Raw genomic sequence first — 144,179 nt, forward strand, 5'->3', positions numbered from 1 at the left:
CTCCTCTCTCTTTACCCTTCCTGCTCCTTTCTGTTATTCCACTAAACCTATTACTGTCCTTGTCAATTAGTGCCACTGGCTTTCCAATATCCACCTCATTTTGCCTATTACTAGTTCTCCTATTACTCATGTTACTAACCTGTGACTTCACAGTTTTCCCGCCAAAACCCATACCACTAACTATTCCTAGTTTAAAGACCTAACAGCTCCCTCCACTGCGTTGGCCAGTGCACCCACCCCACACCTAGATAAGTGAACCCCATCCCTGGCATACATGTCATTTCTGCCATAGAAGATGTCCCAGTTGTCAATGAATGTTACCGCATTTTCCTTACAGTATTTGTCCAGCCAGCAATTGACACCAATTTCTCTGGACAACCATTCATTTCCAACTCCTCTCCTTGGCAAAATGCCACATATGACAGGTTTCCCACTCTTCCTCCTAATTATCTCTATTGCTGACCTATACCTGCTAATCAGTCCTCACTCCTACGTCTGCCAACATCGTTGCCCCCAGCACTGAGACAGATAATAGAATTGCTCCCATTACCTCTCATGATGTCATCCAGACGGCTAACAATATCCTTCATCCCAGCCCCAGGAAAACACACTCTTTGTCTCCTACTCCTATCCTTCAAGCAGAATGCCCTATCCATGTACCTAATCTGGCTATCCCCAACAACAACAATGTTTTTACCTTCCTTGGCGTCGTCCGTCGTGATGCTCCGAGTAGTCGACTCACATTCGCCAGGTAGCATTACACCACTTGTAGAATTCGTCAAGACGTTCTCGATGGTCTTCGTTGGGGTTTCTAGGGATGTCTTACTCACGTCTGCCAATGCTTCTTTGGTGCTCGTTGTGGCATTCCCAGTAGAACACTCACATTCGTCAGGTAGCACCGAGAATGGGTTGGAAGTTTCCACAGTAGTCTTCTGATTTCTCGTTGTTTCTGCCTCTCCAACCGTTTTCTTGATCTTCAGCTTGGTTCCATATTGCCCGGCCACTGACCAAGCTCCCCTCTTAACCTGGGGACTCACAACAGAAGGATTACTACGATTCCTCTTGTTCTCCTCCGTTAATCGCCGTATCTCCATCTTAGCAACTCTGAGCTCTTCTCTCAGCTGCTGGTAAAGTTGCTCAAGAGAGAGCATCCTGGTACAGATTCACAGAGAGCACACAAACAGGTCTTCACAGAGCTAAGTACACGTCACCACTGAAAAGTACACGTCACCACTGGCTAAGTACACGTCACCACTGACTAAGTACACGTCACCACTGACTAAGTACACGTCACCACTGAACTAAGTACACGTCACCACTGACTAAGTACACGTCACCACTGACTAAGTACACGTCACCACTGACTAAGTACACGTCACTCCTCGCTAGTGTCCATAGGTAGGAGTACATACGGTGTTGTCGCTTATGAGATGCACCAGTTGAACTGACCAGAAGAGTGCTTGAACAGCATATGTCGCATCATTGTAGAAACCTTTCTCCCTCGGGAGCCAGAGACGGGTCATCGCAAGATTGAGACCCGTGCCAGGACTACGGTCTTGGCGAACATTATACATACATACATACAACCCCAGGTAGATCCGTGTGTGACTTGAAAAAGCCCACTGTGTGGGTGAAACGTTGTCAATAAAGGATCACATTATACTGCATTTGTGTTTATATTTCCAGAGGTCATACTGCAGATTTATACATCATTAGTAAGGCCTGGATTTGAGAGGGACCTGACCTCTCAGCATCTGAGTTCTTACCTCTCCTAGTGGCCTACGTCTCACCTCTTGGCGCTATAAAAAGCTCCATCCTGTCACTTCATCTCCATATTGTTTCATACTATGGAACAATGCTCTTCTCCAGACTGAGGGACTGACCACCTCAAAACTTTAAGGGTGATGGACTGATTACATCGTCTTCAAGTATCTTCTGCTTCTATCAACTTTTCTGTACTTGACTGAAGAAGCCTACTGTGTAGGCGAAACGTTTCACAATAAAGATACCTAACTGTTGCATATGTGTCTTACCTAACAACCTGTCGGTATTTTATACCATTTTAATGTTCAATCTGTCAGACACTGCAACACAAGGGTATCTTGGTACAGACCTGCAATCAACTTCGACAACTTCCACTAGTGAGAGGGGCTGGATTTGAGAGGGACCTGACTTCTCAACATCTGAGTTCTTACCTCTCCTAGTGGCCTACGTCTCACCTCTTGGCGCTATAAAAAGCTCCATCCTGTCACTTCTTCTCCATATTGTTTCATACTATGGAACAATGCTCTTCTCCAAACTGAGGGACTGACCACCTCAAAACTTTAAGGGTGATGGACTGATTACATCGTCTTCAAGTATCTTCTGCTTCTATCAACTTTTCTGTACTTGACTGAAGAAGCCTACTGTGTAGGCGAAACGTTTCACAATAAAGATACCTAACTGTTGCATATGTGTCTTACCTAACAACCTGTCGGTATTTTATACCATTTTAATGTTCTCTGCTTTCTATTGGTAAGCCATGCCTCAATCCATGCTAGAACTTTACCTCCTATACCATGAGCTGCCACTTTTCTTAAGAGTCTCTTGTGAGGTACTCTGTCGAAGGCTTTACTAAAATCCAAATAAACAATATCATATTCCTTATCACTGTCAACTGCCTCAAATGTTCTATTGAAGAACGTCAGTAAGTTTGTCAGGCAGGAACGACCTCTCGTGAATCCATGCTGAGATTCATTTATCAAGTTATGCTCTTCAAGGTGACTTCTGATAATGTCAGCTATAATTGATTCTAATAACTTGCCCACTATAGATGTCAGGCTTATTGGACGGTAATTTGAAGGAGTGGACTTATCCCCTGATTTGAATATAGGAACCACATTAGCCATCTTCCACATCTCTGGCACAACACTGGTAAGGATGGACGCATTGAATACACTCGTTAATGGCTGATTAAGCTCCATCTTGCATTCCTTAAGTACCCTTGAAAACAACTCAACGGGTCCCGGGGACTTATTTTGTTTCAGTTTGTCTATCTGTTTAATAACCATGTCCCTCGTGACAGTAATATTAGTTAACTTGAATTCATCAGGAACTAAATAATTGTTAATTACTGGAATCTCATTTACATCTTCCTGTGTAAAAACTGACAAAAAATAGTCATTAAATAAGGAACACATTTCCAGTTCATTATCCGTCAGCTGTCCATTCCCAGATTTCAGAGGTCCTACTTTTTCCTTCACCTTCGTCCTATACACTTGAAAGAACCCCTTTGGATTAGTCTTTGATTCATTAGCAACTCTAATTTCATAGTCACGTTTAGCCTTTCTAATCGCTTTTTTTACTTCTCTTTTAAGCTGAACATATTGGTCAGTAAGGTTAACCTCTCCTCTTCTGATGCGCCTATAAATTCCCCTTTTCTCCCCTAATAGATGCTTTAGCCTCCTGTTAACCCATTTGGGATCGTTATTATTAGACCTAATTTCTCTCTGGGGAATGTATATACTCATAAAAGCAGATCCCTTCATATTCATAAGTATGATTATCGTCAATAAAATCATTAGCTAGATAACCCCAATCAAGATTAGACAGATGTTCCCTAAGTCCATTATAATCGGCAGAACGAAAATCAGGGATTTTTACTGTATTATCATTATTCTTGGATTCCCAATTAATGCTAAAGGTGATGGATTTGTGATCACTTGCGCCAAGCTCTTCAGTGATCTCCAGATTATTCACGAGTGTTTCCTTATTTGACAAGACTAGGTCTAGCAAATTATTACCCCTGGTAGGCTCAGTTACACTCTGTTTCAGAAAACAGTCCTGAACTGTTTCCATGAAGTCACTGGACTCTAGATTACCTGTCAAAGAATTCCAGTCAATTTGGCTAAAGTTAAAGTCCCCTACTATGACTATGTTACTGTGTCCAGAAGCCCTAACAAATTCGTCCCAAAGAAGTCTCCCTCTATCGTGATCCAAGCCTGGAGGTCGGTATATTACACCTAGAATTAGTTTTTCTTGACCCTCCACGAACTCTACCCAAACAGACTCTGTTACTGCTCCATCTATTTTTATACCTGTTTTTATGCAACAATTAATATTTTCTCGAACATACAATGCAACTCCTCCCCCCTTCCCATTACATCTATCCACATTGAACAACTTAAATCCCTGAATATTACACTCAGCAGTCACATCCCGACTCTTTAAATCATACCACGTTTCAGTTAATGCAATGATATCAAAGTTCCCAGCACATGCTACCAAACTTAGTTCATTAATTTTATTTCTTGCACTTCGACTGTTAGCATAAAATACCATCATATGTTTTTTCTTCTGCACATTTTTCCTATTCATCTTTGTTTTTACACAATTTCTGAAATTATCATTACCCAGAGTTACTCCATGACAGTTACTATTAAGATTCTTAATATCAGAGCATAAGTCAATATATCCATACTCATTATTAATCATTTCTAAACCCATACCTCTAACTAATCCTAGTTTAAAGTCCTAACAACCCCCTCAACTGAGTTAGCAAGAAAACCCACACCTGCCCTGGATAAGTGAACCCCATCCCTGGCATACATGTCATTTCGGCCATAGAAGTTGTCCCAGTTGTCAATGAATGGTACTGCATTATCCTTACAGTGTTTATCCAGCCAACAATTAATACCAATTGCTCTGGACAACCATTCATTACCAACACCTCTTCTTGGCAAAATGCCACATATAACAGGGCGCCCCCCCTTCTTCCTAATCATGTCTATAGCTGTCCTGAACTTTCTAACTAAATCCTCACTTCTACGCTTGCCTACATCATTGCCTCCAGCACTGAGGCAAATAATAGGATTGATCCCATTACCGTTCATGATGTTGTCAAGCCGGCTAACAATGTCCTCCATCCCAGCCCCAGGAAAGCATACCCTTTGTCTCCTACTCCTGTCCTTCAAGCAGAATGCCCTATCCATGTATCTAACCTGGCTATCCCCAACAACAACAATATTCTTACCTTCCTTGTTGTCGTTCGTCGTGACGATCCCAGTAGTAGACTCACATTCGTCGGGTAGCACCGAGAATGCGTTGGAGGTTTCCACGGGAGTTTCCACAGCAGTCTCTTTCTTCTTCATCGTTTCTGGCTTTCCATTCGTCTTCTTGATCGTCAACTTCGTCGTCCCCTGCTGTCCAGCCACTGACCACGATCCCTTCTTGACCTGAGGACTCGAAACAGGAGGACTACTACGAATCCTCTTGTTTTCCTCGGTCAATCGCCGTATCTCCATCTTCGCTGCCCTCAATTCTTCCTTAAGTTGCTGGTATAGTTGCTCGATGGAGGGCATCTTGGTTCAGTCCACGGGAGCAAACAAGACACTTCTTCACAGAGTTAAGTACAGGTCACCACTGAGTTAAGTACAGGTCACCACAGTTAAGTACAGGTCACCACTGTTAAGTACAGGTCACCACTTATGTTCTTATGTTCTTAAGGAGAGTAGAAGTTCGAGGTAATCAGTCCCTCAACCTGGATTCGATGTGTTCAGTCCATCACTCTTGTAGGAAGTGCAGCACAGGAACGAACGAACGAACGAAAGTTCAGGTAAGATCCCAAATGGGATGAGCGGGGAAGACGGGACAGACGAAGAATAGTGCTGGAGAGGAGTGTTCTTAGTCGTAGAAAATGAGCCAGGGCTTAACCCAGCAGCGAAGGCGATCGTGGGACAGATATTGAGAAGAGAAATTCAGGCTCTTCTGTTAGGACTCCAGTGGGGTGAGCGAGGAGGAAAGGACATGCGACGTTTAGGGCTAGAGAGGAGTGTAGAACTGGGCCATGTCTTAACCCAAAAATGCTAAGGCAAACGTGGGTCAGAGAATGGTACCTGTCAGCGGATCCAAGGTTATTTGTAAGTAGGGTTAGGAGCAGGATCATGCAAGGAGTAGAAAAGGTTGTGTTGGTTTGTGGGTCTGCGAATGTCTTCGTCAAGGAGAGAGGTCCAGTAGTCATGTCGTGTCTCAAGTTTGTCTATCTGTCTGTCACTGAGCCTCTTCCAGTACAGATTCAGCGCAGGGATGTCTAACTGGGCATGGAGAGACTCGCTTGTGGCGAACTCCTCCCATCTGATATCAAGCACCCAGCGCAGCGCCTTGTTCTGGACACGCTGCAGTTTAAGTAAGTTTGTTTTTGCTGCAAGAGAGAGGGCTAGAGGAGAGTAAGTTATCAGAGGACGTATTAGGGATTTGTAGAGGTGTAGTTTGGTGCGTTGAGAGGCATGTTTCAGCTTGTAGAGGCCCGCAAGGGCCTTACTAGCTATTGCATGCCTTGAGTGAATGTGTCCGTGTAAGCGTAGAAGGTAGTCAAGATTAACGCCAAGGACAGTGACAGATTGTGTCATGGGGATGTAAGTGCGGGTGTCAGCTGTTCTGAGCTCGACAGGTAATGGAGGATCACGTTTTCTGTAGTTAAAATATGTAATGCTGGATTTAGCTGCATTGGTTTTGATCCTCCATTTTTGTTCCCAGATGGCTATCCTGTCGACCTCATTTTGTGTTTTGTGTGTGAGTGTATCTATATTGGCATGAGTGATAAGTTGTGTAATGTCGTCTGCATAGGCTAGTGTGATGGAGTTTTGGTATACAGGTGTTGGAATGTCGTTAGTGTATAAAATGTAGAGGGTAGGGGAGAGGACAGATCCCTGGGGTACTCCAGCATTTAGTGTGAAGTAGTCAGAGTAACAGCCTTGGAATTTGATTCTCATGTTACGGCCGTCTAGGAAGTTGCAGAAGAGTTTACGAGTAGTGAGAGGCAGGTTAAAGTTAGTGCAGAGTTTGTACTTGAGCCTTTGGTGCCAGACAGTGCCAAAAGCTTTTCCAACGTCTTTTGCAACCAGGGCTGTCCTGTTTCTTTGTTCTGTGTTTATGTGGATGTAGTTGAGAATGATGTTAATGGCATCTTGTGTGGATCTGTGTGTTCTGAAGCCAAACTGACCATCAGAAAGTAGAGAGTTGTGTTCCAGGTATCTGCGAAGGCGATGGTTGATGAGTTTTTCAAAGAGTTTTCCTAAAGTTTCGAGGAGGCTGATAGGGCGATAGTTTCTAGGGTCAGAGTGGTCTTTATTGGGTTTAGGAAGGAGGATAGCAGTAGCAGCTTTGAAGAGGGAAGGGAAGTATCCAGAGGCAAGGGAGGCATTGAGGAGGTTTGTGTAGGCAGTAATGATAGAGTCAGGAAGGTGTTTTAGGATAATATGGTTTAGGCCAGAGGCGCCAGGAGCCTTGGAAGGAAGGTGTCTGAGGAGAATTTTAATGTCTGTGTTGGTGAAAGGAGTGTCGAGTTCTTGGGAGGAGGTAAGAGAGTCTAGATGAATGTGGCTATCTGGTGTTGTATCTTGTGTGTGTGCAGTGTTCCAGTGTTCTATGTTCTGAATGTGTTGAATAACGTTAGGGTGAGGTCGGTGAGGGTGGAAGATGTTCTCCCAGATGTGTTTGAAGATGTTGGTAGCAGCCTGCGGGTCTGAGATGTGTGTGTTGTTGTGGGTGATGTGTTTGAATTTGTTGGTGGGAGTAGTGCCTCTTATTTTTTTGATAAAGTTCCAGAAGGCTTCAGTGTTTTTAATACGCTGTTTGTCATCTTGTTGTATGAGCTGTGACCAGTGATTGTTGTGGTCTTAGTCTAGACTGTGTAGAATGTTGTTTCTAAGGTAAGTGAGATCTAATCGAACTTGATTAAATCTGTGTGTGTTGTAGAGGAAGCGGTTGTGGTAGCAGATAATTAGTCTTCTTGTTCTTAGTGACGGTTTGAAGGAATAACGAGTGGTGTGAGTTTTCTTTGGTATTGCGTTGTTGGCTGCTTGTGTAATGGTGTCCTGGATGAGATCAAGTTATAGGCAGGTCTTTCTCAAACTCAAACTCTCAGGCAAAAATATTTGTTCAATCAGTTTTCAACGTGTCTTGTATAGGCTGAGGTAGAAAAAACAGGTTATGAAATATATCTTTCTCGGATCTTGCAGTGACCAAAATAGACGTAATGTTTGTGCAGTTATCAGTCTTGTTTGACAAACACCATGGATTACTAAGCCAAGATCTCAGAATTTGGCTATAAAGTACGGAATTGACAGCTGCAGAGTGGAATATTCTAACCTCCATGTTCAGTAATTAAACATAAATGACCTCGGAGTGACTCGAACACCCAGCCTTCTGATCTGGAGTCAGACGCGCTACCATTGCGCCACGAGGCCACGTACGTGTTAGCTACGTGGGTGACTATATATATGCTAAGTGATGTGTGTTGGTCTCGTATGGGCCAACTGGGCGCCACGCGAATGAGCGCACTAATTCACAGATAAGAAGAAAGAAATGGGAAGAGGCGAAGAATAATACCGGAGAGGATTGCCTTTAGTCGTAGAAACAGAGACAGGACTTAACCCAGGAACTGTGTACCAGTTAGCTGGCGCAGGAGTCCAGTTTACTGTCTTAAAAAATTGAACATTTCTTTTGTTAGGTGCGTGAGTTGTACATAGTTACCGAAGTCTTAGATGAACTGTTACACAAAATCTTGAACATGTCGTGGTGTGAAGTTTGATGGAACAATTACAGAGTCGAGGGTGGAGTTCTCCTGTGAATACAGTGTTCTTGTTCGGTGTAGTGAAGAATCATAGGTTTTTCCAGATGAGTCCGGGGATATGGCGGTCGACTTCAATCTTTTCTTCAGTGTTGTGAGTCTTAGTCTTCTGGAGTTGCAGTGGGTATGGAGGTGGTGACAGGCTGGGCGGCTGGTTGATCAGAAGTGGATTGGGCGGCAGTGACTGGAGGATCTGATGGGGTGGTGATGCTTTCCACGTAGATTTTCATTTATTGTGGAGTTGAAGGCTCCAGGAAAAGTAGCATTCTTTATGTGAGCATACATCATGCAGTATATGATCTTGGTAGGAACGTCGTCTGGGAGTTTTGGAATAAAGTTGGCAGCAGAAACTTGGGTAATACTTTAAGTGTCAGACTGAAGCCTAGTGATTGCAACTTAAGTCTGGATTGAAATTTTTTGTTTAATAACGATTACCTTCTTGAAAAGGCACTTGGCTGCAAGAGTGTGATGACCACTCTTGCAGTTGAGACATTTTGGTTGAGAGATAGAGATGCAGTTCCTATGAGTGTGTCCTTCAGTGAAGCACTTGCGGTAGTATTTCTTCCCTTTCAAAGCGCAGTGCTTGGCGAGGTTGGTACATGCATAGCAGGTCCACCACAGCAGGTCCAACAAAGCAGGTCCAACAAAACAGGTCCAACACAGCAGGTCCAACAAAGCGGGTCCAACACAGCAGGTCCAACACAGCAGGTCCAACAAAGCAGGTCCAACACAGCAGGTCCACCACAGCAGGTCCAACAAAGCAGGTCCAACACAGCAGGTCCAACACAGCAGGTCCAACAAAGCAGGTCCAACACAGCAGGTCCAACAAAGCAGGTCCAACACAGCAGGTCCAACATAGCAGGTCCAACATAGCAGGTCCACCACAGCAGGTCCAACATAGCAGGTCCAACACAGCAGGTCCAACAAAGCAGGTCCAACATAGGGTGATGTGGTGGAATCGCTCATGTTCTATGTTCCTGAGTGCTTGAGATGCCATAAAGATTTCAGTGACGGTGACCTTGTTCACAGAGCTGGCAATTGTATCTTTTGTGATAATATAATAATAGTATCTTAATTTCTACAAGTATATGGTATACAGGTCTAGCTGACATCAATGATGGAGTCGACGGTGGCCCATTCATTTTGATCTTCAATGAATTGTTTCAAGTCGCCCGTTGATTGGCTGGCGAAGTTGTGAACAAGCTTATTCACAAACATCGAGTTCTTGGCCCTCAACAGAGGAAAAGGAGCCACTTCGAAGTCATGGTCCCTAAGAGCGTTCACAGCCGAGGTCGTGATGACCACCTGCAAAGTGATCGTCAGGACTGTTGTGTGTTCTGGAGTGGGGGATGATGGCCTTGAAGAAAACAGTCTTAATATCTTACCAGATAAACAATGGAAGGGCCGAGGGGACATCATTATTGGGCTGTGCTTAGGACATCAGCTGGCCTTAATCCGGCCCTGGTGGCATCACATACTTGCCAGGATCATAAACCTGGTTTTTTCTTCTCGTTTTAAACTTGATATAGTGAAGCAACAGCTAAATCGACTGAACTAGCAAATGCTGTTAATTTTGCATTAGATAAATACATTTTATCCCTGGCATACATGTAATTCCTGCCTCAGAAGTGATTCAAATTATTGTATTATTATTATTATTATTATTATTATTATTATTATTATTATTATTATTATTATAAAAAAGAAGCGTCAAATTATTGTAGTTCTTGGCTCTCTTAAATGTGTTTATTTACAGCTCCTGTGCCGTCTGAGATTTTAAAACTATAGGTACTAGAAGCGTTTAGTGTGCCTTCACAATTGGTGTTCGACTTCAGTGTATTCAGCTAAAATTTTTGGGTTGCCTCAAGGTGATCATCAGCTTCTGAACTCTTGATAGGGTTGAGATATAGTTCTTAGACCTCTTGATAGGGTTTATTTATTACTCCTGAACCTCTTGAGGAAGCTAATCTACAGTTTCTCTTCCTCTTGAGGTTGTGGAGGTTCAACTACTGTACGTCTAGTACAGGGTGAAGTAGAAAAAGCAAATGCTGTTGCGAGATTTACGTTTCTCGTATCTTGCAGTGACCAAAATCACTGTTGTGCAATTATTATTTTACTTACTTCAACATCCGTCTTGTTTGGCAAACACACCACTGATTATTAAGCCAAGACCTCAGATTCTGGCTACAAAGTACGACATTAACAGCTACAGAATAGAATACCTTAAGCTTAATGTTAACTGAGTCATTAAACAGATGACCTCGGAGTGACTCGAACACCCAGCCTTCTGATCTGGAGTCAGACGCGCTACCACTGCGCCACGAGGCCATGTATGATATGGCCATGTGGGTGACTATATATATACCAAGTGATGGTGTGTGTTGGTCTTGTGCTGGCCAGCTGGGCGCCACGCGTGGGAATAGTGTTGATTTTATCTTGCCAGCTGTTGTGGTGGTGAGAAAGGTGCAGTTCTGTTAAGGTTGTGATGGAGAAGTTGTAGCAGTGGCGGGGGCAGTTGTGGTAGAAGTGGGGAAGCTGTAGAATAATTGGGAGGTTGTGGTGGTGTCGAAGTTATAGTGGTGGAGGGAGAATTGAGGTAGTGACAGTTTCCCTGGATTAGCAGTTGGGTCTAGTCCTGACACCTTTCCTCTTTTCTCCGATATTTACTATCCCCCACCTATTCTTCATCCTGTCCCCACTTGCCCCTCGACCCTAGTGAGTCCTTACCTGTGAGTCCTCTGTTCTGTTGTTCTGTGAGGTAGTGATTGGGAAACTGAGGTAGAGGTGACAGGTGGAGATGTGATGGTAATGCTGGAGAAGCGGTCAAGTCTCTGTGGTGTCGGGGAAATTTGAAGGATGGTTTGAGAAGTTGTGGTTGTAGTATAGAAGTTGTGGTTGTAGTATAGAAGTTGTGGTTGTAGTATAGAAGTTGTGGCAGCGATAATGTTGAACCAAGAGTTGTGGCGGAGATGCTGAAGTGGTAGTGGGGAAATAGCGAAGGTAGTCAGCGGGTTGAGATGAAAACGAAGGTGGCGAGGATGCTGGGGTGAACTTTATGTAGAAATTAGGGTGGTGGTAATAAGGAAAATGGTGGCGGGAGTGATGGTGATGTTGCAGCAGTGGTTATGTTGAACTGATGGTACGAAGAAAAGGTGGTGTGGTGATGGGAAAACTGAGGTGTCGGTGTTGCAGTCCCTGGACCTTGTTCACTCCTGTTATACGTAAGTATAAATAAGCACGATAAGGCACCTAAACTACTGGGAACGGTTGAAGGTCCTTCTTGATCTGCATTCCCTCGAATGCAAGCGAGAGAGATACTTGATAATATACACTTGGAAGGTCCTGGAGGGATTGGTACCAAACCTACACACGAAAATCACTCTATATGAAAGCAAAAGACTCGGCAGGAGATGCAACATTCCCCCGATGAAAAGCAAGGGTGCCACGAGTACACTGAGAGACAACACAATAAGCGTCCGGGGCCCAAGACTGTTCAACTGCCTCCCAGCACACATAAGGGGGGATTACCAATAGACCCCTGGCTGTCTTCAAGAAGGCACTGGACAGGCACCTAAAGTCAGTACCTGACCAACCGGGCTATGGTTCGTACGTCAGCTTGCGTGCGGCCAGCAGTAACAGCCTGGTTGATCAGACCCTGATCCACCATGAGGCCTGGTCTCAGACCGGGCCGCGGGGGCGTTGACCCCCGAAACCCTCTCCAGGTAAACTCCAGGTACAGGTAACACAGGTATCCAGGTAACACAGTATAAACAGTCCACACACGGCTGAGGAAACGTTAGTCAGGTCAGGCGATGGTCAGGTCTGAGCAACACACAAGTTAGGTCACCCGAAGTCAGATCGATTTGCTCTGATTTATAGCAAAAACAACTTTTCATTTTGCTTATTCGGCAAAGTGGATCCTTGCTAAGTAGGTCAAACTGGACGAATCGGTTTACTAGGCATGATATATATATATATATATATATATATATATATATATATATATATATATATATATATATATATATATATATATATATATATATATATATATATATATATATATATTCGTGTAGCCCTAATTATCCACTTGTAGCGGATAGTCTTCAACCCTAACAAAGTGACACTGTCAGCAGGGGATACATAACCGGAAGGTGTAGTTTTCTCAGCGTATATATTCCAAGAGTTTACTTTAATCCGTATTTTAGGTATGAATGTATTCTTGTCTGGTGGTGAACAGTGGCAATGTAGCATTAATAACCCTAGTATAGTCGATAAGCTTTAAACCCTATTAACCAACTAACCACCGTGATCAGTGTTGTGTGTGCGCCAGGAGTAGGTAAGACTGTAGTATGAACTGAGAGGTGTATATCTCTCAGTATATGTATACTGAGAGATATACTAATCCCTATCTCAGGAAATAAGGTATTATTGACTGGTGGTGGATGGATCACATGCAGGCTTAATAACCCTCCTGTAAATGATAGGTTTGATATCAAATTTACCAACTCAGCAACCAGTGTTGTGTGTGTGTGGTTGACCAGCAGTACGGCCAGAGCAGCTGTGTAAGGTGGAGGTTAAACCAGGCTGCTTCCTGCTTGTACCACGAGTGCCAGAATCTAGTGCAAAAGAGGTAGGGGGTTTTATTCAAATTTCTCTTGAAGTGGGTGTTATTCATAGGACGACCCACTCAAGTTTAAGTTTAATATATTTATTATGCACCCCATACCCATCCTGTGGGCGGTAGTCAAAAGATTACAGAGATACATAATTGGTCCAGGGACTGGACTCCAAAGTTTTGATAGCTGAGCAAGTTACAGAGGTAATGAACTCACAATTTACAAAGGTAATGAACTCACAATTTACAAAGGTAATGAACTCCAGGTAGATCTGGTCACAATCATGACAAGTTACAAAGGTATTTACAGATTACAGAGGTACGTAATGGGTCCAGGGACTGGGACCCCCAAAGTTTTGATAGCTGAACTAGGTACAAAGGTAATGAATCCTGTAAGTATCGTTACTTACGTTTATACATGGCTACAATCATGAACAAATTATAGAGTAATGAGCAATTCACACTTCCACACCCGGTCACAACTGTAATGAGTTATTGGTGCAAATATTGATTGTTGACACACACAACACACAGAGAGACAGACAGACAGAGAGAGAGAGAAGCTTGGACTCGACCCCTGCAGCCCACTCAGGGAAGCTTATGGTCACATGACTGAGGCCGCTCGCTAGCCTTCCCGTTAGTACAGGTAAAAACATATTACAATAATAGGCTCTACGATATATATCGAGGATTTCCATTCCGGGAGTTACATAAAGAAGCGAAAGTACGTTTGACATCTTTTGCAGAGGCACAAGTATTGTTAGCAGCTCTGTTAGAAGCTAGTAGCTGAATACACAAATAACCCGCACATAGCTAGCTTACGACGACGTTTGAGTCCGACTTCTACCATTTACAAAGTCACACTAACAAAAAGGAGAGGAGTGAGTATATATAGGCCAGCTACCTCTACCTCTCTACTTCCTTTACTACTACCTCTCTTGTCCCGTCCCTGTCTGTTGGATTATATATACTGCCCTTTCTCTCTGTTAGTGTAACTTAGTAAATGGTCCAAGTCGGACCGAAACGTCGTCGTAAGCTCCTCTCTCCTATGTCACGGTATTGTGCCTTTTTGTTATTTAAAGTAGCTGAACACGTTTCTCCGAATGCTTACGAACTCCATCCTGGATTCGGACAGGAATTTCATATCCATCATCCATAATGAGAGGAGCAGGTAAGCTTAGCATGGTCTTATACGGATTCCTCTTTAAGAGGAAGAGGTTCTTTATCTAGGGAATAAGATGTTTCAGTCCTCTTCCTCATACCAAACCTAAATATCCCTCACTTTTCCCTTCAGCATCCCTCCAATCTGCTTTCTTTTCTACGTTCGGTCTCTGGGCATCTTCCTTCCGAAATTGTAGATCCTGGGTTGTAGAGAGAGTATCGTTGTCAGTTACATATCGAGGACCTCGGTGCTTGGTTGGTTGTGGTGGTGCTAGAGGTAAAGGAAGAGGAATCTGGATCATTTGGGAATATGCTGATCCTAAATCCGGAGTACCAAGGTTGGCTTTAGGTGCCTTTAAGCCTACGGGTGTATCTTTGGAGGCTGCCAGTGGTAGAAGGAAGCGTGGCATCACCGCACCTTAATACTGTTGGGGGAGGAAGGGACCTTCGCACCTTGGTGCTATGGGTGGGTGTGTGTGGCATCACCGCACCTTGGTGCTGTGGGTGGGTGTGTGTGGCATCACAGCACCTTGGTGCTGTGGGTGGGTGTGTGTGGCATCACCGCACCTTGGTGCTGTGGGTGGGTGTGTGTGGCATCACCGCACCTTGGTGCTGTGGGTGGGTGTGTGTGGCATCACCGCACCTTGGTGCTGTGGGTGGGTGTGTGTGGCATCACCGCACCTTGGTGCTGTGGGTGGGTGTGTGTGGCATCACCGCACCTTGGTGCTGTGGGTGGGGTGTGTGGCATCACCGCACCTTGGTGCTGTGGGTGGGTGTGTGTGGCATCACCGCACCTTGGTGCTGTGGGTGGGTGTGTGTGGCATCACCGCACCTTGGTGCTGTGGGTGGGTGTGTGTGGCATCACCGCACCTTGGTGCTGTGGGTGGGTGTGTGTGGCATCACCGCACCTTGGTGCTGTGGGTGGGTGTGTGTGGCATCACCGCACCTTGGTGCTGTGGGTGGGTGTGTGTGGCATCACCGCACCTTGGTGCTGTGGGTGGGTGTGTGTGTGTGGCATCACCGCACCTTGGTGCTGTGGGTGTGTGTGTGTGGCATCACCGCACCTTGGTGCTGTGGGGGTGTGTGTGTGTGGCATCACCGCACCTTGGTGCTGTGGGTGTGTGTGTGTGGCATCACCGCTCCTTGGTGCTGTGGGTGGGTGGGTGTGTGTGAGTGGCATCACCGCACCTTGGTGCTGTGGGTGGGTGTGTGTGGCATCACCGCTCCTTGGTGCTGTGGGTGGGTGTGTGTGGCATCACCGCTCCTTGGTGCTGTGGGTGGGTGTGTGTGGCATCACCGCTCCTTGGTGCTGTGGGTGGGTGTGTGTGGCATCACCGCTCCTTGGTGCTGTGGGTGGGTGTGTGTGGCATCACCGCTCCTTGGTGCTGTGGGTGGGTGTGTGTGGCATCACCGCTCCTTGGTGCTGTGGGTGGGTGTGTGTGGCATCACCGCTCCTTGGTGCTGTGGGTGGGTGTGTGTGGCATCACCGCTCCTTGGTGCTGTGCGTGGGTGTGGCATCACCGCACCTTGGTGCTGTGGGTGTGGCATCACCGCACCTTGGTGCTGTGGGTGTGGCATCACCGCACCTTGGTGCTGTGGGTGTGGCATCACCGCACATTGGTGCTGTGGGTGTGGCATCACCGCACCTTGGTGCTGTGGGTGTGGCATCACCGCACCTTGGTGCTGTGGGTGTGGCATCACCGCACCTTGGTGCTGTGGGTGTGGCATCACCGCACCTTGGTGCTGTGGGTGTGGCATCACAGCACCTTGGTGCTGTGGGTGTGGCATCACCGCACCTTGGTGCTGTGGGTGTGGCATCACCGCACCTTGGTGCTGTGGGTGTGGCATCACCGCACCTTGGTGCTGTGGGTGTGTGTGTGTGGCATCACCGCACCTTGGTGCTGTGGCTGTGGTGTGTGTGTGTGGCATCACCGCACCTTGGCATCACCGCTGTGGGGTGTGTGTGTGTGGCATCACCGCACCTTGGTGCTGTGGGTGTGTGTGTGTGACATCACCGCACCTTGGTGCTGTGGGTGGGTGTGTGTGGCATCACCGCACCTTGGTGCTGTGGGTGTGTGTGTGTGGCATCACCGCACCTTGGTGCTGTGCGTGTGTGTGTGTGTGGCATCACCGCACCTTGGTGCTGTGGGTGTGTGTGTGTGGCATCACCGCACCTTGGTGCTGTGGGTGTGTGTGTGTGGCATCACCGCACCTTGGTGCTGTGGGGTGTGTGTGTGTGGCATCACCGCACCTTGGTGCTGTGGGTGTGTGTGTGTGGCATCACCGCACCTTGGTGCTGTGGGTGTGTGTGTGTGGCATCACCGCACCTTGGTGCTGTGGGTGTGTGTGTGTGGCATCACCGCACCTTGGTGCTGTGGGTGTGTGTGTGTGGCATCACCGCACCTTGGTGCTGTGGGTGTGTGTGTGTGGCATCACCGCACCTTGGTGCTGTGGGTGTGTGTGTGTGGCATCACCGCACCTTGGTGCTGTGGGTGTGTGTGTGTGGCATCACCGCACCTTGGTGCTGTGGGTGTGTGTGTGTGGCATCACCGCACCTTGGTGCTGTGGGTGTGTGTGTGTGGCATCACCGCTCCTTGGTGCTGTGGGTGGGTGTGTGTGGCATCACCGCACCTTGGTGCTGTGGGTGGGTGTGTGTGGCATCACCGCTCCTTGGTGCTGTGGGTGGGTGTGTGTGGCATCACCGCTCCTTGGTGCTGTGGGTGGGTGTGTGTGGCATCACCGCTCCTTGGTGCTGTGGGTGCGTGGGTGTGGCATCACCGCTCCTTGGTGCTGTGCGTGGGTGTGGCATCACCGCTCCTTGGTGCTGTGCGTGGGTGTGGCATCACCGCACCTTGGTGCTGTGGGTGTGGCATCACCGCACCTTGGTGCTGTGGGTGTGGCATCACCGCACCTTGGTGCTGTGGGTGTGGCATCACCGCACCTTGGTGCTGTGGGTGTGGCATCACCGCACCTTGGTGCTGTGGGTGTGGCATCACCGCACATTGCTGCTGTGGGATGGGGTGTCAACACCATTCGTTGTTGCTGTGGGAGGCAACGCGACTCCTTGTTGATGAGGGAGGGGGTGGCAATGCCACAGCTTGCTGTGGGAGGGGGATGGCAGCGCCACAGCTTGGTGCTGTGGGAGGGGGTGGCAGCGCCACAGCTTGCTGTGGGAGGGGGGTGGCAGCGCCTCAGCTTGGTGCTGTGGGAGGGGGGGTGGCATCGCCACAGTTTGGTGCTGTGGGAGGTGGTGGCAGCGCAACAGCTTGGTGCTGTGGGAGGGGTGGCGCCGGCAGGTACTGTGGAAGGGTGGCAGCGCCACGGCGTACTGTGGGAGGGGTGGCGGCGCCACGCTTGTGGGAGGGTGCGCCACGGCCGGAGTGCTGTGGGAGGGTGGCAGCGCCACGGCCGGTGCTGTGGGAGGGTGGCAGCGCAACGGCTTGGGCGAATGGGAGGGGTGGCAGCGCCACAGTTGGCTGTGGGAGGGAGGGGTGGCGGCCACCAACAGCAGGTGCTGTGGGAGGTTGGCAGCGCCACGGCATATTGGGTGGGAGGGCGCCGACAGTGCTGTGGGAGAGGGGTGGCAGCCACACGACGGTGCTGTGGGAGGGGGTGGCGCCGCCTTGGAGGTGCTGGCCGGAGGGTGGCAGCGCAACGGCGGCGCTGGCAGGAGGGCGGCCGCCGGCAGTGCTGTGGGAGGGGTGGCGGCGCCACGGCCCGGAGGTGTGGGAGGGTGGCGGCCACGGCCGGTACTGGGAGGGTGGCGCGCCACGGCCCAGTGCTGTGGGAGGGGTTGGCACCACCAACCCGGAGTGCTGTGGGAGGGTGGCGGCGCCAGGCCCAGTGCTGTGGGAGGGTGGCGGCCGAAGGAAGCGGCTGGGAAGGGGTGGCGAAGCCGACCTTGGACGGGAGGGGTGGCGGCGGCGGCCACGGCCAAGGGAGAAATTGTAGGGTGGCAGGCGCCGGCGGTGGGAGGGGGTTGGCAGCGCCACGGCGGTGCTGTGGGAGGGAAGGTGGCAGCGCCCACGGACTTGGTGTGGGAGGGTTGCAGGCGCCACGGCGGTGCTGTGGGGAGGGGTGGCAGCGCCACGACCTTGGTGCTGTGGGAGGGGTGGCGCGCCTGGCTTGGTACTGTGGGAGGGGTGGCGCGCCCCGGCCAGGTGCTGTGGGAGGGGGTGGCAGCGCCACTGCTTGGTGTTGGTGGAAGAGAGGGTGGCGGGCGGCCACGGCCAGTTGGATTGTGGGAGGGTGGCAGCGCCGGCCAGTGCTGTGGGAGGGGTGGCAGCGCCACGGCGGTGCTGTGGGAGGAGGCGGCAAGGCGGCCGGCAGTGGGAGGGAGGCGGCGCCAACGGCAGGTGCTGTGGGAGGGGTGGCGGCGCCGGCAGCTTCGGGATGCGCTATGGGAGGGAGGGTGGCGCGCCACGGCAGTGCTGTGGGGAGGGGGCAGGCGCCACGGCCCAGTGTTGTGGAAGGGGTGGCGCCACCGGCCAGTGCTGTGGGAGGGGTGGCGGCGCCACGGCGGTGCTGTGGGAGGGTGGCAGCGCCACGGCGTGCTGGAGGGAGGGTGGCGGCAACGGCTTGGCGCTGTGGGAGGGGGTGGCGGCGCCACGGCAGTGCTGTGGGAGGGGTGGCATCGCCACGGCAGTGCTGTGGGAGGGGCGCCACGTCGGTGCTGGGAGGGGTGGCGGCCACCGGCCAGGTGCTGTGGGAGGGGGTGGCAGCGCCGGCAGTGGTTGTGGGAGGGTGGAGGCGCCCACGGCCCAGTGCTGGAGGGAGGGGGTGGCAGCACCACAGCCTGGCAAGGGAAGGGGTGGCAGCGCCACTGGCGGTGCTGTGGGAGGGTGGCAGCGCCACGGCGGGTGCTATGGGAGAGGGATGGCAGGCCACGGCAGGTGCAGTGGGAGGGGGTGGCGCCACCACGGCAGTGCTGTGGGAGGGTGGCAGCACCCAGCTTGGTGCTGTGGGAGGGAAGTGGCGGCACCGGCTTAGTGCTGTGGGAGGGAGGGTTGGCGCCCGACCTTGGTACTGTGGGGAGGGTGGCAGCGCCAACGGACTTGTGGGAGGAGGGCGGCACGCCTGGGCAGGTGCTGTGGGAGGGTGGGCCCCGCCCTGGCAGTGCTGTGGGAGGGTCAGACGCCACTGGGAGGGGTGCTGTGGGAGGGGGTGCGCCACGGCAGGTGCTGTGGGAGGTGGCAGCACCTCAGGCAGGTGCTGTGGGAGGGTGGCAGCGCTACATGCTTGCTGTGGGGAGGTGCCAGCGCCACGGCAGGTGCTGTGGGAGGGGGTGGCAGCGCCTCGGCAGTGCTGTGGGAGGGGGTGGAGGGCCACAGCTTAGGTGCTGGTGGGACAGGGTGGCGCCACAGCTTGGTGATGTGGGAGGGGTGGCAGCGCCGCTTGCTGGGAGGGTGGGAGGGCTCCACGGCGATGCTGTGGGAGGGGGTGGCAGCGCCCGGCTTGGTGCTGTGGGAGGGGTGGCAGCGCCACGACGGTGTGGGAGGGGGGTGGCAGCGCCACGGCTTGATGCTGTGGGAGGGGTGGCGGCGCCACGGCAGTGCTGGAAGGGATGGCGTCACCACGGTTTGGGTGCTGTGGGAGGGTTGGCGTCGCCACAGCTTGAACCAATGGGAGGGGCGGCGCCACGGCGAAGTGGGAGGGTGGCGGCGCCACGCTTGTGGGAGAGGGTGGCGGCGCCACGGTGTATGCAAGGAGGGTGGCTTGGCGCCACCGGCGGGCTGTGGGAGGGTGGCGGCACCACGGCGGGTGCTGTGGGAGGGGTGGCGGCGCCGACATGAGGGAGGGTGGCAGGCGCCGCGGCGGTGCTGCGGGAGGGTGTGGCGCCACGGCGGGCTGAGGAGGGGTGGCCAGCGGCCACGCGGGTGTGAGGTGGCGCGGCCGCGGCGGTGCTGTGAGGAGGGGTGGCGGCGCCAGGCGGTGCTGTCAAGGAGGGGTGGCGCGCCACGGGACTTAGTGGGAGGGGTGGCAGCGCCACGCTGTGGGAGGGTAACGGCGCGGCTTGCTGTGGGAGGGTGTGGCGCCACGGCGCTGTGGGAGGGGGTGGCAGCGCCACGCGCTGTGGGAGGGGTGGCAGCCGCCGACTTGCTGTGGGAGGGGTGGCAGCGCCGGGACGGCTTGCTCGGGAGGGTGGAAGCCGCCAGCGGTGCTGTGGGAGGGTGGCAGCGCCACGGCCGTGCTTGTGGGTGGGCGCGCCACGGCAGTGCTGTGGGAGGGGGTGCGCCACGGACTTGTGGGAGGGAGGGGTGCAGCGCCCACGGCGTGCTGGTGGGAAGTGGCGCGGCCGGGAGTGCAGGTGGTGGCGCCACCGCCCGGTGCAGTGGGAGGGGTGGCAGCGCCGGCAAGGTGCTGTGGGAGGAGTGGAAGCGCCGGCGGTGTGGGAGGGTGGCAGCCGCCGCTTGCTGTGGGGAGGGGTGGCGGCGCCACGGCGGTGCTGTGGGAGGGGTACGGCCGGGGTGTGGGAGGGGTGGCAGCGCGGCGGTGTGGGAGGGTGGCAGCGCCACGGCGGTGTGGGAGGGTGGCAGCTACCACGGCAGTGCTGCAGGGTGCCAGGCGGCAGGCGCCACGGCGGTGCTGTGGGAGGGGTGTGGCGCCGGCGGTAATGGGAGGGGTGGCGGCGCGCCCGGAGTGGGAGGGAGGGCCCGGCGCCAGGCGCGCGGGGGTGGCAGCGCCACGGCTGTGAGGGAAGGGGTGGCAGCGCCACGCTGTGTGAGGGGTGGCAGCGCCACGGCGGGTGCTGTGGGAGGGGGCGTGGCCAGCGCCACGGCTGTGATGTGGGAGGGGGTGGCAGCGCCCGGCGGTGCTGGGGGGTGGGAGCGCCAGCAGGCAGTGCTGTGGGAGGGGTGGCACGGCCCAGTGCTGTGGGAGGGGGTGGCCGCGCCCAGTGTGGAGGGAGGTGGCAGCGCCACTGGCGAGTGGGAGGGAGAGGCGGCCGAACGGCGCTGTGGGAGGGGTTGGCGCCGCCACGGTTGCTGTGGGAGGGTGGCAGCGCCACGCGGTGTGGGAGGGGTGGCAGCGCCGGCGGTGCTGTGGGAGGGGTGAAGGCGACGGCCGGTGCTGTGGGAAGGGAGTACTTCGCAGGGTGCTGTGGGAGGGGTGGCACCACGGCAGTTACTGTGGGAGGTGGCGCCACGCGGAAGTGCTGTGGGAGGGTTGGCAGCGGCCGGCCCAGTGCTGTAGGGGGTGGCAACGCCAGGCTTAGTGCTGTAGTGGCAGCGCCACGGCCAGTGCTGGTCAGGGAGGGTGGCAGCGCCACGGCAGGGTGCTGTGGGAGGGTGGCGGCGCCACGGCACTGGTGTGGGAGGGTGGAGAGGAAGTACTGTGGGAGGGGTGGCGCCACGGCAGTGCTGTGGGAGGGGTGGCGGCGCCTGGCAGGTGCTGTGGGGAGGGGTGGCGGCGTGCTGTGGGAGGGTTGCGGCGGCACCCGGCGTGCTGTGGGAGGGGTGGCGGCGCACGCGGGTGGCCTGTGTGGGAGGGGTGGCGGCGCCACGCCAGGTGCTGGGAGGGTGGCAGCGCCAGGATGCTGTGGGAGGGGTGGCAGCGCCACGGCAGTGCTGTGGGAGGGGGTGCGGGTGGCTGCGGCAGTGCTGTGGGAGGGGTGGCAGCGCCACGGCTTAGTACTGTGGGAGGGGTGGCGCGCCACGGCCGAGTGCTGTGGGAGGGGTGGCGCGCCAGGCGGTGCTGTGGGAGGGGTGGCACCGCCGCACAGGCTTGGTGCTGTGGGAGGGGGTGGCAGCGCCACGGACCTGGCAGTGCTGTGGGAGGGTGGCAGCGCCACGGCAGGTGCTGTGGGAGGGTGGCAGCGCCACGGCGGAGTGTGGGAGGGTGGCAGCGGCCGGTTGCTGTGGGAGGGTGGCAGCGCCACGGCTTGCTGTGGGAGGGGTGGCAGCGCGGCCACGACTTGCTGTGGGAGGGGGTGGCAGCGCCACGGCGTGCTGTGGGAGGGTGGCAGCGCCACGGCTTGCTGTGGGAGGGGTGGCAGCGCCACGGCAGTGCTGTGGGAGGGGTGGAGCGCCACGGCGGTGCTGTGGGAGGGGTGGCAGCGCCACGGCAGCTTAGGTGCTGTGGGAGGAGGTGGCGCCACGGCAGTGCTGTGGGAGGGGGTGGCAGCGCCACGGCAGTGCTGGGAGGGTGGCGGGCACCGGCAGTGCTGTGGGAGGTGGCAGCGCCACGGCAGTGCTGTGGGAGGTGGAGACTGTGGGAGGTGGCAGCGCCACGGCAGTGCTGTGGGAGGGGTGGCTGCGACGGCAGTGCTGTGGGAGGGGTGGCGGCGCGGCTGCTGGGTGGGGTGGGAGGGCTGCCGGCAGCTGTGGGTGGGAGGGTGGCAGCGCCACGGAGGTGCTGTGGGAGGGGTGGCAGCGCCACGCGGCGTGTGTGGGAGGGGGTGGCAGCGCCGCGGCGTTGCTGTGGGAGGGGTGGGCAGTGCCAGGCGGCGAGCTGCTGGGGTGGGAGGGGGGGGTGGCAGCGCCACAGTGTGTGGGATGGCAGCGCCACGGCAGGTGCTGTGGGAGGGGGTGGCAGCGCCACGGCAGTGCTGTGGGAGGGTGGCTGCGCGGCCAGTGCTGTGGGAGGGTGGCAGCGCCACGGCATGTGTGGGAGGGTGGCAGCGCCACGGCTGGCACTGTGTGGCGCCACGCAGTGTGGGAGGGGTGGCAGCGCCACGGCTTGCTAATAGGGGTGGAGCCTAGCAGGCGCCACGGCTGCATGGACGTGGCAGGGTGCCAGCGCCCGTGCTGTGGGAGGGGGTGGCAGCGCCACGGCAGTGCTGTGGGAGGGTGGCGCGCCGGCGTGCTGTGGGAGGGGGTGGCAGCGCCACGGTGCTGTGTGGGAGGGGGTGGCAGCGCCACGGCAGTGTGTGGGAGGGGTGGCAGCGCCACGCGTGCTGTGGGAGGGGTGGCAGCGCCACGACGGTGCTGTAGGGGTGGCAGCGGGGCGGTGGGGCAGCGCCACGGCAGTGCTGTGGGAAGGGGTGGCGCGCCACGGCTTGTGTGGGAGGGGTGGCAGCGCCCGGCAGGTGCTGTGGGAGGGGTGGCAGGCGCCACGGCAGTGCTGGGAGGGGTGGCAGCGAGGCAGTGCTGTGGGAGGGTGGCAGCGCCACGGCAGTGCTGTGGGAGGGGTGGCAGCGCCACGGCAGTGCTGTGGGAGGGGTGGCAGCGCCACGCAGTGCTGTGGGAGGGGTGGCACGCCGCGCGCTACACCGCGATGCTGTGGGAGGGGTGGCGCCACGGCAGTGCTGTGGGAGGGTGGCAGCGCCGGCGGTGCTGTGGGAGGGGTGGCGGCGCCACGGCGGTGCTGTGGGAGGGGTGGCGCGCCTCGGCAGTGTGGGAGGGTGGCAGGCGCCTGGCAGTGCTGGGGAGGGTAGGGCCGGCAGGGGTGGCGGGCGGCAGGGCCACGCAGGTGATGTAGGGAGGGTGGCAGCGCCACGCTGTGAGGGGTGGCGCCGGCGGTGCTGTGGGAGGCGGGCACCGGCGGGGTGCTGTGGGGGGTGGCGCCGCCTCGGCAGTGCTGTGGGAGGGGGTGGCAGCGCGGCTGGCAGGGTACTGTGGGAGGGGTGGCAGGGCGCCACAGGACTTAGTGCTGTGGGAGGGGTGGCAGCGCCACGACGGTGCTGTGGGAGGGGGTGGCCACGCCGTACAGGGGTGGCAGTGCTTGTGGGAGGGGTGGCAGCGCCGGCAGGTGCTGTGGGAGGTGGCAGCGCCACGGCGGTGCTGTGGGAGGGGTAGGCGCGGCCACGGCACTGTGGGAGGGGTGGCGCGCCACGGCTTGGTGCTGTGGGAGGGGTGGCGGCGCCTCGGCGGTAGTGGGCTGGTGGGAGGGGTGGCACGCCTGGGACACGGCCGTGCTGTGGGAGGGGATGGCTTGCGCCACGGCAGTGCTGTATGGGAGGGCTGTGGGAGCGCCACGGTGGTGGCTGTGGGAGGGGTGGCGGCGACGTGCTGTGGGAGGGTGGCGGACGGCGTGCGGCGGCGAGCTTGCTGTGGGAAGGGGTGGCGCGCGGCGGTGCTGTGGGAGGGTGGCGGCGCGGCAGTGCTGTGGGAGGGTGGCGGCGCAGGCTGCTGTGGGAGGGGGTGGCGGCGCCACGGCGGTGCTGTGGGAGGGGGTGCGCCACGATGGTGTTGTGGGAGGGTGGCGCCACCGGACGGTGCTGTAGGGAGGGGTGGCGGGGCCTCGGCAGTGCTGGGGGGGAGGGGGTGCCAGCGACGGAGTGCTGTGGGAGGGTGGCAGCGCCACGGCTTGGCTGTGGGAGGGTGGCAGCGCTGTGGGAGGGTGGCAGCGCCGGTGCTGTGGGAGGGTGGCGGCGCCACGGCACGTAGGGGGTGGCAGCGCCGGCGGCAGTGCTGTGGGAGGGGTGGCAGCGCCACGCACTGCTGGAGTGGGAGGGGTGCAGCGCCCGGCGGTGCTGTGGGAGGGGTGGCAGCGCCACGGCTGCTGTGGGAGGGTGGGCAGCGCCAGGCGCACGCGGCAGTGCTGTGGGAGGGGTGGCAGCGCCTCGGCAGTGCTGTGAGGGGTGTGGGCACCGGGGCTTGCTGTGGGAGGGTGGCGCACAGGCGCGTGGGAGGGTGGCAGCGCGGCACTGTGGGAGGGGGTGGCAGCGCCGACAGTGCCTGGGAGGTGGCAGCGGCTGCGGGAGGGGTGGCGTGTGGGAGGGTGGCGCTGGCAGCGCCACGGCAGTGCTGGGTGTGGGAGGGGTGGCAGCACGCGGGCTAGGGTGCTGTGGGAGGTGGCAGCGGCCACGGCAGGTGCTGTGGGAGGGGTGGCAGGCGCCACGGCTTGGTGCTGTGGGAGGGGTGCGCCAGCGCCACCGGCAGTGCTGTGGGAGGGGGGTTGCTGGCGCCACGGCAGTGCTGTGGGAGGGGTGGCAGCGCCGGCAGTGCTGTAGGAGGGAGGGGTGGCAGCGGCAGGCGGTGCTGTGGGAGGGGTGGCCAGGCGGCTTGACGTGCTGTGGGAGGGGAGGGTGGCAGGCGCCACGACTTGGTGCTGTGGGAGGTGGCAACGGAGCGGTGTGGGAGGGGTGGCAGCGCCACGGACGGTGTGGGAGTGGCAGCGCCACGCTAGTGGGAGGAGGGGTGGCAGCGCCACGACGGGTGGGAGGTGGCAGCGCCGACTTGCTGTGGGAGGGGTGGCAGCGCCACCGACTTGGCTGTGGGAGGGGCGGAGGCGCACGGCTTGCTGTGGGGAGGAGCCCCCGACTTGTGCTGGGGGAGAGGGTAGCAGCGGCCGGCGACGTGCTGTGGGAGGGGTGGCAGCGGCACGGCGGGTGCCTGTGGGAGGGGGTGGCAGCGCCCGGCGGGTGTTGGGAGGGGTGGCGGCGCCCGACCTGTGGGAGGGGTGGCAGCGGCCACGGACTTTGCTGTGGGAGGGGTGGCCAGCGGCAGCTGCCTGTGGGAGGGGTGGCAGCCACCGGCTTGGTTGGGAGCGCCAGCGCCACGGCCGGGTGAGTGGCAGTGCCACGGTGCTGTGGGAGGTGCGGCCACGGACTTGCTGTGGGGAGGTGGTGGCGCCACGACGCTGCTGTGGGAGGGGGTGGCAGCGCCACAGCTTGATGCTGTGGGAGGGGGGTGGCAGCGCCACAGCTTGGTGCTGTGGGAGGGGGGTGGCAGCGTTACAGCTTGGTGCTGTGGGAGGGGGTGGCAGCGCCACAGCTTGGTGCTGTGGGAAGGGGGGGGGCAGCGCCACTGCTTGGTGCTGTGGGAGGGGGTGGGTAGCAGCGCCACAGCGGCTTGGTGCGGTGGGAGGGAGGTGCCAGCGCCACAGCTTGGTGGGGGAGGGGGGGTGGCAGCGCCACAGCTTGCTGTGGGAGTTGGGTGGCAGCGCCACAGCTTGCTGTGGGAGGGGGTTGGCAGCGCCACAGCTTGCTGTGTGAGGGGGTGGCAGCGCCACAGCTTGGTGCTGTGGGAGGGGGGTGGCAGCGCCACAGCTTGGTGTGGGAGGGGGGTGGCAACGCCACAGCTTGCTGTGGGAGGGGGGGTGGCAGCGCCACAGCTTGCTGTGGGAGGGGGGTGGCAGCGCCACAGCTTGGTGCTGTGGGAGTGGTGGCAGCGCCACAGCTTGGTGCTGTGGAAGGGGGGGTGGCAGCGCCACAGCTTGGTGCTGTGGGGGGGGGGGTGGCACCGCCACAGCTTGGTGCTGTGGGAGGGGGTGGCGGCGCCACAGCTTGGTGCTGTGGGAGGGGGGTGGCGGCGCCATAGCTTGGTGTGGGAGGGGGGTGGCAGCGCCACAGCTTGCTGTGGGAGGGGGTGACAGCGCCACAGCTTGCTGTGGAAGGGGGGTGGCAGCGCCACAGCATGCTGTGTGAGGGGGGTGGCAGCGCCACAGCTTGGTGCTGTGGGGGGGAGGTGCCAGCGCCACAGCTTGCTGTGGGAGGGGGGGGCAGCGCCACAGCTTGCTGTGGACGGGGGGTGGCAGCGCCACAGCTTGCTGTGGAAGGGGGGTGGCAGCGCCACAGCTTGGTGCTGTGGAAGGGGGGTGGCAGCGCCACATCTTGGTGCTGTGGGAGGGGGGGTGGCAGTGCCACAGCTTGGTGCTGTGGGAGGGGGGTGGCAGCGCCACAGCTTGGTGCTGTGGGAGGGGGGTGGCAGCGCCACAGCTTGGTGCTGTGGGAGGGGGGTGGCAGCGCCACAGCTTGGTGCTGTGGGAGGGGGTGGCAGCGCCACAGCTTGGTGCTGTGGGAGGGGGTGGCAGCGCCACAGCTTGGTGCTGTGGGAGGGGGGTGGCAGCGCCACAGCTTGGTGCTGTGGGAGGGGGTGGCAGCGCCACAGCTTGGTGCTGTGGGAGGGGGGTGGCAACGCCACAGCTTGGTGCTGTGGGAGGGGGTGGCAACGCCACAGCGGTGAACTGGTGTTCACGTGTGCTACAAGGTTGTGGAATACTGTCTATGCCCAGGTTGTGTTTCTGTCCTGGGAAATGAATTATTAGATGCTGAGGCAATGGCTGTACAAGCGAGTCCCCAACATAATAGACTTTTGCCTTGCTGACTTCGTGAGTCATGTCCACAGATGTCATTGGGAAGTGTCTGACCAGACGAGTCCTAAAGACTGGCCAAGAAATTTTTGAGGGTTTGGCACGACGTAGGTGTTTGGTGGCCCATTAAGAAGATTCAGCACTTTGAGACATACCATTGTCAGTTGAGGACTGGACGCATCTCGCCCGAAGCCAAGCCGTTTGCTTATTCAATGGCGCTCCTTCCCCCATCCCTCCCTTTCCTTCTGTTTAACTTGTGGCATGAAGCTGACTGTGGAACACAGCTCAGGCCTTTTCACCTTTGTCATGATGATGATATGTATTTCTACAAGTACATGTACAAGGCATACAGACCATAGCTGACAACAATGACTTACTACTATATAGAAAGCCCCTTACTATGCTGAGTTCGAGTTCTGATGACCAGAGCTTTGGTAAGATGGGTAAGGAAGAAGGATGGGTAAGGATGGAAATATTGGAAAAGGGTGGGAGGGTGGGGAGGAGGTAGGATATAAAAGGTAAGTGGCCCAACTATGCTGAGCATTTCCCGCAAATTAGGTCAGTTTTGTCCCAGGATGCGACCCACACCAGTCCACAAAAACCCAGGTACCCATTTTACTGATGGGTAAACAGGGACACAGTTTGTTCTCTGGGCCCATCTTGCTGCACGACAATCCTCTCACTCATGCAGGCCTCTGTAGACTGAGGATAGGAAAAACACCAGTCATTTAATTGCGAGTAATCTGTGTCTCACTATGCAACTTGTGTACCACAGACTAAGATACATATTTTAAGTTTAACCTTGGCTTAGATTATTTAGGCTGTGGGTTATAATTCTCTGAGCACTTTCCGGGATCTCGTAACTTGGTGGATAATTCTTGAAGCGATTTGTTGTGTAGAGTTTTAAATTATTGAAGGCTATCTTAAAATATGATTAAGACACGTGTGCATTAGTTGGGTAACTTTATTGTTGAAACGTTTCGCCTACACAGTAGGCTTCTTCAGTCAAATACAGTCAGGAGTAGCAGAGAAGTAAAGGTGTAATGAATCCATCAATCTTGGAGAAACAGTATTTGATGGGGTCAGTCCCTCAGCCTCTAGAAGAGTTCAGCTCCATATCAGGTTCAAGTCGTTCCAGACCATGGAGCTGAACTCTTCTCCAGGCTGAGGGACTGACCACCTCAAAAACTATTTCTGAGACTGACGGACTGATGACATCATCTTTACGTCGTTGCTGCTGCAACGACGTAAGAACTGAAGAAGTGTACTGTGTAGGTGAAACGTTTAAACAATACATTGTCCTCATCACTTCTGGGCCATGTGGACGTGCTGCACAGACGCTCCCGATTCAGTTGATTTTCTGCGCAGTTTGCCTGTTTTGAGCAATCAGCATGCCGGATAGACATGGCAGACGTGTGAATACTGTCGGTGTGGAACTGGTACGTGGTGCCCTAAGCAATTCTACAATGCAGGTGCTACTCCCTACGATTATTCGTGATGTGTATGGGATACCCAATGAAGAGCTTTATGGTGTGGCTGTTAATGGAGTTACGAGGATTTTCATCAAATTTATAGCTGCTGGATTTCACTAAAGCATAGTTGACAAGTACCACGAGAAGAGAATGGCCGTGAATACAGCAGTGGAGATATGTCTACATGATGTATCCAGCTATGTGACATACGTAAAAGTCAGGAATGTGCCCTTTGAAGCTACAGAGTATGATGTGGTTGTGGTCTTCCATCGTTATGGCAAGATTCATGCGGCGGAATTGGGAGTGTGGAGGGATGGGCCTTATGTGGGACTGCCCGAGGGATCCTTCAATCTGAAGATGATGTTACGGCAATCAATTCCTTCGTATGTTTTACTGGAAGAGTTCCAAACGCAGGTCTATGTATACTATGCAGGACAGAGGCGGACTTGTAGGCTGTGCAGATCATTTGACCATATGGCAGCCCAATGCCATAGGAAACCAGGACGGAGGGAACAGATGCCAACAACGGTGGATCAGCAGTTGGGTCCTGTGGTGCAGGAGACAGATGCGGCCGAAAGGCAGGCATCATGCAGTTGGAGTGAGGAAGTGGATAAAGCAGAGGTGGAGACGGACTCATGTGCTACATTATCTGTGGGGACGGGCCCTGAGCAGACGACGACGACGAACGATGACGGTGAGCCTGTAATGCAACAGGATGTAATGCTGGATGAGGTTTTGAATACCTTCCTGAGTGAGGTGGAGGGGAATCTGGATGATGAGCAGCGTGGACGCTCATTGGAGGAGACTACAATCTCATCGGGACGTGGGAAGACCGTGTGCAATGAGGGGAAGAAGCAAACTTTAGTGACTGAGGTGCACAGAGCGTGCATGGAAGAGGAGGTTACATGTGGAGATGGAGGGTCACGCAAGAGAACAGCTGGGATGTCTTTTATGGATGACGTCTTAACGCCAGGGCAGAGACCTGGGAAGAAGTATTGGAAGCCCAGGTTGGATATCCCGGAGAGTGGGTGTAGCGGTGCTGAAGTACTGAAAGGTTCAAAGGCGGGGGGGGGGGACTGGACAGACAAGGTGACAAACGGGGCTCTAGTCAGCAGCCAGGTCACGTGGGTGCCATTCCAAGGCGGCGGGGCAAGCCGTCTTTACTGTCATAATTCAAGGTTGTAACGATCAATGTTAATGGCCTGAGAGCTGAGGTTAAAAGAGTATGGGTGGAATGGTTTTTAAAGAGATTTAATGTAGATATATGTTTCATTCAGAAGCACAATTATAAGTTTGGTTGTGAGTTATCTTTGAAAGGATATAAGTTGTATGTGAGTGGCTCGTTGAGGTTGAAAGGTGGGGTTGCTGTGGCTGTAAAGGAAACCAGTCCATTGCGTATTTTGAGGTGGGAGGAGGAGGGGAGGGTCATGCGGGTGGAGGGAGAATGGGGTGCAATGAGGGTTGTTTTATAGGAGTGTATATGCCGGCGGATGGCAACTCACGAGTAAAGGAGAACTTTGTGAAGGAATTTTTGATGTACTATTTAAGGGGTTTACCTTCAGTCACTGTCATAGGTGGAGATTGGAATTGTGTTATTAGGGGTGGCAATGTGGAACCGAGGGGGGCGGGGTGTATGTTGGGCATGTTAAGTAATGTGTTTCGAGATGTGGGGGTTTTGGATGTTGTGGGGAGGGGTGGTTGGCAGGTTGAGTATGCGTTTGTCAGACGGGATTATGCTGCAAGATTAGATAGGATCTGTGTAAAGGAAACTGTACGTGTGTTGGGAGTCAGGACTTTTGATGTGGGGTTTTCTGATCATAGGGCAGTTATGGCAGATCTTGATTGGGAGGGTATGGTTAGGATACAATCGGGTTTTTGGAAATTAAATGCAAGACTCGTGAGGAGTGAGGAGGTGAGTATGGATTTTGGGGAATGGTGGCAAACTTTTTGGGGTTCTAGAGAGGTGGAGTCGTGTGTCTTAGAATGGTGGGAAAGGCACGCTAAGCCAGGTATAGCAGGTTTTTATAAAAGGAAGGGAAGGGAAGAGGCAGGGTGGAGGTATGGGTTGCAAAATTATTTTGAATATCAGCTAAATGAGTGTTATGAGGAAGGGGGGGGGCGGCAGTACGGAAACATGGTGCAACTCAAGGAAAGGATGGCAGAGTTACATAATGGTAGATTTGATGCAGTACGTGTAAGGGTGGGAATGAAGGCTGTACTGTGGGGTGATAAACCTTCGGGAAGTGTTTTGCGAGGTTTTAGGGTAAGGCAGAAGGATTCGACTATTTTAAACTTGGAGGTAAGTGAGGATATGGGTGGTTATCATAAGGGGCAGGTACCGAATACTACAGAAGGCATGAGCAATTATGCTGATTTCTGGTTCCAAAAGAAGTGGGGGAAGGGGGAGGAAGGCGATGCTATTGAGGTGTGGGGGGAGAGGTTTAGGGTCATATGGAGAGGAGGGCATGGGGATGGGAGGTGAGATTAGCATGGGGGAAGTTGAGGAGGCTGTGTTCAATATGAGTACTGGCAAGGCACCGGGTAGAGATGGGATATCAAATGATTTTTATAGAATTCAATGGGAGCACATTAAGTACTGTCTGGTGAGGGTCATGAATTGTATGCAATGGGAGGGACAGTTAGGACAGACTCAGCGAACGGGTGTAGTCGTATTAGTACGCAAAAAGCAAGAGGAAAGAGTATTGAGTGAGTACAGAGCTATTTCGCTAATGTGTGCCGACTACAAGATTTTCGCGAAGATACTTGGCAATAGGATGAAGAAGGTGTTAGGTGGGGTTATTCAAAAGGGGCAGATGGGTATTCTGGGTATAAGCATGAGAGATGGGCATGGCCGCATTAAGGATTTTTTGGAGGGTTGCAACGGGGGAGGGCTTTTGGGCATTGATTGGGAAAATGCATACGACTGTGTGGATAGAAACTTTCTGAGGGCTAGTTTGTTGCATCTCGGTTTTGGCATGGGAGTGGTGAGGTGGGTTGATACAATGTATTCATCTGCAATGGTGCGAGTACAAATTAATGGCAGGTTGGGAAGGCCTGTAAGGATGGAGAGGGGTTTGAGACAGGGGTGTCCCCTGTCTCAAATATTGTTTGCTTGTATGCTGCATCCATTTTATGGGCTCGTTGAGGGGAGGGGGATTTTAAATGGGGAGAAGGATGGATGTATAGATGTGGTGGGGTATGTGGATGATACCACTGTTCTGATAGCCGGAGTGGAGGGATTACGTATGGTGGGAAGTGTGTTGGAGCTTTTCGGGAGGGCATCTGGCATGCAGGTGAACAGAGCAAAATCAAGTTTGCTGGAGGTGGGTGCCTGGGTGGGGGGGGGGGTGGCGTTGGAGTTTGGGTGGGAAGTAGTGGCTAGGCAAAAAATTTGTGGAGTTATATACATGACAGATGCACGGGAGGCTAGGCAGGTGAATTCGGAGGTGGTGGTGAAGGCAGTAAAAAGGTTAAGGAGTTTATGGGCAGGGGACGTCACCTTACAACAGCGGGCGATAATTGTAAATTCATTAGTTTATAGTAAAGTATGGAGTATGGCTGTGGTGTATCCACTGCGGACTACAGACGTACGTGAGATTCAGAGGAGGGCATTACGTTATGTTTGGGGTTTCGGGAGGGCATGGCTAAGCAAGGAGGTGGTGATGTCGAATATACGCAGTGGAGGAGAAGGCCTTTTAGCGTTGGGGCCGAGAGTAAAGACCTTATATTTGAAACAGAGGTTCGTTAGGGAGGGGGGGGAAAGAGGGGTTAGAGTGGGGAAAGTGATGGAGGATGTGCAGAGATGGTGGAGCGGAAAAGAATTAATTGAATGTGAGGATATGCTGAGGTTATTGTTATTGATTAGGGAGGTGGAAAAACTTAGGGTGGGGCGTTTGGTGACGATGAGAAGAAGGCCGGAAATCATACAGGGGGTATTGGTTTAGCCCTTGTATGATTGGGGTATGATATGGAATGACTTTCGAAAGCTTAAGTTACTGCCGAGAGTATGGGAGTTTGTATATAGATTTACAATGGGGATATTAGCATCGCAAGCTGTTTTGTGTTCAATGGGATTGGTGAGGGAAGAGACCTGCGATCACTGTGGAGAACAGGAAACAGCTTTTCATGTGGTTTATTTCTGTGAAGAGTTGAGGGAGGTAAGGGTGTGGTTAGCGAAGGTTTTTAGGTTGATGGGTGGGGGTAATGTAGAGACCCTGCGAGCCTTAACATTAGAAGTACGCGGGGTCTCCAGAGAAGTGAAAAGGGCTATTATGTATATAGTGGTGGATTTTCTGTATATTTCCTGGGGATGAGGGACACGGGAGGGGGAAGAATTAGGATTAGGGCAATTGCGGCAGGCATATATATTTAAATAAAATATAAAAAAAGTGGTACTTGATAGTAAATTTGATCTTGTCATCAAATGCTCCACATTTTTCCTTTTTTTCACAAACTTCTCCATTCTTTTCATTTTTTTTTTCCAGCCATCATGTGTCCCCGGTAGCGGAAATATCTACGAATGAAGCACAGAACGCCGAAGAAAACAGAACACCGAAAATGAGCATAGAGTACCAAAGACAACAGAGCACCGAAGGCAGCAGAGAGCACAAGGCTTTAAGATCTGAACAGCAACATTTCTTAATTTAAAGTAAGAAACAGCAAACAAATTCTACAGCCATGTCAATGGGATCTCCGAGCTTGAGGAAGGAGCTGGAGCGGTTCGTTGATAAACTTGAAGCCACCAGCACCATCGGCCATGCCAGCATCATCGACCATACCAGCAAGGAGATGATTGATGAGTGCTTTGATCTTTCTTCTTTCTTTCACACCTTTAATCCTACAACGCCCGCTAAAGGTAGGCTGTATTTTTTTTTTTAATTTATCTTGTATTCTATGCTCCTGTCAGGAGATGCAAGACTCCGGTAAACGATCCCTTATCTGTAAACAGTGCTGGACGACTCCGACATTTGGTTCATGGGAATATATTTATTATGGTCACCGTGACGTGATACATAAAGTGGTTGTCGATTTTTTCCGTCAATCTTTTGGGTTGTTAGAGCTTCAAATTTTCATGGCTGGTGTACAGTATCTTATTTAGAGGAGGGTTAGAATTGTAATTGTCTTACGTAAAGCCAACTTTATTTAAAGAATTACAGTTTTGAATTACTGGGGTGCCAATTGCGATGTCAGACATTGTCTTGTCGAGCACTAAGACAGGCTATTGTAAGTTAGCTTCCTATGTCTCCTGACCTCATATAATGTTCGTGGTACGTAAACTGTTTTGGTAAGGGGAAGTACTGGAAGCCATTTCGCAATTCGACCCATTCTTGGTATTTCTCTCGTTCAGTATATGAATGCCGACAAAGGTCAGGTTTTATACACAATCCACACATAGAAGAGAGGAGCTTACGACGAGGTTTCGGTCCGACTTGGACCATGGTCCAAGTCGGACCGAAACGTCGTCGTAAGCTCCTCTCTTCTATCTGCGGATTTGTGTATTGTTCCAATCACGGTATTGTGCCTTTTTTTTGTTAGTCAGGTTTTATATTTTGTCACCCAAACTTTGAAAGCAATCCTGTGGTGTGATTCCAGGATGGGTATGGTGTGACTACGGCCCACAGGATGGGTATGGTGTGACTACGGCCCACAGGATGGGTATGGTGTGACTACGGCCCACAGGATGGGTATGGTGTGACTACGGCCCACAGGATGGGTATGGTGTGACTACGGCCCACAGGATGGGTATGGTGTGACTACGGCCCACAGGATGGGTATGGTGTGACTACGGCCCACAGGATGGGTATGGTGTGACTACGGCCCACAGGATGGGTATGGTGTGACTACGGCCCACAGGATGGGTATGGTGTGACTACGGCCCACAGGATGGGTATGGTGTGACTACGGCCCACAGGATGGGTATGGTGTGACTACGGCCCACAGGATGGGTATGGTGTGACTACCACCTACAGGATGGGTATGGTGTGACTACCACCCACAGGATGGGTATGGTGTGACTACCACCTACAGGATGGGTATGGTGTGACTACCACCTACAGGATGGGTATGGTGTGACTACCACCTACAGGATGGGTATGGTGTGACTACCACCCACAGGATGGATATGGTGTGACTACCACCCACAGGATGGGTATGGGGTGACTACCACCCACAGGATGGGTATGGTGTGACTACCACCTACAGGATGGGTATGGTGTGACTACCACCCACAGGATGGGTATGGTGTGACTACCACCTACAGGATGGGTATGGTGTGACTACCACCCACAGGATGGATATGGTGTGACTACCACCCACAGGATGGGTATGGTGTGACTACCACCCACAGGATGGGTATGGTGTGACTACCACCCACAGGATGGGTATGGTGTGACTACCACCCACAGGATGGGTATGGTGTGACTACCACCCACAGGATGGGTATGGTGTGACTACCACCCACAGGATGGGTATGGTGTGACTACCACCCACAGGATGGGTATGGTGTGACTACCACCCACAGGATGGGTATGGTGTGACTACCACCCACAGGATGGGTATGGTGTGACTACCACCCACAGGATGGGTATGGTGTGACTACCACCCACAGGATGGGTATGGTGTGACTACAGGATGGGTCTGGTGCGACGCCCACCCACAGGATGGGTATGGTGTGACTACCACCCACAGGATGGGTATGGTGTGACTACCACCCACAGGATGGGTATGGTGTGACTACCACCCACAGGATGGGTATGGTGTGACTACCACCCACAGGATGGGTATGGTGTGACTACCACCCACAGGATGGGTATGGTGTGACTACCACCCACAGGATGGATATGGTGGATACCACCCACAGGATGGGTATGGTTTGACTACCACCCACAGGATGGGTATGGTGTGACTACCACCCACAGGATGGGTATGGTGTGACTACCACCCACAGGATGGGTATGGTGTGACTACCACCCACAGGATGGGTATGGTGTGACTACCACCCACAGGATGGGTATGGTGTGACTACCACCCACAGTATGGGTATGGTGTGACTACCACCCACAGGATGGGTATGGTGTGAATACCACCCACAGGATGGGTATGGTGTGAATACCACCCACAGGATGGGTATGGTGTGACTACCACCCACAGGATGGGTATGGTGTGACTACCACCCACAGGATGGGTATGGTGTGACCACCACCCACAGGATGGGTATGGTGTGACCACCACCCACAGGATGGGTATGGTGTGACTACCACCCACAGGATGGGTATGGTGTGACTACCACCCACAGGATGGGTATGGTGTGACTACCACCCACAGGATGGGTATGGTGTGACTACCACCCACAGGATGGGTATGGTGTGACTACCACCCACAGGATGGGTATGGTGTGACTACCACCCACAGGATGGGTATGGTGTGACTACCACCCACAGGATGGGTATGGTGTGACTACCACCCACAGGATGGGTATGGTGTGACTACCACCCACAGGATGGGTATGGTGTGACTACCACCCACAGGATGGGTATGGTGTGACTACCACCCACAGGATGGGTATGGTGTGACTACCACCCACAGGATGGGTATGGTGTGACTACCACCCACAGGATGGGTATGGTGTGACTACCACCCACAGGATGGGTATGGTGTGACTACCACCCACAGGATGGGTATGGTGTGACTACCACCCACAGGATGGGTATGGTGTGACTACCACCCACAGGATGGGTATGGTGTGACTACCACCCACAGGATGGGTATGGTGTGACTACCACCCACAGGATGGGTATGGTGTGACTACCACCCACAGGATGGGTATGGTGTGACTACCACCCATAGGATGGGTATGGGGGTACATAATAGATATTAAAGTAGGTGCTGTGGGTGTGGGTGGCAACACCGCTCCTGGATGCTGTGGGAGGGTGTGGCAACACCACATCTTGGTGCTGTGGGAGGGTGTGGCAACACCACAATGGCTACTCCTGACGACCCCGTAGTTTCTGACACAAACACCGAGCCACACTCGACCAGGTACCTGGTTGCTGTGGCCGATGTATTTTAAGTTACTGGTCTATGAGACAGGGAATAATAGTTTTATATGGCTTTAAACTTTCGAAAATGTATCTATCATAGTGGTTGGTTCAAATTAGTTTTGTCTAAGTGTAAATTCGTTATTTTGATCGAAAATTAAATATATTTAAATATGGAGATACTCCTCGCTTTACGACTTCTGATATTACGACTTCACGATGGTGTGATAGCGATGTATATTAAGTACTGTATATTGCTAGGATTAACTTGTATTCATTTATTTACTTTTCAATACTAGTATTTACGGTAATTATTTATTTAGTAAGAATAATTGTTTATTTATCTGCTGATCATGTGTTCATGTTCCACTTAAAATATTTTCAACTTAGATTCATCGGAATGTATCCCCGTCGTTGTAATCCCGTCGTTGTAATCCCCGTCGTTGTATCCCCGTCGTTGTATCCCCGTCGTTGTATCCCCGTCGTTGTATCCCCGTCGTTGTATCCCCGTCGTTGTATCCCCGTCGTTGTATCCCCGTCGTTAGTGTCGAAGAGCATGTAATAGGTGTGTGACTTGTTAATTATCCACTAAGATTATTAATTAAATCCTAGAGAAACGCCTGCCATCCCATGCACTCTGAAAGGATTTCTTACCAGTATCTAGACAAGGGCAGCTGTGTCCCGGTCTCTTGGAGGCTGCAGTGGTGGACCTGCCACGGGGACAGTAACTCGTATATTGTTTTGAATGCATTTTACATGCATAGTGTAGTTCATTACTTTGTATGTAATTTGTTCATGACTGTAACCATGTATAGGAGTGAGGCTGATTCATTACCTTTGTAACTTGCCATGATTGTGACCAGATCTACCTGGAGTTCATTACCTTTGTAACTAGTTCAGCTATCATAACTTTGGGGTCCAGTCCCTGGACCCATTATGTACCTTTGTAATCTTTTGACTACCGCCCACACCATGGGTATGGGGTGCATAATAAAAATATTAAACTAAGTTAACAGGAACTTTCCGCCTTGATATGCCGAGTGTGATAGTTCCCGTAATGTTTCAGGAATCCCCTGAAATACCGTGTTTGTCACAATTTAACATCCGGATGTTTGAGACGGGACATCGTCTTGTTGGTATGACATGTGCATGACTGAGGTGACAGTCCTCCTAGTAGGTTACCTGCTCTCTGGGCCAGTGTCTGGCCATGTGGTATAATACTGGCCCTGTGGTATAATACTGGCCCTGTGGTATAATACTGGCCCTGTGGTATAATACTGGCCCTGTGGTATAATTGGACAGGCATACTTGGAGGAAATCATACTAGACGAACTAACTTTATTCAGATATACACAAATACAGTTACACAGATTATCATACATACCAGCGTATGTGTAGGGAACCTGGGATAACCCAAAAAAGTCAGTGATTTATTTCCAATTGGGCCCTTTATTCTACCTCTAATCTATGCAAGAGGCTGCATAGTAGCTTATAATTAAGACCTAGTAGTGGAACTGTAACAACGTTAGATGTAGGTTCATAGTATATGTTAAATTCCACCCTCTTCTCTCTTAACGTCTTCCCATCCCACTTTTCCTTAGGAATAACTGGGCATCAACTGTCTTGATTACCAAGGAGGTGTAGGTGCTATTTTACCAGTTTTATACTAGCAAGGAGGGTGGTGTAGGTGCTAGTTTGCCAGTTTTATACTAGCAAGGAGGTGTAGGTGCTAGTTTATCAGTTTTATGCTAGCAAGGAGGGTGGTGTAGGTGCTAGTTTACTAGTTTTATACTAGCAAGGAGGGTGGTGTAGGTGCTAGTTTACCAGTTTTATACTAGCAAGGAGGGTGGTGTAGGTGCTAGATTACCAGTTTTATACTAGCAAGGAGGGTGGTGTAGGTGCTAGTTTGCCAGTTTTATACTAGCAAGGAGGGTGGTGTAGGTGCTGTTTGCCAGTTTTATACTAGCAAGGAGGGTGGTGTAGGTGCTAGTTTACTAGTTTTATACTAGCAAGGAGGGTGGTGTAGGTGCTAGTTTGCCAGTTTTATACTAGCAAGGAGGGTGGTGTAGGTGCTAGTTTACCAGTTTTATACTAGCAAGGAGGGTGTAGGTGCTAGTTTGCCAGTTTTATACTAGCAAGGAGGGTGGTGTAGGTGCTAGTTTACCAGTTTTATACTAGCAAGGAGGGTGGTGTAGGTGCTAGTTTACCAGTTTTATACTAGCAAGGAGGGTGGTGTAGGTGCTAGTTTACCAGCTTTATACTAGCAAGGAGGGTGGTGTAGGTGCTAGTTTGCCAGTTTTATACTAGCAAGGAGGGTGGTGTAGGTGCTAGTTTACCAGTTTTATACTAGCAAGGAGGGTGGTGTAGGTGCTAGTTTACCAGTTTTATACTAGCAAGGAGGGGGGTGTAGGTGCTAGTTTACCAGTTTTATACTAGCAAGGAGGGTGGTGTAGGTGCTAGTTTATCAGTTTTATGCTAGCAAGGAGGCTGGTGTAGGTGCTAGTTTATCAGTTTTATACTAACAAGGAGGGTGGTGTAGGTGCTAGTATATCAGTTTTATGCTAGCAAGGAGGGTGGTGTAGGTGCTAGTTTATCAGTTTTATGCTAGCAAGGAGGGTGGTGTAGGTGCTAGTTTGCCAGTTTTATACTAGCAAGGAGGGTGGTGTAGGTGCTAGTTTGCCAGTTTTATACTAGCAAGGAGGGTGGTGTAGGTGCTAGTTTACCAGTTTTATACTAACAAGGAGGGTGGTGTAGGTGCTAGTTTGCCAGTTTTATACTAACAAGGAGGGTGGTGTAGGTGCTAGTTTGCCAGTTTTATACTAACAAGGAGGGTGGTGTAGGTGCTAGTTTGCCAGTTTTATACTAAGGAGGGTGGTGTAGGTGCTAGTTTGCCAGTTTTATACTAGCAAGGATGGTGTAGGTGCTAGTTTGCCAGTTTTATACTAGCAAGGATGGTGGTGTAGGTGCTAGTTTGCCAGTTTTATACTAACAAGGAGGGTGGTGTAGGTGCTAGTTTGCCAGTTTTATACTAGTAAGGAGGGTGGTGTAGGTGCTAGTTTGCCAGTTTTATACTAACAAGGATGGTGGTGTAGGTGCTAGTTTGCCAGTTTTATACTAACAAGGAGGGCGGTGTAGGTGCTAGTTTGCCAGTTTTATACTAGTAAGGAGGGTGGTGTAGGTGCTAGTTTGCCAGTTTTATACTAACGAGGGTGGTGTAGGTGCTAGTTTGCCAGTTTTATACTAGCAAGGAGGGTGGTGTAGGTGCTAGTTTGCCAGTTTTATACTAGCAAGGAGGGTGTAGGTGCTAGATTGCCAGTTTTATACTAGCAAGGATGGTGGTGTAGGTGCTAGTTTACCAGTTTTATACTAGCAAGGATGGTGGTGTAGGTGCTAGTTTACCAGTTTTATACTAGCAAGGAGGGTGGTGTAGGTGCTAGTTTACCAGTTTTATACTAGCAAGGAGGGTGGTGTAGGTGCTAGTTTTCCAGTTTTATACTAGCAAGGATGGTGTAGGTGCTAGTTTACCAGTTTTATACTAGCAAGGATGGTGGTGTAGGTGCTAGTTTGCCAGTTTTATACTAGCAAGGAGGGTGGTGTAGTTGCTAGTTTACCAGTTTTATACTAGCAAGGATGGTGGTGTAGGTGCTAGTTTACCAGTTTTATACTAGCAAGGAGGGTGGTGTAGGTGCTAGTTTGCCAGTTTTATACTAGCAAGGAGGGTGGTGTAGGTGCTGTTTGCCAGTTTTATACTAGCAAGGAGGGTGGTGTAGGTGCTAGTTTACCAGTTTTATACTAGCAAGGAGGGTGGTGTAGGTGCTAGTTTGCCAGTTTTATACTAGCAAGGAGGGTGGTGTAGGTGCTAGTTTACCAGTTTTATACTAGCAAGGATGGTGGTGTAGGTGCTAGTTTACCAGTTTTATACTAGCAAGGAGGGTGGTGTAGGTGCTAGTTTACCAGTTTTATACTAGCAAGGATGGTGGTGTAGGTGCTAGTTTACCAGTTTTATACTAGCAAGGATGGTGGTGTAGGTGCTAGTTTGCCAGTTTTATACTAGCAAGGAGGGTGGTGTAGGTGCTAGTTTACCAGTTTTATACTAGCAAGGAGGGTGGTGTAGGTGCTAGTTTGCCAGTTTTATACTAGCAAGGATGGTGGTGTAGGTGCTAGTTTACCAGTTTTATACTAGCAAGGATGGTGGTGTAGGTGCTAGTTTACCAGTTTTATACTAGCAAGGATGGTGGTGTAGGTGCTAGTTTACCAGTTTTATACTAGCAAGGATGGTGGTGTAGGTGCTAGTTTACCAGTTTTATACTAGCAAGGAGGGTGGTGTAGGTGCTAGTTTACCAGTTTTATACTAGCAAGGAGGGTGGTGTAGGTGCTAGTTTACCAGTTTTATACTAGCAAGGATGGTGGTGTAGGTGCTAGTTTACCAGTTTTATACTAGCAAGGATGGTGGTGTAGGTGCTAGTTTACCAGTTTTATACTAGCAAGGATGGTGGTGTAGGTGCTAGTTTACCAGTTTTATACTAGCAAGGATGGTGGTGTAGGTGCTAGTTTACCAGTTTTATACTAGCAAGGAGGGTGGTGTAGGTGCTAGTTTACCAGTTTTATACTAGCAAGGATGGTGGTGTATGTGCTAGTTTACCAGTTTTATACTAGCAAGGATGGTGGTGTAGGTGCTAGTTTACCAGTTTTATACTAGCAAGGATGGTGTAGGTGCTAGTTTACCAGTTTTATACTAGCAAGGATGGTGGTGTAGGTGCTAATTTACCAGTTTTATACTAGCAAGGAGGGTGGTGTAAGTGCTAGTTTACCAGTTTTATACTAGCAAGGATGGTGGTGTAGGTGCTAGTTTACCAGTTTTATACTAGCAAGGAGGGTGGTGTAGGTGCTAGTTTACCAGTTTTATCACTTCTATTGTGTAATCCCAATGTTGTCTCATTCCTGGAGTTTACCTGGAGAGAGTTCCGGGGGTCAACGTCCCCGCCGCCCGGTCTGTGACCAGGCCTCCTGGTGGATCAGAGCCTGATCAACCAGGCTGTTGCTGCTGGCTGCACGCAAACCAACGTACGAGCCACAGCCCGGCTGATCAGGAACTGACTTTAGATGCTTGTCCAGTGCCAGCTTGAAGACTGCCAGGGGTCTGTTGGTAATCCCCCTTACGTGTGCTGGGAGGCAGTTGAACAGTCTCGGGCCCCTGACACTTATTGTATGGTCTCTTAACGTGCTAGTGACACCCCTGCTTTTCACTGGGGGGATGATGCATCGTCTGCCAAGTCTTTTGCTTTCGTAGTGAGTGATTTTCGTGTGCAAGTTCGGTACTAGTCCCTCTAGGATTTTCCAGGTGTATATAATCATGTATCTCTCCCTCCTGCGTTCCAGGGAATACAGGTTTAGGAACCTCAAGCGCTCCCAGTAATTGAGGTGTTTTATCTCCGTTATGCGCGCCGTGAAGGTTCTCTGTACATTTTCTAGGTCAGCAATTTCACCTGCCTTGAAAGGTGCTGTTACTGTGCATTACAGTTTCATTACAGTAAGTTTCATTAGTTTCATTACAGTAAATTACATTAGCTTCCATTCCAATATTCTCCTTATGTATGTCACAATGTTCAATTGTTGTGTACTTTGCCATTGTGTAGAGTCAGCCCAAGACGTAGCCTGCCGTCTGTATTGTATTAGCTGTATGTCGGGATGACATACGTTAGCATCGCCGAGCACTCGGTAGTATCAGTTCCCAGTAGTACCAGTTACCACTAATATGACTCGCTACCAACCGTCTGCGCGAATCACTGACTGTTATTCATGTTCTAGTGTTCCAGATGGTGAGAATGTCCTAGTTGACAGTGATTCCTGCAAAGTAAAGGCTTTATTTGTTGAGCCATCCTTAGATGTTGTAAGAGATAGTAAGATCCATTTCTTCCAGCTAACACTTCTGGTCACAGTGTTCGTCTCAGAGCAAATACCAATCTTGTTGACCTTGTTCACTATCCTTACCCATTCAGGTAGAGGATGAGTTGTCACCTGACCAGTGGGTCTGTGCTATTTCTACTGGGGAGACCTCATCCACTTCACTGGATCAATCCATTTCACCAGTTGAGGAGGAAGACTTAGCTCCCACTCACTTCCCAGACGAGGTCAAGCATTTGTTGATTCTGTTGAGCAAACATCATGAAACCATTGCCTTACCAGGTGAGAAGATGGGTATAACAAACTTATTGTCCCATCAGATCCCACTTGAGCCTGGTACTAGACCTATCTATATACCTGCATACAGAATGCCTCATTCACAAGTTACTGTTGCAGAAGAATTGATCAATCAAATGCTTGATGATGGAGTTATTGCACCTAGCAATTCACCTTGAAATGTGCCCTTGATCCTAGTACCTAAGAAGGATGATACTTGGTGCCCAGTGATTGACTTTAGGAAGTTAAATGCGAAAACTATTCCAGATCACTTCCCACTTCCTGCACTTGATATTTTACGTAATATCAGAGATAAGTCTTTTCAACCCTGGACTTGTTACAAGGGTTTTGGCAAGTCCCTCTTCACGAGGACAGCCAAGAGCTAACTGCATTCTCCACTCCTACAGGTCATTATCACTTCCTCCATATGGCCTCTGGATTACGATTCTCCCCTATCACGTTCTCAAGGCTCATGACTAATATCTTTAGAGGTCTCATAGGTAATGCACTTATGGTGTACTTAGATGACGTAATCGTCATGTCTAAAGATGTGGATACACACTTGAAAAGGCTTGATGTAGTACTTGGTAAGCTTGAACAAGCCAATTTAAAGATCAAACTGTCTTAATGTCAATTTTTCAGATCAGAAATCAAGTTTATTGGTCACATAGTCACTCTTAGAGGGGTTACAACTGACCAAAGTAAAGTAACTGCAGTACTAAATTTTCCAACTCCCAAAACTGATGATGCTGAAAGATCCTTTGTGGGCTTAGCAGGTTTTTATAGATCTTTCATTGCCAATTTTTCTTCCATAGCTGCTCCTCTAACTGATTTGCTTAAGAAAGATGCTCCTTTCGTTTGGACCTTCTGTCAAGAAAGAGAATTCCAAACTCTAAAAGAAAAGCTAACATCTGCTCCAATTTTTAAATTTCCAGATTTTTCTAAGCCCTTCTCTCTGACAACTGATGCTAGTTCAATTGGCATAGGTGCCGTACTAGCTCAGAAGACCGATGGCAAGTACAACGCAGTTGCATTTGCTAGCCGAGTCCTTACGAAGGCTGAACGTAATTATACAGTAACTGAGCAAGAAGCTTTAGCAATAGTATGGTCTTTAAAGCACTTCCGAGACATCATTTATGAGTACCCTGTTCATGTCTTGACAGACCACACTACACTGATGCCTTTATTCCAGAACAAACAACCTACTGGAAGATTAGCCAGATGGACCTTGACTATGCAAGAGTTCAATCCTACTTTTGAACATTTACCTGGCAAGTCGAATGTAGTCGCAGATGTTTTATCACGACATGTTAGTATAGTAACTGCAGACCCTCCATTTACTACCGAGGATGTAAAGAATGCTCAACGAGCAGATCCCTTGTGGTCTGGTGTGATTCGATTCCTGCTCCAGGAAGATCTTATTCTGACTGTGAAGCCACCAGCACCCATCAGTGACTTTGTCATGAACCAAGAATTACTGTATCGAACAGCCGAGTTGGGTACTCCTAGCAGAAGGGTATACCAGTTAGTAATTCCACAGTCACTAGTGAATGTAGCCTTACAGCTAGTACACGATATACCGGGTGTTGCGCACCCTTGTATGGATCATTCAGTAAAACAAGCCAGATTGAAATACTTTTGGCCTCGTATGGCAACTGACATTTCTGAGTGTTAAGAAATGTAGTGTCTGCATGCAACATAAAGGTAATGCTAATGGTCCAAATCCAATCCAAGTGCATCCAACTACTAGCGAACCATGGGAAAGAGTTGTGCTAGATCTGTTAACTAATTTCCAATGTTCCCTCCAAGGTAACAAACATCTGTGTTATGGTAGACCATTTCACCAGATATTGTGAGTTAGTTCCTATTGCAGATAAGACTGCCGAGACAGTAGCTAAAGCGTTTAAAAAACGCATTATCTGCAGGCATACCTAAGTCCCTAGTAACAGATAATGGAGGTGTATTTTGTAATGAGATTCTTGAAAATTTGTGTACCTTGTACAAGATATCTAAATCCACCATTGTTCCTCATCATCCTGCCAGCAATGAGTTAGCAGAGTGAACCAATAAGAAAGTACTTGATGTCTTGAGAGCCACTATCAATCCCAACAGTGAAACTTGGGATGAAGTTATACCTGATGTGCAGTGTGCTATAAATTCTGCTTACAATGTTTCTATAGGTGACACTCCACATTATGCATTGTATGGTGTAGATAAACGTTTGCCTTATGAGTTGCTATATTCTAATCCGAAACCAAATTACAACCCTGATGATTTCATAGCAACTCGTACCAGCCTAGCTCAAAGCGTCTTTAGAAGAATCCGTGAAACGCTTCATAAATCAGTAGCAAAATTTACAAGGGTCGCTAACACTCGAGCAAAATCGTCCAAAATCAAAGTAGGTTCGAGAGTTATGCTGACTAACAAAACGTCTGCAATGCCTAAGCTTGATCAAAAGTTTGTTGGTCATTATCGAATAGTTGAACATATCACTGGTAATAAGTATAAGGTTAGAGAAATTAGTACTGGTCAGTATAAAGAATCGCATTTAGATCATATGAAGTTAGTATATGATAATGATGTTCCAACCCAGACTAATGTGACTCTGACAATCCTCCTGATCCTGTGGCCCGGTGGCCTGGTGGCTAAAGCTCCCGCTTCACACACGGAGGGCCCGGGTTCGATTCCCGGCGGGTGGAAACATTTCGACACGTTTCATTACACTTATTGTCCTGTTCACCTAGCAGCAAATAGGTACCTGGGTGTTAGTCGACTGGTGTGGGTCGCATCCTGGGGGACAAGATTAAGGACCCCAATGGAAATAAGTTAGACAGTCCTCGATGACGCACTGACTTTCTTGGGTTATCCTGGGTGGCTAACCCCCCGGGGTTAAAAATCCGAACGAAATCTTATCTTATCTTATTTTATCTTATCTTACTCTCTACCTCTGATACTCAGTCAGACGGTCAGCCTGAACGTCATTATACCCTACATGCACAACAGGTATTGAGAAATCCTAAAGCATCATTTGTAGCTACCAATTCAAAGCTGCCTCAAATACGGCATGAGTTAGCCAGTGCAACAGTTTGATCCTCCCAGAGATGACACCCATTCTGCATATGTCAATCTCACCCTAGCAGAGTTGGGGTTAAATGTGAATAACCTGTATAGATGAATAATTACGGTATCAACTTATCAATATTCAAGAATTTTTTTTTTTTTTTTTTTGTATTCACGTTCTCTCCAAATTCTGAGATTTAACAGTCTAGATTTGAGTGCACCAAGTCTGCCTTTCTGTTAAACACTTCTTTCTTTGTATATATTTCTTCCTCAGAATCCGTAGATCACATGAATACAGATCAATCGATCATTTTTCTTATCACTTCTATTGTGTAATCCCAATGTTGAGTCTCATTTGATGAGTTGTGCTATATTATACCTTGTAATGCATTACAGTTTCATTACAGTCATTTACATTAGCTTCCATTCCAATATTCTCCTTGTGTATGTTACAATGTTCAATTGTGTACTCTGCCACTATAGAATCAGCCCAAGCCGTACGCCTGCCATCTCTAGTTTGTATTAGCTGTATGTCAGGACCACATATGTTAGCGTCGCCAAGCTCTCAGCAGTATCAGTTTCCAGTAGTACCAGTTACCAGTAGTACCAGTAACCAGTTAGCAGTAGTATGACTCGCTACCAACTGTCTGTGTGAATCACTTGTTATTCACTGTTCAGCTGACCTAGCATGCTTTGAATGCAGCTACCCTCCGAGGCACTCAGCGAGCCAGTTGAAGTAGAGACGGTAAGACAGATGGCAGGTCAGTCTTGGTGCTTCAGATATCCCACCCAATATACTAGAACATCCAACGTGAGTGTTATTACCCAATCCACGTAATCAAACACCCACATGACACGTGACAAGTAATGCCCTGTAAACATCCTGCAGATGATTTGCTAACAATTAACAAAAATAGTCAACAGAGTAAAGTCTGAGGAGGCTACTGTGAAAAGGTGTTCCACAAGGCACAGTACTCGCTCCCAACTTGTTCCTCATACTCATATTTGACATAGACAGGGATATAAGCCACAGCGCCGTGTCTTCCTATGCAGATGGCACTCGAATTTGCATGACAGTGTCCTCCATTGAAAACACTGCAAGATTCCAGGCTGAGATCAACCAAATCTTTAAATGGGCCGCAGAAAACATGAAGTTCAATGATGAGAAGTTTCAATTACTCCAATATGGAAAAACTGAGGAAATTAAAACTACATCGGAGTATAAAACAAATTCCAACCACACAATAGAGCAAAAAACTAATGTAAAAGACCTGGGAGTGATCATGCTAGAAAATGACAGGATGGATAATGAGAACCTTCAAAACTAGGGATGCCAAGCCCATGATGACACTCTTCAGGTCACTTGTTCTATCTAGGCTGGAATATTGCTGCACACTAACAGCACCTTTCAAGGCAGGTGAAATTGCTGACCTAGAAAATGTACAGAGAACCTTCATGGCACACACAACTGAGATAAAACACTTCAGTTACTGGGAACACTTGAAGTTCCTCAATCTGTACTCCTTAGAAAGCAGGCAGGATAGATACATGATTATATACACTTGGAAAATCCTAGAGGGATTAGTCCCAAACTTGCACACGAAAATTACTCCCTATGAAAGCAAAAGACTCGGCAGACGATGCAACATTCCCCCAATGAAAAGCAGGGACACCACTGGCAAGATGAAAAACACAATAAGTGTCAGGGGCCCCAAGACTGTTCAACTGCCTCCCAGCATACATAGGGGGGATTACCAATAGACCCCTGGCTGTCTTCAAGAAGGCACTGGACAGGCACCTGAAGTACCTGACCATCCGGGCTGTGGTTCGTACGTCAAGATGCGTGCGATGAACAGTAACACCCTGGTTGATCAGGCCCTGATCCACCATGACACCTGATCACAGACCGGGCCAAGGGAGTGTTGACCCTCGAAACTCTCTCCAGGTATACATGCCTTTTACTCTTCCAGAACTTGATTCAACACTCCACTTGCCGATTGACGGCAGCTGGATCCGATAGCATTTATATTAGTATACTTCAATATTTACATCTGTTAGTCCTCATAGGTCTTTTTAATCCTGTTTGGTCGCAAGGGTCTCTTTCCCGTTCATGGAAAACTGCCGTGGTTCTGCTTTTTCCTAAACCGGGTAGGGCCACGATGCCTCCCACTATCGGCCCATTGCTCTTACCAGTGCGGTTTGCAAGTTGATGGAACATCTAGTAAGCAGACGTTCTGTGTACTATTCAGAGAGAGAATTTGGCTTTCGTAAAGGCCCCTCCACTACCAACATCCCTGCTCCACTTAGACACCTATGTTCGTAACACTTTTGCTAGTAACCACGCAATTATCGCAGTCTTTCTTGATCTTGAAGAAGCATATGACACGACTTGGAGCTATAACAACTTAACCCAAGCTCATTCCTTAGGCCTCCGGGGCAATCTGCTACTTTCCCTTAGAAACTTCTTGTCTGAGAGACATTTACGTGTCCGGGTTGATCTGCTTTTTCCTGACTATATCCAGGCTGAAGGTGTCCCTCAGGGATGTGTCCTTAGCACCACTTTTTTTACTAGCTATTAATGATCTGGCCTCTGTTCTCCCATCTGATACCTGGTCATCACTTTTATGTTAATGACTTTGTTATATTATTATTATAATCAAGGGGAGCGCTCGGTTCCTGACCAGCCGGGCTGTGGCTCGTACGTTGGTTTGCGTGCAGCCAACAGTAACAGCCTGGTTGATCAGGCTCTGATCCACCAGGAGGCCTGGTCACAGACCGGGCCGCGGGGGCGTTGACCCCCGGAACTCTCTCCAGGTAAACCCATGGAATTATACAGCACCTGTGGAGCGGATGGAAGATATTCAGGCCTAATTCAAGGAACTGGAGCACAGATCCAATTCTCTAGATCAAAAGCCCCTGACTAGCATCAAGGAACCTCCCTTGAGGGGGACTTTGCTATAGCTTGTGCAAGCGCTAACTGCCACCTAATACCAGCCTCTCTCCAGAATGCTATTGATCATGTTTGCCATGGGTTTAAATTTTCTGGTATTAAAACGCACTAGATTACATTTGCTATACGTTCTGTTATCTCTAATACTCAGCTATACCTGTATGGTTCCCGAATTCCTGAACGTGATACAGTCAGATTTCTAAGTCTTCAGTTTGACCGCGGGCTGCTCTACAAACCTCACATTACCTCCCTGAAAGCAACTTGCCATAACTGGCTGAACCTTCTTAAAACCTTTGCTCATCTTTCTTGAGGAGGATCAACGAACTCTCCTTCAACTCGTTCAGTCCTTATTTTATCGAAACTAGATTAAAGAGTACCAGATAGATTCTGCGGCCTCCCTAGCAACTCTTTCTAAACTTTATCATACTTATCATCAAGGATTACGTTTGTCTAGGTGCTTTTCGTTCCTTCTCTGTTGAGAGATTATATGCAGAGGCGAACGTTCCATATTGAACGATCGCCTTGATGTCCATTGTCTCTGATATTTTGTCCGCTCTTGTGACCTTCACGGTCCATCTACATACAGGATAGTAATGGACTTTAGTAGAGGTCCATTATTTGTTCACTGCCCCTGTTTACTCTGTACCTTTTCTCTTCATATTCACTCGCTCTTGGCTTCTCTTCAATTGCCACTTTTACATGTTCTAGTATCTAATTTTTCTTTCTCCTTGGGAGGTTCTGACAGTTCGAGTCTGTTTTCCACTGCCATACATGGAACCTCAAATACATACAGTTGCTTCTCGCTCCCTTCCGGTCTCATTCTCATGCAGTTTACACTGATGGTTCTAAATCCTCCGATGGTGTCGGGTTTGCAACAGTGTTCCCGGACATTGTTTTGCGAGGTCATTGATTAGACTCGGCTAGCATTTTCACAGCTGAACTGTCAACAATTCTCAGAGATTATACATATTGCGACCAGGCCTACATCAACACTCGTAGTAGTTTGACTCATTTAGTGCTTTGCAAGCTATCAAAAAATTTGCCACATCCCCTAGTTCTTCGTATACAACTTTGGTTGCACCGCATTTCTAGCAAAAACAAAGAAATTATATTCTGTTGGGTCCCTGGTCATGGTGATGTTCAGGGCAATGAGCAGGCAGCCTCTGCTGCGCTAACAGTAGTACATGACTTTCCAGTTTCATATAGAAGTATTTCATTCTCAGACTGGGGTGTTCAGGGAGGGGTAGTACCTCTGGCATGGGGGAGCTTGTCGTGCCCTTCTCGGGGCAGCTCGCCAGCTTTTGGTCCCCACCTGACGCCCAGCTCTCACTAACAGCTCCAAGTAGCTGTTAGCATGCAACAGCAGCCACACCCTGGGCAACGGCTTCGATAGGCCGGCTAAACCAAGTGAGGGTAGCCGTCGGGTCATTGACCCCCGGTAAACCAAACAATAACCAAATTTCTGTAAACTCAGCATTGTAATCCTTATAGAGAATAAACTTTGAATTTGAATCTCCAGTCGTCTCGACTTTGTCTTGCCACTGGCCTCAGATGGCTCCGGACGAGAGAGTGAGGTCGATGCTACGCAACTCTTCCTTACTTTAAACAAAGTCACAGCACATGTCATCAGTCATCCTTTATCCCACCTCATCACCCAAGACCTGTGGCGACGGGCAAGCGATGAAGCGACAGGTGTGGGTACACTGGAAGTCATAGCCGCGGACCTGCACACAGGCGGCTCAGGCCATAGGGTCGTTCTTTACCGACCGGAGCAGCGGTGGAGTCCGGCAGCCGCCTGAGTGACTGAGCAGCCCTCTTCAGGAATGCACTGCTCACCTCCATGGCATGAGGAACGGACTAGAAAAGGTGTCCCAAACATTGCCTGCTCCACGAAACCCTAGCCAGCTTACCGTGGTTGACGGGCACCCTTCTACATGCGGTCAAAATTACAAGACATCAAAGAAGAAAACCAAGATCACACCTCTCAACCTTGCCACTTGGAACGTCCGTACGCTTCTCGACAGGGACGACTCAGACCTCAGAGACGTACAGCACTCATCGCGAACGAACTCGCCAGATACAGCATTGACATCACTGCCATAAGTGAGACTAGACTTGCAGGCGAGGGTGAACTCTGCGAAAGAGGAACAGGCTATACCTTCTTTTGGTCCGGACGAGGAGCCGAGGAGAGACGGGAGGCAGGAGTTGGCTTTGTAGTGAAGTCATTCCTTATTGGCAAGCTGGCTGGCCCACCAAAAGGAGTGAATGATCGCCTTATGACGATGAGAATCCCCTTGTCCTGCGGACAGAAGTTTGCCACTATTGTCAGCGCCTATGCCCCCACCATCACCAACCCAGACGAGGTTAAGGACAAGTTTTATGAAGACCTGAATGCCGTCATCACCACTGTCCCCAGCGCAGATAAGCTCATCATCCTTGGTGACTTTAATGCGAGAGTCGGTCGTGACAGCGCCTGGGAAGGCGTGATCGGAAAGCATGGGGTGGGCAGCTGCAATAGCAACGGCCTGCTGCTCCTTCAGACCTGCACCGAACACGACCTTCTGATCACCAACACCGTCTTCAGCCTCCCTACCTGCAACAGGACATCATGGATGCACCTGCATTCCAAACACTGGCATCTCATTGATTGTCATCGTCAGGAAGAGGGACAGGCAAGATGTACAAGTCACGAAGGCCATGTGTGGCGCGGAATGCTGGACAGACCATCGCCTCATCGTCTCGAAACTCAAGCTCCGTATCCAGCCCAGGAGACGCCCTCAGGGCGCAAAACCACCAAAATGTCTGAACGTCGGCAAGCTGAAGGCCCACAACGTCAAGCAGTCCTTTGCAGAAATCCTGGAAACCTGCCTGGAGTCCGTCGTGCTAGACGTTCAAAACGTCGAAGCAGCATGGACCTCACTCTGTGATAGTGATAGTGTGTACAGCACAGCCATGGAGTGTTTAGGACCCGTCACCAGGAAGCACAAGGACTGGTTCGACGAACACTGCACAGAAATCCAGCAGCTGCTGGAAGTGAAACGAAAGGCCTACATGGCCCACATCAACGACCCAAAGTCCACAGCGAAGCAAGATGCACTGAGAAACATACGCAGCAATACCCAGCGAAAAATGCGTGAAATGCAAGACTCTTGGCTCGGCAACAAAGCCGATGAGATTCAGGGCTTTGCAGACAGAAACGATATGAAGAACTTCTATGATGGCCTGAAAGAAATCTACGGCCCTACCACCTCTGGCACATCACTCCTCAGTGCAGATGGGTCAACGCTTCTCACAGACAAGGAGAAAATTCTAGAGAGATGGGCAGAACATTTTGACAGCGTGCTGAACCGTCCATCCACCATCAACGATGAAGCCATCGAACGTCTACCTCAGATTCCGACCAACGCGATGCTGAATGCCATCCCCACTTTGGAGGAGACTCGGCAAGCAATACGTCAACTGTCCAGTGGCAAAGCTCCTGGGTCTGACGCCATCCCTGCTGAAGTCTACAAAGAAGGCGGAATGGCACTGGTAGAGAAACTTCACCAACTCTTCCAGCTTGTATGGCAGCACGAGACAGTTCCTCAGGACTTTAAAGATGCTTCCATCGTGCATCTCTACAAACGAAAAGGAAACCGCCAGGCATGCGACAACCACCGTGGTATCTCCCTGCTCTCCATCGCAGGCAAAACCCTGGCTAGAGTTCTACTCAATCGGCTCAACGAACATCTAGAGCAAGGACTCCTACCTGAAAGCCAGTGCGGCTTCTGGAAAGATCGTGGGACTATCGACATGGTGTTCGCTGCTAGACAGCTACAGGAGAAATGTCAGGAACAGAACGCCAACTTGTACTCCACCTACGTTGATCTGACCAAGGCCTTCGACACCATTAGTAGAGAGGGCCTTTGGAGAATCATGGCGAAGTACAACTGCCCAAAGACGTTCATCGCCATCGTACACTAACTTCACGATGGAATGCTGGCCAGAGTCCAAGACAATGGAGAGACGTCTAAACCATTCCCAGTCTCAAATGGAGTGAAACAAGGCTGTGTGCTTGCTCCCACCCTGTTCAGCCTGATGTTCTCGGCCATGCTTACAGACGCATTCAGGGACACAGACGCAGGAATCGGCATCAGGTACCGTACAGATGGGTCTGTCTTCAACCTCAGGAGGCTTGAAGCAAAAACCAAGGCTGCAACTGACACCATCAATGACCTGCTATTTGCTGATGACTGCGCCCTCAACGCTGCTTCAGAAGCCGCCATGCAGCACAGTGTTGACAAGTTCTCTGACGCCTGCAACAACTTCGAGCTGACAATCAGTACAACGAAGACTGAAGTGATGCACCAGCCTGCTCCGGGAAAGACGTATGTTGAACCAAACATCACCATCAACGGGCAGCGACTGAACGCCATAGACAAATTCACCTACCTCGGCAGTACCCTTTCCAGAAACGTTGTCATCGATGATGAGGTGAATGCCAGACTTGCCAAAGCCAGTGCCACCTTCGGCAGGCTCCACAAGAATGTATGGAACCGAGGAGGCATCACCACAAGCACCAAGATCAAGGTGTACAGAGCCATAGTCCTCACCACACTTCTCTATGGCTGCGAAACCTGGACAGTCTAAAAACGTCACGCCAGAAAGTTCACACCACACGGCTCAGAAAAATTCTCGGCATCAAATGGCAAGATAAGATCCCAGACACAGAAGTGCTGACTACAGCTGGCCTGCCTAGCATCTACACCATCCTAATGCAGACACAGCTTCGCTGGGCAGGTCACGTTGCTCGCATGCCAGACCACCGGCTGCCAAAGAAACTCTTGTTTGGCGAACTGCAGCATGGAAAGCGCTCTCAAGGAGGCCAAAAGAAGCGCTACAAGGACACCCTTAAGACTGCTCTGAAAGCTTTCAACATCAACCACACCATGTGGGAGCTGATAGCTCAGGACAGGAATGACTTGCGAGCAGTTGTCCAGAAAGGGGCAACATCCTGCGAGGCAAGCAGAATCTCACTAGCTGAGTAGCGCAGGCAGGCGAGGAAGACCAGAGCCATCAGACCCCTTGATGCCGCCACCCTTCCCTGTCCACACTGCCAGAGAACGTTTCGTACGCGGATTGGCCTGACAAGTCGTCTGCGTACCCACCAACTTTGACCCCAGGATGACTAGATGGTCCTCGTCGAATCGACGGACAAACAACACGCATGACTTTCCAGTTTAATATAGAAGTATTTCATTCTCAGACTGCTTTGCTGTAATCTCTAGCCACCTAGGCACCCTGTTCCTCTCTGTGAGCAGTGTCAAGTTCCAGTATCGATTAGCCACATTCTGATAGACTGCCCTCTCTATCAACGAGCACGCAGAATTTACCTCCAACGTCGTCTTCGTTCTACTACTCTCTCTTTACCTTCCCTTCTTGCTGATGGACCCTCCTTTAATCCTGACTCTCTCATTGACTTCTTGACAATGACTGATTTACTCCACAAACTCTGATGATACTTTTCGCACTCCCCTCAGCCCTTTCTAGTTCAGTCTCTTGCTGCCCTTTACCCTTTCACCATCCACTACCCCGCTGTTATCCGTAACCTATTACTCACCCATCTCCCTTTTGCCACCTGATGCCCTCGCTTCCTTCCTGCCCTGCAGCGCTGTATAGTCCTTGTGGCTTAGCGCTTCTTTTTGATTATAATAATAATAATTCGCAACCAGTCCCTGCACCAGTTCCTTACACCTTCGCAACCGCTGGGAACAATACTGGTCCGAGCTGATTCATGGCAAATTATTTTCTATCAAGCCGTGTTTAGGATTCTGGTCTTATTGATGTGCCTCGGAGACTACGCTTTCTCATCTCACTCATGGGTATCTCATTGAGAGGCGCTTAGTTCCACTTTTAGAATTGTCTGGTTCCGGTTTCAGTTTGCCACATTCTATTGAACTGTCCTGTTTACCAGCGAGCAAGCAGAATTTACCGCCAACGTTGTCACCGCTCTAACATCCTTACTTTATCTGCCCTCCTCGCTGACGGGCCCAAAGTTTGACAGACTCCCCATTTAACTTTGTCAGCAACAAATTTATTACATAAACTAAGATTTTACTTCCTTTAGCACTCCTCACCGCCCTTACAAATTCTACGTTTTGCACACCCTACCTTGCAGCGTTGTATGACCCTGGTAGGTTTAGCACTTAGTTTTGATTATAATAATACTGGTCACGGACCAGACCTCAGAGGCGTTGGCCCACGGAACACCCTCCAGGTATACTCCGGGTATACATCTTTTAAGGAAATTGACATTCAGCTCCTCTGCCTCTTCAGGATTTCAAGGTAATTACTGTTATACTTCGTATTATTACAAGGTGTAATCGTTGTATCCTGGTATCTGTTAGCTATTCACTGACGTGTGTGTGTGTGTGTGTGTGTGTGTGTGTTTACTCACCTCGCCTAATTCACTTAATTGTGGTTGCAGGGGTCGAGTCACAGCTTTTGGCCCCACCTCTTCAATGGTCACTATTAGGTCCACTCTCTCCTTGCTCCACGAGCTTTATCATACCTCTTAATAAGGATGACCTCGGAGTGGCTCGAATACCCAGCCTTCTGAACTGGAGTCAGACGCGCTGTCATGCAGATTCGGGTGTCATCTGCAAAGGAAGACACGGTGCTGTGGCTGACATCCTTGTCATATCCGACCTAGACAAGGATGTCAGCCACAGCACCATGTCTTCCTTTGCAGATGACACCCGAATCTGCATGACAGTGTCTTCCATTGCAGACACTGCAAGGCTCCAGGCGGACATCAACCAAATCTTTCAGTGGGCTGCGGAAAACAATATGAAGTTCAACGATGAGAAATTTCAATTACTCAGATATGGTAAACATGAGGTAATTAAATCTTCATCAGAGTACAAAACAAATTCTGGCCACAAAATAGAGCGAAACACCAACGTCAAAGACTTGGGAGTGATTATGTCGGAGGATCTCACCTTCAAGGACCATAACATTGTATCAATCGCATCTGCTAGAAAAATGACAGGATGGATAATGAGAACCTTCAAAACTAGGGAGGCCAAGCCCATGATGACACTCTTCAGGTCACTTGTTCTATCTAGGCTGGAATATTGCTGCACTCTAACAGCACCTTTCAAGGCAGGTGAAATTGCCGACCTAGAAAATGTACAGAGAACTTTCACGGCGCGCATAACGGAGATAAAACACCTCAATTACTGGGAGCGCGAGGGAGAGATACATGATTATATACACCTGGAAAATCCTAGAGGGACTAGTACCGAACTTGCACACGAAAATCACTCGCTACGAAAGCAAAAGACTTGGCAGACGATGCACCATCCCCCCAATGAAAAGCAGGGGTGTCACTAGCATGTTAAGAGACCATACAATAAGTGTCGGGGGCCCGAGACTGTTCAACTGCCTCCCAGCACACATAAGGGGGATTACCAACAGACCCCTGGCAGTCTTCAAGCTGGCACTGGACAAGCACCTAAAGTCAGTTCCTGATCAGCCGGGCTGTGGCTCGTACGTTGGTTTGCGTGCAGCCAGCAGCAACAGCCTGGTTGATCAGGGGCTGATCCACCAGGAGGCCTGGTCACAGACCGGGCCGCGGGGACGTTGACCCCTGAAACTCTCTCCAGGTAAACTCCAGGCTACTATTGCGCCACAAGGCTGTATACTCGCCTATTTGTGGTTGCAGGGGTCGATTCATAGCTCCTGGCCCTGCCTCTTCACTGAATGCTACTAGGTCTTCTCTTTGTTCCACGAGCTTTATCATACCTCGTCTTAAAGTTATGTATGGTTCCTGCCTCCACTACATCACTTGCTAGACTATTCCACTTCCTGACATCCCTTTGACTCATGAGTCTTCAACTTCCAGGTGTAACCCCTTGTTTCTGTGTTTCATCTCTGGAACATCCTGTCTCCGTCCACCTTGTTTATTCCACGCAGTATTTTGTATGTCGTTATCATGTCTCCCCTAACCCTCCTGTCCTCCAGTGTCGTCAGGCCGATTTCCCTTAACCTTTCTTTGTAGGACATTCCCCTTAGCTCTGGAACCAGCCTTGTCGCAAACCTTTGCACTTTCTCTAATTTCTTGACGTGCTTGACCAGGTGTGGGTTCCAAACTGGTGCTGCATACTCCAGTATGGACCTGACGTACAGTGTAGTGTCTTGAGCAATTCCTTACTAAGGTATCGGAATGCTATTCTCAGGTTTGCCAGGCGACCTTGTACTGAAACAGTTATCTTGTTGATGCGTAGTTTCGGAGATGTGCTCTGTGTTATACTCACCCCAAGATCTTTCTCCTTGAGCAAGGTTTGCAATCTTTGGCCACCTAGCCTATACTCTGCAGTATTCTTCGCCCTTGCCCGATCTTCATGACTTTGCATTTGGCGGGGTTAAATTCGAGAAGCCAGTTGATGGACCAGGTGTCCAGCCTGTCCAAGTCTCTTTGAAGTCCTGCCTGATTCTCATCTGATTTAATTCTCATTAACTTCACATCTGCAAACAGGGACACTTTTGAGTGTATCCCTTCCATCATGTCATTCACATATACCAAAAATAGCACTGGTCCTAGGACCAACCCCTGTGGGACCCCGCTAGTCACAGGTGCCCACTGTGATACCTTATCACCTACCATGACTCGTTGTTTCCTCCCTGACAGGTATTCTCTGATCCACTGCAGTGCCCTTCCTGTTAAACGCGCTTGATCCTCTAGCTTCTGCACTAATCTCTTGTGAGGAACTGTGTCGAAGGCCTTGCAGTCCCAGAAAATGCAGTCAAGCCACCCTCTCTCTCTCTCTCTCTCTCTCTCTCTCTCTCTCTCTCTTTCTCTCTCGTGTCTTCTGTTACTTTATCATAAAACTCCAAAAGGTTTGTGACATAGGATTTGCTTTCCATGAATCCGTGCTGGTTGTCATTTACATTCTTGTTCCGTTCCAGGTGCTCCACCACTCTCCTCCTTATAATCTTCTCCGTGACTTTGCATACTATACACATCAGTGACACTGATCTGTAATTTAGTGCCTCTTTTCTGACTTTCAAAAATGGGAACTACATTTGCCGTCTTCTATATCTCAGGTAGTTACCCAGTTTCAAGGGATGTGTTGAAGATTGTAGTTTACCTGAAGTTTACCTGCAGAGTTTTCTGGGGGTCAACGCCCCCGCAGCCCGGTCTGTGACCAGGCCTCATGGTGGATCAGGGTCTGATCAACTAGGCTGTGTTACTGCTGGCCGCACACAATCCAATGTACAAACCACAGCCCAGCTGGTCAGGTACTGACTTTAGGTGCTTGTCCAGTGCCTGCTTGAAAACAGCCAGGAGTCTATCGGTAATCTTCCTTATGTATGCTGGGAGGCAGATGAACAGTCTTGGACCCCTATTGGACCTTATTGTGTTGTCTCTTAACGTGCTAGTGGCATCCCTGCTTTTCATTGGGGGGGGGGATGTTGCATCGTCTGCCGAGTCTTTTGCTTTCGTAGGGAGTGATTTTCGTGTGCAAGTTTGGTACTAACCCCTCTAGGATTTTCCAAGTGAAAATAATCATGTATCTCTCCCGCCTGCATTCTAGGGAGTACAGGTTTAGGAACTTCAAGCGTTCCTGGTAACGACTTTCCTACCAATTCTCTGTCTCACTGAACCTCCTGCAAGAAGTTCCTCATACCTGTGTAGTCCTCTCTTTTATAGTTTGGCTTTTCCCATTCAACTCCTGTTTCCCTCTCCACTTGTAACTCTACTATATAATCAAAACTCAGAACCACGTGATCACTAGCTCCAAGGGGCCTTTCATGTGATGTCCTCAATGTCTGAACTGCTCAGGGTGAACACAAGGTCCAGTCTTGCTGGTTCATCCTCCTCTCTCTCTCTCTCTCTCTCTCTCTCTCTCTCTCTCTGGTAGTGTCCCTGACATGTTGATGCATGAGGTTTTCCAGTACCACATCCATCATCTTGTCTCCATGTTTTGGGACCCCCATGTGGCTCCAGGTTTTCCCAATCGATCTCCCTGTGGTTGAAATCGCCCATAACCTATAACTTTGCTCTGCTCGAGTGAGCTCTTCTTGCCACCTCAGCCAGTGTGTCCATCGTTCTGTTGCTCTCCTTGTATTCCTCTCTTGACCTCCTGCAGTTCTGTGGCGGGTTATATATCACTGCAAAGACTGCCTTATGTTCCCCAGACTGAATTGTACCTATGTAATCCCTTTCTCCAATATCGTCCATGCCTTCCATTTCCTCAAATCCCCATCGGCTTGTTATAAGCAGTGCAACCCCTTCTCCCCCTCTTCTCCTTCTTTCCTCAGGATCTGATATCCCAGTCGGAAGATTGCGTCGAGGTACACTCTCCGGTACTCCAGTTTGTCCCCCAGTCGTCTTTTCTCCTGCAGGATTCTGGTTCGAGCTGATTCTGCCTTGAAAATTACTTTGACAGGCCGTTTCCTTCCACTCACAAACCACCCAATTCTCCTAAAATTTGTCACCTGGGTCATGTCGCCCTCACCTATTGCTTTCATGATAGCTTCAATCGCTTTTTTCTCCTCCTGTTTTCTTTCATCGTAGGTTGCCCCTTCAACTTCCTGGAGCCCGTAGACAAAAACTGACCTCTCCCTGTCATCCTCCCACTGTCTCCCTTTGCATCCTCTGAGGTGTTATAGTTCCTTCCATTGAAACGTTCCTGCCTTCAATCCCTGCCCTTGCTGGAGCCCCTATGCTCAGTGGACTGTGTACTCACCTAATTGTACTTGCCTAATTGTGGTTGCAGGGTTCGAGACTCTGCTCCTGGTCCTGCCTCTTCACTGATTGCTACTGGGTCCTCCCTCTCCCTGCTCCATGAGGTTTATCATACCTCGTCTTAAAACTATGTATAGTTCCTGCCTCCACTACATTGCTTGCCAGACTATTCCACTTCCTAACAACTCTGTGGCTGAAGAAATACTTCCTAACATCCCTTTGACTCGTATGAATCTTCAGCTTCCAATTTTGACCCCTTGTCTGTGTGTCCCATCTCTGGAACGTCCTGTCTCTGTCCACCTTGTCTATTCCATGCAGTATTTTGTATGTCATTATAATGTCTCCCCTGACCCTCCTGTCCTCCAGTGTTGTCAGACCGATTTCCCTTAACCTTTCTTCATAGGACATTCCCCTTAGCTCGGGAACCAGCCTTGTTGCAAACCTTTGCACTTTCTCTATTCTCTAATTTCTTGACATGTTCGACCAGGAGCGGGTTCCAAACTGGTGCTGCGTACTCCAGTATGGGCCTGATGTACAGTGTATAAAGTCTAAAACGATTCCTTACTGAGGTACTGGAATGCTATTCTCAGGTTTGCAGGGCGCCCATGTGCCGCAGCAGTTATCTGGTTAATGTGTGCTTCTGGCGATGTACTGAGTATTATACTCGCTCTTAGATCTTTCTCCTTGAATGAGGTTTGCAGTCTTTGGCCTCCTAGCCTATACTCTGTCTGTGGTCTTCTTTGCCCTTCTCCGATCTTCATGACTTTGCATTTGGCGAGGTTAAATTCTAGGAGCCAGTTGCTGGACCACGCATCCAGCCTGTCCATGTCTCTTTGTAGACCTGTCTGGTCTGCATCTGATTTAATTCTCCTCATTAACTTCACATGATCTGCAAACGGACACTTCTGAGTATCCCTTCTGTCATGTCGTTCACATATACCAAGAATAACACTGGTCCCAGGACTGACCCCTGTGGGACCCTGCTTAACACTGACACCCACTGTGATACCTCATCACAGACCATGACTCACTGTTGCCTCTCTGTTAGGTATTCTCTGATCCATTACAGTACCCTTCCTCTTATATGTGCTTGTTCCTCCAGCTTCTGTACTAATCTCTAGTGAGGAACTGTGTCGAAGGCCTTTTTGCAGTCCAAGAAAATGCAATCAACCCACCCCTCCCTCTCATTTCTTACTTCAGTTACCTTGTCATAAAACTCTAGTAGGTTTGTGACACAGGATTTGTATTCCATGAATCCATGCTGGCTGTCCTTTATAATCTTTCCACTCAAGGTGTTCCACAACTCTCCTTCTGATAATCTTCTCCATGACTTTGCATACTATACACGTCAGTGACACTGGTCGATAATTTAGTGCTTTATTTCTGTTTCCTTTCTTAAATATAGGGACTACATTTGCCTTCTTCCATACTTCAGGTAGTTGCCCAGTTTCAAAGGAAGTGTTGAAGATTTTGGTTAGTGGCACACGTAGTGTGTCTGCTCCCTCTCTAAGGACCCACGGAGAGATTGTGTGTGTGTGTGTGTGTGTACACTAAATATACTGTAATTTGAGTGTTTACAGGTAAAACGCACCCTTGGCCCACGTGCAGTTGGTAGACTGTAGTGTTAACCAAACTCTCCTTCAGGTGCGGTGTCGGCAGCCGATGCTAAATTACGTTCCGTTAACATTTCTCAAGGAGAAGCTGTGGACAGTGTTGGCCATTCGCCTAGTCAGCGTTACTACAGAGAGAGTTCAGCAACATTGGCCGATGTCGGTCAAACAAAAGACAAATTGCCCATATTTGTGCTACCATGGTGGGCCTCAGACTTCCAACATAAACCATCTGCTCAACCACTGACGGCTCACCAGTTTCATCACCAACCATCTGTACTACCATTACCGATCCAACAGTCATTGCCGGCTCCACTGTCCCAACACCAACCGTCTGCGCTACCAAGGACGGGCCCACTATCCCAGCATGAACAACTATTTGAGTTACTATCCCAGCCATCTGCACTCTCAAAAGCTAAACGCTTAGTTAGCAATATAAAAAAGAATGAAGCCAAAGAAAACATAGATCCCCATATAACTAATTTTAGTCCATTATCAAATGAAAAAAATCGAACAGGAAATGAGTGTGGTAACCAAGGTGGTGACATCCAACTGAACAAAAATGCCAGCATGAAGTTGTACCCCATCATTGTTACCATCCCTTCCATGAATGGGTGTAAAGATATTCTTGTTATTGATGGAGAGGCTCAGAAAACGACCCCTAGGACCTCCAACCCAGCTAAGATCTGTCCAAAATGTGGACTCAGAGTGGCTTCGAAAGGTCATCTCAAGAGGCACTGGACTGCCCATGGAGCCAACCAGCGTCACAAGTGCTTTTCTTGTGACTGCAGCTTTACTCGAAAGAAGAAATTGACGATACATCTCCACAAGGCTCATGATATTACCCCAGCTCTAAACGAATGCGAGATAGTTAGGTTGTCGAATGATCTCCACGAGGCTCATGATATTACTCCAGACTCTAAACGAATGCGAAAAGTTAGGTTGTCGAATGACCTCCAAGAGGTTTATGATATTACTCCAGCCTCTAAACGAATGCGGAAAGTTAGGTTGCCGAATGATCTCCACGAGACTCATGATATTACTCCAGCCTCTAAACGAATGCGAAAAGTTAGGTCGTTGAATGATCTCCACGAGGCTCATGATATTACTCCAGCCTCTAAACGAATGCAAAAAGTTAGGTCGTTGAATGATCTCCACGAGGCTCATAATATTACTCCAGCCTCTAAACGAATACGAAAAGTTAGGTTGTTGAATGATCTCCACAAGGTTCATAATATTACTCCAGCCTCTAAACGAATGCGAAAAGTTAGGTTGTTGAATGATCTCCACAAGGTTCATAATATTACTCCAGCCTCTAAACTAATGCGAAAAGTTAGGTCGTTGAATGATCTCTACGAGGTTCATGATATTACTCCAGCCTCTAAACGAATGCGAAAAGTTAGGTTGTTGAATGATCTCCACGAGGCTCATGATATTACTCCACCCTCTAAACGAATGCGAAAAGTTAGGTTGTTGAATGATCTCCACGAGGCTCATGATATTACTCCAGCCTCTAAACGAATGCGAAAAGTTAGGTTGTTGAATGATCTCCACGAGGCTCATGATATTACCCCAGCTCGAAACGAATGCGATAGAGTTAGGTTGTCGAATGATCTCAGAGGCTCATGATATTACTCCAGCCTCTAAACGAGTGCGAAAAGTTAGGTTGTCGAATGCAAGGCGTAGTGTTAAGCTTTATTTCTAAGCAGTGATGACGTGTTAGATGCAGAGTCCTAGCACATATATACACCTGCAGTGTAGCCAGCTACCACCTTTTTACCTGAAGCTAAATATAAAGAAATTTAATACCTTACGGCTGTTTAGATTTTTTTATGCGACTGTGGGAGTTTGTACTGCGACGTTATGGAAATGTAATCCCATGTTAGAAAAACTTATTTTTGCTGCTATGTATATTCACATTTTTATTCAATGTATACTATGTATATTCATATTTTTTATTCATTGTATAATGTATTCCTTTATATTCCCTTCCTTGTAAATTAATTTTTTATTGTATTCATTTTTTTTAATTCCATGCTTATTTCATTTTCTCTGTGTTCCATGGATTTTAAATCGTATTTTTCTATTAAACTGTTTTACTTTTAATAGCCAAAAGAATTGTTATTGTAAAAAAAAAATAAATACATTTTAACTTATAGTGGTTTTGATTATAAATTGTATATTGAATCATTATTACATGACTCGGGCCAAACTACCCAGCTTTCCCACTGGGGATCTTCATTGACTTACGTAAAGCTTTTGATACAGTTGACCATGACTTGCTCCATATAAAATGGTATAAGAGGGCACTCCCTCAACTACCTAAATTCATACCTCAGCAACAGAAGCCAATATGTGTACACAAATGGGGCAAACTCTTCCGCACAGCCAATTACAGTTGGTGTCCCACAGGGAAGTGTCCTAGGCCCTCTTCTCTTTCTCATATACATAAATGACCTACCAAATGTATCGCAACTACTCAAACCCACACTATTTGCAGCTGACACTACATACGTCTTCTCTCACCCGAGCCCAGTCACGCTAGCCAATACTGTAAATACCGAATTGTAGAAAATATCTACCTGGATGAGGACTAACAAACTTACTCTAAACTTTGACAAAACCTACTTCATTCAGTTTGGAAACAGAGCTACAGATGTCCCTCTTAACATAATGATAAACGGATCACCTATCACAAAATTCACAGAGGGAAATTTTTTAGGAATCCACTTTGATAAGACTCAAATTTCAAACACACACACACACAACAAATTTCCAAGAAAATTTCCAAGACCGTAGGTATACTATCGAAGATACGGTACTATGTTCCACAGTCAGCCCTCATGGCCCTATATCACTCACTTATTTACCCCTATCTCACCTATGGAATTTGTACATGGGGCTCAACAATAAACCATCTCAGACCATTAATTACCCAACAAAAGGCTGCAGTCAGACTGATGATAAATTCCCATTACAGGCAGCACACTCCACCAATATTCAAAACTCTAAACCTACTCACCATACAAAACATCCATAATTATTACTGCACCTACTACATACATAAACACTTAACTCTGATATTAACCCTCCCCTCAAACATCTCCTTGCCAACCTCAACAGAACACATGCCCATAACACAAGGCACAGATCACTCTTTGATGCTCCTCGTGTCCATCTCACACTATGCAAAAACTCAATGCACATAAAAGGCCCTAAGATCTAGAATTCATTACCTGTGAATATAAAAGAAACACTGTCTGTTTATAAATTCAAGTCTCTTCTCAAAAATTACTCACCCACAACTAAATAAATACTGAATAATTGTATCTCATAAATTGTATCTCATAAATGTTTCTCATTATTGTATCTCAAATGTCTAACCTGTGACCCAATCAAACTTTATTTTTTAATTACATTACCTAGGATTATTATTATTATAATAAAAAAGAAGCGCTAAGCCACAAGGACTATACAGCGCTGCAGGGCAGGAAGGAAGCGAGGGCTTCAGGTGGCAAAAGGGAGATGGATGAGTAATAGGTTACGGATAACAGCGAAGTAGTGGATGGTGAAAGGGTAAAGGGCAGCAAGAGACTGAACTAGAAAGGGCTGAGGGGAGTGTGAAAAGTATCATCAGAGTTTGTGGAGTAAATCAGTCATTGTCAAGAAGTCAATGAGAGAGTCAGGATTAAAGGAGGGTCCATCAGCAAGAAGGGAAGGTAAAGAGAGAGTAGTAGAACGAAGACGACGTTGGAGGTAAATTCTGCATGCTCGTTGATAGAGAGGGCAGTCTAACAGAATGTGGCTAATCGATACTGGAACTTGACACTGCTCACAGAGAGGAACAGGGTGCCTCTCCATGAGATACCCATGAGTAAGACGAGTGTGACCAATGCGAAGGCGGGAGAGTGTGGTCTCCCAACCCCGGCACTGATGACAAGAAGACGGCCAGTAACCTATGCTCGGTTTAATAGAATGAAGTTTGTTACCGAGCAGAGTTGACCAACGTTGTTGCCAATGGGTGCGAAGGTGGGTAGCTATTGCAGCAAAATAGTCCAGAAATGGAACACCTCGATAGGAAATTGGTAGGTCATGTACTGCTGACCGCGCAGCAGTGTCTGCCTGTTCATTGCCCTGTACGTTGACATGACCAGGGACCCAACAAAAAACAGTATCTTTATGTTTGGTAGAGATACGGCGTAGCCAAAGTTGGATACGGAGAACTAGGGGATGAGATGTATCAAATTTTCGTATAGCCTGTAGAGCACTAAGGGAGTCTGAGACTACTACAAATGATGACACAGGCATAGATGCGATACGAATAAGTGCTGTAAGAATGGCATACAGTTCAGCAGTAAAAATGCTAGCTGAAGATAGTAAATGTCCCTGCACGATGCTGTCCGGAAACACTGCTGCGAATCCGACGCCGTCTGAAGACTTAGAGCCATCTGTGTACACAGCGGTGGCATGAGAATGGGAGTGGAAGTGATCAAGAAAAAGAGAGCGGGAAGCCACCGTAGGCAGTTGAGCTTTCGAGCAAGGGAGTGAGAAAGAACAGACCCGAACAGCTGGAACTTCCCAGGGGGGTAGGGAAAAGTGAGATGCTACATGAACATATAAAGGTGGTAACTGAAGGGAAGACAAGAGTGAATGTAGGCGAAGAGAAAAGGGACAGAGCAAACGGGCAGCGAACGAATAAAGAATGTCTACTAATATCGGTGACCATTCTATAAATGGAAGGATTGTGTAGATCGTGAGAGCGTACGTAGTAGTGAAGGCAATGGGCATCACGGCGATCAGACAAGGATGGAACATTCGCTTCTGTATAGAGGCTCTCAACAGGGGAAGAGCGAAAAGCACCAAGGCACAAACGTAATCCTTGGTGATGGATAGAGTTAAGGCTAGAGAGAGTAGCAGGAGAGGCCGCGGAATAAATCTGGTCACCATAATCGAGTTTCGATAAAATGAGGGCTGAATGTAGGTGAAGCAGAGTTCGACGATCAGCTCCCCAGGAAAGATGAGCAAGGGTTTTAAGAAGGTTTAGCCGGCTGTGACAAGTTGCCTTCAGAGAGGTAATGTGAGGTTTCCAGGATAACCGACGGTCAAAGAGAAGGCCTAGAAACCTGACTGTATCACGTTCAGGGATACGGGAGCCATAGAGATACAAAGGATGATCGGAGATAACAGAGCGTCTAGTGAAAGTAATTTGGTGAGTTTTGGTACTTGAAAATTTAAACCCATGCGTGGTGGCCCAAGTGGAAACACGGTCGACCGCATGCTGGAGAGAAACTGCAATAAGATGACAGTCAGCGCCTGCACAAGCAATAGCGAAGTCATCAACATAGAGTGATGACCAAATATTGGGTGGAAGAACAGAGGCCAAACCATTTATAGCAAGGAGAAACAGTGTTGTGCTTAGAACACATCCCTGAGGGACACCTTCAGCTTGGACGAAGTCCGGGGAAAGAACATTATTGACTCGAACACGGAAATGTCTATCAGTTAAAAAGTTCTTAAGGAAGGATGGTAGATTGCCTCGGAGGCCTAAGGAATGGGCCTGAGCCAAAATATTATACCTCCAAGTTGTGTCATATGCCTTCTCAAGGTCAAAAAATATGGCAATAACTGAGTGATTATTTGCAAAGGCATTACAAACATACGTATCCAAGCGTAGTAAGGGGTCTATGGTAGAACGACCCTTACGAAAGCCATATTGACTAGCGGAGAGACTGTTGTGTGTCTCTAAATACCACATTAAACGTCGATTTATGAGACGTTCCATCACTTTGCAAACTGCACTAGTAAGAGCGATGGGGCGATAGTGGGAGGCATCATGTCCTGTAGTGCCCGGTTTGCGGAAAGGGAGAACAATGGCAGATTTCCACAGCTGGGGAAGAACTCCTTGTGCCCAAATAAGATTGAAGAGGTGTAAGATGACTACAAGGGCTGACCGATGTAAATGTTGTAACATACGAATATGAATGTCATCAGGCCCAGCTGCCGATGATCGGCAAGCTGAGAGCGTTGCCTCCAGTTCTTGAAGTGTAAAAGGCACATTATACTGTTCTTCTCTGAGAGAAGAAAAGTCCAAGGGTACTAACTCTCTGGCAGACTTTGAGGAAAGAAACGAGGGGTATAGATGGAGCCCTCGGGAAATACGGACCAGATGTGTGCCAAGTTCAACGGCAACGTCGAGAGGGTTGCTACATCAACACCAGCGACCCGTAGAACAGGAGCCGGGTCAGGAGAGTATTTACCACTCAATTTCCTCACTTTTTTCCAGACTGCACTCATAGAAGAAGCAGAGGTGATGGTGGAAACATAGTCTCGCCAACAAGTGCGTTTAGCTTCACGGATGACACGGCGAGTGATCGCACGCTTCTGCTTAAAATCAAGAAGTCTCTCAGCGGTTCTATTGTACCAGTACCTGCCCCATGCAGCACGTTTCAAACGTACTGCACGAGCACAAGCAGGAGACCACCAAGGCACGCACTTCTGAGAATGCCTGCCTGAGGTTTGGGGTATAGAATGAGAAGCTGCAGTATAAACTGACGTCGAGAAGATGTGTAGGAGCTCATCAATGGAGGATGAAGAAGGAACCTCACTAAAAGCAGTGAGGTGTGAGTAAAGATCCCAATTTGCCCGATCAAATTGCCAGCGAGGGCTACGGAAAGGTGGTGAATAGGAAGGAGAAGTAAGAATGATCGGAAAATGATTGCTGTCATGTAAGTCTGGTAGAACAGACCAGGTGAAGTCTAGTGCAGTGGAGGAAGAGCAGACTGATAGATCGATGCAAGAGAGAGTATGAGTACAAGGATCAAAATGGGTGGGAGTACCCGTATTTAAAACATGGAGGGGGTGAGAGGCGAGAAAAGCCTCCAACTGGATGCCACGTGAGTCACAATGAGACCCCCCCAGAGGAAATGGTGGGCATTAAAATCACCAAGTAACGGAAGTGGTGGTGGTAAGGATGAAACAAGAAAGGCAAAGTCTGGGATAGAAAATGCTCGAGAAGGAGAGAGATATAAAGAACATATTGTAAACCACTTATTCAAGTGGATACGGGCTGCAGTGTAATGCAGCGAGGTATGGACAAATAGTTGACAGTACGGAATATCATTGCGTAGAAGAAGGGCACTTTCATTAAAGGTCCCATCTGAGAAAGGATCCGAAGAATACAATAAATTATAGCCTGAGATAGGTTGGAAAACAGCCGAGTGTAATTTTGGTTCTTGTAAGCAAGCACCAACAGGGAAAAACCTGGAAAGCAACATCTGAAGCTCACCCCGATTACCCCTGAGGCCGCAGATATTCCACTGTAAATAGGCCATGATTGGCGATGAAGAAAATACCAGGAATCTGTAGGTAAAGGCACCTACGGACTAGAGGGGTTAGAAAAGTCAACGTGTGGTGGCATTGGAAGACGTTCAAGTAGCGAAGGAACGGAGCGTTGCGAAGAATGGGGTTGTGAAGATGGAGGAGAGGGAAGAGAAGGAACAGGAAGTGAATCAGTGTCCATTGAAGGTTTAGTCTCTGCAATATATTCTGAAATGGCTTCAAGTGTTTCTGAATTCAAAGATGTATGGGAGACCATATTGGAGATAGAAGGAGGAGGGTGAGTAAAGATTGGGACAGTAATGGACTGTACCAAAGTAGAGGGGGAGGGAAGAGTGTAAGGGACTGGAGATGAAGTGTGGGGGGGGGGGACAGAAGAGGCAGAAACCTGGGAGGTGGCAGAAGAGGGAGAAACTTGGGAGGGGACAGGGGTGGAAGGCATAGTACGAGGAGGAGGGTGAATCTCCACACTTGTAATAGAGCTAGAGAGAGGGGAAGAACTAGGTACAGAGACTGGAAAGGTAAAGTGTGGAGGTGGAAGAAGGGAAGGAAGGGGCAAAGAAGATTTGAGCAATGTGGATTTTTTGGACTTCTGAGTAGAGGGGCGATTGGTATTAGGTGTCGTACGAGGTCTTGTCGATACTGGGGCTTGTGAGGAAGGACGCGAAGATGTGAGAACAGACTGAGTTGTAGTCGGGACGTCAGAGCCAAGGACAGCAAAAGGATTAGATGCCGTAGTGGCTATGGGAGGGGTAACAACAGAGGAGGCTGCAGAAGATGGGACCCCAGAAGTGGGGGGATGTTTGGAAACACGAGAATAAGAAACACGGGGTAGTCTCCCTTGGAGGCAGAGATGAGTAACTGCCATAGCATAAGGAAGACCTTCTGCCTCTTTGAGGCAACGGATTTCACGTTCATTTAAGTAGACCTGGCAACGGCGGGAGTACGAAGGGTGAGCTTCATTACAATTAAGGCAAGATGGAGGTTGACTGCAAGATGTATTAGAATGATCGTCGGCACCACAGACTGGGCATTCGGCCATAGATCTGCAATATTTCGCTGGGTGACCAAAACGCCAGCAATTTCTACATTGTCGTGGTGTAGGTATCACCTTTCGAACTTGTAACCGATGTCCCGCGACATATACAGAGGACGGGAGTTCTCGGCTGTCAAAAGTTAAATGAGCCACATTGCAAGGGTAACGTCTCCGCCCCCGGGCAGGAAGGACATAAGTGTCTACTTTGAGGATTGGGAGATCCTGGAGTTCCAGCTGTTCAAAAATGTCATTGCCACATGACTGGAAATTCTGTTGGACTATGGTATGGGGCAGAATGACAGTACCACTACAAGAATCGAGAGAAAGATGTTTTTCAATAGTGATAGGAGTAGTATCGATATTCGAAAGGAGAGAAAGATCATGAGCTTGGGTAGCATTCTGGACAGTGACGATGCGCATACCACTCTTGAGAGCATGAAATGAAATATCTCTACCAACATGACGCAGGAGCGCTTTGCCAATACTATGGTCAGAAAGGTAGGCAGAAGAAGAAGTCGGTCTTAAAGTAAAGAATTTAGTCCATTGTGTGGTCCGAAACTGAGCGTGGAGAGAGAGCGCTTGACATGTCGGTCTTTTCCGAGTAGAATGGGAAGGTAACGAAGGAGCATCATCAGGAGATTGACGTTGGCGTTTAGGAGTAGGACCGGAGTTGGTCCGGCATGAAATGGGCGGGCGATTCGAAAATTGCCGTACCGTAGAGGGAGAAGCCGGAAGCATAGTCAAAGGAGAGCGGAGTTCAGACAAATCGAAGGAGTCAGTCGAAGCCCCGGTACCTGAAGCGGGTGAGGAAACAGCACCAGCAAGAGGTACAGGGGCATCAGGAGTGTCCGAAGAGTGGTCTAAACACAAGGCAGGGTCAGAATGGGGTGCGGTATCAAGAAGGGGCCCGGGGGTAGTGGGTTCATGGACTAGGGCTGCCATGGTTAGGTTACTCCTTTGCTTTTTGTTTTTAAGAAAAAAAAGAAAGAAGAAAAGAAAATAAAAATAAAAAAAAGAAAAAAAGGGGGGAGCGGGGAGGAATAGTTCCCAGGAGGAATGAAAGGGCCGGAAATCTCCCTCCGCGCCCAAGAGGACCTCAACACCGCTAGTAGTGCAGATGCAGCATGGAACCCGTGCCATACCCTACCCTTCATGCCAGTAAACCAGCAATCCGGGATAGCAACCTCACATCTGCCAAGCTACCTCAGTGGACAAAAGAGAGGGCGGCCGGATATCCGCCACAAAGCATACCTCCTTCGGCCACCACCCCCGGAATCCGAAAGGTGGCTTCCAGAGATACACCCATCGCCCGAAAGACACCCAAAGCTACTCCGGGATACCGGAGAGGGATCGGGACATCCCCAGGCAATCCAGATTCCACGGCAAACTACGCCACCGCCAAGAACCTCAACGGAATGGGATGGACCCCGGTGTCTTTTCCCCTACCTAGGAACTAGCGCGCCTGTGGGAGAAATCCCAAAGGCCAAAAAGAGGAAGGGCAAAAGGGAGGGGTGAGGAGGAGGAGGAGGAATGGAAAAAGGGGAGGATGGGATAGGGGAGGGGAGAATGGGGGGTAATTAGGTTCGGTCTGAGGAAGAAGACCGACAGGGCTAATTCCTCAGACCAAGAGCCTCTTCACCACGCCAAGGAGCCCCCCTTGAAGAGGACATTACCTAGGAGAATACTTCATTCTACTGAATACACAGCAACACAGTAAATGACCATATGACCTGTCTTGTAATACTCATTTGTGCTAAATTGGTTTCTGTTTACAATAATGTTTTTACCACTGAATATATCATTGCTTAGTTAATCTTAAGTTAATTTTAAGCCTGCCCATAATGCTCTGCATACAAGGGACTTTGGCATGTTGCACTGTAATAACTGTATTCCTTTGTACTTCACTGTATCATGTTCAAATTAATAAATAAAAAATAAATAAAATTAATATTAACCTGTGTTAATATTGACCTACATTGATATTGACCTCTATATTAATATTGATCTATGTTAATATTGACCTATAGTAATGTTGACCTATATTAAAATTGACCTATACATTAGTATTGACCTCTGCATTACAATAACATTGACCTCTGCATTAACAAGTGTATGTTATTTCAGTTATTTGTGCATGTATGTGCTGTATAGCCCTTGTGGCTTAGCGCTTCTTTTTGATTATAATAATAATAATGTGCATGTATGTACTCGCCTAATTGTGGTTGCAGGGGTCGACTCAGCTCCTGGCCTCGCCTCTTCACTGATCGCTACTAGGTCCTCTCTCTGCTTCCTGAGCTGTATCATACCTCTTCTTAAAACTATGTATGGTTCCTGCCTCCACTACTTCACTTGTTAGGCTATTCCACTTCCTGACAACTCTATGACTGAAGAAATACTTCCTAACGTCCCTGTGACTCGTCCGAGTCTTCAGCTTCCAGTTGTGACCCCTTGTCCCTGTGTCCCCTTTCTGGAACATCCTATCTCTGTCCACCTTGTCTATTCCCCACAGTATCTTGTATGTCATTATCATGTCTCCCCTGACCCTTCTGTCCTCCAGTGTCGTCAGTCCGATTTCTCTCAACCTTTCCTCGTACGACATTCCCCTGAGCTCTGGGACTAGCCTTGTTGCAAACCTTTGTACTTTCTCGAACTTCTAGACGTGCTTGACCAGGTGTGGGTTCCAGACTGGTGCTGCATACTCCAGTATGGGCCTAACATACACAGTGTACAGTGTCTTGAACGATTCCTTATTAAGGTATCGGAACGCTATTCTCAGGTTTGCCAGGCGCCCGTATGCTGCAGCAGTTATTTGGTTGATGTGTGCCTCCAGTGATGTGCTCGGTGTTATGGTCACCCCAAGGTCTTGCTCCCTGAGTGAGGTCTGTAGTCTTTGTCCACCTAGCCTATACTCTGTCTGCGTTCTTCTTTGCCCCTCCCCAATCTTCATGACTTTGCATTTGGCTGGATTGAATTCGAGAAGCCAGTTACTGGACCACGTGTCCAGCCTGTCAAGGTCACTTTGCAGTCCTGCCTCATCCTCATCCGATTTAATTCTTCTCATCAACTTCACATCATCTGCGAACAGGGACACTTCAGAGTCTATTCCTTCCATCATGTCGTTCACATATATCAAAAATAGCACTGGTCCTAGAACTGACCTCTGTGGGACCCCGCTCATCACAGGCGCCCACTGTGATTCCTCTTCACGTACCATGACTCGTTGCTGCCTCCCTGTCAGGTATTCCCTGATCCATTGCAGTGCCATCCCTGTTACATGCGCCTGATCCTCCAGCTTCTGCACTAATCTCTTGTGGGGAACTGTGGCAAAGGCCTTCCTGCAGTCTAGGAAAATGCAATCTACCCACCCCTCTCTCTCGTGTCTTACTTCTGTTAACAACCTTGTCATAAAACTCCAGGAGATTTGTGATACAAGATTTGCCTTCCATGAACCCATGCTGGTTTTCATTTCTAATCTTGTTCCTTTCCAGATGTTCAACCACTCTCCTCCTGATAATCTTCTCCATGACTTTGCACACAATACATGTCAGAGACACAGGTCTGTAGTTTAGCACCTCGTTTCAGTTTCCTTTCTTAAATATGGGAACTACATTAGCTGTCTTCCATTTCTCAGGTAGTTGCCCAGTTTCAAGGGATGTGTTGAAGATTGTGGTTAGAGGCACGCACAGCATCTCTGCTCCTTCTCTAAGGACCCATGGGGAGATGTTGTCCGGTCCCATCGCCTTTGAGGTGTCAAGGTCACTTAAGAGCTTCTTCACCTCCTCCTCGGTTGTTCGTATGTCATCCAACACTTGTTGGTATATTCCCTCTTGATGTTCCCTTCTGTGCTGTTTTCCCACAGCCCTTCCTGTCTCTACTGTAAAAACTTCCTTAAATCTCCTGTTCAGCTCCTCACATACCTCCTGATCATTTCTTGTGAGTTCTCCACCTTCTGTCCTTAATCTGATCACCTGGTCTTTGACTGTTGTCTTCCTCCTGATGTGGCTATACAACAGTTTCGGGTCAGTCTTGATTCTCGATGCTAAGTCATTTTCATACTGTCGCTGGGCCTCCCTCCTTACCTGTGCGTACTCATTCCTGGCTCTGCGACTGATCTCCCTATTTTCGTGTGTTCTCTGCCTTCTGTACTTTTTCCATTCTCTATTGCACTTTGTTTTTGCCTCCTTACACCGTCGGGTAAACCAGGGGCTCGTTCTGGTCTTCCCGTTGTTACTGTTACCCTTGGGAATAAACCTTTCCACTGCCTCCTTGCATTTTGTTGTTACATATTCCATCATTTCATTTACTGGCTTTCCTGCCAGTTCTCTGTCCCACTGGACCTCCCGCAGGAAGTTCTTCAACGCTATGTAGTCCCCTCTTTTATAGTCAGGCTTTTCCCATTCAACTTCTGTTGCTCTCTCCACTTGCAGCTCTACTATGTATTCAAAGCTCAGAACCACGTGGTCGCTAGCTCCTAGGGGACTCTTATACTTGATGTCCTCAATGTCTGAGCTGCCCAGGGTGAACACAAGGTCCAATCTTGCTGGTTCATCCTCCTCTCTCACTCTGGTAGTGTCCTTAACATGTTGGTGCATGAGGTTTTCCAGCACCACGTCCAACATCCTGGCTCTCCATGTTTTGGGACCCCCATGTGGCTCCAAATTTTCCCAGTCAATCTCCCTGTGGTTGAAATCCCCCATAACCAGCAACTTTGCTCTGCTGGAGTGAGCTCTTCTTGCCACCTCAGCAAGTGTGTCCACCATTGCTCTGTTGCTCTCTTCATATTCCTCTCTTGGCCTCCTGCAGTTCTGTGGTGGATTATACATCACTGCAATGACCACTTTGTGTTCCCCAGACTGAAGTGTACCTACTAAGTAGTCTCTCCCGTCTCATCCATGCCTTCCATTTTCTTGAATTTCCATCTGTTTTTTACGAGCAGAGCAACCCCACCTCCCCCTCTGCCCTTCTATCTTTCCTCATGATCTGGTATCCTGGTTTGAAGATTGCATCTGTTATTGTCCCTGTGAGTTTTGTTTCTGTAACTGCTATGATGTCTGGGGACTTCTCATTGATTCTTTCTTGCTATTCCTCATGTTTATTTGTTAATCCATCTGCATTTGTGTACCAAACCTTCAACTTCTGTTCTAATACTGTAACTGTGGTGCGGGGGGTGGGAACAGAGGGATCGGTGTGTGATGGTTGGTTTGGATTGTTCAGTTGCCTTGGGGGTGTCGTGGCTGGAGTCCTTCTGCAGGCGTTTCTGGGGGGTGTGCTTGTCCTTCCATTTGATCCTGGGTTATTCTGCTCTCCTTTTTTATTTCCTCCCATTTCTCCTTCCATTTTTGAACTCTCTCTTTCATTGTCTTCCTTTCGTCCTGTGTTCTGTCTCGATCGAGGTACACACTCCGGAACTCCTGCTTGCCTCTCAGCCGTGCTTTCTCCTGCAGGATCATGGTTCGGGTTGATTCTGCCTTGAAAATTACTTTGAGAGGCCGATTCCTTTTCTTTGTGAACCACCCAATTCTCCAAAAATTTGCCACCTGGGTCATGTCCCCCTCGCCTATCACCTTCATGATACCTTCAATCGCTTTTTCTCCTCCTGCTTTCTTTCGTCATAAGTTTCCCCTTTAGCTTTGTCTAGCCCATAGACAAACACGGATCTCTCCCTTTCCAACTCCCACTGTGACTCCCATTGCATCCTCTGATGTGTTTTAGTTCCTTCCTGTGGAGTGTTCCTTCCTTCAGTCCCTTCCCTAGTTATGGCCCCTATGATTCTTGGTTTGTCCTTCCTGCTCACCTGTTCCTGGCCCCCACAGGTATCTGGTATGGTCCCTGCACATGTCCTAGTTCCTTCAATGTCTTCCAACCTCTCATTCTGCCCTAGTGTGCTCCCTGTCTTTCTTTTGGCCCCATGTGGGTTTGACAGGACCTCTGCATATAGTTTAGTTTCCATGCTCCCTTCAGACCTGTTGTCTGTGTCTGATGTAGCCATTGCCGATGCTACTTCTGTAATATCTTTGTCTCTATGCTGTTTCAGATGTCTCAGCTCCTCTTCTAATCTCTCTATCTTGATTTCTGCTGCTGTGGCCTGTTGCTTCCACCTTCTGCATTCTGCTGCTAACCTCTCTTCCATCTTCCTTTCCAGCTCATCTAGTCTTCCTCCCTTTTTTTGAGCTCTGCCTCCCAGTCCTCCCTCCCAGATTCGTCCTTGGAGCTCCTTGTCCTCATCCTGGTTCTAGGTTCCCCCGTTGCTCCACAGAAGGGGGGACGGGTGGTTAGGGGGAGGGGAATAGATGGTTAGGAGGAGAGGGGTTGGATGGTTATTGGTTATTGTTATCAAGGTGTCGTCAATTCCTAAACAAACTTAGTCCATTGTGTAACATTATACGCCATTCAGCCGACGAGGATATAGTTTAATGGACTAAATAATTGACATATATTGTCATTTCTGACAAGTTATACGTGAAGTAGAAACGCTTACAATTGTTTGTGTATGTTAAGTGCTGTTATATCTCGGTTTATTTTAAAGCTTAGTTTAAAAAAAAATTGAAATGGTTCAAAGAATCTGATCTAAGGATTTGGAGCTATCGTCCACTTCCTCGGATCAATAGCGATCACTTGAGAATAGGTTGCGGGGGGGTAGGAGCAGGTTCTTGTACTTCGTGTTTTTTAGGACGGTTCCTTGATGCTGGTCAAGGGCTCTTGATTGCCTCCCCTTGGATCGAACCTGATTGCCTCCCATTTCCCCAGACTTTCTACGAATTCCCTACAGGTTTAGAGCTTCCCCCAATTATAAAAATGCACCTCGTGGACTGTCGTCCCAGTACACTCCTCCACAAATCTTGACCGTCAGTTCTTTTATGGTCGAGACATAGATATCCCGTAGCTCAGTTGTTAGGGCACTCAGCTCACATACTGAGGACCTGGGGCCGATCCCCGGTACGGCTTTAGACATTAGGACTTGTTTCCACAAGTCACCTGCTGTCCATGTTCACCTATCAGTAAAATAGATACCTGTGTTAGTCGACTGGTGTGGGTCTCATCCTGGGACAAAATTGACCTATTTGTACATGAATGGTATACAGTACCGACAAGATGAAAATTGGACATCTCAGTAGTAGTACCAGTTCCTAGTAACCAGTTACCAGTAACCAGTGTACCAGTAGATGACTCACTACCAACCGTCTCTGCGTGAATCACTGACTGTATTCATATTGCTGCTGACCATAGCAGGATTTCAAACACCCCCTCACCCATAGGCACTGTGAGTCAGTCAAGTTAGGCAGCAGAGAGAGACAGGTCGGCTGTTGGTGCCTTCCCATACTTCCCGATATATATTATACGTACTACCAGCCTACGTAAGTATTCTTACCCCATCCACGTATCGAAAACCCACATGACAGACACACATGCAACATCTGGGTATTTTTATTGTAGACGTTTCGCCATCCAGTTGCTTAATACAAATTCTAGGACATAATTTGAAGACAGAACTATATACAAAAGCTGAGGTAATCAGTCCCTCAGCCATGGAGATGGTGTGAAGAGCACCGTAGTCGTAAAGATTCTGGAGCACAGATAAGAACGCTGGTGCTCTGGTGGCTAAAGATCTGGCTTCACACGGTGAGAGTCTGGGTTCAATTCCCAGCCAGGGTAGAAACACCGGGCGTGTTTCTTTACACCTGTTTTTATGTTCACCTATCAGCACAATGGGTACCTGGGTGTTAGAGGAGTGGTGTTTACTTAGAGTTTACCTGGAGAGAGTTCCGGGGGTCAACGCCCCCGTGGCCCGGTCTGTGACCAGGCCTCCTGGTGGATCAGAGCCTGATCAACCAGGCTGTTACTGCTGGCTGCACTCAAACCAACGTACGAGCCACAGCCCGGCTGATCAGGAACCGACTTTAGGTGCTTGTCCAGTGCCAGCTTGAAGACTGCCAGGGGTCTGTTGGTAATCCCCCTTATGTAAGCTGGGAGGCAGTTGAACAGTCTCGGGCCCCTGACACTTATTGTATGGTCTCTTAACGTGCTAGTGACACCCCAGCTTTTCATTGGGGGGATGTTGCATCGTCTGCCAAGTCTTTTGCTTTCGTAGTGAGTGATTTTCGTGTGCAAGTTCGGTACTAGTCACTCTAGGATTTTCCAGGTGTATATAATCATGTATCTCTCCCGCCTACGTTCCAGGGAATACAGGTTCAGGAACCTCAAGCGCTCCCAGTAATTGAGGTGTTTTATCTCCATTATGCGCGCCGTGAAGGTTCTCTGTACATTTTCTAGGTCAGCAATTTCACCTGCCTTGAAAGGTGCTGTTAGTGTGCAGCAATATTCCAGCCTAGATAGAACAAGTGACCTGAAGAGTGTCATCATGGGCTTGGCATCCCTCGTTTTGAAGGTTCTCATTATCCATCCTGTCATTTTTCTAGCAGATGCGATCGATACAATGTTATGGTCCTTGAAGGTGAGATCCTCCGACATGATCACTCCCAGGTCTTTGACGTTGGTGTTTCTCTCTATTTTGTGGCCAGAATTTGTTTTGTACTCTGATGAAGATTTAATTTCCTCGTGTTTACCATATCTGAGTAATTGAAATTTCTCATCGTTGAACTTCATATTGTTTTCTGCAGCCCACTGAAAGATTTGGTTGATGTCCGCCTGGAGCCTTGCAGTGTCTGCAATGGAAGACACTGTCATGCAGATTCGGGTGTCATCTGCAAAGGAAGACACGGTGCTGTGGCTGACATCCTTGTCTATGTCAGATATGAGGATGAGGAACAAGATGGGAGCGAGTACTGTGCCTTGTGGAACAGAGCTTTTCACCATGCCTGCCTCGGACTTTACTCTGTTGACTACTACTCTCTGTGTTCTGTTAGTGAGGAAATTATAGATCCATCGACCGACTTTTCCTGTTATTCCTTTAGCATGCATTTTGTGCGCTATTACGCCATGGTCACACTTGTCGAAGGCTTTTGCAAAGTCTGTATATATTACATCTGCATTCTTTTTGTCTTCTAGTGCATCTAGGACCTTGTCGTAGTGATCCAATAGTTGAGACAGACAGGAGCGACCTTTTCTAAACCATGTTGCCCTGGGTTGTGTAACTGATGGGTTTCTAGATGGTTGGTGATCTTGCTTCTTAGGACTCTTTCAAAGATTTTTATGATATGGGATGTTAGTGCTATCGGTCTGTAGTTCTTTGCTGTTGCTTTACTGCCCCCTTTGTGGAGTGGGGCTATGTCTGTTGTTTTTAGTAACTGTGGGACGACCCCCGTGTCCATGCTCCCTCTCCATAGGATGGTAAAGGCTTGTGATAGGGGCTTCTTGCAGTTCTTGATGAACACGGAGTTCCATGAGTCTGGCCCTGGGGCAGAGTGCATGGGCATGTCATTTATCGCCTGTTCGAAGTCATTTGGCATCAGGATAACATCAGATAGGCTTGTGTTAACCAAATTCTGTGGCTCTCTCATAAAAAATTAATTTTGATCTTCGACTCTGTCTGGTTAGTGGCTTGCTAAAAACTGAGTCATATTGGGACTTGAGTAGCTCACTCATTTCTTTGCTGTCATCTGTGTAGGACCCATCTTGTTTAAGGGCGGGCCCAATACTGGACGTTGTTCTCGACTTTGATTTGGCATAGGAGAAGAAATACTTTGGGTTTCTTTCGATTTCATTTATGGCTTTTAGTTCTTCCCGCGATTCCTGACTCCTATAAGATTCCTTTAGCTTAAGTTCGATGTTTGCTATTTCTCTGACCAGTGTCTCCCTACGCATTTCAGACAGATTGACCTCTTTTAGCCGCTCTGTTATTCTTTTCCGTCGCCTGTAAAGAGAGCGCCTGTCTCTTTCTATTTTACATCTACTCCTCCTTTTTCTTAGAGGAATAATTCTTGTGCATACATCGAGTGCCACCAAGTTAATCTGTTCTAGGCATAAGTTGGGGTCTGTGTTGCTTAGTATATCTTCCCAGCTTATATCGGTTAGGACTTGGTTTACTTGGTCCCACTTTGTTTTTGTTATTGAAGTTGAATTTGGTGAATGCTCCCTCGTGACTAATCTCATTTTGTCGGTCTGGGGCTCTGCGCATATATGTCTGAACCTTAATTATGTTGTGATCTGAGTATATTGTTTTTGATATGGTGACATTTCTTATCAGATCATCATTGTTAGTGAAGATGAGGTCTAGTGTATTCTCCATTCTAGTAGGCTCTATTATTTGCTGGTTTAAATTGAATTTTGTGCAGAGATTTAAAAGCTCGTGTGAATTTTCATCAGAGCTGCCTCCTGGTGTTATTACTGCAACAATATTATTTGTTATATTCCTCCATTTTAGGTGCCTTAAGTTGAAATCCCCCAGGAGCAAGATGTTGGGTGCAGGAGCTGGAAGATTTTCCAGACAGTGGTCAATTTTTAACAGCTGTTCCTGGAATTGCTGGGATGTTGCATCCGGAGGCTTGTAGACTACCACAATGACTAGGTTTTGGTTCTCAACCTTTACTGCTAAAACTTCCACTACATCATTTGAGGCATTAAGCAGTTCTGTGCAAACAAGTGACTCTGCAATGTACAGGCCAATCCCCCCCCTTTTGCCTGTTCACTCTGTCACATCTGTATAGGTTGTAACCTGGGATCCATATTTCGTTGTCTAAGTGATCCTTTATGTGTTTCTCAGTGAAAGCCGCGAACATTGCCTTTGCCTCTGCAAGCAGTCCACGGATGAAAGGTATTTTGTTGTTTGTTGCTGGCTTTAGACCCTGTATATTTGCAAAGAAGAATGTCATCGGACTGGTGGTATTGTTGGTACTGGGGGGGGATTTTTTTTCCGGCATTAGTATCTGTATCTGTTGGTTTGGAGTGGAGGCCATCGACTGTGGTTCCACTCCAGGAATGACTGGATTTGGTGTACAATTTCTGCCATTTCCTGCCAGTTTTTTTTCCTTCCTGGCACTAAAAAACCTCTCCCTCTTGAGTGGCTGTGGCTACCCAGGTTTTCCCATGGCCTGGATGTTTTGTATCTTTTTGTCCCCTTTAGATGGTGTGCCTGGCAATTTAAGTTATAGCACAGTCTTTCCTGTACTGAAGAGGTACACAGTTCAGGGTGAAAAAGCTTACAGGAAGGGAGTTTGCATTTTCCTGTTGTCATATGGGCATGGCATTTCCTAGGGTGGTCATAGTTGCACGTCCCATCTGTTTTTCCAGATTTCCCATGTCTGCAGATACCAAGTGCATAGTATGTGCACAGGCTTGGTTTCCGTTTGCCTTGGGTTTCTGTGACTGTATTCCCTGTTGGTGCATGTTTACCTGTCTTATTCCTATCTTCCCTAGCACCAACAATGGAGCTCCCACCAGTTGTTTTTGGTAATATATCCTCACTATTGCTAGTGGAGTCCTCTTGTTTGCTATTTCCTGTTGTATTTCTTGTTTGCAATATTGGTTTTATCTTATCTTTGACTACACTTGTTTCCCCACTACGGCTCCTGTCCCCTATGAGGTCATTTATATGCATTCCTTCCTGCGTATAATTCCCGACTACCTGGACAAAATCTCCAGCTTCACCATTACTGTCTCCCAGGACAGCACCTCCAGTTTCACCATTACTGTCTCCCAGGACAGCATCTCCAGCTTCACCATTACTGTCTCCCAGGACAGCATCTCCAGCTTCACCATTACTGTCTCCCAGGACAGCACCTCCAGCTTCACCATTTCTGTCTCCCAGGACAGCACCTCCAGCTTCACCATTTCTGTCTCCCAGGACAGCACCTCCAGCTTCACCATTACTGTCTCCCAGGACAGTACCTCCAGCTTCACCATTACTGTCTCCCAGGACAGCACCTCCAGCTTCACCATTACTGTCTCCCAGGACAGCACCTCCAGCTTCACCATTACTGTCTCCCAGGACAGCACCTCCAGCTTCACCATTACTGTCTCCCAGGACAGCACCTCCAGCTTCACCATTACTGTCTCCCAGGACAGCACTATCAGCCCCACATTTACTGACTACCAGGACATCACCTCCAGCCTTACAGTTTCTGACTACATAGCCAGTATCAAGGGCAGTACCATTCAGCCCAGACTTTGTTCCCATCTGTTGTAGAAAGCTTCCAGGTTGTCTATGAAAGCAGCTTTGATGTTATCCTCTTTTAATACCCTTGTGATTTTAGTCCACAGATTTATCTCCTTTGGGCATACCCAAAAACACTTCCCTGTTTTAATACTGCTTGTAGCTAGTTCTTGGATATCTGCACAAGGGACACTTTCCTAATTTGCGGGAAATGCTCAGCATAACAAGCGGCTTTCTATATAGTAGTATGTCATTGATGTCAGCTGTGGACTGTATACCTTGTACATGTATTTGTAGTAAATAGATATATTATTATATTAACATCCCTGTGAGTCGTCTGAGTCTTCAGCTTCCAACTGTGACCCCTTGTTGCTGTGTCCCATCTCTGGAATATCCTGTCTCTGTCCACCTTGTCAGTCCCTCAGTATTTTATGTCGTTATCATATCCCCCTATCTCTCCTGTCCTCCAGTGTCGTCAGGTCGATTTCTCTTAACCTCTCCTCATAGGATATGCCCCTTAGCTCTGGGACTGGTCTTGTTGCAAACCTTTGCACTTTCTCTAGTTTAATTCTGTGCTTGCCTAGGTGTGGGTTCCAAACTGGTGTTGCATACTCTAATATAGGCCTAACATACACAGTGTACAGGATCCTGAACAACTCCTTATTAAGATGTTGGAATGCTGTTCTCAAGTTTACTATGCACCCATATCCTGCAGCCATTATTTGGTTGATGTGTGCCTCAGATGTGCCTGGAGTTATACTCACCCCAAGATCACTTGAGTGAAATTTGTAGTCTCTGGGCCCCCCCTAGACTGTACTATGGTCTTCTTTGCCCTTCACCAATCTTCATGACTTTGCACTTGGTGGGGTTGAACTCCAAGAGCCAGTTGCTGGACCAGGCCTACAGCCTGTCCAGATCCCTTTGCAGTTCTGCCTGGTCCTCATCTGATTAAATTCCCATCAACTTCACATCATCTGCAAACAGGGACACTTCTGAATCTATTTCTTCCATCATGCTTACCTGGAGTTTACCTGGAGAGAGTTCCGGGGGTCAATGCCCCCGCGGCCCGGTCTGTGACCAGACCTCCTGGGGGATCAGAGCCTGATCAACCAGGCTGTTACTGCTGGCTGCACGCAAACCAATGTACGAGCCACAGCCCGGCTGGTCAGGAACCGACTTTAGGTGCTTGTCCAGTGCCAGCTTGAAGACTGCCAGGGGTCTGTTGGTAATCCCCCTTATGTATGCTGGGAGGCAGTTGAACAGTCTCAGGCCCCTGACACTTATTGTATGGTCTCTTAACGTACTAGTGACACCCCTGCTTTTCATTCACAAATACCAGAAACAGCACTGGTCCTAGGACTGACCCCTGTGGAACCCCGCTCGCCACTTACCATGACTCTGTTGTCTTCCTGACAGGCATTCCCTGATCCATTGCAGTGCCTTCCTAGTTATCCTTACCTGGCCCTCCAGCTTTTGCACTAATCTCTTGTGTGGAACTGTCAAACACCTTACAGTCCAAGGAAATGCAATCTGCCCACCCCTCTCTCTCTTGTCTTAATGCTGTCACCCTGTCATAGAACTCCAGTAGGTTTGTGACACAGGACTTCTTTCCCTGAAACCGTGTTGGCCCTTTATTATGAACATCATTTTCACTGACACGAATTATGTAAAACTTTGCCACTTTAAGTCCCTGAAGATTTGAGATTATAATACCTGTCTATCTGTTGTGTGGAAAAGTGTTCACATCAATAGTTCTCTAACCTAAAGTTTACCACATCAACTGCTTTAGTAAGTTTGTTGTCAGTGAACCTGAACCATAACTCGTGTAGCAAAATATCAGTTCTCTCAAAATGAGCAATGCTTGGATAGTAGTCTGTTTTTATATCACCAGTAGTATACATATTGTCCTCTAACCATTGATTCTGATGTATTTATTCTGTTGTTTAGAGGTTCATGTGCATGTTAAGCCTGTTCTTGTCATTTCTGAAAATTCCCTGGGAGAGGCCAATGCCCCCTCTAGCCCCCCTCCATGGCTGTAGGCCTAGGAGTAAACTAAACGCTGCTCTCTACATTTACCAAGCATGGAGACCCACATTTTACTTGTACTGCCTAGTTTTTTGTGCACTTCATGCTGATGACAAGCATTCTTCACTACACACAAACCAGTTTGTTTAATCACATTCACAAATTAAAACCTGCACAACCCAATGTCAATTGAAAGCTTAATTTCAGTAAAACATGCAAGTGCTGAGAGTTAGAAGCTGACGAGATGCATTCTCCAGTCATCGCAAAGAATTCGACAATTTCAAATTTATTAACTGTTAGTAAATTGACGGATTTGTACAAATGCAGTGTGTTCAAGAAAACTATCATGTTTGGTATATATTGAATTAGTCATTAAACATTAAAGTTGTTTAGAAAAGGCATACTAAAGTTATTTCACAGAAAAAATATTATACCATTTTAGAAAGAAAAAAAAATGACAATTTGGCACCCACAAGCTCCAATATCAATCACAACCTCCTCCTCCTCCTATGTAAGATAAACCAGCGACTTTCTATAGTTATCGCAAAGGAACCAAAATTGGAAGTCCCGAAATGTTTTAAATAACAAGGGGCTTTTTATAAAGTATTAATATGTCATTTACCCTATTATTATAATCATAACTAATCATTAAACCCATAATGGCTCTAATTGTATAATATACTGTATTTCACTTTATAAAAATAGCTTGAGCACCCACTCTCTTCATGAGTTGATTTGAAACAGATTGGACGAGGCATTCTAAAGGTATAAATGAACATGTAGAAAAAAAAAATGACTAGAATAAAGACAAACGAAAATGTCAAGAGTTCACTACACTCCTTAAACTTAAAATATCACCATTAAAACTTTTTTTTTTTTTTTTTTTTCTTCTTTTCTCTGCCACATTCTAAACTAAGTTCTTTACAATCCTTTATAAAAATACTGTATATAATTTTCATTATTTTAAGACTGGAATTTGCATTCCTCTTATGAACTAGTGGACAGACCAGCTGAGAGAGGTTGAAGTAAAATTTAGTAAATTGATACTGCAAAGTTGAAGGTTGGAAGACAAATGAGAAAATTTCCAAATTGTCAAAATATAAATTTTTTGCAAGTTTGTGAAAGGAGATGCTTTTTTTTAAACAGAAGCTTTGAAGATGCTGGCAGACAGAGGCTCTGGAGATTCCTGATAGGAAGTTCCAGATTATGGGCCCATTTATGGATATTGTTTCTACAAAGATTAAGTTGGACACAGGGTATGTCATAGAAATTTTTGTCTAGTACTATTCCTATGGATTCTAGTGTAACTATCAAGGAAGTGCTTCAGGACATGATTAAAATTAGAATTTCTTGTTTTGTACATGTAGACTGAACAGCAGCATAGCTGTTGAACATTACTCACTCTGCTCTCAAACATAATGTAGATCTTGTCAGTTATGTGAGTTTATTGGTAGTCATCCAAGTTGATATTTGTAAGAGATCTTCATTAACAATATTGTTGAGGGATGCTAAATTTAAGTGGGAGATGACAAAAGTGGTCAATAAAGAGAATAGGTCTAAGTTGCTGTGATACATTTGTTGATGCCAATGACATTTCCCCGTGGAATGCCAATGTCCACGGGTCTTGTTGAAGAGGTTGTACCCTTGATAAGAGATGCATTGGTGTCTGTTGGTAAGATAAGACTTCATATATGCAAGGGTATGACCTCTGATACTGTAATTATATAGTTGAGGTGTAGGATGCTGTGGTCTACTGTACTGAAAGATTCCTTAAAGTCAATAAAGAGGCCTAGTGGATATTTATTTTTTAAAGTGCTGTGTAAAGGAGGTTTAACATTTTTATGATTGTCATTTGTGTTTTTGTTTGGCCTGAAACCAAACTGGCAATGGGTGAGAATATTTTGTGATACTATGAAAGAGTATCATCTATATTGAAAAAAAGTTTTTCAGGCACTTTAAAAATTGCATTTTACATTTTGTCTGATTAATGTTATTGAAATCCATTTTATTTGTTATTTAAATTCATTCATTGGTGTTACTATTACTATATGCACTGGCCCTTTGAGAAACCAGGTTGGGAAACTATTGTATTTAGGGTCACAATTGAAAGAATTTAAGAAACACAATGTTAGGTAGTTTATTTTGTACTGGTTAGATTACATACACTAAGCTAAGGTATGATGTATGTTTTAGTCACCCACAATCCATTTTTTTAAATTTGCAAATTTATGGCTGGAATTAATGTACATGATCTAGTAAATGTAAGGGTTATGATCATCTAATATTATGCCACTAAATCATGTGTGTAATACAGGTTGGCCATCACTAGGACCTGTAGTGTGCCAGATTACAGTGTGGTAAGGTTAGGATATACTTAATCTATCCATAGACTTTTTCCTGCTAGATCTTCATTTTCATCACTGCTTTCTCCTCCACTGGCTTTCTGTTGTGGATTTACAACCATCTGCACAATTTCCGAGTCAGTATAATGATGAAATTTGCAATTATACTAGCAGAAATTAGAGCCGGATTACTGATTAAACCGGATAACTGATTGCCGGATTAGTGATGGCCGACCTGTAATAAACTTTTTAAAGTAAACTGTCACTTTCACCTTGATTCTTTACTATGCAAAAGATACTGAGAAATTAGGATGAACCAAAATATAACTGATAATGAGAAATACTTGCTACTGAGTTTACCTGGAGAGTTTACCTGGAGAGAGTTCCGGGGGTCAACGCCCCCGCGGCCCGGTCTGTGACCAGGCCTCCTTAGGTCAGTGTCCCAGGATGCGACCCACACCAGTCGACTAACACCCAGGTACCCATTTTACTGATGGGGAACATAGACAACAGGTGGAAAGAAACACGTCCAATGTTTCTACTCTGGCTGGGAATCGAACCCAGGCCCTCACCGTGTGAAGCGAGAGCGTTAACCACCAGGCCACAAATATTTTATGTAAGTTTTCAATTATGCTTTACGTGAACTATATTTAATATTAAAAATGAACAGATTTAATAAACACAAATTTTGTAGACAGGGACTTTGAAGAGTAAGGAAGTGAAAGAAAATAAGTTTCATTTTAATGACTCAAAAACTAGTAGTTCCCTGAACTTTTGGATTAATAAGATAACTTTTCAAATTGATCCTTCTTGGCATATTTAATAGTAAGTGAAACTATCAGCCCTCAGTTTGAATATCATTTGATCACTATCAATTATCCAGCTAATTTATTTTTATCTAAAATTTACCCAAATCCCTTACCTACTACTGCCCAGCAAGCTATTGTACAGTTTCCCAGCTTACTACTGTCTACTATCTACTTCCCATGTAGCTGTCTACATCAAAGGTGCATCTCTGCTATTTCCATACTGTCAAGCACTTCACAATGGCTTTTTTGCTGTCTTCCAGGACAACTCGTCTACTCTGTCTTGCCGTTTCATCCCCAAGTAGCTCTTGCTGTCGTTCATTTCATGAAGGCTGCTGTCAGTTTCACTTGTGTGTCTTGTCAACTCCCCAGGAAACACGGTGGCTGAAAAAAAATAAGTAGACAACTTGATATACAAAGCTGATTATACAGTGGACCCCCCCCTCCTTACGATCAGCTCCAAACTCGACCAATTATGTAAGTGTATTTTTGCAAGTGCTTTTGTACGTGTATTTTTGGGGGTCTGAAACGGACTAATCTAATTCACAATATTCCTTATGGGAACAAATTCAGTCTATAATGGCACCCAAACAGACCTCTGGAATGAAATAATATCGTAAGGCGGAAGTCCACTGTATTTTTTTTTTTAACACCCTGGCCGTCTCCCACTGAGGTAGGGTGACCCGAAAAAGAAACGCTTTCACCTCTGTTCACTCTATCATTGTCTTGCGAGAGGTATGCAGATACTACAGTTCAGATGTCCCTCCAAATTGAAAATATCCCCACCCCTCCTTCAGAGTGAAGGCACTGTACATCCCACTTCCAGGACTCGAGTTCGGCTAGTAGGTTTCCCTGAATCTCTTCACAAAATGTTACAGTAATAAATATACTACAGTGGGCATTGTGAAGATAGCATGACAGGTGGAGAAAAAATGAAAGATATAATGGAGAGAGGAGGTAAAAAGTGCTGAAGAGGGAAAATGTACGAGGCAGCTGGGCATAAAAAAATATGCAATAAATTTGCAGCTTAAGCGTTATTAAGGCAGTCTGAAGCATTTGTGAAATTACTGGAATAATGATTATGTGCAATAACTTTAATTATAAATGCTTCTAGTTTGAACAAGCCTAAGTGCTTACACCAACTCTCTTCGTTTCTTATGGGTTTTGTTTGCATGTATGGATGGTTGTAGCTTAAGTGTTCCTATGCTGCAACCATCCATACATACAAACAAAATCCTTATGAAAAGGGAAAAGAGAAGGTGTAAGCACTTAGGCTTATTCAAACTAAATGCATTTATAATTAAACCCAGTAATTTCACAAATGCTCCAGACTGCCTTAAATACAGTGAATGTGTACAGATACCAGGTTTACAGCTCTGAGAGAAGTCTCCCCCACATCTCATAACCCAAACCCTCTGTACTTAGGTACACACATTACATATAGCCAGGATAAAAAAAAATATTCATAAAACACTAAAAAGCTGAGGGGAGGTATCAGCTAAGGAAAGTAGAGCAACAAATGAACTTATGAGTTAAGGAAAGGTAAAGTTGGTGTGAAATGTTTATTTCAATCAAAAATGTCATAATGCATCTGCATTGAAAGTTGGGCTTTCTGAAAGGAGAGCAAGTAACAATGCCAGCCACATTTTGAGGGACGGCCCTAGAACAATCTGACAACTGCCAGGATACACACTTATTGAAATGTTCACTGGAGAGGTTCTCAGGATAGCAATTCTAAAAGCTGAAGTAAGAGATGCAACACACACAATGTGAGAACACATCAATGGAGGAGGTATCTGTGATAAGAGAAGAAAAATGTACAATGTGTAAAGCGAGTCTTAACTTGTATATTCAAACTGTTATAAGATCAGTGATAGGGATGACTATCAGAATAACAAGTAAGAATAATAAGAAAGCGTTCCCTATCAAGATCATTTGCCATTACACAATCCAAGTCTAAGTCAGAGATGATGAGTAAATTAAGAGATCAATACTTGAAGTGTGTATTCAGAAGTCTACATGGGTCGAATTCCAAGTATTGAGGACACACAATAATAAAGGACTTGAGTCATTGAGGTGGGAAGTACAGTGCCTGCAGTCTGAAGGAGGGGTGGAGATACATTGCAGAACTATAGTATCTGCACACCTCTGGCAAGACAGTGTTGGAGTGAGTGATGAAAGTGTTCCTACTTTTTCAGGTCACTCTACCTCGGTGGGAAACAGCCGCTGTGTTTTTAAAAATCTCCAATAGATTACCATGATCACAATGGAACCCACCCTGAAGGAATATAACAATTTAAATCTAAAAGAAATATGGTTCAGGTAAAGCTGAAACTAGGTGTTGTAGGCAACTTGAAGATAAGGGGTGAGAAGGCAAAAGAAGCACAGTGCAAACTGTATACCAATTACCTACATAAACATGGGATGAGATATAACAGAGTAGAGTTTGGATAAACAGGCACAGGGGGAGATGCAGGGATAGACAAATGTAAATGACTGAAGCCAAAAATAGGAAAGTCAGGAAAGTGGTAAAATTTAATTTTTTGGAGGCAAATGAATGCAGGTCAGTACCTGGAGCTTTCCCATATCTTCTGATATTTCAATGTAAAAGTGACCATTTAAAAATAGTAAAAGTTATGTAGGCAAGTGACTGATGGTCAGGATTTGGTTTGGCAGGAAAGATTTCACCATGGACTGCACCATGTGGACTGCAAAACGGAATTAGCAGGAGAAAGAGGGTTAGAAGCGGGAATAGTTGACTTTTTTTTTTGCATTAGGCTTGCAGACATGATGTTTAATGAGTATGTCAGGCGGGGATGAGTCTTCAAACTCTTTACTGCACTTGAGATTGCCTGGGCAATATTCAGAATCTATAGAGGTGTGTCATGTACATAGGCAGAAATGACTTCTAAAAAGCACAACACCTGGAAATCTATTGCTTTGCAAGAAGTCTTTAAAACACAATAGACAAAATTATTCACCCTCGGGACAACAAATATCGAGGTGTACTTTCCTGACCACACCCTCAACAAGACAGTTTTGACCTTCATAGACTACGACTTCTCATTCAATACTCTGAAGTATGAGATAAGCATTATCAACATAAATAAGGGTGACCAAGGCCATCAAACTCTCATAGATCAACAGTATCAAGAACATTGCCATTACAATATGACATTTCTTTCTCAGTTTAAGCTATGGAATCATTAATCTCACACTCACTAAGATTTTAGAGAAGCACTCCAGATATCCAGAAGCAACTTAATTAAAACACATCCCTATCACCAAGGTTGAAACCTATTTTCATCCTGCACATGGGCAGATATGATTTCCAAAGCAACATAGCAAAATTCAATTTCAACTTCCAGGAACTATCTGCTTCTGTCAACATGGCAGGAGAAAATACAAACCAACATCCCAAAAGTTCTTGGACTATGACTACCCAGACAAATACTGTAGATTGCAAAAGGAATGTCCAGTCTGCAGAGCAGACATCCCTCATATTCTTATCATGATCTGCTTTTGTGCCTGAAAGTGATCCCATATTTGAAAGACAAAAAAAAAAAAAAAAAAAAAAAAAAAAAAGGGGGGGGGGGGGGTTCACATAATAAAGTTGTGACCAAATTAGGTTAAAAATGGTGGAAAAATATATTGATCATACTTCACAGTAACATGTAATTCCTACTTCAGAATAAGTGTTGCTACTCCAGAATAAAATGTTGTTCCTAGAGAGAGATGCTCAGAGCAATAGCTTCTAAATCACTTCTCCGAGCATATGCTGTACTTTCTTCTAGACTGGTGAACTGAACACATCGATTCCAGGCTTAGGGACTGATTACCTCAAACTACTACTATTTTTCCACGTTCTTCTTAATATTTGACTGATGAAGCCACTGTGTGGCAAAATATTTCCTCAATAAAGATTCCCAAGTGTCTCATTCTTCAACTTGTCAGCTTTCTAAACCAAAGTCACGATCTTATGCTAATACTGGGGCCAGGAGCTATGAATCAGCCCCTGCAACTACAATCAGGTAAGCACCATGCATACCAACAGTTCCAAATCCTCAGATGGAGTATGATATGTAGCTGTTTTCCAGAGAAAGAAAACAGCAGCCCGATGACATTTACTGGATTTATGCAGCATTTTCACAGCAGTTAATATATATGCAACAGTAACTACCCAAATACTCTATATCTAGCTCCAACTAATTCTACTGAAGTCTCATTCATCATTCAATCATTAAAATACAAAGCAGATCTAAATAACTTGCCATCAATTCACATATAAAAGAGTTGCTCATGTGCTATCGCCCATTAATGCAACTGTTTAACAAATCTGTCGAGTCCTCAACCTTCCCATCCATACTCAAGACAGCAAGGGTTACCCCGATCCTCAAAAGAAGTGATCCAAATGATCTGAACAACTATAGACCTATATCAAACTGGCCCTTACTTTCTAAAATACTTGAAAAAATAATACACAAACGACTTTACTCCTACCTTATATCCAACAACATACTTAACCCCACGTCAGTTTGGGTTTAGATCAAAAAAAAGTATGAAAGATGATGTTATACAAATGCTTGGGCTAATATATATATACAGCTCAATAAAAATAAATATCCACAGAGGCCCTTCATTGACCTACGGAAAGCATTTGATACAGTGGACCACGATCTCCTGCACCTAAAACTAAATCATTACGGCATCAGAGGACATTCGCTCGATTACCTAATATCTTATCTTAATGACAGACACCAGTATGTATACGTAAATGGTGTCAACTCCACTATCCAGCCTGTAGCTGTCGGAGTGCCCCAAGGTAGTGTCCTAGGTCCACTCCATCTACATCAATGATCCTCTTCAAGGGGGGCTTCTTGGCGTGGTGAAGAGGCTCTTTGAGGAATTAGACCTGTCGGTCTCCTTCCTCAGACCGAACCTAATTACCCCCCAATCCCCCGTTCCCTATCCCATCCTCCCCTTTTTCCTTTCCTCCTCCTCCTCCCCACCCCTCCCTTTTGCCCTTCCTTTCTGGCCTTTGGGTTTTTTTTTTTTTTTCCCCCACAGGCACGCTAGTTCCTAGGTAGGGGAAAGGGTACCGGGGTCCATCCCATTCCGTTCAGGTTCTTGGCGGTGGCGTAGTTTGCCGTGAAATCTGGATTGCCTGGGGATGTCCCGATCCCTCTCCGGTATCCCGGAGGGTGGCTTTGGGTGTCTCTCTGGAAGCCACCTTTCGGATTCCGGGGGTGGTGGCCAAAGGAGGTATGCTTTGTGGCGGATTTCCGGCTGCCCTCTCTTTTGTCCACCGAGGTAGCTCGGCAGATGTGAGGTTGCTATCCCGGATTGCCGGTTTACTGGCATGATGGGTAGGGTATGGCACGGGTTCCATGCTGCATCTGTGCTACTTGCGGTGCTAAGGTCCTCTTGGGCACGGAGGGAGATTTCTGGCCCTTTCATTCCTCCTAGGAACTATCCCTCCTCGGTCCCCCCTTTTTTTATTTTTATTTTCTTTTCTTCTTTCTTTTTTTTTCTTAAAAACAAAAAGAAAGAAGTAACCTAACCATAGCAGCCCTAGTCCATGAACCTGCTACCCCAGGGCCCCTTCTTGATACCGCACCCCGCCTCGTCTTTGGACACTTCTAATGCCTCTGTACCTCTTGCTGGTGCTGTTTCTTCACCCGCTTCAGGTACTGAGGCCTCGACTGACTCCTTTGATTTATCTGACCTTCGCTCTCCTCTGACTATGCTTCCGGCCTCTCCCTCTACGGTGCGGCAATTTTCGAATCGCCGGCCCGTTCTACGTCGGACCAACTCTGGTCCCACGCCTAAACGCCAACGACAATTACCTGCTGATGATACTTCTCGTTCTTCCCAGAAAAGATCGACACGGCCTTCACTACCTTTCCACGCTCAGTTTCAGACTAAATTCTTCACTTTACAACCGACTTCCTCTACTGCCTATCTTTCTGACCACAGTATTGGCAAGGCACTCCTATGCCATGTTGGTAAAGATATTTCTTTTCATGCTCTTAAGAGCAGTACGCGCATCATCACTGTACAGAATGCTACCCAGGCTCATGAGCTTTCTCGTCTTTCCCATATCAATACTGTTCCTGTCACTATTGAAAAACATCATTCCCTCAATTCTTGTAGTGGTACCATCATTCTGCCCCATACCAAAGTTCAACAAAATTTCCAGACATGTGGCACTGACATTCTTGAACAGCTGGAACTCCAAGATCTCCCAATCCTCAAGGTAGACACTTGTGTTCTTCCTGCCCGCGGGCAGAGACGATACCCTAGCAATGTGGCTCGTTTAGCTTTTGACAGCCATGAACTCCCATTCTCAGTTTATGTAGCAGGACATCGGTTACAAGTTCGAAAGGTGATCCCTACACTGCAACAGTGTAGAAATTGCTGGCGATTTGGCCATCCAGCGAAATATTGCAGATCTATCGCCGAATGCCCAGTCTGTGGTGCCGATGACCATTCTAATACGTCTTGCAATCGACCTCCCTCTTGCCTTAATTGTCATGAGGCTCACCCTTCGTACTCTCGCCGTTGTCAAGTCTACTTAAACGAGTGGGAAATCCATTACCTCAAAGAGGCAGAAGGTCTCCCTTATGCCATGGCAGTTTCTCATCTCCGCCTCCAAGGGAGACTACCTCGTGTTTCTTATTCCCGTGTTTCAAAACGTCCCCCCACTTCTGGGATCCCATCTTCTGCAACCACCTCTGTGGTTACCTCTCCCATAGTCACTCCTGTATCTAATTCTTTTGCTGTCCTAGGCTCAGGCGTCCCTACTTCAACGTCTCAGTCTGATCTCGCTTCTTCGTGTTCTCTCTCATAAGCCTCAGTAGCGACAAGATCTCGTATGACACCTCCTCCCAATCGTCCCTCTACTTCTCAAAAGTCAAAAAAAGGTCCGTTAACACCTCCTACCCATCTTCCACCTCCTCATTTTACCTTCCCTGTCTCTGTACCTGGTTCTCCCCCTCACACTGGCTCTGTTACAAGTGTAGAGGTTCACCCTCCTCCTCGTACTGTACCTTCCTCCCCTGTTCCCTCCCAAGTTTCTTCCTCTTCTGCCACCTCCCAGGTTTCTGCCTCTTCTGTCCCCTTCCACGCTTCTCCAGTTCCCTCCACTCTTTCGCCCCCCCCCCCTACCTTGGTACAGTCCAATACAGTTCCAATCTTTACTCATCCTCCCCCTACCATTTCCAATATTGTCTCCCATACGACGTCTCTGAATTCCGAAACACTTGAAGCAATCTCTGAATATATTGCAGAGACCAAACCATCAATGGACACTGATCCACCCTCCGTTCCTTCTCTCTCCTCTGCTCCATCTGCGCAACTCCTTTCTTCACAGCGCAACATTCCTTCGCTGCTTGAACGTTTTCCACTGCCTCCGCATGTGGACTTTTCTAACCCCTCTAGTCCGTAGGAACCCTTACCTGCGGATTTCAGGTATCTTTATCATTGCCAATCATGGCCTATTTACAGTGGAATATACGCGGCCTCAGGGGTAATCGGGGTGAGCTTCAGATGTTACTCTCCCAGTTTTCCCCTGTTGGTGTTTGCTTACAGGAACCAAAATTACACTCTGCTGTTATCTCTCCCATCTCAGGCTATAATTTATTGTATTCTTCAGATCCTTTTCCTGATGGGACCTTTAATGAAAGTGCCCTTCTTCTACGCACTGATATTCCGTACCATCAGCTATTTGTTCGTACCTCGCTGCATTACACAGCAGCCCGTATCCACTTGCATAGGTGGTATATGCTCTGTTCTTTATATCTCTCTCCTTCTCGGGCATTATCCATTCCGGATATTGCCTTTCTTGTTTCGTCATTACCGCCACCGATTGTTACTTGGCGATTTTAATGCCCACCACTTCCTCTGGGGGGGGGGTCTCACTGTGATTCCCGTGGCATTCAGAGGCTTTTCTTGCCACCCACCCCCTCCATGTTTTAAATACAGGTACTCACACCCATTTTGATCCTCGGACTCACACTCTCTCTTGCATCGATCTCTCAGTCTGCTCTTCCTCCGCCGCATTAGACTTCACTTGGTCTGTTCTCCCGGACTTACATGACAGCGATCATTTCCCAATCATTATTACTTCCCCTTCATATTCACCACCTCTTCGCATCCCACACTGGCAATTTGATCAGGCAAATTGTAACCATTACTCACACCTAACTGTTTTTAGAGAGGTTCCTTCTTCGTCCTCCATCGATGAGCTTTTACACCTCTTCTCGTCCTCCGTTTTAACCGCAGCGTCTAATTGTATACCCCAAACTGTGGGCAGGCATTCTCAGAAATGCGTGCCTTGGTGGTCTCCTGCTTGTGCTCGTGCAGTACGTTTGAAACGCGCTGCATGGGGCAGGTACCGGTACAACAGAACCACGGAGAGACTTCTTGATTTTAAGCAGAAGCATGCGATCGCTCGCCGTGTCATCAGTGACGCTAAACGCACTTGCTGGCGAGATTATGTCTCCACCATCACCTCTGCTTCCTCTATGAGTGCAGTCTGGAAAAAAGTACGAAAACTGAGTGGTAAATATTCTCCTGACCCGGCTCCTGTTCTGCGGGTTGCCGGTGTTGATATAGCAAACCCACTAGATGTTGCCAATGAAATTGGCAATCATCTGGTCCGTATTTCTCAGGGACTCCATCTATGCCCCTCGTTTCTTTCCTCAAAGTCTGCCAGAGAGTTAGCACCCTTGGACTTTTCTTCTCTCAGAGAAGAACAGTATAATGTGCCTTTTACACTTCAAGAACTGGAGGCAACACTATCAGCTTGCCGATCATCGGCAACCGGGCCCGACGACATTCATATTCGTATGCTACAACATTTACATCGGTCAGCCCTTGCAGTCCTCTTACGCCTTTACAATCTTATTTGGTCACAAGGAGTTCTTCCACAGCTGTGGAAATCTACCATTGTTCTCCCTTTCCGCAAACCAGGCACTACAGGACATGAAGCCTCCCACTATCATCCCATTGCTCTTACCAGTGCAGTTTGCAAAGTGATGAACGCCTGGTAAATAGACGTTTAGTGTGGTATTTAGAGAGACACAACAGTCTCTCCACTCGTCAATATGGCTTTCGTAAGGGACGTTCTACCATAGACCCCTTACTACGCTTGGATACGTATGTTCATAATGCCTTTACGAATAACCACTCAGTTATTGCCATATTTTTTGACCTTGAGAAGGCATATGACACGACTTGGAGGTATAATATTTTAGCCCAAGCCCACTCCTTAGGCCTTCGAGGCAATCTACCATCCTTCCTTAAGAACTTTTTAACTGACAGGCATTTCCGTGTTCGGGTTAATAATGTGCTCTCCCCGGACTTTATCCAAGCTGAAGGTGTCCCCCAGGGATGTGTTCTGAGCACAACACTTTTTCTCCTTGCTATTAATGATTTGGCCTCTAGTCTTCCATCAAATATTTGGTCATCACTCTATGTTGATGACTTCGCTATTGCTTGTGCAGGCGCTGACTGTCACCTCATTACAGTTTCTCTCCAGCATGCGGTCAACCGTGTTTCCAATTGGGCCACCATACACTGGTTTAAATTTTCCAGCACTAAAACCCACCAAATTACTTTCACTAGATGCTCTGTCATCTCCGATCATCCTTTGTACCTCTATGGCTCCCGTATCCCTGAACATGATAGTCAAGTTTCTGGGCCTCCTCTTTGACCGTAGGTTATCCTGGAAACCTCACATTACCTCTCTGAAGGCAACTTGTCACAGCCGGCTGAACCTTCTTAAAACCCTTGCTCATCTTTCACGGGGAGCTGATCGTCGAACCCTCCTTCACCTACATTCCACCCTCATTTTATAGAAACTTGATTATGGTGACCAGATCTATTCAGCAGCATCTCCTGCTACTCTCTCTAGCCTTAACCCCATTCATCACCAAGGATTACGTTTATGCCTTGGTGCTTTTCGCTCTTGCCCTGTTGAGAGCCTCTATGCAGAAGCGAACGTTCCATCCTTATCCGATCGCCGTGATGCCCATTGCCTTCGCTACTATGTACGCTCTCATGATCTCTGCAATCCTTCCATTTATAGAATGGTCACTGATATTAGTAGACATTCTTTATTTGTTCGCCGCCGCTGTTTACTCCGTCCCTTCTCTCTTCGCCTTCATTCGCTCTCGTCTTCTCTTCAATTACCACCTTTCTATGTTCATGTAGCATCTCACTTTTCCCTACCCCCCTGGGAAGTTCCAGCTGTTCGAGTCTGTTCTTTCTCTCTCCCTTGCTCGAAAGCCCAACTGTCTACGGTCGCTTCCCGCTCTCTTTTTCTTGACCACTTCCACTCTCATTCTCATGCCATTGCTGTGTACACAGATGGCTCTAAGTCTTCTGATGGCGTAGGATTCGCAACAGTGTTTCCGGACAGCGTCGTACGAGGGCATTTACTATCTTCGGCTAGTATTTTTACTGCTGAATTGTATGCCATCCTTGCAGCACTTATCCGTATTGCATCTATGCCTGTGTCATCATTTGTGGTTGTCTCAGACTCCCTTAGTGCTTTACAGGCTATACAGAAATTTGATACACCTCACCCATTAGTCCTCCATATCCAAGCATAAAGATATTGTTTTTTGTTGGGTCCCTGGTCATGTCAACGTACAGGGCAATGAACAGGCAGACAATGCTGCGCGGTCAGCAGTACATGACCTACCAGTTTCATATAGAGGTATTCCATTTACGGACTATTTTGCTGCAATATCTTCCCACCTTCACACCCGTTGGCAACAACGTTGGTCTACTATGCTCGGCAACAAACTTCAATCTATTAAACCGAGTATAGGTTACTGGCCGTCTTATCACCATACTCGTCTTACTCATGGATATCTCATGGAGAGGTGCCCTGCTCCTCTCTGTGAGAATTGCCAAGCTCCATTATCAGTCAGCCACATTCTGTTGGACTGCCCACTTTATCAACGAGCACGCAGAATTTACCTCCGTCGTTGTCTACGCTCCGCTGCTCTCTTTTTACCTTCCCTTCTCGCTGATGGACCCACCTTTCATCCGGACTCTCTCATTGACTTTTTGACAACAACTGATACCTTCAGCCCTTTCTACTTCAATCTCTTGCTACCCTCTACCCCCATACTATCCCCTGCCCAGCTGTTTTCTGTAACCTACTGATCATCCCTCCTCCCTTCTGCCACCCAATACCCTCGCTTCCTTCCCTACCCTGCAGCGCTGTATAGCCCTTGTGGCTTAGCGCTTCTTTTTGATTATAATAATAATAATAATACATCAATGATCCCCCCAATGCATCTCGACTCCTTAAACCAGTTCTATTTGCAGCTATACTTAGAAACACTGTAAACAATGAGCTGCTAAAAATATATACAGTACTTGAATGATGACCAACAAAGCCTTAAATATCCAACTTAATATATCGATAAATGGCTCCCCTAATACACATACAAGACACACTGAGAGTAAATTTCTAGGTCTTCTCCTTGACTGTAATCTTAAATTTAATTCCCACATCCAGCATACAGTATATCTAAGAAAATTACCAAATCAGTAGGCATCCTTTCAAAGATACAATACTATGTACCCCAGACAACACTCCTTACCCTATACCACTCATTAATATATCCCTACCTCACCTATGGTATTTGTGCCTGGGGATCAACCATAGCCAACCACCTTAAACCTATAATAACCCAACAAAAAGCTGTTGTGCGGATGATTACCAGCTCCTGTGCCAGATAGCACATCCCACCACTTTTCAAAAGCCTGAATCTACTAAATATATGAGACATACACTCATACTATTGTGCCTACTACTGTATATATATACAGAACACTGAACTCCAATATAAACCCTCCACTTTAACTTCTCCTTGACAGCTACAACAGAATACACACTCTCACACTGCAAAAATGCAATGCATATAAAGAGCCCAAAGATCTGGAATTCACTACCTGAACTGGTAAAGGATCCCTTGACAACATACAAATTTACGACTTTGCTTAAAAATCATCTCGTCTCTCAATATTAACCAAAACAACCAAAACAATTTCTAATCGGTTTGAAGCAACTCTCCCAAACACAGTGGACCCCCGGTTAACGATATTTTTTCATTCCAGAAGTATGTTCAGGTGCCAGTACTGACTGAATTTGTTCCCATAAGGAATATTGTGAAGTAGATTAGTCCATTTCAGACCCCCAAACATACACGTACAAACGCGCTTACATAAATGCACTTACATAATTGGTCGCATTGGGAAGTGATCGTTAAGCGGGGGTCCACTGTATTATATTATACGACCTCTAGTCTATTAAACATCTGCCTATCCATGAAATATTACTGTTTGAAGGGAAATGTATGAAAGTATAGTAGTACCAACACTCTTATATGGGTGTGAAGCTTGGGTGGTAAATGCAGCAGCGAGGAGACGGTTGGAGGCAGTGGAGATGTCCTGTTTAAGGGCAATGTGTGGTGTAAATATTATGCAGAAAATTCGGAGTGTGGAAATTAGGAGAAGGTGTGGAGTTAATAAAAGTATTAGTCAGAGGGCAGAAGAGGGGTTGTTGAGGTGGTTTGGTCATTTAGAGAGAATGGATCAAAGTAGAATGACATGGAAAGCATATAAATCTATAGGGGAAGGAAGGCGGGGTAGGGGTCGTCCTCGAAAGGGTTGGAGAGAGGGGGTAAAGGAGGTTTTGTGGGTAAGGGGCTTGGACTTCCAGCAAGCGTGCGTGAGCGTGTTAGATAGGAGTGAATGGAGACGAATGGTACTTGGGACCTGACGATCTGTTGGAGTGTGAGCAGGGTAATATTTAGTGAAGGGATTCAGGGAAACCGGTTATTTTCATATAGCTGGACTTGAGTCCTGGAAATGGGAAGTACAATGCCTGCACTTTAAAGGAGGGGTTTGGGATATTGGCAGTTTGGAGGGATATGTTGTGTATCTTTATATGTGTATGCTTCTAGACTGTTGTATTCTGAGCACCTCTGCAAAAACAGTGATAATGTGCGAGTGTGGTGAAAGTGTTGAATGATGATGAAAGTATTTTCTTTTTGGGGATTTTCTTTCTTTTTTGGGTCACCCTGCCTCGGTGGGAGACGGCCGACTTGTTGAAAAAAAAAAAAAAAAAAAAAAAAAAAAAAAAATTATTATGTGCAACTTCAAGATTATTGTTCTTATAAACCTCCACCTTTTTTTTTTTTTGGGGGGGGAGAAATCAGAATTTTATTTTATTTATTTATAAATTTTAGCGCTTGAGGTTTCTAAACCTGTATTCCCTGGAACGCAGGAGGGAGAGATACATGATTATATACACCTGGAAAATCCTAGAGGGACTAGTACCGAACTTGCACACGAAAATCACTCACTACGAAAGCAAAAGACTTGGCAGACGATGCACCATCCCCCCAATGAAAAGCAGGGGTGTCACTAGCACGTTAAGAGACCATACAATAAGTGTCATGGGCCCGAGACTGTTCAACTGCCTCCCAGCACACATAAGGGGGATTACCAACAGACCCCTGGCAGTCTTCAAGCTGGCACTGGACAAGCACCTAAAGTCAGTTCCTGATCAGCCGGGCTGTGGCTCGTACGTTGGTTTGCGTGCAGCCAGCAGCAACAGCCTGGTTGATCAGGCGCTGATCCACCAGGAGGCCTGGTCACAGACCGGGCTGCGGGGGCGTTGACCCCCGAAACTCTCTCCAGGTAAACTCCAGGTAAATACACACAGAGGTACAAAAAAAATACAGGTAAGAGCAGCATGCCAAAGCCACTTATATGCATAGCATTAGTATTAAGATAAAATAAAGATTTATTAAAAAGTTAACCACTCTCATCTTGTCTAGACCTAAGTAGCTATTATGTACTAGGATTAGTCTGCCCGAAATGCCCTGGCATGATAGTTTCTTTCTGTGTACTTAACAATTCAAAATTGTAATTACACATTGTAACCTTTGCAAAGAAATAAAATCTATATTCTTATTCTTTTATTACGAAGGGAGAGGACAGCAAGTATTATGTATTATGATTTGTAGTTTTTCCAAAAATATTCCCTTTTAAATTGAGAATATGTCTAATACACTGCAACACCTCTTAATCTAAGACAATATTGTATGTATGTGACATATTAGCCAAGATGAAGTATTACATACCATCCTCACTGTAACATTAAAATAAAAATACAACGATGAGGATTACACTCACCTACTCCTCTCTTCTGTTGGGGATCCAATGTCATCCTTGTCATCATCAGAGCTTCCTGTTGATAAACTATGGTTAGTTATACTGGTGGTCATACCTGGTGCCAGCTTATGAATAGTCAAGCTAGCATTAACACTCATAAACAAAGCTACTGAAAATATTAGAAGGGCCCCATCCATACAGCAGGTAACGTTCTGGGCTACTGGTATGAAGAGAATCATAGCTTTTTTTGCTTTCAAATGCATTTAAAACCCTGATAACATGTTTACACTATCATATTAAGTGAGCAATACAGCTAGACTTTAAAATGCATATACCGTACACACATTACTTACCTTACAATATTTTTGTCCTTAGCTTATAGTGAGTGGTGAATATATTTACTGGAGGAAGTCTGAATACGAAGAATGAGTATAACTGAAAACCACCACATAAGCAAAATGCTGTAAAACGAAGTGATGTAAAGCAGGGCCCTCCTGTACTTTCACTCCCCTACAATAAATATTTCTCGCCAATAACTAACAGCATAACAGACAGGTCTACGGAGGACTGAACTTCTACTCCTTGTGTTTAGTTGGTTAATGGGGTTTAAAGCCTTGCAGCTATATGATCATCATTGAGGCTGCATGTCACCATTTCCCCACCAGTCAAGAAAATTTTGATCTCTATTTTAGGGATTAAATAATTAAATCTCTAAAATAGGGATTAAAGTAAACCTAGGATACAGAGGCTGCAAACCTCATTCAAAGAGAAGGACCTATGAGTGCACATAGTGCCTAGCATATTGCCAGTCTCACATCAACCAAATAACCTCTGCAGCCAATGCTCACCGGGCAAATCTAAGAGTGGCATTCGGGAATCTGAATGAAGTCATTCCAGGCACTTCATACAACATATGTGAGGCCCATCCTGGAGTATGTAGCACCAGTATGAAACCCACACCTAAGAAATCATATTACAACACTGCAGAGGTAAAAAGTGAGACCAGTTCCAGGGTCAATGGGTATTAGGAGAGGGTAATGGAACTGAATCTAATAACATTTAAGGACAGAAAAACCAGGGAAGACATGACAACAACAAACAAAATACTGAAGAGGAATTGCTAGGTGAAAGGTGGGAAATAAATACTTGGGGAATAGCTTAAGTTGATGACACAGATGAGCCACAGGAATATCAGGAAGCATTTCTTCAGTGGTCGGAAAGTGGAATGGCCTCAAGGAAGAAGTGATGAAGGCAGACTCCTTACATAGTTTTCAGAGCGGGTATGATTGGGCCCACAAGACCCTATCATACCTGCTCTGGTTGAAAGGTGGGGCCAGGAGCAATGACTTTACACCTACAATCACATATAGGCAAGTATGTACATATGTGTACACATATGCACTCCCCCCTCCCTCTCACTGTATCTTGCTCAATCTCAATCTCAATCTCTCTCTCTCAATCTCTCTCTCAATCTCTCTCAATCTCTCAATCTCTCTCTCTCTCTCTCTCTCTCTCTCTCTCTCTCTCTCTCTCTCTCTCTCTCTCTCTCTCTTTATTTACATAAGGTTTACAGGGTTAGGTTATGAGTTCCCACCTTTATTTACAAGTTATGAGCTGTTACCTAAATCAGCTCATCTGAAAGCATTTTTAATGTTATGAGACATACAAATACGGAGCAAGATGAAGTTAGAGCCATCTGCAGATCATCAATTTCATTTGGTCAGCTGACTTTATTTCATCAATGTTGATATGCTATACAAATGTGCTCCAAACCTGAGCCATCCTAGGAATAAATGATCTCATATAAGATTTGTTTGGATTTTTAACCCAGAGGGTTAGCCACCCAGGATAACCCAAGAAAGCCAGTGTGCCACTGAGGATTGTCTGTCATATTTTCATTGTGGTCCTTCAATCTTGTCCCCCAGGATGAAACCCACACCAGTCGACAAACACCCAGGTACATACTACTAGGTGAGCAGGGACAGCAGGTGTCAAGGTGACAAGGATTGAACCATGGACATTCAGTGTCCATGGTTGCAAGGAGCAACTACAAGTAGCAGTTGAGTGTAGTTGCTACTTGCTGTCCATCTCATTGTGTAGAAGCTCACTTCTCACTGCCCTTGGAGTGGAGCTAAGTGTGGTCCTTTAACAGTATTGGCCTTGTACACAATAGTAAGACCATCCTCATCCTTCTAGTGTCGAAGGCTCTGCTGAAATGACAGATCTGTCTAGGTTAGGTTCAGGCAAGATACTAGTCATCTTTCTGGGTTCTGTCCATTAGTCATAGATGAGGATGGGGGAGGAGGGGATTAGTCAATCCATGGAAATGGAGCATACTCAAGGTGTGAGTGCTTGTGGCTTTCCTGCCCCCCCCCTCTCTCTCTCTCTCCTTATCTCCATCTCTCTCTCTCCCTCTTTCTCCATCTTTCTCTCTCTCTCTCTCTTTCATCTCTCTTTCCATCTCTATCTCTCTTCATGTCTCCCTTCATCTCTGTTTCTTTCTTCAACTCTCACCCTCTTTGTTTCTTTCTCTCTTCCTTTCTCTATCTCCCTCTTTGTTTCCCTCTCCATCAATCTCTTCCTTTCCCTCTCCATCACTCTCTTCGTTTCCCTCTCCATCACTCTCTTCGTTTCCCTCTCCATCACCCTCTTCGTTTCCCCTCTCCATCACTCTCTTTGTTTCTCTTTACATCTCTCTTCATTTCCCTCTCCATCATTCTCCTTGTCTCTCAGAAGTGTTTTGTACAAAAACATACCCAGGTAGAACCACTGCTCACCTCTCAGAGTGATGTCGTGTATAATCGGCTGAGTTGTGTTGTCATGGTCATCCTTAGTAATGCTGTCCTCATTTCGTAAAGTGTCGCTGCTTAGTTCCTGGCTGTCTCGAGTGGCAGGTTTGTCAATATTGTCATAATCCGTGGCACCAGAGTCAGCAGCATGAAAGATGGAGGTGCTGATGGAACAGCGACTTCCACTACTCCTCACTTCCATCAAGTCATCATCGCTGTTGTTCCACTGACTCCTCCTTGAGGCCTACAGAAAAGATGTAGAACCAGATAATTGGCACTGAAAGAAATGTGCAATAATGCAGTGACAATAGTTCTGATGACGAAGGTTACATTTAGTTAAGTCTACATCAGTGGGTGTTGCAAATTCCCAAAGGTATTTGAAAAGATTCAAGTTTAGTGTGCTGTATGTACCTATTATTCTATAGTTGAATCAAGCTTTATAAACAATAGTGCTGATATTAATATGAATATTAGTTTAGGGTTATACAAATTAGATTAGTTTATAATTAATAAAATTTGAGAAGAATTTAAGCTATCCGTGACACCCACCTACATCATACTGGGACGGGTGTAATGTTATATGTGAGGTAATATCTCAGCCTTATAAACCTTCTACTGTTCTATAATTTTTACAGGTTCTTGATATATAATGCAAGGAATCACAACAGCACTGGGAAGTTCACTATTTTTTCACAATGGTTGTTTTGCATATATGTATAATGGATAACTAAAGTGTAATGAACACTTGTTAATGTTAATAATAACCAACATGGAGACAAAAACACACAAGATTAATTGATTTGTATACTTTGATTCCCTTCTGGGATCCTCTTCAGCAGATGCTTTAGTTTGATCCTCTTCAGCAGATGCTGAAGAGGATCCCAGAAGGGGATCAAAATATACAGACTAATTATTCCTTCTTAGTTTGTGTGTCCACGTGGGTTATTACTGAGCATATATGTACAATGTTGGGAGCAACGGGCTAGTAACCCCTTCTCCTGAATCTGATACTAAATTTAAAAAGAGAAAATTTTCATTTCTTCTTCAGGTCACCCTGCCTCAGTGGGAAATAGACTGTGTTAAAAAAAATGTATAATGTTCATTATGTTCTAATAATCTTAGGCTTTAGTTTGCCCAAAATGCTCTGCATAACCTGGGGCTTTCCATGTGTATATTAGCCCATTGGAGGTCGACAGGTCTTCTCAGAGACTTGTTCTCAGGGTCGGCCAAATTTCAAAAAAAAAAATTATTTTTCTTATGAAAAGATAGAGAATCTTTTCCCGATCATAATGACACCAAAAGTATGAAATTTGATGGAAAACTTACGGAATTATGCTCTCGCAAAGTTAGCGGTCTCGACGATGTTTACGCATCGGCAATTTTGCCCACTTTGAGCCCTATTTTCAGCCAATTCCACTGTATTAGTCAACAAAAATCATAACTATTTTGCTAAAACTCCATTTTTTCTATCACATGAGTACAAAAACCACCCATTTACCAATTTCAACTATCCAATACTGTGGTCAGAATTTAGCAATTTTGCCAATTTCACACAAATTTCAAAAGATGCCAATCTCCGAATAGGGTCCAGAATAAGCAAGAAAGACATTCCTGGCACTAAAATAACAAGTTCTCTGCTCGTTAGTCACATCACCAGGCCCCTCTTATATTTCTTTGGCTTTCCACTTTGAATTTTTATTCTTACAAAAAAATAAGATTTACTGTTATGCAGACTACTGCATTAGTGTAGAAATGGTATAAATAATATCAGCGCACTTGTGAAAGAATATTAGACTCACCAGTTGATGTGTATTGGACGCTTGGCATGATTTGTTTACTTTTGAACTTTGGTAAAAATCGAACATTTCTGCTACTTTGAGCTCAATTTCAAGGTACTTTTCATTGTAAAACCAGTCAAAATCATCTCAATTTCTGTAATATGTCTTCCATTCTATAAAATGAGACCAAGAAAACTAGAATACAACAATAAATACCATACGAAAATACAGTGCAAAGTCGCTGTTTTAATCCAAAAACACGGTCAAAGTTTTTTTTTCTCATTACGCACTGTGCTGCAGGATTTTTTTTTTATACTGCGCACACTGACCACATAGACCAATTCTTACATATGTAGGCCTACCAGCTTTCTCTCACTAGATTTGAGGGTGCTAGAATTTAGGCGTACTAGTACATCAAAAACCCTGGGTCGTAAGACGTACTAGTATGTCCAAAACCCACAAAGGGTTAAATGATATCCAATCTTGTAAAAAAAAATTAATACACTGACCCTCTCCTACCAAGGCAAGGTTACTATGTACAGTAAGTTGTGAAAATTAATTATTATTATTATTACTTATTCAAGGAAAGTTTCAATATACAACAGTTACTAATGAGAGGAGAGCCAAGGCGAGTATTTACCTGAGAGGTGAGTGATGATGCCGTGCGTCCTGTCCTCTCTGCATCTCTTGTACTCTCCCATCTTATCTCACTCTGAGAGCCTCTTGCTTCCTGTCCTGTCACCCAGAAATTACAATACATAAAAAGTGTCAAAACTTGCCTTCAAGAGTAACCTGCATAATTAATGTATTAGCCATCATTATTTTATATTGTATATCTGTGCATTATATATTGTATGGAATATGGTGACTGCGGTAATGAGCCAACAAGCTGATATAAATACACTTAAAACATGGCAAGCCTTGATTTTAAACAAAGTTTCACAAACAAATGAGTTTTATTATTTCAATGCTTGACCTAGCTTGGTGGCTCACCTGCTTGACCTAGCTTGGTGGCACACCTGCTTGACCTAGCTTGGTGGCTCACCTGCTTGACCTAGCTTGGTGGCACACCTGCTTGACCTAGCTTGGTGGCTCACCTGCTTGACCTAGCTTGGTGGCACACCTGAGGTCAATTTTTCAAACAACTATTATCCATAGTCAAAATTTGATCTGCATTCCGTGCTTTGAAACTTGACTATAACCTAGTCACCGACTGTACTATAATAATCACAGAAATTATATGACATTAAAATGAATAAGCGTACTTCATTTATTTAAATAAAAAAAATTCAGTAGACTTCTATATGAAATGCTAACATGAAAAAATACAAAAAATTCTTCTTCTTTCAATAAACCAGCTTATTGATGAAGATGCCTGGAGCAAGGAGCTAGTAACTCCTTCTCCTGTATATATTACTACACGAGGCCTGGTCACAGACTGGGCCGTGTGGGCGTTGACCCCCGGAACTCTCTCCAGGTAAACTCCAGGTAAAACCTGGAGTATACCTGGAGAGAGTTCTGGGGGTCAATGCCTCGGTAGCCCGGTCTGTAAGGCAGGCAGCAGCAGCGGCAGCAGCGACTTCCAAGCTCCGTACTTTTCTCCAACTACCAGAGCTACCAATGCTCCTATGATGACCTAGTTACAAGCAAAACTGCACTACCCAACGTAGCACCCAGAATGACCAAAGATTACCAACAGTGAAACCTACAAATCGAAAATAATAGAGATCAAAGGAAGACTGCACACAAACCGAAAGCAACACCCCGCTGCCAGCCGAACAACGTAACCCTAAGCTTTGTATACTACAACTTCTTCTTAACTACAACAATTCCTGTAGTATTATGAGGCACAATCTAAGAGGAAACAGCACCAAGGCCAGCAAGAAAACACCGAAAAATCAACTATTCAACAAGTGTAGCCAGGAGGACGCCGGCCCAGCAACCACCCCACTCACCACCACTCAAGGCGACACCACAACAATAACAACAAACATGGCTGCCACCAGCCCATCCTCCCCTCTCTTCCCCGGATTCAACCTACCAAGTAGTCTCTCAGGTATGACCAACGATCCAGATACCCTAAAGACATGCATCTCCAACTTAGCTATTGAAAATATGAATCTTCGAGAGACGCTAACAAAACAAGACACCAGGATGACACAACTCGAGAACAAAATCCTCAGTCTTGAACAAAAGTTAACAACACCAGGAATGACTAACTGTGACAATACCATCCAGACAGTCATAGATAGCCATACCCAACAAATAATATCTCTTAATACAAAGGTTGAAGAAGCAATAAAAGAATGGAAGAACAACTTAGATAACCAGTTCAGTGACTACTTTGCTCTCCAAGAAGATAAAACTGAACAAGATAAACTATCGGACGCAGTAATAGTTAACAGTCCACTTTTTCCCAGTGATATGAACCAAACAAACAGTAAAGAAATTACTCTGCAGATCATAAAGGACCAAACAAGTGTTATTGTACCAGAGTCTGAAATAAAAGAAGCCAGGTTACTAGGATCCCATGGTAGAAAAAGTGTTATGCTTAGATTCCACTCACATGACAGGAAAAAAGACTTAATTATTGCATCTATTAAAGTAAAGAAAGAGGTATACATAAACGAGTGTCTTACCAAAAAACGTCAGAACCTCCTGTATAGAGTCAGAAAACTTAAGCGGGAGAATAATGACACAATACACCAATGCTTCACACGGGATGGGAAAATTCTAGTTAGGAAAACAAATGTAGGTCAACTGTACACAATCACGAACGAGAATGATCTATCACGATTTCTCAGGGATACTAATCTTACAGAGAATAACTAAACAATGTCCAACTTAAAAGCCTACGTAGTGTAGTGTATGTTTTGCTCCATTATTGTTCAAATTTCATTGTACAATCTCTTAGTAATTAAATAATCAACTACCTCATTTTGTGATTTTACTAGTAAGCATAAGTCACCTTATGTGATTTTGTTATTTACTATTGTTCGCTTAAACATTAGCTGAATTGATACTTTCTCTGTCCATATTACTACCTCATATTTTTTTAAATACTATCAATTGATATTACTTACTAAAATTAATAATACTATCAATTGATATTACTTACTAAAATTAATAATACTATCAATTGATATTACTTACTAAAATTAATAATTATAATTTTTACTAAAATTTCAATTTACTCTTAACATTTTTGACATTTAATAACCATTACTTGTCTAATTACCTTTACCTGTTTTAATACCACATTTACTATCTTAGAGTACTCTTAATTACCTTGTACTGCCATATAACCTCAAGTATAACTACCAGTGCAATATTGAATGAAATAAACATTACTTTTTCACTTTTTTTGTAATCATTATTACTTACTAAAATTTTATTAAACACCATATTTACTACCAGTCAATTTTACTTTTGTACATTAAACATTATCTTATACTTCCCATAACATTTTGTTGCCAAATTTTCAAGTTTGTATATTCAACCCCAACCTTTATATTATCCTTTGTACCTGTGTACCTGTCTACCATCTTACTATCATATTATAACCAAGACATTACCATTGTTATTTTTTTACTATTATTCTTTTGGTACTTTAATTGTGAATTTTATTTTGTCAATTTAAATCTAGTTATAATCTTGATCTTGTCAACAACCTATACCAGACTCTAGTGCAATTGCAAGTACCATTTCAAATTGTATTTTTATATTATAAGTTTATATTATAATTCCTACCATCTGTCCATTTAACTTTGTTTACCATTACTTAATTTTAGTCCCTTATATATTTTCTCCTTTATTTTAGCTTTATATAACTACCCTAGTTTATATATTCACAATTGTTAAAATAATCAAGGTGCTATTCTCAGGTGCTAAAGTAGAATAAGTTCACAATTTTGCCATTATATTCCAAAGCTCATTTATTTGATTACCACTTTATTGTTCACCACAACCTATATTAGTCCCTTTTATATTATAATTTTGTACTATAATTCTAACTTTAAAAAATTACCTTTATAGTACTACCTACTATCATATTCCCAAGCTCCATTATTTGATCATCACTTTATTTGTATTAGTCCCTTTTATATTGTCTCCTTTATTTTAGCTTAAAAAAAAAAAAAACTACCTTAGCTCATTATTTTACATTTGTTAAATAATTCAGGTGCTATTTTTTAGCTTAAGACTATTTACTTTGTTTTATACTTAATTCTAACTATAGATTCACTACAAATCTTATGATTACAAGCATTGATCCTGATACCAACCTCTTATTTAATGACTTAAATGAATCAAACAGTTACTGTAATTACTACACTGCAGAACAATCAAAGGCACTTCTCAGTGCCAACAACAACATAACTATCTTTAACTACAATATCAGATCTTTAAGCAAGCATTACGATGACCTCATAGCATTACTAAATTTCTTACATGCCAATATGTCCATCATTACACTAACTGAAACCTGGCTAAAGCCTGATAGTACAGATGTCTATGCCATTCCTGGTTACACAGCCATATACAACTGTAGGCCAGACCAACAAGGGGGTGGCACAGCCATATACTACTCAGACCAACTAGAATGTATCACTAATACTTGCACAAGGGATGAACATGGGGAATATATAATAGCTAAATTCAAATCCAAATACCTACAAAAACCTCTCACATTGATAAACATCTACAGAGTTCCACAGTCAAACATTAGCCAATTTAGTCAAAACCTAGGAAGTATGATAACTGATGCACGCATGAACAAAGATCACTTACTACTCTCAGGTGACTTCAATATAAATCTCCTGCAAGACCAGGACCCACACGTTACTGAATTCACAAACACAATGAGTAACTGTATGTTACTACCAACAGTAACAAAACCTACAAGAGTTACAGAGACTAGTGTTTCCCTACTTGACCACATCTGGACCAACACCATATCCCCTTTAAAATCAGGCATAATTACAGATAATACCACAGACCACTACCCTACTTTCCTCATAACAACTCTTGGTAAACTACCCCAAGACACTACTAAAGTCACCTTCAGACTTCACAATGAGGCAGCCATTAATAACTTCACAACAGCAGTAGCAAACACTGATTGGCACACTGAGCTAGAAATCTATACAGATATTGACGAATGTATTAATAATTTTCTAAAAAAGACCCAATACCTCTATAACAAGCACTGCCCAAAAAAAACTAAACAGATGACAGCTAAGAGACTGAACAGTTGTTGGCTAACACCCAGCATTCTCAAATCCATAAATACAAAACACCAATATGAAAAACAGTACAGAATGGGTCACATAACCAGAGACCAAACAAAACGTTACTCGTCAATCCTAACCAGCCTGATAAGAAGGGCAAAAAAATTGTATTATGAGAACAGATTATCCAACTTACGAGGTGATATAAAAAAGACCTGGAAAACCCTATCAGAAATTCTGGGAACAAAAAAGATATCACGAAATAGCGAAATAAAATTAGCAAAATCAGATGAACCCCAACTCCCACCAACAGAAACAGCAAACAGACTCAATGATTTTTTCTCCACTATAGGACAAAACCTTGCCAATAAAATCCCAAGCTCAGATACCCCACCAAATGACTACCTCACCGGCAACTACCCGAACACACTGTTCCTAGCTCCGACTAACCCATACGAAGTCTCCCTTATTATCAACGCACTAAAAAACAAGGCAGGAGATTTAAATACCTTACCACCTTTTATATACAAAAAAGTGTCACAAGTGCTATCACCAATCATTGCAACACTCTTTAACAAATCCATTGAATCCTCCACCTTCCCTACAGTACTCAAAATAGCAAGGGTCACCCTGATCCACAAAGGAGGAGACCAAACAGAGTTGAATAACTATAGGCCAATATCTAACTTACACCCTCTCTCAAAAATCTTCGAAAAATTAATTCATAAACGAATCTACTCATACCTTATCTCCCAAAACATACTCAACCCCTGCCAATTTGGATTCAGGCCTAATAAAAATACTAATGATGCTATTATACACATGCTAGAACATATATACACTGCAATAGAGAAAAAAGAAGTCCCACTGGGGATCTTCATTGACTTACGTAAAGCTTTTGATACAGTTGACCATGACTTGCTCCACGTAAAATTGTCACACTATGGTATAAGAGGGCACTCCCTCAACTACCTCAAGTCATACCTCAGCAACAGAAGCCAATATGTGTACGCAAATGGGGCAAACTCTTCTGCACAACCAATTACAGTTGGTGTCCCACAGGGAAGTGTCCTTGGCCCTCTTCTCTTTCTCCTATACATAAATGACCTTCCAAATGCTTCGCAATTACTCAAACCCACACTATTTGCAGATGACACTACATACGTCTTCTCTCACCCGAGCCCAGTCACGCTAGCCAATACTGTAAATACCAAATTACAGAAAATATCTACCTGGATGAGGACTAACAAACTTACACTAAACATTGACAAAACCTACTTCATTCAGTTTGGTAACAGAGCTACAGATGTCCCTCTTAACATAATGATAAACGGATCACCTATCACAAAGCTAACAGAGGGAAAATTCTTAGGAATCCACCTTGATAATAGACTCAAATTTCATACACATATACAACAAATTTCTAAGAAAATTTCCAAGACTGTAGGCATATTATCGAAGATACAGTACTATGTTCCACAGTCAGCCCTCCTGGCCCTATATCACTCTCTTATTTACCCCTATCTCACCTATGGAATTTGTGTATGGGGCTCAACAACAATTAACCATCTCAGACCACTAATTACCCAACAAAAGGCTGCAGTTAGAATGATAACAAATTCTCACTACAGGCAGCACACTCCACCAATATTCAATACACTAAACCTACTCACCATACAAAACATCCATACTTATTACTGCACCTATTACATACATAGAACACTTAACTCTGATATTAACCCTCCCCTCAAACATCTCCTTGCCAACCTCAACAGAGCACATGACCATAACACAAGGCACAGATCACTCTTTGATGTTCCTCGTGTCCATCTCACACTATGCAAAAACTCAATGCACATAAAAGGCCCTAAAATCTGGAATTCATTACCTGTAAATATAAAAGAAACACTACCTGTTTATAAATTCAAGTCTCTTCTCAAAGATCACTTACTCACCCAAAACCAAATAAATACTGAATAACTGAACCTTATAAATTGTATATATTAAATGTTTCTCACAATTATATCACATAAATGTTAAACCTAAAACCCAATCTAACTTTATTATTTTTTAAATACACTATCTAACAGAATACTCCATATGACTGAATGTACAACAATGCATGCAACCATATGACCTGTCTTTGTAATACTCATTTGTGCTTTATAGTTATCTGTTTACAATAATGTATTATCACTGATTTCATCATTGCTTAGTTAATTTTAAGCCAGCCCGTAATGCTATGCATAGTATAAGTGGCTTTGGCATGCTGCTCTTATCTGTATTTTTTTGTACCTCTGTATGTATGCTCAAATTGTTGTTAAAAGGTAGTAGGTTGGTAGACAGCAACCACCCAGGGAAGTACTACCGTCCTGCCAGATGACTGTGAAACAAAAACCTGTAACTGTTTTGCATGATGGTAGGATTGCTGGTTTCTTTTTCTGTCTCATAAACACGCTAAGATAACAGGGATATCTTGCTACTCCTACTTACACTTTGGTCACACTTCACAGACACGCACATGCATATATATATATACATACATCTAGGTTTTTCTCTTTTTTCTAAATAGCTCTTGTTCTTTTTTATTTCTTCTATTGTCCATGGGGAAGTGGAAAAGAATCTTTCCTCCGTAAGCCATGCGTGTCGTATGAGGCGACTAAAATGCCGGGAGCAATGGGCTAGTAACCCCTTCTCCTGTATACAATTACTAAAAAAGAGAAGAAGAAAAACTTTATAAAACTGGGTTGCTTAAATGTGCGTGGATGTAGTGCGGATGACAAGAAACAGATGATTGCTGATGTTATGAATGAAAAGAAGTTGGATGTCCTGGCCCTAAGCGAAACAAAGCTGAAGGGGGTAGGAGAGTTTCAGTGGGGGGAAATAAATGGGATTAAATCTGGAGTATCTGAGAGAGTTAGAGCAAAGGAAGGGGTAGCAGTAATGTTAAATGATCAGTTATGGAAGGAGAAAAGAGAATATGAATGTGTAAATTCAAGAATTATGTGGATTAAAGTAAAGGTTGGATGCGAGAAGTGGGTCATAATAAGCGTGTATGCACCTGGAGAAGAGAGGAATGCAGAGGAGAGAGAGAGATTTTGGGAGATGTTAAGTGAATGTATAGGAGCCTTTGAACCAAGTGAGAGAGTAATTGTGGTAGGGGACTTGAATGCTAAAGTAGGAGAAACTTTTAGAGAGGGTGTGGTAGGTAAGTTTGGGGTGCCAGGTGTAAATGATAATGGGAGCCCTTTGATTGAACTTTGTATAGAAAGGGGTTTAGTTATAGGTAATACATATTTTAAGAAAAAGAGGATAAATAAGTATACACGATATGATGTAGGGCGAAATGACAGTAGTTTGTTGGATTATGTATTGGTAGATAAAAGACTGTTGAGTAGACTTCAGGATGTACATGTTTATAGAGGGGCCACAGATATATCAGATCACTTTCTAGTTGTAGCTATACTGAGAGTAAAAGGTAGATGGGATACAAGGAGAATAGAAGCATCAGGGAAGAGAGAGGTGAAGGTTTATAAACTAAAAGAGGAGGCAGTTAGGGTAAGATATAAACAGCTATTGGAGGATAGATGGGCTAATGAGAGCATAGGCAATGGGGTCGAAGAGGTATGGGGTAGGTTTAAAAATGTAGTGTTAGAGTGTTCAGCAGAAGTTTGTGGTTACAGGAAAGTGGGTGCAGGAGGGAAGAGGAGCGATTGGTGGAATGATGATGTAAAGAGAGTAGTAAGGGAGAAAAAGTTAGCATATGAGAAGTTTTTACAAAGTAGAAGTGATGCAAGGAGGGAAGAGTATATGGAGAAAAAGAGAGAAGTTAAGAGAGTGGTGAAGCAATGTAAAAAGAGAGCAAATGAGAGAGTGGGTGAGATGTTATCAACAAATTTTGTTGAAAATAAGAAAAAGTTTTGGAGTGAGATTAACAAGTTAAGAAAGCCTAGAGAACAAATGGATTTGTCAGTTAAAAATAGGAGAGGAGAGTTATTAAATGGAGAGTTAGAGGTATTGGGAAGATGGAAGGAATATTTTGAGGAATTGTTAAATGTTGATGAAGATAGGGAAGCTGTGATTTCGTGTATAGGGCAAGGAGGAATAACATCTTGTAGGAGTGAGGAAGAGCCAGTTGTGAGTGTGGGGGAAGTTCGTGAGGCAATAGGTAAAATGAAAGGGGGTAAGGCAGCCGGGATTGATGGGATAAAGATAGAAATGTTAAAAGCAGGTGGGGATATAGTTTTGGAGTGGTTGGTGCAATTATTTAATAAATGTATGGAAGAGGGTAAGGTACCTAGGGATTGGCAGAGAGCATGCATAGTTCCTTTGTATAAAGGCAAAGGGGATAAAAGAGAGTGCAAAAATTATAGGGGGATAAGTCTGTTGAGTTATAGGTAGTAGGTTGGTAGACAGCAACCGCCCAGGGAGGTACTACCGTCCTGCCAAGTGAATGTAAAACTGAAGCCTGTAACTGTTTTACACGATGGTAGGATTGCTGGTGTCTTTTTTTCTGTCTCATACACATGCAAGATTTCAGGTATGTCTTGCTACTTCTACTTACACTTAGGTCACACTACACATACATGTACAAGCATATATATACACACACCCCTTTGGGTTTTCTTCTATTTTCTTTCTAGTTCTTGTTCTTGTTTATTTCCTCTTACCTCCATGGGGAAGTGGAACAGAATTCTTCCTCCGTAAGCCATGCGTGTTGTAAGAGGCGACTAAAATGCCGGGAGCAAGGGGCTAGTAACCTCTTCTCCTGTATATATTACTAAATGCAAAAGGAGAAACATTCGTTTTTCCTTTTGGGCCACCCCGCCTCGGTGGGATACGGCCGGTGTGTTAAAAGAAAGAAAAAAGAAGTCTGTTGAGTGTACCTGGTAAAGTGTATGGTAGAGTTATAATTGAAAGAATTAAGAGTAAGACGGAGAATAGGATAGCAGATGAACAAGGAGGCTTTAGGAAAGGTAGGGGGTGTGTGGACCAGGTGTTTACAGTGAAACATATAAGTGAACAGTATTTAGATAAGGCTAAAGAGGTCTTTGTGGCATTTATGGATTTGGAAAAGGCGTATGACAGGGTGGATAGGGGGGCAATGTGGCAGATGTTGCAAGTGTATGGTGTAGGAGGTAGGTTACTGAAAGCAGTGAAGAGTTTTTACGAGGATAGTGAGGCTCAAGTTAGAGTATGTAGGAAAGAGGGAAATTTTTTCCCAGTAAAAGTAGGCCTTAGACAAGGATGTGTGATGTCACCGTGGTTGTTTAATATATTTATAGATGGGGTTGTAAGAGAAGTAAATGCGAGGGTTTTGGCAAGAGGCGTGGAGTTAAAAGATAAAGAATCACACACAAAGTGGGAGTTGTCACAGCTGCTCTTTGCTGATGACACTGTGCTCTTGGGAGATTCTGAAGAGAAGTTGCAGAGATTGGTGGATGAATTTGGTAGGGTGTGCAAAAGAAGAAAATTAAAGGTGAATACAGGAAAGAGTAAGGTTATGAGGATAACAAAAAGATTAGGTGATGAAAGATTGAATATCAGATTGGAGGGAGAGAGTATGGAGGAGGTGAACGTATTCAGATATTTGGGAGTGGACGTGTCAGCGGATGGGTCTATGAAAGATGAGGTGAATCCTAGAATTGATGAGGGAAAAAGAGTGAGTGGTGCACTTAGGAGTCTGTGGAAACAAAGAACTTTGTCCTTGGAGGCAAAGAGGGGAATGTATGAGAGTATAGTTTTACCAACGCTCTTATATGGGTGTGAAGCGTGGGTGATGAATGTTGCAGCGAGGAGAAGGCTGGAGGCAGTGGAGATGTCATGTCTGAGGGCAATGTGTGGTGTGAATATAATGCAGAGAATTCGTAGTTTGGAAGTTAGGAGGAGGTGCGGGATTACCAAAACTGTTGTCCAGAGGGCTGAGGAAGGGTTGTTGAGGTGGTTCGGACATGTAGAGAGAATGGAGCGAAACAGAATGACTTCAAGAGTGTATCAGTCTGTAGTGGAAGGAAGGCGGGGTAGGGGTCGGCCTAGGAAGGGTTGGAGGGAGGGGGTAAAGGAGGTTTTGTGTGCGAGGGGCTTGGACTTCCAGCAGGCATGCGTGAGCGTGTTTGATAGGAGTGAATGGAGACAAATGGTTTTTAATACTTGACGTGCTGTTGGAGTGTGAGCAAAGTAACATTTATGAAGGGATTCAGGGAAACCGGCAGGCCGGACTTGAGTCCTGGAGATGGGAAGTACAGTGCCTGCACTCTGAAGGAGGGGTGTTAATGTTGCAGTTTAAAAACTGTAGTGTAAAGCACCCTTCTGGCAAGACAGTGATGGAGTGAATGATGGTGAAAGTTTTTCTTTTTCGGGCCACCCTGCCTTGGTGGGAATCGGCCGGTGTGATAATAATAAATAAAAAAATAAATAAATAAATGGTGGAACAGGGCCTGATCAACAGGCTGTTATTGCTGGCCGCACGTAATCCAACGTATGAACCACAAACCGGCTGGTCTGGTACTGACTCTAGGTGCCTGTCCAGCGCCTGCTTGAAGACAGCCAGGGGTCTATTTTTAATCCCCCTGATGTATGCTGGGAGGCAGCTGAACAGTCTTGGGTCCCTGACACTTATTGTGTTGTCACTTATCGTGCTAGTGGCACCCCTGCTTTTCATTGGCAGGATGTTGCACCATCTGCTGAGTCTTTTGCTTTTGTAGGGAGTGATTTTCGTGTGCAAATTTGGTACTAGTCCCTCTACAATTTTCCAGGTGTATATAATCATGTATCTCTCCCTCCTGCATTCTAGGGAACGCAGGTTTATTAACTTCAAGCGTTCCCAGTAGTTGAGGTGGTTTATCACAGTTATGCGTGCAGTGAAGGTTCTCTGTACGATTTCTAGGTCAGCAATTTCATTTTCATTTTTCTTTTTGGGCCACCCTGCCTCAGTGGGATACAGCCGGTTTGTTGAAAGAAAAAGAAACTTTTGTTTTTCTTTTTGGGCCACCCTGCCTTAAAATTATAATAACTCCAACCAACTGTAACTCAGGGACCCCTGTACTTCATTCTCAGATTAGCAAAAAACAGCATCCAATATGTTACACTGCTATGATAGCCAAAGAAGTTACACAGAATGAACTACCACAGAAAGAAGTTACACAGAATGAACTACCACAGATAGTCAAACAACATATTTAATTCTCTCAAAAATAACTTTTGGTCGTTTGCCTATGTAAGGTGAATTTGAAAACTACACAACGAATCAAAATGAAAAAGTTTTAAAGGACAAAAAGGCTTTGGTTTAAATACAATTACCAACAGTGATAAGAGTAAAAAATGTCGTCCCGAAAGAATGTCACTAGTGTAGTCCCCAAAAAAACAATATGGGCTCCAATAATTTTAAACTTTACATACCTGTATCTTCAAAACATTGTATGAAAGCTTGGTAGGCAAATTCCTAATAAGTAGGTAGGTGGGTGTAGGTAGGTAGGTGTAGGAATGAAGGTAGGTAGGTAGGTACATGTAGGAACATAGGTAGGTGTAGGAAAGTAGGTAGGTGTAGGAAAGTAGGTAGGTGTATGTAGGTAGGGGTGGACATGCGTGTGGGCAAGCATACATCTAAGTTACAGTATCTGTTAATCAGTCAGACATTAAACAAACATTTAGATACTGATAAAGCTAATTTATAAAGGATGGAAAAGTCAATACCCTCCCACACCTACTTAATTACACTCAAGATTTTGGTGTAAGAGGACACGTCCATGCAACAGAAGCATAATACAAGGTTTCCAAATACTTTTCATCAGACTGAAGTCTGGGGAGTTTCCAGGCCAGACATTAAAACACTGAAAAGTCACAATAATTTTGCTAATTCTTCATATCTTTGGCAGTATGGCAAGGGACATCATCTTTCATATAAAAGATGCCCTAGCACCTCTCAAATTTGTCAGGCAAAACGTCTGTTAAGAGAGTAGTACTTATAGGCATGCATATTTATAACATCTAATGTACATTCCAGTAAGAGTTATGGAGGAACTAGGCAAGTGACAATGGTGAATATTATATATATCTCTTTATGGTGAATCTGGATTGTCATACCATCTTTGTCAGAACGATTAATTTTGATAAGAAGGGTGTCCTCGTCCTCTTGAAGAGTTGGTTGGGCTTGTGCAGCAGATGGTCTCCTAGGCTGCTTTGGTCCACCTCGTTCTTCTTTACCTCCCACTGTCACCAAAGATTCCTCTGACATATGAAATATATTACTATCCTGCAAGACAAGATATGATCTCTATTAAGTACATTCACAATTACACCAAATTATTTTAGTTCTCCTATAATGTACACAAGAGAAATTAAACAAAGACACTAGAAGGCATAAAATACTAAATACAGTGGACCCCCGGCTTACGATATTATTTCATTCCAGAAGTATGTTCAGGTGCCATTACTGAACGAATTTGTTCCCATAAGGAATATTGTGAATTAGATTAGTCCATTTCAGACCCCCAAACATACACGTACAAACGCACTTACATAAATACACTTACATAATTGGTCGCATTGGGAGCTGATCGTAAAGCGGGGGTCCACTGTATTTAAAAAAGGAAGTTCAGAGAACACTCCACACATTTTTTTTTTTTTCAACAAACCGGCCGTATCCCACCAAGGCAGGGTGGCCCAAAAAGAAAAACGAAAGTTTTTCTTTTTAAATTTAGTAATTTGTACAGGAGAAGAGTTACTAGCCCCTTGCTCCCGGCATTGTAGTCGCCTCTTACAACACACATGGCTTATGGAGGAAGAATTCTGTTCCACTTCCCCAGGGAGAACTCCACGCATTATGAATTCTTAAAAGGCAGTGTAATCAGGTACTGTGAAGAGGAGGGAGTATGCAGTAGCGGCCCTACACTAGCTACCACCAACTTGCCCTCTACACAAACTGCAATAAGAGATCTATGCAATATTTTTGGTAAGCTGGGAAATGTACTGACTCCTTTCTTTCCATTTAATGTTTGTAAGCATGTTTTATAAAATGGTGGCTTAATTACCAGCATCTGGGTTGTCTGTCTGTTCATCTGTCTAACCACATTTTCTAAGACTAGTTAAAACAAAACCAAAATTTTAAGAATATATTTTTGTACAACTTTCATATATTTCATTTTAATTTTAAATAAAAATGTATTAAAACCAGCACTCGTAATGTTTATCATGACAACTCCAAAATCATCCATTATGCTATCCTGTTTTAACTGTCATTACCACCACATTTAATTTAAAAAAGAAATAAGAAAACTTATCAAAAATAGTATAATATTACTTGTCAAAACTATTATAAAATATTACAGAAGACAAGCACTGTGTGCTCTTAAAACACAACTTTCTTTCTTCATGTTTTGAATATTTTATCAATAGTTCTTTTGATCTAGTTTTCCATTTTTTTGTGCTCTGCTGCTGAAGGGCATTAGTTTATTTGAATTTACATACTTACATGCTGAGCGTGTTTGATAGGAGTGAATGGAGACAAATGGTTTTTAATACTTGACGTGCTGTTGGAGTGTGAGCAAAGTAACATTTATGAAGGGGTTCAGGGAAACCGGCAGGCCGGACTTGAGTCCTGGAGATGGGAAGTACAATGCCTGCACTCTGAAGGAGGGGTGTTAATGTTGCAGTTTAAAAACTGTAGTGTAAAGCACCCTTCTGGCAAGACAGTGATGGAGTGAATGATGGTGAAAGTTTTTCTTTTTCGGGCCACCCTGCCTTGGTGGGAATCGGCCAGTGTGATAATAATAATAAAACATACTTTTTCCATGTTAATTTTTTAAACTTGTTATTTTTCCTAACATATGGTGGCCCATTAAAGATGGTTCCCTAGGCAACCACCTCATTTCCATATGGACATGCTATCCCTGTGATGTAATACATTTTTTTTTCATTTTTTAATGAATAATCTTCTTGTAACTTGTATCTTTCACTATTTTCTTTAGCTTCCTCTCAATACACTGTACTAGACCCCACTAACATAAACACTACACAGTCTTACTTCTAGTCTATGTTTGCCTAAGTTGCTATGCGTATTGTGCTTTCAAACTGTCTATTTTTGAACAATGATATTATTATTATTATTATTATTATTATTATTATTATTATTATTATGAGTGTATGCCTGAATATCACAAAAACTGGCACATGTGGCCTGTGGCTCCCTAAAACAAACAGGTCCTGGATACCTGGTATACCTGGAGGGTATTCCAAGGGTCAATGCCCCAGCAGATGTGGCCAGTATGGCACATACTGGACAAATGTCCAAATTAACGGACTTGGCCTGATACTTCAGCAGACACTCAGACATTCGCTATGGACAAAATGCAGAATTACAAACATATGACTATTTTGTCCAATTATTAGTTTTCGTCCAACCATTTTTTTGTCTAAAATTGCCAAAATCTGTTAATGAGATGTTTACTGTGAAGATGCTCCTCACTTTACGATGATTCAACTTGCAATATTTCAACTTTATGATGGTGCAATAGCAAAGCACATCCAGTGCTATGCAGTACTGTACATTCACTGATAAGATTAACTTGTATTCATCTGTATATTTACTTTTCAATACTGGTATTTAGTTACAGTAATTATTTCTTTATTTACTTATTCTGTGACAGTAGTTATTTACTTATTTATTTATCACATCATATTCGACTTACAGTGGATTCACTGAAATGTAACCCCATCGTAAGTGGAGGAGCATCATATAAAACCTCTGTGATTGCATCCAATCTTTGGTGCATGCACCCAAAGACCATACACAATGGTTTTAACATTCATAAAACAAAATTTAAACAAATCATTTAAAGTCTGTCAAGAAATAGGACAAGTGTCTCCTGGTGCAGGTCTTAGTCATATGATAACCCACAGCTGGAGCTTTTAGTTATCTGACCAAGGCCTTCCACTGGCTTACCCCTCTATCTATGGTAACCATTTTATTTTTTTAACCTTATGAACCTAGCTCACAATAGCAGAATATCTGCATGTCTTTGAAGCATTGCTTTAACTGTGCTTAAATTCATTTTCATAAAAGGGTAAACCAGAGAAAAAATTTGAGGTGTGAAAAATTTCTGATTTTTGCTTCTCAATTTTTAGATGCTGCAGTTTGGAGGGTCACCTTAATTGTGATGTTGGCACCCTTCTGGCAAGACAGTGGTTGAATGAATGACAGTGACAGTGTTTTTTTTTCTTTGTCAAGTCACCTTACGTGGTGGGAGACAGCTAGAATGTTAAGAAAATTTTCTTTATAGTGTGCAAGTTTGGTACTAGTCCCTCTAGGGTTTTCCAGGTGTATATAATCATGTATCTCTCCTCCCTGGAATACAGGCGGGAGAGATACATGATTATATACGCCTGGAAAATCCTAGAGGGCTAGTACCAAACTTGCACACGAAAATTACTCTCTACGAAAGCAAAAGACTCGGCGGACAATGCAAGATCCCCCCAATGAAAAGCAGGGGTGTCACTAGCATGTTAAGAGACAACACAGTAAGTGTCAGGGTCCCAAGACTGTTCAACTGCCTCCCAGCATACATAAGGGGGATTACCAATAGACCCCTGGCTGTCTTTAAGTAGGCATTGGACAAGCACCTAAAGTCGGTACCTGACCAGCCGGGCTGTGGCTCGTACGTTGGATTGCATGCAGCCAGTAGTAACAACCTGGTTGATCAGGCCCTGATCCACCATGAGGCCTGGTCACAGACCGGGCCGCGGGGGCGTTGACCCCCGGAACTCTCTCCAGGTAAACTCTGCAGTTTTAGGTTCATTAAAAGTGACAAATGTGCTAAGAACTACATTCCCTTATTCTATTCTCTATTACCTAGTACAGATATTTGTCTTTTGTTTTGTAAGTAAGAAGAATACATGCATGGAGGTGCAGGTGTTTTATTAACTAAGAAGCATACCTGCATGGAGATATGTACTGGTATTTATGCAACTAAGAAGAGTACCTGCATAGAGGTGCTGGTATTTATGGAACTTAGAAGAGTACCTGCATGGAGACACTGGTATTTTGCCTCTTGAAGTTGGTGCTGGGTGATCCACCAGAGGTGCGTGAAACTGATCTATTGAGCCCCTTGTGTTGGCTCTTCCTGACTGACGATGGACTGCCTGCACAAGATGAAGTTGTAAATATGGTGAGTAAAGAGAATGTCATTATTTACACTATGCTGACTGTAGACACAATACATTTAGTGCAAATATGATGACTAGTTTTCAGTTCTATAGTGATTTACAATGGGAATCAAAAACACAATGAAGTCAACCTGTGACAAGTGATTATTTATAATTTTTCCAAAAACAAGAGAGAATAAGCCAGAGATTACCTTTTAATATTAATATACTGACTACCAATTAAATGTTTTATTAATAATATTTTGATTAAAATGATTTATTAGTTCCACATTTTTACTATTACAAAAGTATTTACAAGGTAATGACAGGCACAGTATGAATTTGTTAGGTTGAAAGACTCTTGCTAAGAGTGTCCTAAGCAAACACAGACTTGGACCATTCTGCATCACAAACAGTAAGGCTAAAAATATACTATACATAAACTGACATTACCTTGAATTACTACATGTAAGAATCTTGTGACACACCAACAATAAGATACAGTGTTAACCCTTTCAGGGTCCAAGGCCCAAATCTGGAGTCACGCACCAGTGTCCAAGAATTTTCAAAAAAAAAAAATTGTTATTTTTTCTTATGAAATCGTAGAGAATCTTTTTGTGAAGGTAATAAAAGAAAAAGTACGAAATTTGGTGGAAAATTGACGAAATTATGCTCTCGCGAATTTTGATGTGTCAGCGATATTTACGAATCGGCGATTTTGCCGATTTTGACTCTCATTTTAGGCCAATTACATTATTCTAATCAACCAAATTCTTAGCTATTTCACTAGTATTACTTCTATTCTATCGATTGAGCACAAGAAATCGCCAAGTCAACTGTTTCAACTACAAAATAAAGTGATCGGAAATTGTTAATTTGGCCAATTTAACACAAAGTTCAAAATATTCCAATTTCAAAATAGGGTCCAGAATGAACAATGTAGGCATTCCTGGCACTAAACTAACATTTCCTCTGTTCATTAGTTATGTTTTGAGGCTTTACAAATAAATTCCATTTTGATTTTTTATTCACATAATGAATTTTTATTCACACCAAAAAATAGAAGATTTACTGTTATGCAATACTGTAATAATTGTATAAATATCATCACCATATTTGTGAATGTATATTAGACCCACCAGCTGACGTGTATTAGACGTATGAGGTCGTTTGTTTACTCTTGAATATCGGCAAAAAATTAACATTTCTGCTATTTTGAGCTCAGTTTCAAGCCATTTCCAGTGCTAAAACCAATCAAAATCATCTCTATTTCTGTAATATGTCTTCCATTCTATCAAATGAGACCAAGAAATCGCAAATACAACTATAAAAAACATACGAAAAAACACTGCAAAGTTGCTGTTTTAATCGAAAAATCATGATTTCATTTTTTTTCTCTCATTATACACAGTGTGCTGCAGGATCTGTTTTATGTGGTGCACACATACCACATAGATGTATTCTCTCATATCTAGGCCCAAATGTACCACTCACAGTTTATCAGAGTGAGCTGAGCTCATGGCGTAGATCTACGGTTTGGACCCTGAACGTAAAGCCGTAGATCTACGGGACGGACCCTGAAAGGGTTAAACCAAAGTATTATTTTACCACATGCATGAAATTCGCAAGCTTAAGAATATTAAAATTATCAAACCTGGTGTTTCTTTTGGCACGCACTACCTGCTGACAGTAAGCCTCTCCCAAGAGAGTATTATAATGGTGATGCAGCTCTGAATGACCCTTATGGGTTTAGCCCTTAGTTATGATTACAATAATAATAATATAATGATGAACCTGATCATATAGTCACATGAGGCACTGAGAAAAAAAAAATGACGAACTCACTACTGAGTGAAAAGTGCAGTGTGTGAAAATAGTGTTTCGTACAAAATTATTTATAAGTCTTTAAAATGAGCTAATTTTGATCAAAACTATATGATTGGTTACTGAGATATTGTTGTAAACATATTGGAAAACTCTGTAGGTGACCTCAAAAGTGACAATTTGCAAGCTCATCATTTTTCTATGTTGCAAAGGTTTGGAGGAGATTTTCACAAAAGTGACATTGTGTTTTCAATGCCTCATATACAAGATAAAGGATGTGTGATGCCTGTATTGTCACTCTAAACTTTAACAAGTTTATTCAAAGCAACTCATTTTCAATATGAAGGTAAGTAAGTCGAACATGCATAAGTGTTTTCATCTTACAATCACAGCGGGAAAAACAGAAATTTAACAAAACCATAAGTAATCGGTGTACCAGGGATACCTATTATCAATGTATGATGACATTTCAAATTTTGGAGTGAGACTTGGTGTGAAAGTTCTCGCTTCACACGCTGAGGGTCCGGGTTCAGTTCCCGGCAAGAGTGAAAACATTGGGCGTGTTTCCTTATACTGGCTGTCCATGTTCACCCATCAGTAAATATGGATACCTGGGTGTTAGTTGACTGGTTTGGGTTGCGTCCTGGGATAGAACTGACCTAATTTGCCAGAAATGCTCTGCATAACAAGCGGCTTTCTATATAGTAGTATGTCATTGATGTCAGCTAGGCCTGTATACCTTGTGCATGTACTTGTAGAAATAAAGATATTATTAAGGTAGTAGTGTTGGGTAAGATGTTACAGTGGTGTCAGTGTGGTGATACTCACCACTGATGCTGGGTATGATGTTACAGTGTGGTGATACTCATCACTGGTGCTGGGTAAGATGTTACAGTGGTGTCAGTGTGATGATACTCACCACTGGTGCTTTGTAAGTTATTACAGCAGTGCTGGTGTGGTGATACTCACCAGTGGTGCTAGGTAAGAGGCGGTTTTGCATGATGGACATAAAGGAACTCTTCCTGGCAGACGGTGCTGAAGATACCACTGAGCGTGCTGACCCTCGCCTCTTGAAGATCAACCCAGAGCTGGTCTTCTCATCATCCTTAACAACAATAATGTGATAATATAGAACGATATTAAATAACAGTTAAACACACACCATCAGCATTAATATCTATCTATCTTTCTATGTATCTATCTATCTCTCACACACACATATGCACACACACACACTGATGCCTAGTCAAAGAAATAAGTACCTTCAAAAAACAAGTACCATAAATTACAATTTAAGGCTGTTCAGTAGTAGTATGAGGACAATAATATAGAAAAAACTCAAATGAAATAATGACTTGAAACAAGAGGACAAGCAGCACCAGCCAGGCCATCTATCATGTAGGAGGAGCCACATGTCTATGGTGCATCCAATAAAATAAGCAGACTTTTGGATGTCAATACTGCTTGGCTTTGACTGGGCTGCAGACTCCTAAGTTCTGCTGCACCATCTTATATATACCTCATGAAATGTATATATAAGAGCATAAGAAAGAAGGAGCATTGCTGCAGGCCTACAGGAACATGCACTGTAAATGGTATAAAATGCCAACAATAACAAATAACAAAAAAAAGGCACAATACCGTGACTGGAACGATACACAAATAACCCACACATAAAAGAGAGAAGCTTACGACGACGTAAATGGTCCAAGTCAGACCGAAACGTCGTCGTAAGCTTCTCTTTTTTTATGTGCGGGTTATTTGTGTATAATGCCAACATGTTGAAGATTAAGACACGTGTGAAACAGCTGGATAACTTTACTGCTGAAATGTTTCGCTTACACAGTAGGCTTCTTCAGTCAAATACAGAGGAAGTAGTAGAAATGAAATAAAGATGATGTAATCAGTCCATCAACCTTGGAGAAAAAGAAGTTAAGGTGGTCAGTCCCTCAGCCTGAAGAAGAATTCAGCCTAGATCTGAACTCTCCTCCAGGCTGAGGGACTGACCACCTCAAATATTTCTTCTGCAAGAGTGATGGATTGATTACATCTTTATTTCATTACTGCTACTACTACTACTGTCTTTGTATTTGACTGAAGAAGGTTACTGTGTAGGTGAAATATTTCATCAATAAAGATACCCAAATGTTGCATGTGTGTCTTAATCATCTGCTGGCCCATGTTAGGCAGGTCCACCTCACACCCATCCACACCCACTCAACTAACTGTCTAACTTATTTTTAAAGCTACACAAGATTTTAGCTTCAATGACATTACTAAGGAGTTTGCTCCACTCGTCCACAACTCTATTGCCAATCCAGTGCTTTCTTATATACTTTCTAAATCTAAATTTCTCTAACTTGAACCCAATGCTGTGAGTCATACATTGGTTAGGTATTTTTAGCATGTTATTTACATCCCCCAGAGGAAGTATTGTCACACATCACATCAAGTGCTCCAGTAAAAAAAAAAAAAATGAACTCAGAAATGATTCACTCATGAATGCTCAAGGAAAAAGCAAACTATTTTATTCACAACAGCATATTATTAAAAATTCTGAAAAGAAAAGACACCCCTAACTCTACTAGTCATAAATAACCCACAACCACTTACTTGCCTACAACCTATAACTCGCAAGATATTAAATACAGTAATTAACCTTTAATCCCACAAGCTACAACGCAATGCTTCTGTGACTGAATTCATGACCGAGCAAACAAACTCATTGCTATTGTTACTAAGTCAATAAATCTATTAAGAAATTTGTTACTACTGTAACCTGTTTATCTAAGAAAATGCTGGTGCCCAATCTCCTGGAACTAATATGTGCCCTTGAAATCTTTTGACTCCTGCCCACAAGATGGGTACTGGAGTACATAATAAAACATCATCTCTAATTCACACCATAACTACACACACTACAACTGCACTACACATGCTACAACTAACACTATACACACCACAACACAACACACACACCACAACTAACATTACATACACCACAACTAACACTACACACACCACAACTACAGGTCAGCCACACTAATCCAGTAATCAGTTCCATCAGTAATCTGGCACTAATTTCGGCTAGCATAATTTCAAATTTCATCATTATACTGACTCAGAAATTGTGCAGATGGTAGTAAATCCACAGCAGCAAGCCAGTGGAAGAGAAAGCAGTGATGAAAATGAGGAAGATGTAGCAAAAAAGTCTCGCTAATCTGGCACAATACAGGTCCCAGTGATGCCGGATTAGTGATGGCCGACCTGCAACACTACACACACCACAACTAACATTACACACACCACAACTAACACTACACACACACCATATTGTGACCCCTGAATGGGTCACAATGTATATAATGTATATTACCCGTTCATATAATTTTATACAGTGGACCCCCGCATAACGATATTAATCCGTGCATGAGAGCTCATTGTTATGCGAAATTATCATTATGCGGATGAATTTTCCCCATAAGAAATAATGGAAATCAAATTAATCCGTGCAAGACACCCCAAAGTATGAAAAAAAAATATTTTTACCACATGAAATATTAATTTTAATACACACAAACTGAAAAAGGCATGCACAATTACATGACACTTACCTTTATTGAAGATCTGGTGATGATTGATGGGATGGGAGGAGGAGAGAGTCTTAATGTTTAGAAGGGGAATTCCCTTCCATTAAGACTTGAGGTGTCAAGTCCTTTTCTGGGGTTACTTCCCTTCTTCTTTTAATGCCACTAGGACCAGCTTCAGAGTCACTGGACTTCTGTCGCACAACATATCTGTCCATAGCGGCCTGTACCTCTCGTTCCTTTATGACTTCCCTAAAGTGTTTCACAACATTGTCAGTGTAATAGTCACCAGCACGGCTTGCAATAGCTGTGTGAGGGTGATTTTCATCCATAAAGGTTTGCACTTTCAGCCACATTGCACAGATTTCCTTAATCTTTGTAGTAGACAACTTCTTCAATTTCTCTCTCTCCTCCTCCGAACCAGTTTCCTCAGGTCTGGCCTCTTGCTCTTGAAGTTGATCTATCAGCTCATCAGTGGTTAGTTCTTCATTGTCCTCCTCCACCAACTCTTCCACATCATCCCCACTAACCTCCAACCCCAAGGACTTCCCCAATGCCACAATTGATTTCTCAACTGGCATACTCCTCTCAGGGTTAGCCTCAAATCCTTCAAAATCCCTTTTGTCTACACATTCTGGCCACAGTTTCTTCCAAGCGGAGTTCAAGGTCCTCTTAGTCACTCCCTCCCAAGCCTTACCTATAAGGTTTACACAATTGAGGATATTAAAGTGATCTCTCCAAAACTCTCTTAGAGTCAGTTGAGTTTCTGAGGTCACTACAAAGCACCTTTCAAACAGAGCTTTTGTGTACAGTTTTTTGAAGTTTGCAATAACCTGCTGGTCCATGGTCCATAGGCCGTATAATTCACTCTGAGGAGGATATCAATGAACTCCAGGACGATTTGGATAAATTAATGTCTTGGTCTGAAAAATGGCAGATGAAGTTCAATGTGGATAAGTGTAAGGTACTTGCCCTTGGTAATGATAATAACCCTCGAAGCTATAATCTAGGTGAAGTAGAGCTTCATCATACAGAATGTGAAAAAGACTTGGGAGTCATGGTAAGCAGAAATCTAAAGCCAAGACAGCAGTGCCTTAGTGTGCGCAACAAGGCCAACAGATTACTTGGATTTATCTCAAGAAGTATAAGTAACAGAAGTCCAAAAGTTATTTTGCAGCTCTATACATCACTAGTGAGGCCTCATTTAGATTATGCTGCTCAGTTTTGGTCTCCTTACTACAGGATGGATATAGACTCATTAGAGAGCATACAGAGAAGAATGACTAAAATGATTTACTGTGTAAGGAACCTCCCGTATGAAGATAGACTTAAAGCCTTAAATCTCCACTCTCTGGAGAGGCGTAGAACGAGAGGAGATATCATTGAAGTGTATAAGTGGATGACAGGCATAAACAAGGGAGATATTAATAAAGTACTGAGGGTGTCGAACCAGGTAAGAACCAGAAATAATGGATATAAGTTGGATAAATTTAGATTTAGAAAGGACATAGGTAAGTACTGGTTTTCTAACAGAGTTGTAGATGCGTGGAACAGTCTTCCTAGTGGGGTGATAGAGGCTAGGACCTTGTGTAGCTTTAAGAAGAGACTGGATAAATATATGAGTGGGAGGGGCTGGGTTTGATTGGTGTCATTGGGTATGGGAGTTATTTCTTGGGTGGCTTTAGGTAGAGATCGTTTTGATAAGGACCTGCCTCGTATGGGCCAGTAGGCCTTCTGCAGTGTTCCTACATTCTTATGTTCTTATGTTCTTATGTTCTTATTAGGAGGCAAAAACTTCACCTTAATGAACTTCATGTCTCCATAAAGTCGCTCTGCCACGTCTGTAGGATGACCAGGGGCATTGTCTAACACCAGGAGGCACTAAAGGTCTAATTTATTTTCAGTTAGGTAATCTTTCACAATGGGGGTAAATGCATGGTGTAACCAGTCATAGAAAAAGTCCCTAGTGACCCATGCCTTACTGTTTGCCCTCCACAGCACACACAAATTAGCCTTGAGGATATTCTTTTGTCTGAACGCTCTGAGAGTTTCTGAGTGATACACTAATAAAGGCTTCACTTTGCAATCACCAGTAGCATTGGAACACATCAACAGAGTAAGCCTGTCTTTCATAGGCTTATGTCCTGGGAGTGCCTTTTCCTCCTCAGTAATGTAGGTCCTGCTTGGCATTTTCTTCCAAAACAGGCCTGTTTCATCACAATTAAACACTTGTTCAGGTTTCAGTCCTTCACTTTCTATGTACTCCTTGAATTCCTGCACATGTTTTTCAGCTGCTTTGTGGTCCGAACTGGCAGCCTCACCATGCCTTATCACACTATGTATGCCACTACGCTTCTTAAATCTCTCAAACCAACCTTTGCTGGCTTTAAATTCACTCACATCATCACTAGTTGCAGGCATTTTTTTAATTAAATCCTGATGCAACTTCCTAGCCTTTTCACTTATGATCACTTGAGAGATGCTATCTCCTGCTATCTGTTTTTCATTTATCCACACCAATAAGAGTCTCTCAACATCTTCCATCACTTGTGATCTCTGTTTCGAAAACACAGTTGAACCTTTGGCAAGAACAGCTTCCTTGATTGCCTTTTTGTTGCCCACAATAGTAGAGATGGTTGACTGGGGTTTATTATACAACCTGGCCAGCTCGGAGACACGCACTCCACTTTCATACTTATCAATGATCTCTTTCTTCATCTCTATAGTAATTCTCACCCTTATTCCTGTAGGGTTGGCACTAGAAGCTTTCTTGGGGCCCATGGTCACTTATTTTGCAGATAAAATCGCCAAAAACACTGTAATAATACGAAATATTCCGATTGTATGCTTGGATGTTACCGCGGAGGCTGGCTGGTAAACAATGCCACCGGCAGAACATGTGAGGGTGGCTAAGGCCGCACATCAGACGCGTCTCGGACGAGCAGCGTTGAGCGGGTTTTTTAGCGGTATGCGAGGCAAAATCTTAGCGATAAAATGTATCGGTATGCGGATTTAACATTATGTAAGGCCAACGGTATGCGGGGGTCCACTGTATTGCTTATATTTGCGATATTAGCTAAATTGTAAATATATTGCTTTATATTATTATTTGACTTAGTTATATTTATTAGGTAGGATGCAACACACACACACACACACACATATATATATATATATGCATATATATATATGCATATATATATATATATATATATATATATATATTTTTTTTTTTTTTTTTTTCAACAAGTCGGCCGTCTCCCACCGAGGCAGGGTGACCCAAAAAAGAAAGAAAATCCCCAAAAAGAAAATACTTTCATCATCATTCAACACTTTCACCACACTCGCACATTATCACTGTTTTTGCAGAGGTGCTCAGAATACAACAGTCTAGAAGCATAAACATATAAAGATACACAACATATCCCTCCAAACTGCCAATATCCCAAACCCCTTCTTTAAAGTGCAGGCATTGTACTTCCCATTTCCAGGATTCAAGTCCGACTATATGAAAATAACCAGTTTCCCTGAATCCCTTCACTAAATATTACCCTGCTCACACTCCAACAGATCGTCAGGTCCCAAGTATCATTCGTCTCCATTCACTCCTATCTAACACGCTCATGCACGCTTGCTGGAAGTCCAAGCCCCTTGCCCACAAAACCTCCTTTACCCCTCTTTCCAACCCTCCTTTCGAGGACGACCCCTACCCCTCTTTCCTTCCCCTATAGATTTATATGCTTTCCATGTCATATATATATATATATATATATATATATATATATATATATATATATATATATAGATATATATATATATATATATATATATATATATATATATATATACGTATATATATATATATATATATATATATATATATATATACATACATGTATATATCTATATATATATATATATATAATATCTTTCTTTCTTTCAACACACCGGCCGTATCCCACCGAGGCGGGGTGGCCCAAAAGGAAAAACAAAAGCTTCTCCTTTTAAATTTAGTAATATATACAGGAGAAGGGGTTACTAGACCCTTGCTCCTGGCATTTTAGTCGCCTCTTACAACACGCATGGCTTACGGAGGAAGAATTCTGTTCCACTTCCCCATGGAGGATATATAATATATATATATATATATATATATATCTTCTTTCAACACACCGGCTGTATCCCACCAAGGCGGGGTGGCCCAAAAGGAAAAACGAAAGTTTCTCCTTTTACATTTAGTAATATATACAGGAGAAGAGGTTACTAGCCCCTTGCTCCCGGCATTTTAGTCGCCTCTTACAACACGCATGGCTTACGGAGGAAGAATTCTGTTCCACTTCCCCATGGAGATAAGAGGAAATAAACAAGAATAAGAACTAGAAAGAAAATAGAAGAAAACCCAGAGGGGTGTGTATATATGTGCTTGTACATGTATGTGTAGTGTGACCTAAGTGTAAGTAGAAGTAGCAAGACGTACCTGAAATCTTGCATGTTCATGAGACAGAAAAAAGGACACCAGCAATCCTACCATCATGTAAAACAATTACAGGCTTTCGTTTTACACTCACTTGGCAGGACGGTAGTACCTCCCTGGGCGGTTGCTGTCTACCAACCTACTACCTAGGTATATATATATATATATATATATATATATATATATATATATATATATATATATATATATATATATATATATCTTTCTTTCTTTCAACACACCGGCCGTATCCCACCGAGGCGGGGTGGCCCAAAAGGAAAAACGAAAGTTTCTCCTTTTACATTTAGTAATATATACAGGAGAAGAGGTTACTAGCCCCTTGCTCCCGGCATTTTAGTTGCCTCTTACAACACGCATGGCTTACGGAGGAAGAATTCTGTTCCACTTCCCCATGGAGATAAGAGGAAATAAACAAGAATAAGAACTAGAAAGAAAATAGAAGAAAACCCAGAGGGGTGTGTATATATGTGCTTGTACATGTATGTGTAGTGTGACCTAAGTGTAAGTAGAAGTAGCAAGACGTACCTGAAATCTTGCATGTTCATGAGACAGAAAAAAGGACACCAGCAATCCTACCATCATGTAAAACAATTACAGGCTTTCGTTTTACACTCACTTGGCAGGACGGTAGTACCTCCCTGGGCGGTTGCTGTCTACCAACCTACTACCTAGGTATATATATATATCTATATATATATATATATATATATATCTATATATAGATATATAGATATATATATATATATCTATATATATATATATATATAAATATCTTCTTCTTTCAACATACCAGCCATATCCCACCGAGGCGGGGTGGCCCAAAAGAAAAAACAAGTTTCTCTTTTTAAATTTAGTAATACAGTGGACCCCCGGTTAACGAACTTTTTTCATTCCAGTAGTATGTTCAGGTGCCAGTACTGACCGAATTTTTTCCCATAAGGAATATTGTGAAGTAGATTAGTCCATTTCAGACCCCCAAACATACACGTACAAACGTACTTACATAAATACACTTACATAATTGGACGCATTTGGAAGTGATCGTTAAGCGGGGGTCCACTGTATATACAGGAGAAGGGGTTACTAGCCCCTTGCTCCCGGCATTTTAGTTGCCTCTTACGACACGCATGGCTTACGGAGGAAGAATTCTGTTCCACTTCCCCGTGGAGGATATATAATATATATATATATATATATATATATATATATATATATATATATATATATATATATATATATATATATATATATATATATATATATATATATATATATATATATATATAGTATATATATATATATATATATAGTATATATATATATATATATAGTATATATATATATATAGTATATATATATATATATATATATATATATATTCAGTGCTCATAGTTCGAGTGTTAAGTAGCTGACAGCATTGCTTAACTACTGTGTTTTCTCTTCGCTCGTTACGTTGCCAGCTTCTCTGTTGCTGGGCAGCAGCAGTCCAGAGAGTCACATGATCAGGGGAGGAGTGATCACACCTCGCCGCGAGTAGTCTGTCTGAGATGCTCAGGCTATTGTCGGTTGGATATGCTTCTAGCAAGAGGTCCCTCTACTCCTCTCTCTTGTGGGCCCTTGTTGGAAGATCGTCTCTGTCGCTTTCTTGTTGTTGGTTCTGTGTAACTCTGTTCACAGAACATAGCCTAGACTTAGTGATTTTCGATGTTGTACTGAGGTTGAGTGTCTCATAGACACTCTGAGAAACTCAGGTCCTGAGCTGTAGCTTCTGACCTAAAATTTGTACTGGTATCTGTGTACTGTCACAGTTGGGGATTTTCTAATGCTGAACTTAGATTCAGTAGTACGGGAGTTTTGTGACTTTTGTGGAGGATCTGCAGAGGGTCCCTACTTAGTGTCGTTATATTATCTCCTTGTTCCTGATTCTGTGTCGCTGTTGCTTGTTATATTGCTGTTTGGCTTATCAGTCGTTTTATTGTTCAAGCAAGCTGTTCTGATTGCCAGGTTGGTCAAGAAGTTAGTTTATGTGAGGACTTTTAGTCAGTCACTGGTTAAGTCTAATTGAGTCTTGAGACATAGCGAACTACTTAGAGCACTTACACACATACACACAAACTTACTTGTATATATATGTATTATGTTATTAAATGCTAACAATGTACCAGACGGTACTTAAAAGCCATAAAGATGTGATATGTGCCTTCAGCACAACACGAGAGAAGTGATTAATTTGATTATTTTGATTAATTTACTTTCATAATATACGCCTAGACAACCTTTTTATTAATAAACTTATTAAATTTTAATTTCTTTAGTTAGTAGCCTACCAGTTGTAATCCTGAAGCACTATTGAATCTTACTGAATTCTGATGGATAATTGGACCAGGATACTGACTACTTGTTAAAAAAAAAAACCAGTAACAGGCTGGATGCTAGAAGGGCAGTCCTTTCTAGTATTCACTGGAGATCTCTATGCTTATTAGATATCGCGTTTTTTGTAACACACCACAACACTACACACACCACAACTAACACTACACACACCACACCTAACACTAACACACCACAACTAACACTACACACACCACAACTAACACTACACACACCACAACTAACACTACACACACCACAACTAACACTAACACACACCACAACTAACACTACACAGGTTGCATGTTCTATCTAGGCTGGAATATTCCTGCACACTAACAGCACCTTTCAATGCAGGTGAAATTACTGACCTAGAAAATGTACAGAGAACCTTCACAGCGCACATAACTGCGATAAACCACCTCAGTTACTGGGAACGTTTTAAGTTCCTAAAACTGTACTTCCTAGAATTCAGGAGGGAGAGATACATGATTATATACACCTGAAAAATCCTAGAGGGACTAGTACCAAACTTGCACACAAAAATCACTCCCTACAAAAGCAAAAGATTTGGCAGACAGTGCAACATCCCCCCGATGAAAAGCAAGGGTGCCACTAGCATGATAAGAGACAACACAATAAGTGTCAGGGGCCCAAGACTGTTCAACTTCCTCCCAGCATACATCAGGAGGATTACCAATAGACCCTTGGCTATCTTCAAGCAGGCACTGGACAGGCACCGAAAGTCAGTACCTGACCAGCCGTGTTGTGGCTCATATATTGGATTACGTGTGGCCACCAGTAATAGCCTGGTTGATCAGGCCCTGATCCACCATGAGGCCTGGTCACAGACCGGGACGCGGGGGCGCTGACCCCCAGAATTCTCTCCAGGTTTACACCACAACTAACACTGCAACTAACACTACACACACCACAACTAACACTACACACACCACAACTAACACTACACACACCACAACTAACACTACACACACCACAACTAACACTACCAACATGTCATGGTCAGGCTAAATTTAAATATAATAGTTAAGATAAGACAGTGGGAAAGGGACACCTTACACTTAGGTCACCCTTACTTAAGATATTTTGATCCTGTGATGTTGGTCACTTTAAATATCTGAAGTGATCAAGGTCCCAGGACCCTGAACGCCTCAATAAAGGTGTCCTAAGTTTATGCATTTTAAGTCCATTTTCCATGTTTCACATCCTGTTTCACTCTACACAGAGTGAAACATGTGGTAAGGCACATAGCGCAACATGGTACAGCTCTACACAGTGAAATATTATGTGATGAAACTACACAGTGAAACATGATGTGACAAAGCTCTACACAGTGAAACTTGGTACAGCTCTACAGAGTGAAATATGGTACAGATCTACAAAGAGTGAAAAGTGATAAAGCTGTACACAAAGCAAATCATATTCCAAATAAATCTTTTTTCTGCAACATTATCCCTTTCTTCAGTAATCTCATGGACACCCACAGTACACTGACACTCACATCATCCTCAGGCTCCTCATCCACAATAGGAAGGAACTCTTGCTCAGATTCAGGAACCTGAATGTTAGCAGTGCTGCCCATGGGAGGTTCTCGGCGGAACTGCTCGGACGCGACTGTGTATGGCAGCTCCTGAGGGAACACCTCGTCCCAGTACAGGTCCTGTGTCAGCTCCGGGTGCTCGTTGTGCATCTCGTCTACGATCAGGTACGATACCTTGGGAGAGTGTAGGAATCAGTGACATGTGCTTCTGATGTGCTCATATACATCAATCCTAAAATGTACAATGTAATGCAGATGGAAGGATAAATGAGTCAAATATTATCACAGCATGAGCTGTATGAGCATGCATAAGCTGCATGAGTGCAACATTTCATTCTCCAGAAGCTTTGACAAAGCTCCTGGAGAGCAAAATGTTGCCACAATATAAATGTTGCATTAGATGAACATGTGTCCTTTTACCTAACATATTGTCAGTAATTCTACCAACATTATTACAAGTGCAACAGTAGATATCTGAATGAGATCAACTATGCAATGTTACAATATGTATAAGAGAATCATAAAAATAACAACAAAGTACAATGAAACTGTTTTCCATGCCCTCCTCTACATACACTTAAAAAGCACCATCAGCATAATCTCTATTCTTGCAACAACTACAGTACTAATTTAGTAATTACAAGGGATTTGTTCCATGGGAGAGGCAGCAATCAAAACTTCACAGGAACCTAACCAGTAGTTTTTAATGAGTTGCAGTACAAACTGATCATCCAATGTAACACTTCAGCAGGTTGCAGATCTGAAAGCACTGGGCACCAAAGTCATAAATAAAAGCATAATACCCAATGCAATTTTATAGTTCAAAGAACCTGGCTACCTAATAATGCTATAACATTATCAGATTCAAGGAATTAGGAACCCAGTCACAGATACTGGGCACAAGTGTAAGCATACTCATGTGGGAGGCAGAATATTCAATTAACACAAAGTATGAAAATAGTTTTATAAACACAGCCTCTCCTCACTTACTGACGTACTCATTTGCTGACAACCCAGAGTTATGACAGGCTCTCCCACGAGTTGATATTTTATGCCGTATGAGAACTTGGGTCATGGAAACGGGCAGCGCGGCGTCTCAGCATCAAGCACCTCAATCTCCTTCCTACAGCCACTTGGTACACTAGCTTTCACAGTCTCCAAGACTACATATTTCATCTATAAATTTGTACTTTATTGTACACCCATAATACAAGATAGAGTTAGAAGTGCAGCAGCACTTGGAAGAGGAAAATGAAAGAAGTTCACTGTAAAGGGGTTAGCTGGTGTGTCCGTCTGTGAACAACGTACAGTATATCAATAGTAATAATAATAATCAATAATAATAATCACTCTGGAGTGCTTTAAATGTCAGCTACCAAACATGTACAAAATACGTATGACATTTAAACTACTCCAAAGCAATTATTTATTATTATTATTATTATTATTATTATTATTATTATTATTATTATTATTATTATTATTATTACCATCAATATACCTTGTTCACTAAGTTTAATCATTCAGGGTCTCCCACGAGTCTATTTTATGCCATACAAGAACTTGGGTCATGGAAACAGGCAACACAGCATCTCAGCGTCAAGCATCTTGGTCTCCTTCCTACAGCCACCGAGTACACTAGCTTTCACTGTCTCCAAGACTACATCCTTATACAAATTTGTACTTTATTGTGCATCCCATAGTAAGTAAGTTTATTCAGGTATACACAAATACAGTTACATAGAATTATCATACATAGCAGCATATGTGTTTAGGAACCTAGGATAACCCAAAAAAGTCAGACAATGACTTACTTCCATTGGGGTCCTTTTACCTTATTATTATAATTTTTTTTTTTTTCAACAAGTCGGCCGTCTCCCACCGAGGCAGGGTGACCCAAAAAAGAAAGAAAATCCCCAAAAAGGAAAATACTTTCATCATCATTCAACACTTTCACTTCACTCACACATTATCACTGTTTTTGCAGAGGTGCTCAGAATACAACAGTTTAGAAGCATATACGTATAAAGATACACAACATATCCCTCCAAACTGCCAATATCCCAAACCCCTCCTTTAAAGTGCAGGCACTGTACTTCCCATTTCCAGGGCTCAAGTCCGACTATATGAAAAAAAACCGGTTTCCCTGAATCCCTTCACTAAATATTACCCTGCTCACACTCCAACAGATCGTCAGGTCCCAAGTACCATTCGTCTCCATTCACTCCTATCTAACATGCTCACGCATGCTTGCTGGAAGTCCAAGCCCCTTGCCCACAAAACCTCCTTTACCCCCTCTCTCCAACCCTTTCGAGGACGACCCCTACCCCTCCTACCTTCCCCTATAGATTCATATGCTTTCCATGTCATTCTACTTTGATCCATTCTCTCTAAATGACCAAACCACCTCAACAACCCCTCTTCTGCCCTCTGACTAATACTTTTATTAACTCCACACCTTTTCCTAATTTCCACACTCCGAATTTTCTGCATAATATTTACACCACACATTGCCCTTAAACAGGACATCTCCACTGCCTCCAACCGTCTCCTTGCTGCTGCATTTACCACCCAAGCTTCACACCCATATAAGAGTGTTGGTACTACTATACTTTCATACATCCCCTTCTTTGCCTCCATAGATAACGTTTTTTGACTCCACATATACCTCAACACACCACTCACCTTTTTTCCCTCATCAATTCTATGATTAACCTCATCCTTCATAAATCCATCTGCCGACACGTCAACTCCCAAGTATTTGAAAACATTCACTTCTTCCATACTCCTCCTCCCCAATTTGATATCCAATTTTTCTTTATCTAAATCATTTGATACCCTCATCACCTTACTCTTTTCTATGTTCACTTTCAACTTTCTACCTTTACACACATTCCCAAACTCATCCACTAACCTTTGCAATTTTTCTTTAGAATCTCCCATAAACACAGTATCATCAGCAAAAAGTAACTGTGTCAATTCCCATTTTGAATTTGATTCCCCAAAATTTAATCCCACCCCTCTCCCGAACACCCTAGCATTTACTTCCTTTACAACCCCATCTATAAATATATTAAACAACCATGGTGACATTACACATCCCTGTCTAAGACCTACTTTTACCGGAAAGTAGTCTCCCTCTCTTCTACACACCCTAACCTGAGCCTCACTATCCTCATAAAAACTCTTTACAGCATTTAATAACTTACCACCTATTCCATATACTTGCAACATCTGCCACATTGCTCCTCTATCCACTCTATCATATGCCTTTTTTAAATCCATAAATGCAATAAAAACTTCCCTACCTTTATCTAAATACTGTTCACATATATGTTTCAATGTAAACACTTGATCTACACATCCCCTACCCACTCTGAAACCTCCTTGCTCATCCGCAATCCTACATTCTGTCTTACCTCTAATTCTTTCAATTATAACCCTACCGTATACTTTTCCTGGTATACTCAGTAAACTTATTCCTCTATAATTTTTACAGTCTCTTTTGTCCCCTTTCCCTTTATATAAAAGGACTATACATGCTCTCCGCCAATCCCTAGGTACCTTCCCCTGGAGTTTACCTGGAGAGAGTTCCGGGGGTCAACGCCCCCGCGGCCCGGTCTGTGACCAGGCCTCCTGGTGGATCAGAGCCTGGTCAACCAGGCTGTTGCTGCTGGCTGCACGCAAACCAACGTACGAGCCACAGCCCGGCTGATCAGGAACTGACTTTAGGTGCTTGTCCAGTGCCAGCTTGAAGACTGCCAGGGGTCTGTTGGTAATCCCCCTTATGTGTGCTGGGAGGCAGTTGAACAGTCTCGGGCCCCTGACACTTATTGTATGGTCTCTTAACGTGCTAGTGACACCCCTGCTTTTCATTGGGGGGATGGTGCATCGTCTGCCGAGTCTTTTGCTTTCGTAGTGAGTGATTTTCGTGTGCAAGTTCAGTACTAGTCCCTCTAGGATTTTCCAGATGTATATAATCATGTATCTCTCCCTCCTGCGTTCCAGGGAATACAGGTTTAGGAACCTCAAGCGCTCCCAGTAATTGAGGTGTTTTATCTCCGTTATGCGCGCCGTGAAAGTTCTCTGTACATTTTCTAGGTCGACAATTTCACCTGCCTTGAAAGGTGCTGTTAGTGTGCAGCAATATTCCAGCCTAGATAGAACAAGTGACCTGAAGAGTGTCAGCATGGGCTTGGCCTCCCTAGTTTTGAAGGTTCTCATTATCCATCCTGTCATTTTTCTAGCAGATGCGATTGATACAATGTTATGATCCTTGAAGGTGAGATCCTCCGACATAATCACTCCCAGGTCTTTGACGTTGGTGTTTCGCTCTATTTTGTGGCCAGAATTTGTTTTGTACTCTGATGAAGATTTAATTTCCTCATGTTTACCATATCTGAGTAATTGAAATTTCTCATCGTTGAACTTCATATTGTTTTCTGCAGCCCACTGAAAGATTTGGTTGATGTCCGCCAGGAGCCTTGCAGTGTCTGCAATGGAAGACACTGTCATGCAGATTCGGGTGTCATCTGCAAAGGAAGACACGGTGCTGTGGCTGACATCCTTGTCTATGTCGGATATGAGGATGAAGAACAAGATGGGAGCGAGTACTGTGCCTTGTGGAACAGAGCTTTTCACCGTAGCTGCCTCGGACTTTACTCTGTTGACGACTACTCTCTGTGTTCTGTTAGTGAGGAAATTATAGATCCATCGACCGACTTTTCCTGTTATTCCTTTAGCACGCATTTTGTGCGCTATTACGCCATGGTCACACTTGTCGAAGGCTTTTGCAAAGTCTGTATATATTACATCTGCATTCTTTTTGTCTTCTAGTGCATTTAGGACCTTGTCGTAGTGATCCAATAGTTGAGACAGACAGGAGCGACCTGTTCTAAACCCATGTTGCCCTGGGTTGTGTAACTGATGGGTTTCTAGATGGGTGGTGATCTTGCTTCTTAGGACCCTTTCAAAGATTTTTATGATATGGGATGTTAGTGATATTGGTCTGTAGTTCTTTGCTGTTGCTTTACTGCCCCCTTTGTGGAGTGGGGCTATGTCTGTTGTTTTTAGTAACTGTGGGACGACCCCCGTGTCCATACATTTATTAAACAAAAGTATCAACCACTCCAACACTATATCCCCCCCTGCTTTTAACATTTCTGTCATGATCCCATCAGTTCCAGCTGCTTTACCCCCTTTCATTCTACGTAATGCCTCACGTACCTCCCCCACACTTACATTCTGCTCTTCTTCACTCCTAAAAGATGGTATACCTTCCTGACCAATGCATGAAATTACCGCCTCTCTTTCTTCCTTAACATTTAAAAGTTCCTCAAAATATTCTCGCCATCTACCTAATACCTCCATCTCCCCATCTACTAACTCCCCTACTCTGTTTTTAACTGACAAATCCATACTTTCCCTAGGCTTTCTTAACTTGTTTAACTCACTCCAAAAATTTTTCTTATTTTCATTGAAATTTCTTGACAGTGCCTCTCCCACTCTATCATCTGCTCTCCTTTTGCACTCTCTTCACCTTTTTTTTACTCTCCATATACTCTACTCTTCTTATAACACTTCTGCTTTGTAAAAACCTCTCATAAGCTACCTTTTTCTCTTTTATCACACCCTTTACTTCATCATTCCACCAATCACTCCTCTTTCCTCCTGCCCCCACCCTCCTATAACCACAAACTTCTGCCCCACATTCTAATACTGCATTTTTAAAACTATTCCAACCCTCCTCAACCCCCCCACTACTCATCTTTGCACTAGCCCACCTTTCTGCCAATAGTCGCTTATATCTCACCTGAACTTCCTCCTCCCTTAGTTTATACACTTTCAACTCCCTCTTACTTGTTGTTGCCACCTTCCTCTTTTCCCATCTACCTCTTACTCTAACTGTAGCTACAACTAAATAATGATCCGATATATCAGTTGCCCCTCTATAAACATGTACATCCTGGAGCCTACATATCAATCTTTCATCCACCAATACATAATCTAATAAACTACTTTCATTACGTGCTACATCATACCTTGTATATTTATTTATCCTCTTTTTCATAAAATATGTATTACTTATTACCAAATCTCTTTCTACACATAGCTCAATTAAAGGCTCCCCATTTACATTTACCCCTGGCACCCCAAATTTACCTACTACTCCCTCCATAACATTTTTGCCCACTTTAGTATTGAAATCCCCAACCACCATTACTCTCACACTTGATTCAAAACTCCCCACGCATTCACTCAACATTTCCCAAAATCTCTCTCTCTCTCCTCTACACTTCTCTCTTCTCCAGGTGCATACATGTTTATTATAACCCACTTTTCACATCCAATCTTTATTTTACTCCACATAATCCTTGAATTAATACATTTATAGTCCCTCTTTTCCTGCCATAGCTTATCCTTCAACATTATTGCTACTCCTTCTTTAGCTCTAACTCTATTTGAAAGCCCTGACCTTATCCCATTTATTCCTCTCCACTGAAACTCTCCCACCCCCTTCAGCTTTGTTTCACTTAAAGCCAGGACATCCAACTTCTTCTCATTCATAACATCCACAATCATCTCTTTCTTATCATTTGCACAACATCCACGCACATTCAGACTTCCCACTTTGACAATTTTCTTCTTCTTATTCTTTTTGTAATCTTTACAGGAAAAGGGGTTACTAGCCCATTGTTCCCGGCATTTTAGTTGACTTTTACAACACGCATGGCTTACGGAGGAAAGATTCTTATTCCACTTCCCCATGGATATAAGAGGAAAAGTAATAAGACCAAGAACTATTAAGATAAAATCAAAGAAAACTCAGGTGAGTGTGTATAAATAAATGTGTACATGTATGTGTAGTATGACCTAAGTGTAAGTAGAAGTAGCAAGACATACCTGTAATCTTGCATATTTATGAGACAGACAAAAGACATCAGCAATCCTACCATCATGTAAAACAATTACAGGCTTTCGTTTTACACTCACTTGGCAGGACGGTAGTACCTCCCTGGGTGGTTGCTGTCTAGCAACCTACTACCTCCAATATAATATAAATATAATAAAAAGGTTATAATATTTTCTTATTATTCTATAATGAAGATAACGTCTTATTATCATACTAAAAAGACTATCTACTACACGAGGGTCATTAAGACTATCTATAATATGAGGGTCATTACAAGGAATAAGGTAAAATTTACACGTATG

At 45.2% G+C, this 144,179-nt stretch overlaps 2 protein-coding genes and 2 non-coding genes across 6 annotated transcripts in view; 1 reads left to right on the plus strand and 3 right to left on the minus strand.

Annotated features, from left to right (window-relative positions):
* Window positions 1–8,153: 8,153 nt before the first annotated feature.
* On the minus strand, window positions 8,154–8,225 carry TRNAW-CCA (transfer RNA tryptophan (anticodon CCA)). Its single transcript has one exon. It is a non-coding gene; the product is annotated as a tRNA-Trp (tRNA).
* Window positions 8,226–10,864: 2,639 nt separating this feature from the next.
* TRNAW-CCA (transfer RNA tryptophan (anticodon CCA)) lies at window positions 10,865–10,936 on the minus strand. Its single transcript has one exon. It is a non-coding gene; the product is annotated as a tRNA-Trp (tRNA).
* Window positions 10,937–13,040: 2,104 nt separating this feature from the next.
* On the plus strand, window positions 13,041–63,973 carry LOC128698668 (uncharacterized). Its single transcript, XM_070104005.1, has 3 exons — window positions 13,041–13,241; window positions 33,316–33,686; window positions 61,434–63,973. Exons 2-3 carry the CDS (start codon window positions 33,509–33,511, stop codon window positions 63,026–63,028), a joined length of 1,773 nt encoding a protein of 590 aa, XP_069960106.1. The 5' UTR covers window positions 13,041–13,241; window positions 33,316–33,508; the 3' UTR covers window positions 63,029–63,973.
* A 21,992-nt stretch (window positions 63,974–85,965) lies between these two features.
* The window catches only part of LOC128698667 (bestrophin-4-like), a 229,640-nt gene continuing 171,426 nt past the window's right edge, over window positions 85,966–144,179 (minus strand). For all 3 annotated transcript variants that reach the window (XM_070104004.1, XM_070104002.1, XM_070104003.1), the window contains 8 exons: window positions 136,926–137,138; window positions 125,921–126,056; window positions 123,006–123,124; window positions 119,072–119,240; window positions 106,402–106,496; window positions 103,972–104,227; window positions 101,216–101,270; window positions 85,966–87,376 (listed from right to left, as the gene is read on the minus strand). In XM_070104004.1, coding sequence (XP_069960105.1) covers window positions 87,337–87,376; window positions 101,216–101,270; window positions 103,972–104,227; window positions 106,402–106,496; window positions 119,072–119,240; window positions 123,006–123,124; window positions 125,921–126,056; window positions 136,926–137,138 — 1,083 coding nt within the window. In that variant the 3' untranslated portion in view covers window positions 85,966–87,336. The remainder of the gene's footprint in view (window positions 87,377–101,215; window positions 101,271–103,971; window positions 104,228–106,401; window positions 106,497–119,071; window positions 119,241–123,005; window positions 123,125–125,920; window positions 126,057–136,925; window positions 137,139–144,179) is intronic.

Source organism: Cherax quadricarinatus, chromosome 88 (assembly GCF_038502225.1).
Source record: "Cherax quadricarinatus isolate ZL_2023a chromosome 88, ASM3850222v1, whole genome shotgun sequence".
Classification (NCBI taxonomy): Eukaryota; Metazoa; Arthropoda; class Malacostraca; order Decapoda; family Parastacidae; genus Cherax; species Cherax quadricarinatus.

What these genes read in the sequence shown, in the direction of transcription:
- LOC128698668 (XM_070104005.1), top strand. Translation starts at nt 33,509, where the DNA reads ATGTCAATGGGATCTCCGAGCTTGAGGAAGGAGCTGGAGCGGTTCGTT. An exon ending in TCCTACAACGCCCGCTAAAG is followed by an intron (nt 33,687 to 61,433) that starts GTAGGCTGTATT and finishes ACTCTCCTTCAG; the next exon opens with GTGCGGTGTCGGCAGCCGAT.